A 144,179-nucleotide genomic window follows, 5' to 3' on the forward strand; every position below is an offset into this window, starting at 1 on the left:
TTAGCTTCATTCTATTCAATTGGCACAAGTTCTTGGGCTTCAAAAGCATTATTTTCAATTTTAATGGTGTTTACTCTAGGTTTGGTTAACCTCAAGTGTTTACACTTCATATTGTTGCTTTGATGATTATGGATTGTTATATATACATGTTTGATAATTACTTTTTGTAGTGTGAGATTTCATGTGTTAGCTACCAGAAGAAATGAGCAGAAGGTATCTATAGATCTTGCAGTTGCAGAAGTGCATCGGTGGTGGATTATTCTCTTTTATTCTTCTTCATTGTGGATGTGAGCCCTTTGAAAGTGAGCCTCTCTTTCCTTCTCTTAGGCAGTGATCCCTCTGGCAGTGAGCTTTTCTGTGTAAAAATCACCTTAATTGTTGTCACCCTAACAAGTGTTTATATATTGAGAATAGCTTCTTTATGGTTTGTCCCCTAAGAGATTTTTTCAAGTAAAATCAAGTGTTTCATTGTGTATGGTTTGCTCTCATTTTTCATCCCCATATCTTTATGTGGATTGTATCATAAAGTTAAGTCGTTACACATCTTATTTAAGAAATAGATTTAAGATTTGCACAACTGATTCACTTACCCCCCTCTCACTTGTCCTGTGCATTAGTATATTCAACAAAGACAAAGAAAAACTGAACTAGTTTTTGCAGAAGTTTCAGAGACCTCTTAGGACTAAGGCACTACAGAAGGACCAAGGCAAATTTTTCCCTGGTTCTAGGAATTTCTTAGATATTTCACTAGTAGACTCAGTGTGTCTTGCCATTCTTAGAAAGACCCAACTTGCCTATGTTTGCATTTAAAGGACTAGGGTGAATCTTTGCTACCCGGTCCTAGAAAATTAGCCCAATTTTTTAGGTCCAGGTTTTGATCCTCTTCTAATTTCCAGATCTTTGTCTATGGCTTCATCTGATATCAGTAGCATCTAGTTTACAGCAATTTACTTCAATTTCTAAAATACTTGTCCTAGATTCAACTATACAACTTCAATTGCAATTTCAACTCAAACAAAAGGGGAATAGAACTTCGATCAACATCTAACTCTCTTTTGAATAAAATTGAGGTGGGATCTATTTATTTCATCCTCCTTTTAATTTGATGCATGTGAAAGTTGGGTCATTTCCTAGTTTACAATCATAACTTGTGAAACCCTAAATTTTTATTTAATACAGTTTCACCGAATGTAACGACTAGAAAATTGGGGAAACATCGACCATTAAAAGCAACCACTAACTTAGATCTATTACTAAATTCCAATCATAAATAATCGAAGCATATTAAAAAGTTCAACAATAGGAACAAATCAAATATATCAAAGACAAAGCAAATTCAAAGTTGAATCCAACCATGTGGCTTCCATTGCTCTTCTCTTCCTTGTGGCATATAATGGTAGTGGCTCTCAGAGTCATACTATACCTACAAAGTGTTAGCACAAGAATTCGAAGAATGTGATTATCGATGATTGAGAATTGATGTTGAATTTATAGATTTTTTTAATTTGAATGAATAGATGAGATTATTTTGACAATAGAGTTAATCAACAAATGAAAATTGATGAGATAAGTTGGTTGGAGATGATCTTTCTACGTGACTAAATTTGATTGAAAAATATTACTCATCTGACAAACTTAATGAGTGGATAGATGAGTTAGTGAGAAAAAGTGATTTTGAAAAGAGTGGATTGAGTAACTAATTAGAAAAAGGTAGTTGATGACTCACTCATGGGAACTTGGAGTTAGTGGCAGTTAAGAAATTTTTACCTTTTCTATAGGAAATTGAATAAAATTAGCATTTTGGTTAATTTGGAGGGAATTTGGCTTTCTAAAATGTGGAGTTAAATTGAAATGCGAGAGTAATGAAATTAATTCGAAATGTGAAAGAAATGAAATTGAATAAATTAGGAAATTTATTTAATTTAAAGCACATTATTAACTCATTGAATAATCTAGAGTAATTATTTAATTATGATAGAATAGTAAAAATTGATTTAACTAAATAATAAAGATTACCTAATTAAAGTGATAATCGGGATTAATTAAACAAAATCATAGAGTTAATATTAGAAGGGAAATGGTTAAAGATTAATTGATTTAGAGGAAAAATCGAATTTGAAATTTGAAATGGAAGAGTAATGTCAATTTAGAAGAAAAAAGTTGAATTAATTAATAATTAAAATTATTCAATTAAGAAAGAGAAATAATTAGTAAAACTAGTGTTTGTAAGTGCATGACAATTTTAGGTGTCTACACATACAACATAGATGTGAGGCACATGACGAGACATAGGCACCTTAGGATGAATACAAGACATAGGAACCTCATAATGAAACATAAATGTCTTAGATAAGAAACAAGGGCCTTAAGATGAGCACAAGACACAGGTGCCTTAGAATGAGATAAAGGTGCCTCAAGATGAGACACAAATGTCTCATGATGAGATAGGAGTGGTGAATAATAATTTGATCATTTTGCTTTATATTTTGTGAGAGATTTTGGCAAACAAAAAGACACATTAGTTGATTAGACTTTCAATTTGGCAAGATCAAATGGTTTATATTGGTTTTGCACATGAAGACACATCAAGCACATTAGCACATTCCTAAAATTAATGGAGTAGGCTTTTTATTCCTTGTGGACTCACAATGACCACTTTCATCCCCACTCTTTATAGATTTGTAACATTCATCTCATTAATATTATCAACCACAAGAATGGATATCTATGGAATGTGAGAGGTCGTGAACTACGTTACACTCCTTATTATAAAGGACTAGCATTGTCCAAAGTAAACTCTATCTCAAGACATGGAGATACATGTGAGAAATTTACCTCCCCAACAAAAATCACCAAAAGGAATAATAGTCAAAACGTCTTAATATAAGAGAAGGCTCTATAGAAGCTCTCTAAGGAGTCCCCAAAATACTCAAGGGTGCATGAGGTATAACTATGAACACTAGTTTGTCACAAGCATGGATTGAGAACTTTCTAAAAGATATCGAGATATAATGGTGACTAGATTACGGTATAATTTTTCTCTTCTACCTTTGCATACCCTACCAAGAACACATAGTTGAGGTTACCCTTGGGGTGATGAAACCCTTAAGCAGGCCTCCTAAAGGGAAAGAATTATTTTGTTTGTTTTTTATATCCAAGTTCACATAGTGCAAGGAGCGAGAATACATCTACACACCCCTTGAGACATCAAAAATAAAGTTCATTTACCCTCAAGTATATATTTAGTTTCTAATTTAGCTATATATCAAAGTATTGGACAAACAATGCTACAAAACCATAAGTTGGTAGTTGACAAGTTCTACCACTACATTAGTTAATAAAAAAATAATTCAAGAACAAATGTAAAAAACCCAACAAATAATAAACTAAAATAGAGGCACAAGTTTATGAAATAGAAGTGTCAATTTATGTAGCATGGGAATCTTTCTATGAAATCTATGTATCACTTTGTCAAATAAAAGCAATTTTCTGCAATTTGAAAAAAGCTTGCAAAGAACAAATTTAGAAAAAATTTAAAAGAAAAACATAGAGTAACCTATATAAACATAAGTTGTTAGAAAACACCAAGAAAGTTGTTAAGAATCTACAAACACTAGATAAGAAAATGAAACCTTAGGAAGAAATACAAATATGCCAAAAATCCTAACAACCCTTAGATTTATAATAAATAGATTAGATGGTCTATAAATGAGAATGTTAGGAGGCCCCATGACCAATCATAGCAACCCAAAAAGTTAATGAAAATCCGAAGATGTTGAAGTCAACTACATATAATAGAAAAGTAGGTACCTTTTTATGAAGCATAAGTGCCTTTTTTGAAGCAAAAAAGTGATGTTCTGAAGTAAAAGTGTCAAAAAATAGTTTGAAGTATTGAATCAAAACATACAAATCAAACTCAACAAAAAAATTGCAAAAGGCCAAAATAAGGAGAAGTAAAATGATTGAAAGAACAATATTTTACAATGCAATAAAATGCCAAATGTATACTTCAAATCATTTTCATTCTTCTTGATTGAGCTAAAGTAGAGTGCACCCTATCTCTATTTAATTTGCTCTAGATTATGTATGCATATGGATTCTCAATATGAAAACCAACATAGCCTTGATATGTAAAGGATTTTATGATAGAAAAATAGTAGCATGGGCTGACTAGCATAAGACTTGATTAATCAAAATGAAGGATTGTAGCCTCTATTTATAGAATTCTTGAGAAGAAAATCAAAGGCTAAGATAGATTGATAATGGATGGCAAAGATTGAATAAGGATTAGAGTTAGGATCAAATATGTATTCATGTGACAAGTATCATATGAAGGATGAGGTTTAGATTTAGAATTAGCATTAGGGAAACATCCCTATGGGAATGGCTAATATTTAGAGATGTAGTATGGAATTAATGTATGAGATGAAAATTTAGTTTGACTTTTGGCAAGTGTCTAGGTTCAATGTATATAGACAAGGTCTTAGCTTAGATATGTGGGAGGGACGATTGTCACATAATGGAAAGTTTAGATTGCAATCCATGTAAATGAATCTAATGGCTAAGATTAAATGGAAAAGGATTGAAGGATTCAAGTGGAACTTAAATTACTTAAATAAATAATAAACATATATTTAATCAAATTTTAGGATAAGGATAAAATTAAATGTGGTTGGGTATGAATAGTAAAGGTGTCTATATTTTCCCTCTCTTTGAGATGATTTTAAGGCTAAGAGAAGTAATATCATTTCAAAGAATAATAAAACATAGTGGGTAAGAAGGGATGATGACTAGTGGCATGATGCCTTAGTCATTGGAAAGATGAGGAAGGGTGAAGAGGACGTAGTAGTATGCTCCCTCGAGATGGCAGGAGGGTTAAGAGAACATGAGTGTACTCTCAAAATGGGAGGAGATTTTGGGGGATTAAGGATAGAAGAAGTTGAAATGGGAGATAAAGGGGATAGAATGGGATGAATGAAATTGGAGATTGGTTATGTTGGTGTGTGGAGAGAAATCCTTAATCTTGATGTAGCAAAGGAAATTATGCACCAAGATATGAGGAACTAGAGTAAAAGGGAACCTTTGCATGAACTTGGCACTCAAATAAAAGATTGTCCCGATACATACAAGGTGAATCGCCATCTTACTAGGTCATGTAAAGGACAATCACAAACAGAACATAAAAGATAAAGATGATGCCCCATTATACACAAGTCAAAACACATCAAGATATAAAAATATCTAGGTGGCCTTAAGTAGGTGTAGTCATGGGTCAAAGGATAAATCAAAACAAAAGATTTACTGATAAACATGTCACGTATAACCAACATATCTTTTGCCAAAAAAGGATAATGTGATGGTCAAGATATTGCCAAGTGCGAGACAAAAATGAATCGGCATGGATAATTGGATAGAGCAAGACAATTGGAAAAAGGATATAATGATTAGGTAATATTGACCTACTAGGCTCGTGTGTGATAAGGTGTGATAATTGTATGAATTCTTTGTTTTTTGTTTAAGTGTAAGTTTGAGGAGTTCAAAAATTTATTTTAGATGGTGTTTGGGTTGAGATGGAATGGTGTGATATGATGTTGTGTATTATGCATTTGTTTATAATGGTATGAAACACTTACATTATGGATTGAAGTTAATGCATGAGATTTCTTTAAATTTGAAAACCAATTCATTGAATACTAAGTATATACAATGCCTTATCCTTAACACGATTTTGGGTATAACATTTGTATCCAATAAAAGGGGCAAATTATGGATTATAGTAGGTGAAATAACACCTGACATTAATTAATGAACAAAACAAGCCATGATGCATGAAGGAGTTTTATTTTATTATGATATGTGAAGATAAGAGTGATGGTAGTAGGAGAGATGATACCCTAATAGATGGCGAAGAAGAGACTACTACACATGGCATCTGTAATCGGGTTTTCACCATAGTTTTTCCCAAAGTGCTACTAAAGTGGTTTTCACCATTAGAAAAATTATTTCTCTATTATTATTTTTGTATATTTTTTTTTTTCAATTTTTTGTATTTTTCTTTATTTTTATTTTTAAGCAATGGGGATATGCCAACTTAGGTGTGGAGATATGTGATGATGTTGAGATCAAAGAAGCTTGATGTTGCCATTGTTGATGATCCTTCACCAATTGTTGTGTATCTTGTTCAAGAGAAGACCAATGGTATCATGTCATATATAATGATTGAGCTAAGGTAGAACTACTAATGCCTTCATGTGTCTCACACAAAGTAGCTTGGGCATCTTATCCATCAAAACACCTTAAGAGTGTTCCATCAAAGGTTTGTGGATATGGTATATTGCCAAGGAGGGATGAGTCAAGGGTGGACAAAAATTTGAGAATGGAATAAGGTGGGTGAGGTAGTAAGATCATAAAGAGATATGGTTATGTTAGGAGACTTGGGACCAATAAGATTTCATCTTGACTTGTCATTTTTAGAATTTGTGTCTATTGGAGTTTCCAACTAGTTGCTTGATTGTCTCTATAGATTAGTCATTTCTAATAGTCAAGACTCTTAGATCAGTGACCAATAAACAAGAGATAATAAAATTGTTCTCATTTGCACCTTAGGTTTTGAAAGACCTAGGGGGTATCCCTTTACCAATATCAATAAATTTCACCTCCAATGTACTAGGATATTGCAATAGTAGAAATGTTCTCATGAAATTTCACCAAGAAAGATAAAATCTACTCAAATTTGGCTAGGTTTTGAAAGAGTTACTCGTTAATGGCTTTGACAACATATATAAATTTGAAATATCTTATAAAAAATAGAAATATTTCAAATGGTTTATCATTTAGATTCTTGCTCTGGATATTGGACAAAATGAATTTATGATCAGTGCATGTTTAGGGTAAAGAGTCAAATATTGCAATCTAAATGCCTCTTTCTAACAACTAAACTCAAATTCACTGGATAAATAGTACCAATGCCTTACACTAATACATCGAACAAAAGGAATCCTTCACAATTCTTCTTACAAATGCTCAATGTCATCACATTTCTCCATACTCCACTATAATAATTTAACTTGCTACTTAAGTAGAAGCAATAAACAAAACATGCAATGCAATAAACTTGGACAAATAATCTCAAAAACCCTTGTTCCTTTTATTTATGAAAAATAGTGGGTGCACCTTAGAGACAATCATGAAAAACTTGTGCTATTCATGTAAAATTGTCTAAATTGAAGAAATGTTATAAAAAGATATTTATTTATAGAGAAAATTCTCTCTTGCAACACAAGAATATGACCTTTTTACAAAAAAGAACATCTTGGAGTTAAACCAAATCACTTGACTTATATGAATCCTTTAAGTTACATTTTAACATTTCATTTAATAAAAAGCTTTTGGGGACTTGTACCCATTACAAGATATGCTTTTATCTTTTAAAAAAACTCCTTGAATTATTTAAAATTGTTGGAGAGAGTCAAGATTGATGCTAACACTCGAACATAAACCAAGAAACTATGTCAAAACTATTATATTGTTGGAAAACTACCAAATTTTCCAAAACTAGGTCATTTGTTGAGCAGGATGTTGATTGTTGAAGCATGATAATCGATTGAAATACAAATACACTCCATTCATTATACTTATCTTTCAGTTGAGAGACATGTCGATTTGGATATTTATAGCATCACTATGCACAAGACATATTATCGGCCTTATCTAAGTATTGAAGGAGTGTCCCCAAGGTCAAGTTTGTTTTGTTATAGACTATATTTAGTAGTATTTTAATTAAATGATGCTTTATGGAGTTTTTTATCCAAAAGGGTTTTCCCCATGTATATCTTGTGTAATGTGTTAGCTTTATGTTTGTTTGATTCTTAATGCATTTATTTTATATCTTGCTTATAATGATTAATATCCTAAGATCCGAATTTCTAATACTTGTTGATATTAGATATTATTTTTCTATAAGCTTATACATAAAGCAACTTCTTCTTCAATCAATTCACATTGAATATTAAAAATATTTATATTAATGAATTATGTGGTGTGACATCCATACTAATGTCAATGGGTTTGTCTTAAATTTCGCAAGATTCACAATGTATGATGGATAGAGATTGGTTGTTACGACTTAAAAGAAATTTCTTATTTGAGTCATATTCCATAACATCATTCAATCTAAGGATGAACTTAAGAATGTTGAACAGCATGTGATCGATAATGATGAATTTTATAAAAATGTTGAACAACATGGAATCGATGATGATGAATTTCATAAGAATGTTGAACATCATGGAGTAATACAATCAAGGATGTGACAAGCAACTTAGTTGCAAGGAATGGCTCCTACAAGCTCAAGCAAAGTAATTGCAAATATTCAAATTATCTATATTTGAATAGTCTGATTATGTATATTGCCTATTCCAATACCATTTTTTATCAACATACTACACCTTATGAACAACATGGAATCGATGATGATGAATTTCATAAGAATGTTGAATCATGGAGTAATACAATCAAGGATGTGACAAGCAACTTAGTTGCAAGGAATGGCTCCTACAAGCTCAAGCAAAGTAATTGCAAATATTCAAATTATCTATATTTGAATAGTCTGATTATGTATATTGCCTATTCCAATACCATTTTTTATCAACATACTACACCTTATGTCTCCACCTCATTTTAATTTGCCCCATTTAATATTGCAGCACCTAGTTTGTACAACAGTAGTACCAAAAAAAAATATAGCTAGATAAATATACTACTCAAATTTTGGTAATATAAGTTTTTATTTCAAATTTTTGATACAGTTAAAAAGCAGGAACTCGTGAAAAACTTCAAAGTTCTATAGCACCATAATAGGGAGCACTTGGTTAATCTACAAATTATTGGTGGTAGCTTTCATTTTCTGGAATCTGTCGATTAGAAATTAGGATTCAGACCTCTTCTACTAATTTATTGTAGTTTGATAAATGTTTGCAAGTTTGACTTTTGGAAATGCAATTTTATGAAAATATTTTAAAAATTACTTTCAATGACACGTTTTACTTTGGAATTGCTTGAGATTTCAGCATTTGGCTCTCTGATCAATCTTATTTGAACCTATACTGCTTAAGATTGCTGATAAATGATTCGCTTATTATCTGAATAGGATTACATTCAGTTTGAATTCCTACCACTTTGAATTATTCGTTGTCCTCAATCCATATTGTAGGTGTCTTCAAATTCTGGAAATTAATGTAAGTTGTTATTTCCAATTCTCGTAGATTTAGGCAATCACGTTGATAACCCATACCAAGCCCAATAATGGGAGGTTTTAAAATCACTTGTTAAAAACATCTATTATATCCAAATTCACATATATCTCAGAATTGAAAATTTATTGGAGTCCCAAGTTGTCAATGAAAGATTACCGCCAAGAATTTATGCTCAAGTTTTCCCCACTAAAACGCCACTTCACAATATATGAGCCGCTTCCATAAAAACAAGAGAAAAACTGTATGGCTAGCACATTACCCTTGTACTTCATTAATCAATTGTTAATCATTAATAATGTCCGAATATTTTATTCTGGTTTTTAAGTTCAACAATTCATCTTCACATTCAGTTTTCTTCTAAGACTCCACGTCATAAATCCATATTTTTAATATTTCCAATTTTAAAAAGTGTAATTTTACAGAAAATTGTGGATAACGCATATTACATGATGCACAAACATTATAAAGTTTATGCCATCAATCCTGCTCATCATTATTCACATACAATACTACCGATTTACAACATACAAGTACCATCATATCTGCCTTGCATTAACATTCTTCTATCCCTTGCAAACCAAAAACAAAATTGATCAACTTTCTTTTCTGAGTTTAAAAATGTGAGGTTGCAGTTTTCAGACAAAATCCAAGTTTCTAAGAATACTTGTATGACAAAGTTTATCCTTCATTCATCTCTAAACTCCTCTGTATTTCACAATGAAAAATGCCAATATGGCAAGAATAATACTCATAAGTAGGAAAAGTAGATTTCCATCTGCACAGAAAATGTAAATAATTAATTCGTATTACTATAAAAACCAGGACTTGCTTTATAAAAGGATTAATAATATAAGCACGTCTGCTCCCAAAATATTGGAATCAGCAAATACAAGAGAAATAGTCTAAAAAAATTGAGAAACAATATCACCTTTTTGTTTTTGTTCTTCTATTCTAGTCACCCGTGCACTTGAAACCCCCGAGGCAGAAAGCAACAATCTAAAATTCATTCCATCTAAGAATAGTTAATTGGACTCCAATGGATAAACTATTTGATGTAAGAAAATCAGTTGGACACCAATAAGTCCAATAGAAAAAAATTCTAAGAAAATATAATAATAAATAGAGCAGAGAAAAATTAGCTATAACCTTCGACATTCAAAGAAATAAACTTTTAATGTCTTTTTGATACATATTTTGCAATGCTATATCAAGCTCATATTGATTCATTGGAAAGAAGAAATTGAGAAATAGCACACTTGAATTTGAAAGCTGTGCCTCTAGAACATACCTTGAATCTTGTGAAAAATCAAGCGAAGTAACAAAGCTTATATGGGCTCCTTTAACTCTCTGATGTATACGCATTTTGCTCACTTGAATTACAGAGATGTCACCCTCACAAGTTCCACTGTGCGTTCAACAACCAAAGTGAACTCCTGATTAAATCCCAACCAGGAAACAGAACAACAATACAAATCCATATACACCATTTTTGTCATGCATCTTCACAAGTAAATTATTTTCATCTGTGCCTACTACAAAATATTCAAAATGTCCACACTTAAATTAGTTAAAGGATTAAATATATGATCTGTTCTTAATATCTCACTCCAGTTGCTAGAATCAGAATGCTGGTATTATTTTTGCATATCCCATCTGTTTGTTGTTGCAAAGAATCAACCTTAACAGGCAGAAATGCACTACATGCATACTGACAAAGGCAAACAAAAGGATCCAACCAAAAATTGTATTGAACACAAATATCCCTCACCAAACAAAAAGTTCACTATAAGGAATATGCTATGATTTATTGATCTGAGTTTAATTGATCTTCAACAAGACAATGAACATTATAATGAAATGTCTTCAGTTCAAATAAAATTATATTTATAAATACATCAAAATTCTCATCTTAAGTTGGAATTGTTGTTTTGGGGCAAAAATCAGGAATATCCCAAGAAGGGACATTAAAAGAAGATAGCACATTATGTGTAGGGTGGCAAATAGACACAGGTATCTTGTTAAAATGTATTCTTGTTATTTCCCATAAGATGACAGATTGTCCTATGACCTACTGAAGCAAGGACCTGTTTCAGACCAGGATTTAAAGAGGATTTTCAATTGTGACGATGCAGACCATTTGGAACTGTGAGAGCAATTTTAGGGGAGAGGGGCTTGGCTAATACTAGTTGATTTTGATCATGTGCTATGATTCTTGCAGATTTCAAGGAGAAGTTGTCTAAGGCAGAACTGAATGAGGAAAATTAGGGCTTGTCTATTAGAGCTCCTGGTTAAGGTTAAAGAGGACGTAGATGCAAGGATGGGGACATGTTTGCAAGTGAGTCAAGTTATTGGTCAAGTAGGAAATGGCATCAACCCTCGAGCATTCAAATCAAATTTTCCATGTTGTACATGTAGGAAGAAGTGCACGAGCTCAGGATGGATAACAAAATTCTAGGGGAGTTTTATAAGGGCCTTACAATGGCAATGAGTCATATAGTGTTAACCATTCACAATGGTACATTGAAATTGTCAGCTGGGTTCATAATGTGTCTACTAGAAATTGGTCTATTTACAAGGGATGTGCAGAGAACAGATTATCAGGGGCATTGATGTGCATGGGGCAATGGCAGTTTCTGGTGAATTCGCATCATTATTGGAGGTGGTTCATATTTCTCAGAATGGGGTATACAGATCTGCATCTAAGCGACAGAAAATGGCCCTTTTGGGTAGCTGTAGTGTCAAAGATCCATATTAGTTGTACTATTTGTTGTTTTGTTCGGTAGTTATAGGTCTTGAGTTATCCAAGCATATTTTGTTCATTGTTACTTTTGGGTTCGGTTCGGTTTGTTTTTATCTGGTGGGCATTTTCGTAAATTGAATTCTAGGTATGTCAATGGTGGTGTTTGTATTGTGCTGGTTCTGTATCTTCCCCATTATACTTTATGGTGGTTATGTTGTTATTATGACATAGATTTTGTGTTCTAGTTGGGTTGGGACCCTTTTCATAGATCCCCAATATAATAATTATCAATAAAATAAAATAATATCCTCGGGCTGTTGCCAATATTGAGATCAAGTCATTTGCAAAAAGTCCTTATATACTCCGTCCAGTAGGACATGTTTACAATCTGTTTGATTCTAAAAATTATCTTGACGCTATCATAAACAAAAGAAATACTGTTGTAACTTGTAACTAACCAAACAGCTTCTTTGAGTTGCTTTCTTGTGTTTATTTAAGTTTCTTTAATGCATTTATTGACCCTAAACACAAAGCCAAAACTATTCATATATAATCAACCAACACAAAAGACTCCATACTGAAAAACATTTTCATATGCATTCCACTGCTGTTTGCATGTTTTTATCTAGTATCTAGAACCATCATCACAATAATTGTAATGATATTAACATACTAGACAAAAATGTTGTCTCTACATCACAAATCCTACATTGCCAGTAATACAATTTGCTTATTTGCCTTGTTTGAGTGCCTCGTATAAATACATACACATAGCCTGCCAAAAAGCTATAATCCTTTCTTAAAGTTTCTACAAGAAGCGGTCATAGTAGTGGCAACATAGGTAACTTCAAGCTTCCTGACACCTCTGCATCTCTGTCCTTGAGGGGAAACTCTTATACAGCTAGGAATGTCTTCATCAAAAAGAAGCATGTGAAATAGAAAACATGAAAGACTGATTTATAACCTCAAAACTCTTCTCTTCTTATATGTTTTCTTCCAACAATATTTTATATTTCCATAATACATGCAAACATTAAAATGACTCTCAAGAGAGCAATTGACAGTTCTTGATGCACACACAAACATGAAGACTTATAGATGTGGCAACAACTGCAGAAGTATTACAACCTCAGTCAAGAACCTTAAAGTGACTACTGAAATGATTATTGTTAGTTTTATGTAACTAGGTTGTAAAATAAATAGGAGATGGGTTCTAATTGCCGCAAGGCAACATTAGAACCCATCCCAAAAGGGGCCGGGCCCTTTCCCTTTGTAATCTCACCTTTTAGGTTGCGTGGAGTGTAACCAACAAATAGGGCTGGGCCCTCTACCTTTCCACTGCACATGGTGTATTATCTTAGCGCCCTAGAATAGGGCTGCACTAAATGGAACGTGGAGTTGAGATATAGGGCTGACCCTATTCCTATCTTGCTCATGTAACGTGGAAAAGACAAAAGTCTTTAGCGCCAAAAGTGCCTTATTGGGCCGACCCAATAAGGCACCTATCCATATATATAACAAGCCACAAAGATTGTATTCTACACAATGAACACACACGAATTACCTCTGCTGTGCGAAAATCAGAATAAGTGAGAAATCTTCAGTTGTGAAGCGAAGTACTTTTCAGTCATCTATCCAACCATTAATGTGAAGCCCTTCTTCAAGTCAAGCGAAGTTAACACTCCAGCTGTGTGTGAACTCATCCAAAGCAAGGTGCAGATCTAGAGTGAACTTGGTGTGCTCTTACAGTGCTGATTAGTGCAACTTGTGCTACTGAATGTGCAGAAACAAAAGTACAGATCCAAACCACAAAGTTGTCCAAGTTCAGTGTGCTGGAGTGCAAGGAAAAGGTTGCAGATTGATGTTCACAGTTGCTGACCTAGAGGCTGTCATAAATCTAAACTAAGATAAGTCTGTTCTTATTTATCATCACTTCTTGTTGATTATTCTACCCTAGCTGGGAACTTTGTAACTCTGCTACTTTAACCTAATCTAATCAGATCTGAGGATCTATTATTGCTGGGCTTTTCCTCCAAGAGGGAGGTTTTCCCAGGGTATCCTGTGTTATGTGTTGTTCTCTGATTTCTGCAACTATATCTAATCATAAATCTGTTCTCTAAAATTAACAATTATCTGGGTGCTGGCTTGACAGAAAGCCAATGCTCTCACATATCTTTTCTCTTCATTGTCTCTACCCTTTATGATTAGTTTTAACCATGATTACAGAGAAGGCTTAGGAGTTTTTCACACAATACCCCCCTGCTGTAAATCTTTGAAGTGGTCAATCTATAACCTATTTATAATATATTAGTGGAAATGACCTTGACAGGTGATCAAAAGAGCATTTTGACAACGATAAGCCTGAATTTTGGCTTTGCATTTTAGCTGTGCTTGTATATTAAGAATACTTTGAGTGAATTTCTTTAACCATTACTACCACTTCAATTATACAATTCAGTGATTGAACTTTAAAGTTTTGTTCTGTGATGATATTTCACCACATTCATTTCCTATTATCCACTTTCAGTGTTTCCCTTCACATTCGTATGTGCTCCAATTACATACAAAGCATCCTTCTAGATACACCAATGATGTTCTCTACAGATAAATGAATACATAAATAAAAATTTGTACACTAAATATTCACATATAAACTGTCAGCATTAAATTTACTAGATTGTTCTCAGGTTGGTTGAGTACTTACACTGCAAGAAACTTTCCATCGGATGAAACATTGAAGGTGGTAATGGGATCCTTCTCAAATGTTCGAGTCCCAACCTTTTTCCGGGTATGTGTATCCCAATATGCAATAAGGCCTTTGTCACCTATAAAACAGATGCTTGACATGAATATAAACAGCAGAAGGACAAATGCCTCAAAAACATATTTTAGATGATATTTAATATTTCCTAGGTCCCACCTTGCTTTATCACCGTGAAAAGCCATGGTTTTGCATCATCACGTGAAAACCTACTGAAGACAATCCTTTCGTCCTGAATAAACAAAGTGGGCAAGGCATTGAATTATGAAAAACACAAGAAAATATTATGCCATGGAAATTCAGAGGAAAAAATTCAGCAAAATTAAACATTTACAGATAACATGATTACCTTGCCCACTGATGATAAGACTTCTGAAGTTGAAGTTTTAAGGTTCCAAATTCTACAAGGCCCGCCATCTTCCGAGGATGCGAGAAGAGTGCCATCTGAGCTGTGGTGAAGCAAGAAATTACACCCATCATTTCTAGGTGCATTATTTGTATGTATATAAACATGGAATTCAAATTTGAAATCCCAATTGAAAATAATATAATATCTTTGCTTAAAATAATTGCAAATATTGACTTTGAGAAGTCCTTTGTACCTGAAGTCCAGATCCCTGATTGATTTATGAACCTCAGGCTGGTCGAGCACGATTTTTAAATTTGGCCACTCAAAAACCCTCAAGTACCCATCCTGCAACACGAGAAGTTTGTTATCACACTCCAAATATGCTCGAAAAAATAGAAGAAATAATCATTTATCATTTGCACAAATAGTTCAACAAACTTGGTGAGTTACTTGCTGACTTGCAAGAACTTACGGAGCAAACTATGGCTAGTTACAGGCAAGTTTTCACCAAGTGGCCAGTAATCATTTATCATTTGCATACATAGTTCAAAAACCCAGTGAACTACTCACGAGGCAAAGCAAGTGACTCAATAAAATTAACTAGTGAGTTGTAGGCAAGTGACTTGCCAGAAAACTCCCTGAACTCAGCAAGTCGAAGCCAAAAACTCAGCTAAGGGCACCTAATGAGAGTCAGCAGCAGAAAAAGCCCAAAAGCTTGTCATTTTATGCATTTTCTCCTCCTTCATGCTTTTTGCCTATTGACACTCAGACAAAATAGCGTTCACTTGTGATTTTCAACAAATTACAAGTGATTGTGGACCAATTCAGCAAAATTAATAAACAGATTTGGAAGGTAAGTAATTCTTTGTTTTTATTTTCTGGTTTTCGTTTCTATTTTTTTACTTCATTCTAAGGTCTTACCATTTCAATTTTCTCTTTTTCATTATTTCCTTCTTTAAGAGCTATGGTCTACATCGTACAGAGATAGGAATGGTGATGTGCAATTTCCATGGCTTGTGGACAAAAGGCATCATATGGCTGATAATTTCACCCTTCATGGATCCCTGGGCAAGATGTGCATGCAAAATTAAAATAGTAACACCAAACCTAGTTTTTACTTTAAAATACTTTAGCATTATTCCTCCAGCTCTAGAAAAATATATACAAGCAAATGAAATAAAAAAAATTGGTGGGGAATTGATCTTGATGATGTAAATGACCCAGTCAAGTTGTAAAGATGTTGAACTGCTTTGATCTAAAATACCATGTCTGCAAGGTCATTTTGATGAAACTAAGGATGTGTGTAGAGTGTTGCGAGACTTGCCAAGACTCACAAGTACATGGTGAGTCGTAAGGCGAGGCATGGCAAGCGAGTTTCCTGGGCTCAGACTCAAACTGTACCGAGTTTTTGCTAGACTCGCTGAGACTAGGGAATCTCCTAGACCCAGCGATTCTTAGTGAGTCTAGGCCTAAGACTTGGCCATTTTTATTTTATATTTTTAAAACTCACAAAATTTCAATGCTTTTTTGGTCTATGACATGCACCTAGAATATACATGAAATATAACATTTAAGTATAAGTCATACTTTAAGTTATATTTCATATATATATATATATATATGTTTGAGAGTGGTTTCATATCTCTAGGAGTTATAATGCACATTCTAGGTTTTCAAAGATCTATAAATATCAATAATCATTAAGCTCCTATCAGCATTCTCTTGCTCTCTCTATCTCACTCTCTTTACCTCCCCTAAACTCTAGATCAATCTCTCTCCCTATCACTCTTCCTCTATCCCCTCTCTCTACCTCTTTCTAACTCACTCTATCCTCTCTCCCCCAAGATCTAGACCTATCTCTCTACCTCTCTCTCTCTCTCACCCTTAGACCTCCGTGAGGGGTGCTACCCTCAAACCTCGTTTGGTGTTGCCCCCAAACCCCCATCAAACTATAAGTCTAAGCAAGATCTACATAATATATATCCCTTATTGCAAATCTCTACATATTCATAGTTAAAAATATATTGTGGCTGCTACATCATCCAAGACCTACCTTAGATGCCTATGTAGCAAGGATACAGGCTCCTCTGTTCCATAGATTTCTAGTTATTGTTGCACCTTGACTAGTACAACCAGCTATGAAGGTGCATGTAAGCAAAAAGGAATGCAAATCTGCAATCAAATGCTTCTCCAATCTGCTGTTCTGTCTTCAATAAATCTGCCCGATGATTTTCTTCTTCAATGCCTGGCAACAAACTGAAATCTTTGATCAAATAAGCCCCAACATAGTTCCTCAATGAAACCACTAGCAACTTGCCAGGATAGATCTTTCACTTCTGCAGTTGATATCTTCTATGAGGGTTTTCATCCTTACAAAGCCCTTGGATGAATGAAGTTCAAACCAGCAATATCCTGTTATCAAAACTTGAGCATATTCAAAATGAGCTCCCAAAACACTTTATATTTCCTCCTCCAAAACCCCATGCCCATCTTGGGGAAATAAACATTTATTTTGTTTAATTAAAATCCCCTTATATCTCCCAAGTAGGTGTGCCCCTTTTAAAACAACATTAACTTTACTTTTTTATAGTCTCCTTATGTCCCCTAGGCGCCCACTTTATGAAGTCACTTAAATATTTAAAATAACACTAAGTTAAATATTTATTTCAACTTTATAACATTAGCGTTACTTAAAACAATTCTCTTGGTTACAAATAATCATTAAATACACAAACCAACCATGCCAAAAATTACTAATGCCAAGGGACCAAGTCGGTGCCAAAATGATGACTTACTAAAAATAGTAATAACAGACTTAATGTTCGAAACCACTTTAGAAAGTGTCATGATGCATCTCTTGCTCAACTGAGCTCAATGCAACACCTGTAAATACCAAATAGGTGGAACTACAAGGTCTCCAAGTCATGAGGAGTTCCCTAACCCAACCACATTAGCATGCCGGAACCCGAGGAATAGGCTAACAGCCTCCAAGCTGACAATGCTTGGGAAGGGGACATTACAAACAAGATGACCACCCCTTTACATTTCTAGCATTTTCTTTGTCACTAAAGTATTAAGAAAAGAGGTACTTTCATTGCCAAGGAGGGTGGCACCATATAGAGATGGAGAGGTTGACACTGGCTATAAGGCTGCATATAGAAAGATATATACAGATGAAGAAATCCAAAGTACTGTCTTGAGCGAGTTTGGCCAATTCAAGGCTCAAAAAATCATGATCTTTCAGCTCTTCATGACAAATATAGTATAAGTGTTGATGAATGGTGGTATCTACATGGTCAAGACTCCATTTTCTTGCAGCCTCTTACAATTACAATTCTCTCCCAAGTATATATCTTTTTATTGTTTATTTTTATTTTTTTTTCATTTGATGCTATCATACTGTATATTATATTAAAGCATTTTTATTTTATAATTTATGTTTTAACTTTTAAGTTTTGATTATGGAATTATAAAACTAAATATTAAATGTTCTATGACAGGTTGCAAGTTCTTCAGCTGAGCGGAATTGGAGTACATACTCCTTCATCCACTCGGTCAAACACAACTGTTTGGGTACAAAAAAAGCAAAGAATTTGGTATACATACACTCCAACCTTCATCTCTTGTCACATAAGAAACCTAAATACAATGAGGGTGTGACAAAGAATTTGTCATGTTCCTATACTTAACCCAATAATCAGATTAACAATTGTACATAGTACTAATAGCTCGCTATATATTTATAAATATCGTAACACAGAGACATTGTGGAAAATTGTCTTATTCCAGAAGACTTCATAATTTTCCTATCAAGCCTCTAAGTGAGACATAGAGAATAAGAAAAAAAAAACTCAGTACTTATTTAGGAGGAAGGTCCCCAATTATATTTGCTATGCAATGGAGCAAACACATAGTGGCAGACCATGTCAGATTTGTCTACCTTTGCAACAACTAACTACTAATACATGTATAAAAGAGACAAGGAAAGCTACGATTAAGATTAGAAGATATAATAATATTTGACTGACATTAATAAATATTTATTAGAACTCTAATTAATATGAACTATTGTTAACTATTAAATTAATGGTAAATATTAATAAATGATTATTAAACTTAATAGCACGTTATTATAATAAACAACAGTACTATTTAATATTAACGGGTCATATGATATCGCTTGAAGATGGAAAAAGTGACTCCAGAATAAGTCACGTCTCCCCCACCATACGTGATTCCTCCCTAAGTTAAAAGGGGAAAGCCTTGCATAGGTATCGGGGGGGATAAAGAAAAAGAAAGAGAAGATACTGAGCACACCACGCAAGTTGCCTCAGTCCACGTCCACACTCTATTGAACACAATAGGGGTGTAAAGCAATCAAAGGGAATTCAGAAAGGAGTCCGCCAGGTATGTCTCGTCAACTCTAAAGAATAGAGTTATAGTGACATAACAATAGAACACCGTATCCAATATAAGTGATAATAAACAGTCAAGTAATATTCTGATTATATACAAATTTCATCAGACTATTAATCTGTTAATAACCTTCTGAAATACATAGTGCAAATCGGATGGTATTTATTTAATAATAAGGAAATAAAACACATCATAATTTTGTATATAACTATAATGAATTTGCATTCTGTATAACTGGTACAGCAAGCATAAAATACGTATAACTGCAATGTAATCCAGAACTGTCAATTATTCAATAAGATGACAATACTATGGGTATATAGTATATACTTAATACAATCTGTTAAATGAGCAATGGTGTCAAATAACATAATGAACATCAGAATAAATAATCAATGAATGGTAATACAAATAATGGTATCATTTAATTAATATCTGATCAAACATGATAAACTGTTAAACCATGAATGGAAGGTTGGCTTAGATCGGTAATAGGGTTAATGTTTACTTTCTAAGTAGCCCACCTATTGATGACAAAGTCTGCAATAGGCCAGGAGGACTGAGATACGCTCATGGGCTTAGATTGATTAAACTGAAAACTCCACTATGCTACCCATAGTACATACGATTCCTATATTAATAATGTACAAGGGTAAAGAGTGTGATCTGTAGAATAAGACCCACACCATGTTAATAAGACCAGGAAGGCTTAGCATAGGTTGGCTGGGCAACCCAGTCATGACTCCATCCCCAAATCAGAGTATGATCAGGAAAATAAGACCCACACTATGTTAATAAGACCAGGGAGGCTTAGCATGGGTTGGCTGGGCAACCCAATAATAACTCCATTCCCAAAACAATAATCTGCAACAAATTATTTATAATTAAAACAACTATAAAAACTCCAATTCAATATGCAAATAAATATAGTAATCTTATTTGTTTTTGCAGGGTATATAATAGAGTATTCAAGAGGTATTAAGTAAAAAGGCAATTTTCTTGTCCTAGTTCACCAACTATTTGTATTCTTTCCAAGGGTACTGAGTAGGGGACACTAAAGTGGTATCGGAGCTTTGATCCTGCCATCCAGCAGGGTAAAGATGAATAAAATGAATCATTCTAGTTAAGGAGAAAGAAATCTAAATGTGACTTCATATGTATACTCCGTGCTTATATATACCTTGTGTATGCTCCGTGTATTAAAGTGTATGCTCTGTGCTTGGCCCTATACTTTAGAATCTAGGATATGTGGCTAACAAGGAAAAAAAAATGAACAGATAAGAATCTTGAATAGTATTACTATTATTGCATTTATGTATCACGGAATAATCATTTTTAATATATTTTTATAATATAAAATGTCGAATCGCATCATGGATCGAGGAAGAGGAGATGTGGGTAAGAGGGTAAAAGTTCATCATCTTAGTATACCTTGTGTGGGGCCAAATTTCTGCCACCAAGGCCAAGAGGGCCAAAGTTCTGCTCTTGGGCTTACATTGGGCTAACCGGGAACTCCACCATTCCTACAATGATGAGCTGTTAACTGTAAGGGAAGATGTACGTAAGAGGGTTAAGGCTGCCAAACTAAGTAGGCCACCTTGCTGGATGCCTAAGTGCTGCCATCAAGGCTAAGAGGGTCAATTTTCCACTCTTGGGCTTAGTTCAGTTAAGCTGAGAATTCCACTACATTCCCCCCAACCGGACCTACCTTGATAAGTTGGTAGTAACACAAAAGATAAGGCATGGATAGGACAGTAAGACCAACAACCTGCTAAGTAGGCCACCTTCGATGGGGCCTAAGATCTGCCACCAAGGCCAAGAGGATCAATGTTCCACTCTTGGGCTTAGTAAGGTTTGGCTGGGTTATTCCTATCATGTCCTATCCCAAACCTTAGAATATGTTTTATATAATTATAGTTAAGCCGAATATTGGTATACATGTTCTAATTGACAGCATTAGTAGCTTAATTTGTATATATATATGCACTTGTGTTTTATGTGTGATGATTGCAGGGCTTAAAAGTAAAGATGCTGTTGAAAAGATAATTATTACAAAGTTTTATATCTTGTGTTTTATGTGTGATGATTGCAGGGCTTAAAAGTAGAGATGTTGTTAAAAAGATAATTATTACAAAGTTGTATATATATATATATATGCACTTGTGTTTTGTGTAAAGAGGTTGCCTTTTCTTCAAGAATTTACTTTTACAATCATTGCTCAGCCAAAGAAATTGCAATGCAAATCAGCTCTCAAGAATCAAGAATCAAGTTAGGGGAAACTCCAAGGCACAAAAGGAGATTTCCCCAACACTTACTTATTCCAAATTGTATCACTAATATCATGGTACAAGAACATGATGGGAGAAGTAAAAAGTGTGCCAAAAGAAGCACATGAAGGATTGACAAGTGAACATATGAGACTGGATGGCACTACAAGAAATGTTCTCCTAGTTGGTCTATGGTGGCCAATACTCAATATAGATGCAAGGGAGTGGGTAGTTGGATGCAATACATGCCAAAGACTGTGCGAGCCACTAAAAAGGGATTTCATGCCACTCTCACCATCCCAACAACAAGAATTGTTTGAACCTAAGTCACCGCGCTCGTGTTCGAGTTCAAATTTGGCAACAATGAAATTTGGATGAAATTCGGCAGGAGGAAAAAATTCGAAAAAAAAAATCGCCATTAAATTCGCTTTATATAAATTTGATTTTTTTTAAAATATAATAATATATCCAAAAAATATCATAATAAACAATATTAAATTTGTTTAATTATATTTATATATTTTAATTTTAATTTTTCAAATTTTAAATATAAATAATTAAAATTTTGAATTAAATAATTTAAAATATTTAATTTATAATATATTAATGTTAAATCGGAAAACTTTTATAAGAAATGTTAATATATTAGTTAGTTATTATATCAGTCAACAACATTATAATAAAATGTTTTTAAATTTTAATTTTTCAATTTTTAAATATAAATAATTAAAAATTTGAATTAAATAATTAAAAATATTTAATTTATAATATATTAATGTTAAATCGGAAAACTTTTATAAGAAATGTTAATATATTAGTTAACATTTATATCATATCAGGCAACAACATTATACTAAAATGTTTTCGTTATGGATCAATCTTATCGGGCATTTTAGTTCGCAATGTATCGGGCAAGATTACAAAATTATATATTGTCTTCCGCCACTACAAACCCTACCGACGGCCGGGCATACTATCGACCTGCGGCCCTTTTGCGGCCCCAATACCTGTCAACTGCATTAGTGAAGTGGTCATCTGCTGACGGTAAAAACCTCTGCCTTATCCAGCGAATTTTTAACGAATTTTAGCGAATTTCATACAGTTTTTACAAGTTCACCGGATATCGAATTCGAAGCCGAAAATTCGGCGAACATGGTGACTTTGGTTTGAACAATGGGGACTAGACTTCATAGGTCCTCTCAAGGTCAATTAATTACATAGATGCAGATACATCATAGTGGCATCAAAGCACTTGACATGGGTAGAAGTGAGAGCCTAACTTGACAATAGCCAGATTCATCTATAAGAAAATAGGTACAAGCTTCAAGATCCAAGTATAAATAATGAGTGATAGAGGGGGGAATTTGTGTATTATGTGATCCAATTAATAATGAGTTCTTTCTAGATCTTGCACTCCCTCTTGAGCCCATATTACTAAAGAGAAAATGGCCAAGCAGAGTCAACAAATATAGAACTTATCTCAATTATCTACAAATCTTGCACATCAAAGATACGAATTGGAAAGAAAAATTGTCCACAATACTATGGGCCTATCATACAAGATTTAAGGTAGCCACCAAACATACTCCTTTTCAACTAATGTACTGTCAAATGGCGGTAGTACCTATGGAGTATATGGTTGTGTTGTGACATAATCACAAATCGCCCCATTGCAAATGAGGACCCTCTTGTTTTTGCTTTTAAAGGTAGTGTTTTCAATCTTGGGTTTTGTCAAAAAAATTCAAGTTTTTCAAAATTTGGAGTCATTAAATCAACAAGGAGAAAGAATGATCAAGGAACGTTATGATGCTTCTGATGTGCTCAGACAGGTCGAAGGAGTAAAAACGCAATTTTGGGGGGACCAATTCTGACCACTTCCTATTTTTTAGGAAAATTGTTTTTTTCTGCTTTTTGCTTTTTCGAAAAGTTTCATTTTTTGGCATTTTGGTGCCAATCTAGGAACCTACTTTTTTGTTCTGCTTTTTTCTAAAAATAGAAAGTTGCTTTTTGCTTTTCTCGGGATCATAGGTAGTTACTGAGTCAGAAGAAGTATCACACTAGAGAGTTCACTATCAGATCGCAAGAAGATGGCTAAGTATAAAGTTTACACTAATAATCCTCAGTTCCATGCTAAGTCCACTCCAACCATGGAGGAATTCTTTTTTTCCATGCTAAGTTTGCTCCAACCATGAAGAAATTCCTTGTTCTCATGTGAAGTCTGCCCTCCAAGGTGAAGAATCCTTGTTCAAGTATGAAGTTCGCCCTTCCTTAGCATGGATTCCTTGAACAAGCATGAAGTCCGCCCTGTGCACGGTGAAATTCCTTGTTTGCAAGCAAAATCCGCCTAGACATGAAGAAATTCCTTCTTCTCATGTGAAGTCCGCCCTCCTAGGTGAAGAATCCTTGTTCAAGTATGAAGTCTGCCCTCATAGGTGAGGAAAATCCCTAAACTAGTATGAAGTCCACCCCTTAGCATCATGGAGAATCCACAAACAAGTAGCAAGTCCACCCAATGTGGAAAAAGAAAAATTTCGCTAAGTGTTGATGGATTGAAAAAAATTCAAATCAAGATAAATTTCGCCATAGAGGGAAACTTCTAGAAGAAAGCAAGAGATCGCTATTGAGGTCGTGAAAGCATGAAAGAAAGGGAAGGTTCTATTTGGTGTTCAAAACAAGACCAGATTCGTTTCCAATAAAACAAAAAAACTAAGTTACCGGTTCTTCCCCTTTTGGCCTGGGTTTGGGTTCTGATTTTGCCCAGTCCTGGTTCTCCCCAGGTTCTCCTTGGGTTCCTCCTGGGTGGCCGGGTTCGCTGTGGGTCCTGCGACGCAGGACCCACAAGGAACCCGACCACCTAGGAAGGACCCGGGTGGAACCCAAGTCGAACCCAGGAGGACCCGCGTGAACCCAGGCCCGTGGTTTCCAAAAAACAAGGCCACGAGTCAAAAAAACAATAAAAAAAAAGACTTTTTAAAATAGTTTTTTTATAATAAAACTCTAATTCGCCCCTTTATGACTTTTTTAAAAAGACTTGAAACTTGAATATTATCTTTTTTGCAAATTATGAATATGATATTAGACTTTAGTTATTAGTTTACTGATTACATTTGCGATATATGAATATTTATTGGCATTAGCAATTAATAATTGTGGATTTATCATTTATGTATGGAAAGTCACATTGTATATTTTTTTTTTGTATGGATTGTATATATTGAACATATATATAATATATGGGTATATATATATAATTAAAATATATATATATATAAGTACGGACGAACCCGTACCCGTACCCGTACCCAAGATTTATTTTTTTTGCCGAATCCGTTCCCGAATCCAAACCCGAACCGGTAACTTAGCAAAAAAACAAAAAAAAAGGTAAGAATTCGCCTTCTTTATAAGCATGAGCATAGGAATTCCATTTTCTCACAAGTCACTTCTCAAGGTTGAAAGTTGAAGCATAGGAAATAATTTCTTTCAAACTTCAAGGCAAATTTTGAAATAAATTGCAGGTGCAAGAAAATTTCAAGGAGAATTTAGGCCAATTTCTATGCTTGGAGACAAAGTTGAAAGTGATTCCTTAAAGCAATTTAAGAATTTCATCAAAATTTTCAGGTTCACAAAGGATTGAAGGCAGATTTTCAGAATTTCTCTCAGACTTCAAGATTTCTCTGTCTAAATTTCTAATTTTCCAAACTTGCAAAACTTTCATGTCAGATTCTTTGAATTTTACCCTAGATCATCTTGCTTTTTACATTTTATCCTGATTTGTAGGCAAAAAAAAATTCATAAGCAAACTTAATTTCACAATTTCCAGAATTTCACTAAGTCTGATTTTTTGTTGCAATTTCTAGAATTTTATAAGTTAAACCAAAATTATCCTTCGAAATTCTTTCAAACAAGCATCAAGCCCCCTTATTCTTTTTCTAACTTAGAAAGTTTTCATGTTTCTCAAGTGGTAGATGTCAATTCAAGGAGGGGTGTCCAGAAAGGTGCAGATGAAGTTCAATAACAAGGGACCACAACTGGAGTCCAAGATTGTGACAAAGTGGAAGAAGGTTGGAGATACCGAACTTGGCCACATGGAACTCAATGACTTCAAGAAAAGAATGTATGGGCTCAATGATTGCTTTCCTTCACCATTAGCACGAAAAATGATGAGAAATGCAATTGTTCAATCAACTAGATTTCCTCCATGTATGCAATGCAACGAGCTAATAGCAGAATGTGCCAAACATTACAACATCCAGGACAAACAAGTTGTGGCAATTGATGGCTAAGTGTTGGCTTACCTTGGAGAAATGGCCATCAAAGAAGCATTCGGCATTCTTGATTACCATTCCACCATATACAAGACCAAAGAGGTGACCTTAAGAATTTTTGTAGCAAAACCTGACTCCTATGCTGAGGTAATCAACAAGCAATGGTTGCAAAAGCCAAGGGCTAATTATACTAAAATGCCTAAGAAACTTTTCAAGACAAATTTAATTAAAGAGTATGGAAACCTTATCCTATTGCTAAACAGAGTCATAGGAAGTCCTCAAACCTCCCTATTCAAGCCTTGGACGTTCTAGTTCATTGATGAGGTCACTTCGGGTGTCAAGATGATTAATTGGGCAAAAATAATCAGTGATAGCATAGATGAGCAGCTGAGAAACATGGAGCACAAAAAAGTCTTTTTACATGAGTTCTAACATCGTTTACATGTTGGCAAGATGTTACAGATATAAGGGATTGATTTGCAAAGGCGTTGTGGGAAACAAGGATGGTCAATTCAAAGCATATGATTGCTACCCACAATTGCATATACAAGAGAAATCCCATTTCAAAAGAGTCAATGATGCATTCCTAACGTACATCACTAGGATGTTTCAAGGAGGCACTCATCAATGATTGACACAAGAGGCCAAAGATTTCATTGGCAGGTTTGGATCTTGGTACATTCAATATCCTAGATTCACATACTTGAGAGTCCAAGGACTTAAAGGATGCCCATACAAACTCCCAAGATATCCTACAAATACTAGAGGTCATCAGACAACATGACACATATGAGAAAATCAAAAGAGGCAAGAAAAAGCTTGGAATTTCTTTTCCCCTTTTTGTTGGAAAAATGTTAGAATCATGTCCATCAGCATAGGTAGCTGATAAGGCAGATGTAGAAATGCAGTGGTACCCATTCTCCTTCTATTGATCAAGGTCCAACTTTGATACCCATCACCATATTGAGATGGTAAACAAAAGGAAGTATAAACACAGAGTTGATCTTGACGATTTCTAGGCCAATGTGGCTGATGAGTATGGGATAAGGAGAATGTGGTCTAGGATATTAGTAAGTATGATCATAACAATTGAGCTTTTCCCCATACCAAATCAGCTCAAGGATGATGGAGATTTCACCCAGCCAAGCTATGAAGAAGAAAAAGATAAACCTCTTCCTACAATAGATTGGTCTGGACCTAAGCTTTCAGATTTGGATACATTAATGAGGCCAGCCATGAAATTCACTAACTGGTGGGTGGATCAGCAAACTCACAAACCGAAGGAGAAGAATACTGCCTTCACCTATGTTTTAATGGGAAGCATGGATTCATGTTCTTCCGATGAGGATGAAGTGACACACGAAGTTGAGAAACCAAAAAGTGGAAATAATAGGAGAAGGAGATATACAACAAAGAGTTCACTAAGGCCAAGAAGAAAGAGGACTTCAAATGAAGAGATTGTACACAAGAAGTGAAGAACAAAAAATGCATCTTCCTCTACCAACACTTCTTTGGTTGAAGAAGTTGATTCATCCGCAGATAGGAACAAAGCTCTAGTTGCAAATGATCTAAAAATTGAGATGGAAATTCCTCCTCCAATTTGTGAATAACCAATTCAGCAGAAAATTGTCCCTGATGACCCTGATAATCCAGTGACAGTAATGAATGAGGAATTGGAGAATATGATAGTTGATATCCTGGAAGGAGATTTTTAAGAGGGAATGATTTCTGCACTCACGGGAAATGAAGGAAGTGAAGGAAATGAAGTAAATGAAGAAGATGATGGCATTGAACAGCCAACGGTACCAAATTGGTACCAAATTGGTTAATAAAAAGAATGAAAACAAAAGCTATTGTAGAAATTCAACCAATGGACGATTCTGCAAAGTTCTTAGCTAGATTCAACCGGCCCGTCGAAAATAAGAAAGCAAAGAAACATTCCTTAATCCATAAGGATGGCAAAGGATCCCATTCAGAATACGTGGCCATTCCAAAAGTTGACAAAACAAAAGAGGACATCACTCTTGAAGATTATGAGCTAATGACTATGGACTTAGGTCCTACTACAAAGGAACAAGAAGTCTTGGAGTTAGATGATTTAGTCAAGGCCATCAAGGAAAGGCTAAGGAAAGAGGAAGAAAAGGGCAAAATCAAAGTGGAGAATGAACAATCAAGGGATCATATCCAACATTTGGTAAATCCTATTAGAAGAGAAGAGGCAGCGGTCGCTCCACCTTTGGCTCTTCCACAAAAATCAGTTGAAAGCTTTTATGCTAGCTTACCGGGTTCGCCCCTAGACACCCCTGGTTCGGGTTCGATACAATCCGGGTCCCTAGTTCGGGTCCGGTCCAGCCTTGGTTCAAATTTCCTAGAGGGGGTTCGACCTGGTTCGAACCCGGGTGGACCAAGATCGAACCCGGGTGGACCAAGATCGAACCTGAGCGGACCCAGGTCAAACCCGGACGGCTAGGCAGCCCACAACACACTTTTTTATGCAGAATTTTAATTTTTTTTTAAATCTGCCATGTAAAAAGTCAATTTTATACCCTAAAAGTGACTTCTAAAACATAATCTTGTCTCATTTCTCCTCATTTGTGTTGCAAACAGAAGTTTTTTGACAACAAGTTGAAGAAAGGGTGAACAAAGTTTGGCTTCCAAGATCAAATAGGAGGAGTTGAAGACTGATTTTTGAAGCTTCAACAAGTGTTGCAGCATCATTTCCATACATTTGCAAGTTCCCATTGCCTACAAGAGGTAGATTTTTAAACATTTTTTTCCAACTATTTTTGTTTTTGAATATGTTTATGATATTTCTTTCCATAGGAACTAGAATGGCATCTACCTCTTCCTCCGTTGGCAATGAACAAACAATTACAAAACAAAGAAATGATCCGAATTCTCCCTTATGGAAGTATGTTGACATTTTAAACCCACTGTAATATCCTAGCTATTTTTTTTTTGTTTTTAGGCCAATAACAATCATCCACAACAAATAACCCGTTAAGGTTAGAAAGCATAAACTGAAAACTTGTTGAAGATTGCAACCCTTCCACTTTACCAGCGGGAATGCAAGAAACTTGGCGGTGAACCAGCCAAGAGAAACACACAAGGCACAAATCACTCGACCGCAATATTTCAGCGGGAGGACTGAAATTACAAAACAAACTCAACTCAACCGCTTATGCAGCAGGAGGACCATTACAATTAGACATCACTCGACCACTTATGCAGTGGGAGGACTGAATTACAATTTACTTGAAAATAGGCGGCAAGCCAGCCTCTTCCACTTTTCAGCGGGGTGAGATTTACAAGGCAGAATTGGTTAGTAGTACTACTACTTAACCTTACAATAATCAAGATAATGTGAGAAGAGAGTAATGCTGAACATCCAATTAAGAACATGAAATTTCTGCTAACATCAAAAAACTGCAGGCTGGAATTGCAAAACCAGCAGCCTGTGGATTCACTAAAACGCTCATAACTCTCTCATTACTCACCCAATTCACCCAAAATCTGTTCTAAACAATTTCTATACCCGCCACAATGAGAACAAACCCAAGGAAAGCCATCGAAACACCCATATTTATTTTGCATGCTTCCCAATGCATTAACTAAACCCACGCCTAACCTGGGAAGTTCGATTTTCAATATAAAAATCCACACTCAAAATAAGATGCTAAAAACTTACAATATGCATCGCCAGTGGTAGGAAGGAAGGATGAGCCGGTACATAGAATGATGGAATCGCCTGGCCAAGAGGTGCGAGCAAAATACACTTTCAGCAATCCCGTGACCAGCAACCAGAAAACACTCCAATCTCAATCAAAACACTCCACAATCTGCAACTCACTCACCAACAACACTGGGAATACATGGACACAGCTAGGTACTATCTTGCAAGTACGAAAGTAAGACTTAGCTAGGAAGCCACACTTCGAAGCTCGGATTTTCAATTGCCAATTCGGCAGCATAACGATGCAAATTCAATTGATATCCAAATGGGAGGCCAAGCACCTGTATTTATAGTTTTTTTCCTCTGAAATTCAAATGTAAATGCTCCCAAATTCACCTTACCAATTTGCATTTCATTTCACTCTCACATGGCATCCAAATGACATTTCATTTCATTTCCCAAGGTGGGCGCCCAAGTTGCATTTTAACCAATAATTCATCAAGTTCGAACTTGCCTGAGTCTTCAATAATAACTTAATGCATTCTTCAAATTTCAACGCCTAACTTAGGAAAATATAACATTTATATTAGATAAATATATGTCTTTTCCTATGTCGCCCAATATATCATTAATCAGTAATAAAATAAATAAATATTAAACCTTAGGATAAGGAAATAATATTTAATTAAATCACTTATTACTCCAATACTAATTATCAACAAAATCCAGGATGAAGCTGAGCAATGAAGACCACTAAACTGCTATAGGATCGGGACCCTGTCCAAACTGCTAAAAATAGAATTGCTCAATACTGCCACTTACTAAAAATAGTAAGTCATGAAATACTCCTTCGAAAAACATGATCTTCGCACCCGAAGAAAGAGCTTGGAAAGCTCATTAAAACAACATCATCCAAACAGCCAAACCCTAACTTACTAAAAATAGTAAGTTCTCACTTCACCAAATAATCAAATGCATGTTATACCACCCTGGAGCTCATGAAAAATCCAGAAGGAAACCATAGACAGAACTGAAGAATTCCCTCCTTGTAAACCCTAAAAAGCTCGTGCAGAACTCCACAAAAGTTGGAAACCCTAATTCTCCTTTCCAAATAGCCTATGGGTCTCTGGAATAGGCCAATGGACCACTGAACTAATCACTGCAGAGAGGGGACATTACACCCACTTCCAGGAGGTGGGGGATTCGGTTGGAGATGCCAAGGATGTGGTATTGAACGTAATAGTTCATATTATCGGGTAGTAGGCCATTTGTGTGGAATAAAAGGAAGAGGCATCAAAAAATGCCCTGGAAAAGATGGTAAACCTATACCAGATAGATGAAATATTTTAAGGAGCATGAGGAGGCAGAAGAGAGAGAAGCGCGTAGATTGACTCAAACCACAGCAAAGAAAACAAGGGGAATGCAAGCCCCATCTCATCCCGATGTTGTAGTACAAGACCACCCCTTCTTTTCCATAAATGAACCTGAAAATGAACCACCCTTGACACGCAAAAGAACAAAGGGGCCTTTAGAAACCGCATTTCAAAATGAGAGTGGAGACATTGCTGACCAAGATATAGAAAGGTGCATTTGTGCAAATGGGTTGGTTTTCAATGTAGTTCGCTCCCCATATTGGGAACATTATTGGACAAAGAGGTGAAGAGGGTTGAAGATGCATTGAAACTCATAAGGGATTCATGGGCAGAGACAGGTGTCCCTTGATCAATGTCATAGCGGTGTCCCCTAAAGGGGCAATGTTTTTGAAAGCTGTGGATTGTGAGGGCCAAGTAAAAGATGGCCAATTTATTGCAGAAATTCTCATCTCCGCCATTGAGTCAATGGGACCCCGCAATGTTGTCCAAGTCATAATGGACAATGCAAGAAATTGTAGAGCTGTTGGTTTGATGGTTGAGGAACGCTATGATCACATCTTTTGGACACCTTGTGCGGTCTATTCACTCAACCTTATGCTACAAAGGATTGGGACTAAAATAAAATGGATCAGAGATGTGTATGCAGAGGCTGAGGACATCCAGATGTTCATCACAAACCACCACATGTCTCAAGGGATTTTTAGATCCTTTTCGAATTTGGAGCTATTGAAGGTAAGTGAAATAGTAATTTAATTTTACATTTTCTGATTTTTTTAATTTCAATGTTCATAATATCATTGTGTAAGCTATATTGTGTATTCTTCTTTAAAGTTTGGCTTTATTTTTTAATCATTTTGGCATTAATTTGTGTTATAGGTTGTTGAGACCCATTTTGCATCAAACACAATCGTCTTAAGACGACTTGTGAAAGTTAGAGTGGCACTATGCAATATGGTGATAAGCAACAATTGGACTATATGGAAGCAGAGTAGCAGTGAGAGGGCAGAAAAAATTAGGGAGAGAATATTGAATGAGAAATGGTGGGATCTTGTTACATATCTTCTAAGTATCACTGAGCCCATTATGAGTATGATTCGCTATACCGACATGGATAGGCCTTGCATTGGTGAGATTTATGATGGCATTGACTCAATGCTTGAAAAAATAAAGTTCACTATAAATGCAAAAGAGAATGACCCCGAGGCGCAATTCTTCAAAGAAGTGAAAGCAATTATTGTAGAAAGGTGGAATAAGATGACCACTCCTATGCATCTTCTTGCCTATGCATTGACACCAAAGTACTATAGCAATCAGTTTCTTGATAAACCAGGAAGGATTCCACCATGGAGAGATCTAGAAGTATCTGATGGGTACAAGGCAGCATTTCTTAGACTATATCCTGATGATGATTTGCGAGATATTGTTACAAATGAGTTCATAGAATTCGCAAATGGGAATGGTCTAAGTGTTGAGGCACTTCGTCATAGATCCAAGAAGGATGCTCATAGCTGGTGGTACTTCCATGGTGCATGCTTCCAACACCTACAACCCCTCGCTGTAAAAGTTTTATCACAAGTAAGTTTAATTAATTAAAATTATCACAAGTTTATTTATAGTTTACTTTGTCTTCATAGGTTGCTAGTAATTTTTAATTTTAATTTTATTAATGTATAACTTTAATTGTTTACAAGTTTATGTAAAGCGTAATAGGTTGCTATCAAAAAGAGCGGAGAATTTAGTATATGTGCATTCCAACCTACGTCTTCTTTCACACAAACAACGTGCCTACACACAAGGGGAAACGAAGATGTGGGATATAGAGCCAGAGCATACTGATTTGGATGCTCCCGCTTCTCAGCTTCTTGCATTGACACTTGATGACTTGGAGGGCGAGCAAACTTATAGTGCAAGTGCAAGTGGCGTTGGCTCATCTAATGTCAATGTCAATGATGAGGAGGAGGAGGAGGATGAATTAGCTGATCCATTTGATGATTAAACTTTATATTGTTGAAAGTTGAAACAATGATACTTGTAAATTTTGTCATTTTGATATTAAACTTGATGTATATGATGCTATTATGGTATGATCATGATGCTGTGATTACAAGTTTATGTTTATTTTGTTGTTTATATGATGCTATGTGACATGCTAATCTTAATTCATGCTTACATGCTGCACAAATATTAAATATAAAAAAAATTACATGTTTTTGTACTAACGAACCCAAACGAACCCAAACCCCTTTTCAAAATTTTGTCGTACCGACGTACCGGTTCTTCGAACCCGAACCAGCAAGCTAGCTTTTAAGGAATGAAGATGGCAGCCCACGAGGCCAAGGAATGGATTACAGAAGTCGTAGATAAGGCCATCAAATTTATGGAAGAATAAGCAAAGGTCCATGGTCAAATCTCTTCATTCATATATGGAATCCAGAGCATGGCTAAGTTTTGGACAGATTTTCAAGTTGTTCAGGAAAAGACAATTCCATGTTTAAAGGTGTTGAAAGGAATCCCTGAACAAGACTTAGTCAATGGAAATGTAATTGATGTAGGAACATCATATGACTTCAGCACATGGTATCATGCCTTGGTGGCTAAAGGAGAAGTCTTGGAGAAGATGAAGATCGATGGTGCTAGAATAGAAGCAACAATTAAAGCTATCCAAGACAAGGTCTTCATCATAGTCTCTGATGTGCTTGAGCAGGAAATAGTCCTAGATAGGGACTTAGATGTAGAGAACTTGAAGGCCAAAGTTCAATACAACTTCTTCACTTCTACAATCCAGAAGCAACATTTGAGCAAAGCATCCTCATTTTTGTCCATTGAGTATGGTTTTCGAAAATTGGAAATAGACTGGATAGACAACTTTGCCACATGTGAAGATGAGATGGACCTGATGGAATACAAGATTGACATTTTCCGAAGTGTCCCAATGGAAGAGCTCAACCCCATAGTGACCAAGTTATTGAACTTGCTGCCAAAGAAAAGGATAAGGGACACCCACTTCTTGAAGAAAGTTGGATTTAATAGTTGTTTATTTCTCATTGGTCCATTTTGAATAACTATTATAGCTTGCCATAATCAGAGTTTAATATTTTAATCTTGGTCGTTGATCTTAGATCAATCTAAGTCGTTGCTTTGTAATGGGGTGTCTATATAAACTCTCCTCTTTTCATTTGTTAAAAGAGATTTCAAAGAAATTGTTGTAGTGATACTTCAATATGTTGGTGAATCTTTTTCCACTTTTGTAAGTTAGCATGGTTTCTTGGCTCTCATTAGAATAGATTTAATTTCCAAGTTGATAGATTGAATGAAGGATTTGATAAAATTGCTTAATGTGGAGTTGATGTGTTCATACTTTTTATAATTGGATGATTAATACAGATGCAAAAGCATATGGATTTCAAAGAATCGATGTTGTTCAATTAATCAAGGAGACAAAGCTCCTTTAAATAGAGTTACAAAGACGATGTTTCTAAAAGAAACAATCGTTAACTAGAAGCGAAATTAGAAACAACTTAAATGACCATTATTAAAACAAAGAGAAAGATATTATTCTATAACCCTCCCTTAATGGTCATCGTTCTAACTACCAAGCGAAATAACAGAGAAGGTTGCCCCCTTCTTCTCAGAACATGCTGCAACAAAAGACAAGATCCTGCCACTAACTCTGCCACTTGAGATGAGTCTACCACCAACCCTCCCAGAAACTGCAGAACTTCTGGAGATACCCAAAACAACACCAACCGTCCAACCTAATGTTGGAGAACTGTCCCTCCCTGTAACCAGAGACACACCAAGAACAGTTGTCATGATTTTGAGGAAAAAACGGCAAACCCTCCAAACTATTGCAGATGAGCAAAATGCCCAAAAATAGACTACAAATAAGAGACTAGTGCAGATGTTCGCACAACTCCTCCAGGTGCGACTACAAACAAATTCAACAAAGTACAATTTTTGAGGAAAAAATCATAAACCCTCATGATTTTTTTTATTTTTTTTTTACAGGGACAAAAAATATTGAAAAACCCACAGATAATTTTTTAGGACAAAATTATTAAAACCCACAGATTTTTTCAAGGGAAAAAAATATTAAAACCCATCAAAAAAAATTTTAGGTAAAAAAATATTAAAAACCGAAACAAACATCGATGCCCATAAGCCATCTTCACGCTTTTCAAGGCACAAAAAACGAGGTACAGAGAAGATGCTAATTGCACAAAACCTAACTAACTTCCAACATCAAGTTGGTCAATGATGCCATCTTGCACGTTTCCCAATGCATGGAAAACGAAAAAAATTGAGAAGAGGTGCTGGCATAGAATTCAAAAAATTTGAATCCCACTGCAGAAATAGAGGCAGATGCAGGTACAGACTTCAAAAAATGAAGTACGGTTGACACGAATTTCAAGAAAAAAATTCCGGTTGACCCAGAAAAATCCAAAGACAACCTAGAAATCTTTGCGAAAAACCCAAAAGGAATCTGCTGTCAGAACCTAGATCCGCTGGCTCGAAAATCGAGGCACGAAAAAATTCTAACGACGACCCAATTGAGATCTCGAAAAACCCACCACGAATCTGTACTCAAAAAAAAAACTCGACTGAATCTAGAGGGTCAAAACCCTAGCCGAAAATGCAGACTTTCATCCAAAATTGGCAGAAAAAAATCTGCAGGAGGAAAAAACGCGTCGAGTGGTTGCGCGAAATGCAGGAGAGACGGGTCGTGGGAGAGGACAGAAAATAGCGAGAAAACCCTAGTAGTTGCAGCCAAAACGAACTACCAAAGTAGCAATTTTGAATAAACAAAAAAAAATTTCAAAAACAATAGTTAAAAATGCATAACGAATTTTTAATTGAAAAATTATTTCGAAAATAACCAAGGGTCTTATACCATAATACAGATGCAAAAGCATATGGATTTCAAAGAATCGATGTTGTTCAATTAATCAAGGAGACAAAGCTCCTTTAAATAGAGTTACAAAGACGATGTTTCTAAAAGAAACAATCGTTAACTAGAAGCAAAATTAGAAACAACTTAAATGACCATTAATAACACAAAGAGAAAGATATTATTCTAATAATGATTATCAATTATTTGCAAAGTTAGCCTGAACAAGTAAATGAAAACTTAACTTCTATTGCTATATTCATTGTTCAATATGTTGGTGAAAATTAGTGATATGAAAATCTTTTGAATTCCTTATAGGATAGTACCGTTCTTGTGTAGTTGTTGAATTTGGCGAAGCAAAAATTGGTTTAAATTCCACTTTTGCAAAACTATTTGAGGAGTTCATAGGATTAGAATTGTTTTCCTAAACCCTCACCCCCTTTTTCTTTTTTTTTCCAAGTCTTAGTAGAAATAGGATTGAAAAGAACTTATTGCAAAATTATTTCAAAAAAAGAGAAAGTTACAAGTGTCAAGAATCAGCAGAATCCTTAGATTGATTAGCTCCTCGAACAATTATGTAAGCCCCCCTTGACATTACTAGCAAATCACAACAAACCGAGACTATCTGTACGCATTTGGGAACCTTGGAGTCGTCTTTGTGATCACACAGTTCAGTTGTTTAGCACATAAAAAACTTTGATCAAGAGAGAATAGGACATCTCTAGGTATTTTATTATGTGTTGAACATGCATAAAAACCACACCAACAGGTTCCCACTTTAAGGATTGTTGGGAGGAAAATCTGTTTGCAATACTATGGGCCTATTAAACATTTAAGGTAACTACTAGACATACTCCTTTCCAACTATTGTATGATCAAGAGGCAATGGTACCTATAAACTATAAGGTTCCAACTCTGAGGATTACTATTAAATATAGAGTAATAGAATAATGAAAAAAAAGGAGAAAATACTAGCACAACAAATATCTCTGGAGCATGAGCTTTAAGCCCAAATAATTAGTATTAAATATAATAGGCATAATGAAATCAAACCAAGCAAGTTTGAAGTTGTGTGGCTAGGACCATTCAAAATCAAATAAATGTCAGCAAACAAGTCCATAAAGCTAAAAATTTAGACAAAACCATGATAAAGGATGTTGCCAATGGTTCCAAATTAAAAACAAAGGTGAGATAAGAAGCCCAAATAGCAATCAATGCAATAGATTGGGAGGAGATGGGAGACAGAGAACTAAACAAGAGAATTATAGAAATGGATGAAGAAATTAGTGTAAGTCCAATACCAAGGACACACCCAAAACAAAATATATGTTTGGTCATCCTACAAGATGGATTAAAATATGTGGCAAATGGTGGATATGTTTGTCTAAATCTGATGTATAAGGATCGGACTTTGTGCCCACATGTGGTAGTTATTTCTTTGTTGGACAGGCTATGTACATGGAACCTAGACGCCATATCTTGAAGTGATGTGATAGGATTCAAGAAGACTAGGTGTCACCTCAGCTATTTGCTTCTTTGCAACTCATCACAAGTAAATGAATGAGGCATATCTCTTGATACTCAACATTTCCAAGTGCCTGATGTGATGATGACTTTGTTCAAGTCAATCCTCTAACTTTGATTAACTCTTCTGAAACTATCTTCTGCCTTGATCACTTCCATTCTCCTTGTCTTGTGTAGAAACTCCTTCATCTTGGATATGTTTCGCTTCCAAAACTTGGAATCCTTCGTCTTGATTGTCTTTGATCTCCTTTCCCTTTCACGATTACTCCTTTGTACTAGCAAAGCTTGTTGGATTTCTAGAGGAAATTCAAGATTGTGAAAATTTCTTCCACGAGTTCATGCATTCCTATGCTTGCTCTCACGCCTCATCACGAGTGTTTTTCTCTTTCATGATGTTGATCTTGATCTTGTCTTGAATGTAAAACTCGAACTCTTTTATGTTCATCCCTCCATTGTATGTTCATCCCATTTCATACCCCAAGCACTTCCTTATATTAGACCTGAAAAGGAAAACATTTTGATCAAAATTGTGAATTAAAATTCTAAGTTGAGGAAATGCAAGATTATTCACAAGATTCACTTTATAAAATCCTTGAAAATTCGGAAATAACCCCTTTAAATCAGGAAGTTCTCATGTACTATATTCGTTTAGGTTATTTTCTCCAAAATCGAATTGCTTATGATAGTTCAAATTATTTTAAACCTGCAGTGTTTTCTGCTTATTGATCTGACTTTGAATTGTCCTTTGGGTGAAATGGAATTGCCTTCTCTTATGAGTTGGCCTCCCTTATCTTTGTTGGCGCACATCTTGGTGTCAATGGAAATGATCAAAAACATTAAGTCGCACTTTCAAGGGGGCAAAGGAAGTAATTCAAATCCTTATGTCACTGTTTTGAATGGTCAAAGGAAGTGAAAATATGCTTAAATCGAGTTTTTGGGGTGGCAAAGGAAGTCACCTATTCCTTAAGTCGCATTTTTTCATAGGCAAAGGAAATAATTCAAATCCTTAATTTGCACTTTTCAAGGGACAAAGGAAATCACTTGTCTCTTAAGTCGCTGATTTGGCATAACAACGGAAATGACTCAATCCTTAGTTCGCGTTTTTGAATGGTCAAAGGAAATCATTTATTTCTTACATAGGGTAAGTTGTTTGTAAGTTGCAAATTTGGGCCCACGGTACAACCTCTACTGTACACATCCATAAAACCTTCTATGTGGCTCTAGTTCAAACAACAATTGAGTTTCATTTAAAAGATTTTTTGAAAAAAAATGATCTATTGTTAACCATACAATTCATCAACTTCAATCGCCTGTGGAAAGGTTAGTAATTTTTATGCGTATATGACATTTTCTTGCCATAAATTTTTTACAATCAACAACAGCAATATGGCATTGGGTGCTAGTATTAAAAATTAGTTGGAATATCTACTTTTAGCAATACATCTATCTCAAGACCTTTCAATTTAACAATTTCAAGAAATAGGCAAAGATAATGGCTAGAAAAGGGAGAAAAATTAGTTTCAAATAGTGAAGTATAACAGGTAAATCTTTTGTGTATAGACCAAAAACCCTAAAAACAGCTATAAACAAGGCCATTTAAAAAGAGAATATCGACACACCAAGTAAAGCATCAACAAAAAGAATGAAAGGAAAGAGAAAACATAGAGAACCACAAGTGAAGGGAACAAACACCGGAGTCTCTTACCAAGGAGAGTTTAACAACCACAAAATATCAGTCGTGATAAGAAATAGTCTTGAAGATCACCCACTCCAAGCCACAAAACTGGCCACTCAAATAGACAAAGCAATACAAATTCCTTAATTTAATTTCTGAGAATTTTAGCCATATTTGATAAGCATGGTAGCCAAGTATAATAGAAATGAGGAAAAATCTACTGTGCAATGTATGGACTTTGCAGTAACCAACATATATACTCCTGATGATTTTTATCAACTATTTTGAGTCCCATGCTCAGAATCTCAATATTAAAACTACAACGCATGTCAATCAAATTCAAAAAGAAACAGCCATTCAAATACTTCGTAAGAACAATCTCACAAAGCAAGAATAGAGAAAACAGCTAAAGTAAGTGAAATAGGAGCCTAGATTATCTAGCAAATTATAATGGAAGTGCACCCTCAATCTTATTGAGAACAAGTTAATGAGGGCTACATGAGCTTTTAACATCGCTATTTGGATGATTGAATAATTTGTTGGCTCAACAAGGGAAAAACTTATAATTGGGAGGAAATATTATCAATATGAATTCAAGAGTTTTTATCTTTGAAACACAACTTTTGATATGACAACATTCAATTGCATTGTTTTTGGACACAATTTATACATACATACCATCAATTGCAATTGGAAAACTTCAAACAAATATAGAGTATGATCCTTCATGGCCCTCTCTTTTCAAATGAATGTCTTTGGGCTTACAAGTAATGGTAGTGAAAGAAAGAAAGCCAAAACCACTACAAGGAAGAAGAAGAATACACAAACTAAATCATCTTCTTACGAAAAAAATTATATTAATTGATAATATAAAATGAAGAGGAAGATTAGTGACCATATTGGCCAAAAATGGAGAGGAGGATTAGTGAGGCTCCAAAAGAATAAAGGGCTCCAATTTTGTGAATGCATGTAAAAATGGTAGAAGAATCATCAAAGCCCATTCATGATTCACGAGAAAAGATTGTTTGTAATGCCCCCACTTTGAAAAAGGAATTTAATAATAAATAATTATAATAAAATTAAAGTATTAAAAATTAAATTAAATATAAAAGAATATAATTAATTAAAATTTAATTAAGTTAATGAATGGTCAAAAGACATGGAATGAAAAATTGTGACTCCCTCAACAATGAGATATAAAAGGGAGAAGAGAACCTCATTTGAAAGGGGGATAATTTGGAAATCAGAAATGCAGATCTGATTTAAATAAGAAGTGCAGATCTGATTGTGAAAGGTTGTGTCCATTTCAAAGGGCAAAAATAATGAAGAGCTGAACTCTTTCAAAGGGTGTTAATGGTGAAAGGGTGTGTGTCTTGCCAAAGGGCATACATGATGAAGAGGTGTGATCTCTCCCTCACATGGAGAGATATAAAGGAAAGGAATCAAAAGCATCCAGTGACATCACCACAGATCAGATCAGATCAGAACTGTTATTAAGTTACAAGCAGTAACATCTTTGTTCTTGGTGGTATGCATGGGGATGTGTTTAATATGTATGCTTAATATATGAAGCCTAATAATGTTCGTAAGCAGAATTTAATAGTAATATTCATATAGACTGCAATATGTATGGCAGTCATACTATATATATATACACAGAATTTCAGGGACGGGGACGGCAGGGGACGCCGAGATGTGTTTCCAGTATAGGGGTACTTTTGGGTCATTTTCGGGGGGGCGGCTGTTAAAAAAATAGGGGGGGTTTTACAAATATAGAGAAATGTCAAATATGCATATCATAACAATGGTAAAGCATTTATCATAGACATTAATACATTGCATTAGACTTGAATAGAGATTTCACAAGAGAATTGACAAAAATTTTACCAAAATTCAAATGCTTTTATCAATCATTGCCAACAAACATATGTCATAAACATCCATGATAGACATAAAATGATAAATATTAAATATTAAACATCCATAACTATGAGATGACATAAACTGTAAATAGAGAAGTTAAAACAAAGAAATCCATAATCAGCTGTCTATCATAATGTCAAGATAAACTAAGAAAATATATGGCTGTCCATAATCAGCACATAGTAGGCCTAAGACTAAGAGTCTAAATCAAGATCAGCAAATGGTAGATTTGATGGCCTAAGCTCCTCTTTCAACTACTGTTCAATCCTTAACCAGCTGCTTCTTCCCTTCTAACTGCTCTTTTCCTATTCCGCAAATGTCAAAATGAGTGTCTTTTTCTTCCTTTTGTTTGTTTTATGCATTAGATTAGGTTTGTTAAATTTTAATGTTTATTTGAAATCTTGGTGGAGCCAGCCAAACCTCTATTGTAAATTAAAAAATGTGTTTTTTTTTTAATTTTGGACTTTAAAAATTTTTGGGCCGTACGGAACAGCCAGCTGTCCCGGGGACTGTCGGGGGACGCCTAGGCATCCCCTAGCTGTCCCGGGGACAGCTGGTCATCCCCTGCCATCCCCTACTGCCCAACACTTGTCCCCGAAACGTCCCCGGTGTTTTTGCCAAAAAAGGGATGCTTAGGAAATGGCAAATTCCCGTTCCCGTTTCGTCCCCAGTATGGGTATGAGGGAAAAAAGGCAGGGGACGCATCCCCATGGAACATATATATATATATATATAGGGAGAGAGAGAGAGAGAGAGAGAGCATTTGATCAAACAAATAACAATATTAGAATGTAAATCAGAAAGAACCCTTAAGTTAATAACAATAAGTAGAATATGTTTATATCTAATGCTTGTTACTACTGTCAGTGAGTTGGTTCCAAAGAGGGGCAGTCTAAATCCAATCAATAGGATGATTCCCAAGATAGGGTAAGGACCAATGTCCCGTAAACTTTGAGGGCATGGACCCAAGATAGGGTAAGGGCTTGGTCCGTAAACTTTGAGGGAGCCTATTGTATTTTGGTCTCTAAGCACTTTGGTAACATAGACATCCCCTTCTTCCTTAGAGCTGAAATAGTAACAAAGGTTGACACTCGCATTAAGAATTATGGATGATAAAATAAATTATCTAGTATGGTAAATGAACAATTTACTTATTAATAATTGATAAAGTAATTGAATTATGGAATATCACAGATTTGATTCTTTATAAGATAGATTTGTCATTTAGTTTAAGTCATAAGTATATTGAAATAGATTAATTATGGTTAAAAGTAAAACAGGCCTAAACCTAGCAGGGGACATTACAATGTTTATTGTTTTTAATAGGTGGAAAGACGTGAAAAATCAACTCGAAATAGATATGGTTTTAGTGTCCCCTAAAGGAACAATGTTTTTGTTAAATTGTGGATTGTGAGGGGTAGGTGAAGGATGTACAATTTGATACTAACATCCTCATATGGACCGCTGAGGAAGTGGGGCCTGATAACATTGTCCAAGTCATAATAGACCACAAAAAATGCAAAATAGTTGATTGGTTGGTTGAGGCAAATTATTTGTACATATTCTGGACATCTGTTTTGGCCAATTACTCAGCCTTATGCTACAAAAGATAGACAACAAAAATGATTGGACCAAACAGATGTATGTTGAGGTTAAAAAGATCCAGCTGTGCATCACCAACCACTCCATAAAGCAAGCAAAATTGAAGTTGCTGAAGGTAAGTGAAATAGCATGATTACATGTTTCACTTTAGTAAAAATTAAATTAAATTAAATACGTTTTCTTCTTGTTTTCATTTTTTTCAAATAGGTTTCTGAGATCTTATTTGTCTTAAACGCAATCATCTTGAGATAGCTTGTGAGGTTGTAGGAGGCACTTTCTAGCATGGTCATCATCCAACCTTGGTCCATATGGAAGTAATCCAACACTTAGAGGGCAACGAATGTCAAGAAAATAATCCTAGATCGCACTTGGTGGAATTGCATGGAATATCATTAATTTTACTCAACCCACCCATTGTAGTATGATTTGTTTTACTGATATCAATAAATCATGCTTGGGAGAGGTATATGATGGCACCAACTCAATGAATGAGAAGACGAAAACTATAATAAATGATAAAAAATAAGATTCTAAATAAACTTTCTTTTAACATGTAGATAATTCTTATAAAGTGATAGAACATATTGACCACCCATTGCATCTTCTTGCCTTTGCATTGACTCCAACATTTTACAGCAGTCACATCATTTTTTTTGTAGAAGTAAATGAAGGGCAAAAGCTAGTGGTTGCAGATTCTTCCCTGAACCTAGTGTGAAGGATATAGTTAAAAATGAGTTTGTTGATTTTGTACACTCCAATGATCAAAGTACTTCTACTCTTCATCACAGCTGTAAGAAAAATACACACAATTGGTCATACCTCCATCACCAAATATTCCAACACCTACAGTCTCTTGCAATCAAAGTTCTCTGACAAGTAAATGTTTTATTTTTTATCTAAAATTCTCTAAATTTGAACTGATTTTTTCAAATTTTTAAGTTTGATTTATGATTTTATAACTTAGCCTCATTAGGTAGTCAGTTCGTTCCATCTGAGCATTATTGGATTACATACTCCTTTATCCACTCAATCAAACACAATTGATTGGCATCAAAAAAGGTTGGGGAGTTGTGTACATTCATTCCAACTTGTGCCTTATTTTGCACACAAACAAAATGACTGCAAGGAAGATGGAATGAAGCTGTGGGATGTAGAATCAAAGCAAGCAGACTTGAATGCTGCTGCTTCCCAACAATCTCTATTTTTTGATAAGTCAAATAACCAGCATACCTTATTGTGGGTGCCATTGGCCTCCTTGTGGTTCTTCTAATCTACCTACACTAGCTAATGTCACTCATGATGATGATGATGATATTTTAAAAAACCTGTACGACACTGAATGTTGATTTATTAATTATTATTTTAATATTAAACAATAAATACCTGTCAAGACATTCAAGTTTGACAATTTTACATCAAAGTAGCGTTCCTTTTATTTTTATGGTAGTTATGTTTAATCAATGTATGCTATGTAATATTTTGAACTTAATTCCTGTTTTTAGGAGGCAAATTTGTATGTCTTTATGATTTTATGTTTTATGCACGGACAATCCAAATTTCCAAAATAAACCCAACCTAAAACAAAAAGAATTGCCATACCAACATGTCCAAACTTGAACATGAACCAGTAATAAAGGAAAAACAAAGTCTAAGGAAGGGTGGCAAAAGTACTATTGATTTACGTGCAGTTTTACAAGGGCAAACTAGTTCCTAGCAATTAACGCATTACAATGAAGCATTTTCTGTTTAAAATTTAGCAAGCAGCCAAAACTTTTAAGTCAATCATATTGATAATATAAAGCTTACTCACATCACCTCCTGTAGCAAGCAAAGTCCCATCTGTACTAAAGACTAAGGAATTTTGCTGTCCCACATTATCTAATTGTTTCAACGATTTGTCTGAGCGCTTAATCTGGACATTTCCTGCTGCTGATTCATCCTCCTTCAGCTCAAAATGCCTATGATCAATTATAATAATAGGAAAAAAATTGATGTTACAAAATGAATTTAGAAATTGCAAAAGAAACATCTCCTATAAATTATAAGGACAAATGACAATGTTCTAAAATGAATTTTGAAATTGCAAAACGAAAAACATAAGTTGGTACGATAATATGACATTCTGAATTGTATGATATAACAATAGAACTAGAAAGATTACACATGTTCCATGCACTGTTAGAAAAGCTTCAAAAGTAAAATTAAATCTAACAGAATGTAAAGCACAAATCTAACAATGAAGCATATCCAAAACAGGATATCTTTGTATTAATAACATATCAATTATAAAAGCACGCCCAAAGCTAATATATACAAAACATAAGGTGTGGAAGTGCACTTTTGGGGGTTTCGAAATGAACCCTCGTAGTCCCTGCCTTCTTTTTTACATTTTTTAACATGCTAGTGCAAAATTAAGCCGACTGACAGTTGCAGTAGAGTGAAAGAAAGAAACTACATAGGTTAGGCAACTATCCACATTAGGTCTACAAAGCAAAGGAAAATGATTAGGACCACCTAAACACTGAAAAAAACACAACAATGGGCACAGTCAGAATCAATATCATAGATGTAGGAAACCTTATCGCTGGATACCACTCTCAGAACTACAAAGGAGCTGGCACCCATACCATGACTCATGGAGAAAAATGACCCTCTTTGTCTTCATCCTGTCTCTTTCACAACTTTATGACAGTTAATAGAGTTGGTAAAAACTTCACGAATGATCGCCAGCACAACTTCCCCATCTATTGTAACTTTTTTCTCAATGGTCAGCAGACTATTTTATAAATTCAGCACTATCGAAATATTGTAACATCCATCACCTGACTTAGAACTAATCCTGCTTATTGTTATAAACTAACACATTACATAAAGGAGAAATATCAGTACTTGCAAGCACCAAGGGTACATAAACAGGAGTACTAGATTCTCTAGAAAAAAGGTAGTTCAAATGCTGTCAAAGGTAAGAGACCTAACAACCAGACGATTTAATTCAGGGATTGAACGGTTAGAACAAAATGAGAAGCATGATAAAAGAAGAAAGTAAAACTAAAGATAGGAATTCCTAAATCAAAGGAAGGGAAGCCTTGTAACTAGAGAGCTCTATGGATAAGGTAGCAGTAGAAACAATGGGAATTTATTAGGTTAGAAACTACCACACAACCTTGACAACTAGTGGAAGATGATCAGGCCATTTTTCAGATAACTGCATATTTAAAACGTTTTAGTGCCTTCTGTTCCCCATGTTCCCTGCAGTGCTTGTAAATAAAGCCTCCTGTATTGTGCCTCCCAGGAGTGCATCATGGCTTCCAACTTGAGTCACTCTCCAGTTGATAACATCAAATTCAATATTGGGCATCGTACCATAGGGGAAAAAATTTCTGTGCATATGGAAAAAGATTAGGGGTTGTATTGCCCTCTCTCTATCTCTGAAATTTACTTTGTTACAGAGTTAAACAATTTTCTTGAAACAAAACTCTTTAAATGGGAGCTACTTTTGATGGAAATATTGTGTCAAAGATGCAAGAAGACTATCATCAATGTCAAAGGTGATGGTTAAGGAATTGGATAGCTGTGATTTATATGAAGAAAACATCCACATGATTAAGGAATTGGATAGCTGTGATTTATATGAAGAAGACATCTACATGAAACCATTAATGATCAGAATTGAAGGCATCTCCATGATCAGATTTGCGATCAGTATTGAAGATGAGCTCCATATACAAGATGAGGGTATACAGTGATCAATGCAGCGATCTGTTTACAAAGACAATGAACCACTAAGCAATAAACTGATATATATTGTCTCAGCTACAGAGTACAGTGACTGAAAATATATACTGTATATTCTAAATATAACACTTTACATACACAGCAAGACATGACTACAGCAACAAATGGCTACAGAATACATATATGTTTATATACAGCAGCATATAGATGACTATCTGAAATTCATCTACAGCATAAAGGTGCATAAATGTACACAGATACACAGAAAGCTACCATTCGATGATACATAATTAATACATAAATAAGAACATAGAGATCACAGACAGCAATACATGAAACAGCGATGCCGACCATATACAGTGACACACAATCAATAAGACTAGAATTAAATTTGAAATATGGGTGACGGAAGAATAGCGGAATACTGTAAACAATAAATCAACACAGCTTTATTTGGGTTGACATAATGATGTTCATGAACGACTTACTTTAGCAGTGATTGAAGTGTTAATGGCAGCAATAAAAACAAAGAAGCATAATTTAGAGTCAATGAAGAGTAATAAGAATTAGATTACTTCGTATTTGTCAGTAATCAAAGAGCAATTCAGAGATTATATGTTTAATATAGCAAAAAGTGATCATACATCAGAAAACGGACAAAGAAATAAGTCTATGGCAGTGTCTGGGTAATGTGTATATAATGATCAGTAAAATACGACAAAAGTTTTTACATAAAACTTATCGGTGGCTAAAAGTATCAAACAAAACCGTTATGAACATAATCGTGACAATGGCTTGACTAATAAATCAGTTCGATTGTTATTAGTTAAGTATGACAGATGGCTTGACAGATCGTAACTATGGATTGATCATGAAGAGGTGCGTGGTTAATAAGGTGGCGGTTGATAAAGATGAATAAAATGATGGGAGGTAGCGATTATATTTACAAGGCTAAGATTATACAAAAGTAGCGATCATGGTGAAAGCAAGCAAATTAATTAAATAAGGACAGCGATCAAAAGAAAGTCCAAAAGCATATAAGACAAAACAGAATAGGACAAAATAAACAAGACAAAAACACATAAATCAAAAATAGAGAAGGCAAAAAGTTTCTGAGACAGCGATTTCTTTATGAAGAGGTGCAGTCCAAAACAAATTAATTAAATATTGTATGGAGTAATTACGAACAAATGAAGAAGTGCGATGACCTTTTAATGGTCAAAGGTTGCAAATAACAATTTGTAAAAAGAATACGATTCCAAACAAGTCAAAGAAAATAATATGATGTCGAACTAAACATAACCGATGGTTATGAATAAACCTTATCAATAAGACATACCTCTTCACGTATAAGTAAGATGAAGAGATATAACTCTTTCACGTAAGGGTAAGAAGGAGATATATATATACAGATTAGATATCAGTTTTAAAAGTGTAAAAGGAAAAAAACTGTATTATGTGTGAACTATGAAAATATATAAAAAAAAGAAGGTAGTAACTTAGGCAGATTTCTGAGCATATATCTGAAATATAACAGCAGATAGCAGCAGATTTGAAATGAAGAATATGCAGATTTAATGTTCATATTTATGAAGATTCTACAAAGCATATTTATGAAGATTTTATGAGACTTGTGTAAGGTGTGCGTAAGAGTATGGAATAAAAAAGAAGGAAGATCTTTGAGATGTAAGTGTGCAGTATATGAGAAGTTTATATCAGATAAACATATGAAGAAATATGAGCAGTTTGGATAGATCTCAAGGTAGAAATGCATATGTAGAAATTGCCATATTTATGATCAGATTTATAACAGAGTTGCAGCAGACATAGAAGAAGATTATGCAGACTTAAAAGGTAGATTTGTAGAGTTTATAACAGAATTATAAGTGCAGATTGGAGAACAGATTGGAAAGGATTTTATCAGGGAATTGTGATCTGTTTTGTGGCAGATTTATTGTCACCATAATGGCAGTTTGAATAAGAGAGTTTGAGGAAGAAAAGGATATCCATCATCCATTGTTCTAGCAACATTGTCAGGTAGAATTTCAGATTTATGAGAAGTGTGTTGGTGCTCACAAATTCTGAAGTGGGAGTTGATGCTTCCAGTGGGTTGGTGCTCACAAAATTCTGAAGTGGGAGTTGGTGCTTCCAGTGGATTGGTGCTCACAAAATCAGATTGGGGAGTTGGTGCTTCCAGGGGGTTGGTGCTCACACAATCAGATTGGGGAGTTAGTGCTTCCAGGGGGTTGGTGCTCACACAATGATAAGTTATAAACTTATAATTGAAGCTAAAAAAGGTTTAAATTGGTAAAAGATTGTTGTTATACTTATTCATCCCCCCCCCTCTCAATATAACCGTGTGCTCTTCAACTTTTAAGTTTTAACACTATTTAAATTTTCAATCCCACTGACCTGTGTTAATCATACATGGATATTAACATGATTGTTTTTTTTAAATCATCTTCTCATGGTATGGAATTAACTCAACCAGATTTTTTATTTCTGGAAAACATATTTAACATCCTCTAATCAGGATACTCAAGATTGTGCAGCTACATCTGTTTCTCAAGATGACCTCCCCAGTTGTTGTCTTCTGCCCCTTTCTCATGCCAGAGCCTTCTCTGGCATAGTACACTGCCCATCCAAAATATAGCTAACATTTCAAAACGATACTAGTCTTCCTCTAGAACTTGTGACAAGCTATTGAAATACTCAGGGAACAGAACATATACAACTTTGTACCTCCTCTGATGGTGTGTCTCGGCTCAATTCTGCAATTTTGGGAGCCTATCTCTAAGAACAATGATGTTACTTTCGTTCCAAACGTAGTGCTTACTCAATGTAATGACTCAAGACACAGATTTTGCAAAGACAAGGATTTATAAGAAAAGGAGCTTATTCCATATGCAAACATATAAAAGAAAGAAAATATATTTCTGTCCATGAATAACCATAAAAGGTTAAAGAAGCTTTAACATACATCAGGTACAATAACAAAGAGCTCGGGCAAAAAGGGACATAGCATAAGCACTTAAGAAACAAACTAATTATAGTTCACTCCCAATGTATATGATTGGCTCTACTACTGGAAAGGAACTGCCCTCCATGAACACAACATGTTTAGAGGTGGCATGAACATGCAAAAAAGGCTCGCATGTTGAACTGCCTCCTGGATAAAATATAACTTACCATGCACAAACTTATCATAAATAGGCAGAGATACAAAACAACTTATTTTAGGAGTATCTTTTAACCATAGATTTCGTACAGATTTTTTTAACGAAGACAGAAAGAGATCCAGTAAAAAAGAGTTCAGATCTCAATAAGAATTTAAAAACCAGCTTAATTTTTCTTCATTCACAGCTGCCATAAGTACCAAAGTCAAAACATCAATCCAATTTCTTTGGATAAAATGGGTGATATAAAAGTGCACCTACAGAAGAGGTAGGCCAATTAGGACACTGATTTTAAGGTGTTAAATTTGTTTCTTAAGGGAATCTGAGTTGCTTCTAATTATGAGGCTGAGGCACTTACTATAAATAAGATACGTGAAATACCATAATATGAAGGATACCTCCTAGGGCCCCTTCACTAAACTCAATAGAGACTCCACATTCTAAAAGTGATCCAGGTCAAGCAAAGTTACAATGGCATCATTTAGGACACTGATATTAAGGTGTTAAATTTGTTTTTAAGGGAACCTCAGTTGCTTCTAATAATGAGGCTGAGGCACTCACTATAAATAAGATACGTGAAATACCCTAAGGATGTAGATCGATTGTGTTTATGTACAATAAAAATATTACAAAGTTATATCCAGATACATTTCTCGGGATGTACATAAATTCATTTATGGTGGAGATGTAGTCTAAATTCTTAACAAAATTCTTGATAATCCTCTCAGTTGCTTGTATTCAATCTCTCAGCCACTTAATTGAGGAGACGCATAACTTCTAGCCCCTATGTTTGACAAGGTTTTAATTCAATTTGTTAGAAAGTTGACGAACCAATTGGTGGATAGATTGGATATCAGTGCTCCTTTCAAAAATGATTTCCCTCTGGTTAAAGGTATTTATGTAATGTCCCCTTCTTAGTTAGCATCAACCAATCAGGGTTAGTCTATCATCAGGTCCTCATAGACTAACAAGATGGACAGAGGAGCCATGTTGGGTTAATTCTCTCAGGGTTCGGACAGCATAATTCAGTGGATCGGGAGGTATAAAAGCATTATTTTATGATATTGCAAAAAGGTTGTTAAGTTAAATTAATATTAAACTTAAACAATGTACATCAAAAGTGAACTTTATGATACAAGTCACTTAATATCCTAGAGAGTATGGACGCCTTAGAAGAGTGAAAGTGGAGTTCACTGCATTTTGAGGTTATTTGTAATATTGCTAATAATATTAAAAGGTGACTCTAAAAGCTAGATTTATAAAGTTATGAAAATGACTTTATAATGAAGTCACTTTCCTTGGACACCACTCCAAGTGGAGTTGGAAATGATAAAAAAAATGGTGACTTAAAGTGGGTGCCCTTTTGAGGAGAAAGAAAAGATAATAAAAGACATTAGAAATTGAATAAAACTCTAATTAAAATCATTAGAGTTTGATAAAAAGGCAACTTGGAAATCATTTTGCCATGTTATGTTGGTTATTATTTCACTCTTGCTTCCTGAGAGGAGCTTGGATGAACCCTAGGTTTGGTGCAGCTTGTGTGGATGAAACCCTTCACAAGTCATCACACCTACAGTTTTGGAAGATCATCTCAGGGTCTGTAGGGACTAGGGAGAAACTACTTCAGGGATCTCATCAATACAACAAAGAAAAACAGTTTTGAAGGTATTTGCTGGTTATGGCTGAGTGAGGTGCCTCCTTGCTAGGCTGACTGTAATGTCCCACCCTGGTGTGGGGCACTATGAACTACCAGTGAATTCTGGTTTGGAACTGTTGTACTGATTTTTGTGTGATTGAATGATGCTTTTAAGAGTGTTTTCAATGCAAATGTATAAACAACTTCCCATGATTAATATCCCTTCAAAATAACTCTAAAAACTACCTCAGCTTGCTGATAATAACAAGTATTTGCAGACCCAACTCTTATAATGCAGATTTATGTCCTTTCTTGACACTAAACAACCCGTAGAGGGATCAGCCACACTAGTAGACACATCTCTCAGCAACAGCAGCAAAAACTATCCAAAACTGATTCCAAACTGATATAAACTTACTCAAATCTACTAGTCATGATGTGACTTGATAACTCAATGTTGAAGATGCAAGGAAAGTGCTCTCCTACACTCCAAACAAGCTTTAGTATAGGTCGGCCTCTCAAGCAAGTAGCTCCTTCAGATTTTAAACAGCAAAAAGTCTTCCAGAACTGATTTCTTTGTAGTCCAACTGAGATCCCTCGAGTAGAATCTCCTTGCACCCCCCATACTCATGCGGGTCTAGGTCCAAGGCTGGTTCTCCCCAAGGTTCACACACAATACTCTTCAAGCAACAAAGGTTCCCTAGGAGTCTTATGTTATCAACTCCCTCAAGAACCCCATTGTAAAGATATGGGTCTGATCTAGGTCTAAGTGTAGGGACAATCCTCCACGAGGCTTTCCGAAAGTTGCGCTTGAGCAACCCAAGTTATCTATGGGTCCTTTTGTGAAGAAACCACAAGTAACCTAGGGTGCTCAAGCAAAACCCTAGCCAAACCCAAGCAAAAACAAGGAAACCTACAACAACTACTAAGCATAAATAACAATTTTAAAAACACTTTTCAAACATTTTTTGAACGAAAAAAACAACATTTTTGCCTCGAACCTACATTGTTGGGTTTTGAAGGTTACTTCATTTATCTTTGAAGGTGAGGGCTACAGGAGAATCAAACCTACACCAATAGGAAAGAAATAGCTGCAGAAAATAGATTAACAAACAAAGAGGAGTGAACCTTTCATTTTTTTCAAGTTTTAAATAATTTTATTGAGGATTTTTCAATTATTTCAAGTTTTTGCCTTTTTTAATTAAATTTTGAATATTTCTTTGAACATTTCATTCAAAACAAAGAGTTATAGTGCCAAAAAAAATATTTTTGAAGTTGTAGAGTTATTATGCAAAAATTTCATTTAAGTTTGATGCAACATCACCTCTTTGGCAACATACAACAACGATTGGAGAACTTCATGGTGGAGATTATCATTGGCATTGTAGCCAATGTGGAACTAAGTATAAGAGCTTATATAGATGAGTGAAAGCTCACTTGTGTGCTTTTCCCCATTTGGGAATAAAAGCTTATCTTGTGCCGAATAAAAAAAGGTTGTCAAAGCTACAAATAATGTGGTCTATTAAAGAACAAGAGGATGCTGACATAAGTATTAGATCAAAGGAAAGAGCACATCCTCTTGCTAAGAAAAGCTTGTAAAAACTTCCTAGCGGCTTATCTCAACCAGCTGGCCCACATCCTTTCATGCCATTATCACCATCTTCTAGAGAAGAGAATGTCACACAAAAGAGGCCCACTAGTAAAGGCCTTCAGGAATGAAGTGAGGAAGGTTGCAAATGAGAGAATTTCTTGTTGCATTTATGCCAATGGTTCTTTAAACCTCATCGGATCGTCATATTGGCAACATATAGTGAAAGCCATAGCTGATGCACTTGTTGATTATGTTAGTCCTAGGTATAAAAAGGTGTGAACCACCTCACTGGCAAAGGAGAAAGATACAGTAGATGCATCATTGACAGCAATCAAGGACACATGGCTCAAAACAAATATGTCCGTTTCTAATGGATGGATGAATTGCAAAAATACACCCATGATCAACGTCATTGTAATGTCCCCTAAAGAGGCAATGTTTTCAAAGGCAAAGCATTGTGAGGGGCAAGCCAAGGATGCAACTTTCATTGCCACTATCCTCATAGAATCCATTGAAATAATAAGACACAAAAAATGTTGTCTAAGTCATAACAAATAGTACTAAAGTTGTAGGGTGACTAGTTCTATATGAAAGATACGTAAGGGCATATTTTTTGGACATCTTGTGTTGTCTACTCAATTTGATATTGCAAGTGATCAGCACAAATTTGAGTGGGTCAAAGAAATCTACAGATTCGCTGAGGAAATTTGATATTGCAAGAGATCAGCACAAATTTGTGTTGTCTATTCAAATGTTTGTGACTAAGCATCATATGTCACAAGGCATCTTTCAGACCTCCATCTTAGAGTTGTTGAAGGTAATTTAAAAAAATTTAAAATACGTTTTAATTTTTTATTTGTTGATATGCAACAGGTCATCTATCTTTAAAAAATTTAATTTGCATTTTTTATACCATGCTAGGTCAGCAAAATTTGATTTGCATCATACACAATCATCTTAAGACGACTTGTGAAGGTGCGAGATGCATTGAGTGTTGTGATTATGAATAATTTTTGAGCGTATGGAGGAAATCGAGTACAATGGGCCCAAAAAATCAAAGCATTGATCCTAGATGATCAATGGTGAGCTCATGTAAAATATATTTGAGTTCAACAAAACCCATTATCAACATGATACTTATGTCAATACAAAACACCTATGTTTAGGTGAAATTTACTATGGTTGGATTCCATGGTTGAAAAAAAAGACCATAATTGAAGTCGAGGAGCATGAACTAATAGAAGCATTTTCAAAAGAATGCAATAGATCATTGTTGACAGTTGGAAAAAAATGACCACACCCTTGCATCTCCTATTTTCTTTGGCCCCAAATTATTATAGCAAAGAGATACTTTCCTTGCCAAAGATGGGTGGCACCATATAGGGATGAAGAGTTTGTTACTGGCTACAATACTGCATTTATAAGAATATTCCTAGATGTCGATATACAAAGGGTTTTCTTAAGTGAAATTGACCACATCGTATCTTCATGGAATCATGATGTTTGTGCCCTTAGAAACAAGTTTAAAAAGGTACTCATGAATAGTGGTACATACATGACCAAGCTCTATTTACTTGTAACCTCTTGCAATAAAAATTCTTAGTATGCATCTTTTTATTTTTTAACTTTCTTGCTTTTCATTTGCTGCTATATATTATAATTCATAAATTATGTTTTGTAACTATAAATGTTGTATGCGAAATCAACAAGTGGCGAGATCTTCTTCTACTGAGTGAAATTGGAGTAAGAACTCCTCCATCCACTAGGTTGAGGACAACTGATTGGGTGCAAAAAAATATGAGGATTTGGTCTTTGTGCACTCAAACTTTTGTCCCTTGTCACATAAGACACTTGAATACAACAATGGGGTGACAAAGAATTGGGATCAAACTCCTCACTGTGCCAACTTAGATGGTACAATTGCACAGCATGCCAAAGTCTCCACAAACAAGGTAGCTTCTACTGTGATGCAACTAGTTGAACGACACTACAGCTGATTGTGGTTCAAAAGAAATTGAACCAAGTATTGACTTTGATGCTTTTGATGAAGAGCAATATGAAGACTATTAAATATTGATTGTAATTTTCATTGTATATTGACATTGGAAAAATCACTACATGAATTTTATGAGTATGTTCATTTTTGTAAATTATCAAGTTTTTAGTATTTTGTTTATTAGTAATTATGAGTATAATTTAAATTTTTTTAATACATATTGATATTATATATATAGTCAAACACATGCTCATATCCAAGGAAAAAAATTGTCACACTATCACATTTGATTTGTACTCGTGCTAGGACCAGCAATTTAGGATTATAAGATCTACAAGCATATTCATCTCATCCTTGATGATCTATACAAGAGCCATGGTCTCAAAAGTACCATGATCTCTATAAATTCCACAATGATTTTTGCGCTCACACTCAATGGTTGTAACATTTTGTGCTCTATTACTACTCTAATCCTTGCAAAACTACCACCATTGGGATTTTTCCATGTTCCTAATGGAGTGGCGAGGTTATATTTGAGTCGTTCACATGCCAAAAGCCTTTTCAATTCCCATGAACACTTTTTAGGTTATATTTAGGCTGTCTGTGACTTTCTCATTCCCTATTGGATTCATGTGTATCTCTCACCAACCCATAATTGAAATTCTACCATATTTCTTGACCTTGTATGGCCTAGTGTCTCTCAACCCCCTCTACTTTGATCTATGTTCCTTTATACTTCTATTTTGAAGAGTTTCTTAATCTCTCATCTTGTACAACACATTGGAAGCTTGGGGTAATCAAAGCCTTACTACATATTGTTCCTCACTCATTCTTTAAGTTAGAGATATCAGCTCTAATAGACACATTTGGTAATTTATACTACCACATTTGGAATCTTGTATTTCATTGATTATAATCATCAATTAGATGTAGGTCCAACCAAAACTTATTATTGCTCGTGCTTATACCTCTATCTATGATTGATCACCAATCCTACCACCTTGGTTCATGTTAGTTATCATCAATTGTTTCTTAGTATTTGTTGTCATCCACTTTGCTTCTTCCTTGCGTGTTTTGTATACTTGTGACTTGCTTTTTTGTGTTGACACTTTTTCTTTAATGTCCCCATTTAATATCCATGATTCTAGAATTTGTCTATTTGCTCATCTTATCACTATAGAGAATAGCCATCAAATTATTAAGATTGCTCCCTCGATTTGTCCTAATAGCCTCCATGCACCATAAATCAATGGTGATTTTGATTAATACTGATGAAAGGAAATGAGATCCCACAATGGCAATCTAGAGAAATAAAGATTCTTGAGTAATGAAATCATGGCACCTAGTGACTATCTAGCTAGCAAAACAAATAACTTAGATGAGTATCTTGCTATTATCAATGTGTTAATAGATGCCCTTGAACTTGGAGCTTCATATGTTGAGTTGTATTGTAATTTTTACCCAACATCATCTAGAGTATTCAAAGAGTTGAGCTTTCGCCCCATTTTGTTAAGGCTTGGGATTTGATTTATCACTTTGTTTATTTTTATATCTCCCGTATTCCTTTACCTTAGCATGTCAATGCAAATTCTTTGGCTAATAAGATCTTGGACAATCTTAGTCCCTAGCATTGTTCCCATTTTAGGTACTACAAGGATTTAAAGGTGGAGCATGGAGCTTAACCCTTGGCAATTACAAGCATTTTTCATCCATTACAAGTAGATACAAGTATGTTCTCTCTATACTTTTATCTTCATGCTTCCCCTAGGTATTTCACAGCCTTACTGCTCCATAGAAACAACCTATTCCTACCTTGGGGACAGATGTAATGGTTACGTTAAAAAACTACTAAACCATATTGATAAGTTTGCCAATTAGCAAAGATACTACAACCTTTCAAGCATTAACTCCTATCCTAGTTGTTAACATATTTTATAGGAGTGCATAAACAGACCTGTTGGAAAGCCTACAACATCTCCATTACATATACCATGCCTTTTCCAAAAATAAGTTGTGAGACTACTTGTCACCTTCACTTGGGTTCTAGAGCACAACTAATGGCTAGTTCCTTAGAATTTGGTTGTTTAATTCTTTTTTAAGGATTACAGCACCCTGATACATCCCTCTTTAGCTTATGGGTTCCATATATATCTTATCACGAATATCTCTTTTACCCTCAAATTTATCATATGCTCTTACTCTCACTAGTTATTAATTTTTATACAATAGATTTCCTGGATATATTCAATTATCATCCAGAAGACTTTTATCTTGCCCTTGCAAACCTCTGTATTAGTCCAACACATTTTCAGAGACATTCCTCCAGGCTTGGTTGTAGGATTTGGTCAAGCATTTTCGACATCTACTTCAAATCACCAACACGCTCCTGCCTGTTGGTTGTAATTAGGGCTGGCGGATTCCAATTGCCTTGGGCAACATTGGAATCCACCTCCTTCAGATAGGGCCTGGCCCAATACCTTTCGGCTCACCAAAAAGGCTTCCACGCTTCACCCAAACCCACTCGCCTCCTTGATAGGGCCGACCCTATCTCACTTCACCTAAAAGGAATTAAAATAAATAAATATCTAAATGCAAATAAGGCCGACATAATTAAGAAGCAATATGACTCCTATAAATGTGGCATATACTTCTCAATATCTTCATTCAGAATATATTCGGTTAAGGCGAAATTCATAGAAGGACAGTTGGCAACAGCGAACTCCACTAGAAGGTAGCAAATCTCAAAATAGGAGGCAGCGAACTTCACCAGATGGCAGCAGATCTCTAATAGGAGACAGCAAACCTATTTAGCAGCAGATTTCCAATTGAAGTCAACGAACCCTTGAAGGACTCCATGGAAGGACTGTAATCTACTTGGAAAGGTGTTGCTACCCTTGCTACACTCAGAAAATTCCGATGATGAGGACTGCAAATAATAACCTTCATTAGCAAACTAATTGTGAAGACTTCTATCTCTTCTTCCTTGTGACTGCAACCTCTATGCTCCAGATAAGTGTGTAATGTTCAGTTCATAATCATAATCAGATCTGAGGATCCTTTGGCTGGGTTTTTTCCTCCTAGGAGGTTTTCCCAGGGTAACTGTGTTTTGTCCTTGTGCATTTCATTTTCTTATTATGCTTAAGTCTGGAAAACTATAAATTAATTAACCTAGTTTAAACTAATTCTGATTTTTTCTGAGTTTTATTCAATCTGAAAGTACTAAAATTAACATGGTATCAGAGCTAATTGGTTAGATCAATCTTCAGATTTAAAATTCAGTACACTTTTATTTTCAGATTGCTGTAGCTTTTGCAGATCAGGTCAATGGGGCTGAAAGTTGAAGATAGGCTTGATGGGAATCTAAATTTTACTGCATGGAAAGTTCGAATCAAGTTGGCTCTTGAGGAAGAAGATCTTCTCCAATTCATAGAAGCGAAAGAGCTAATTGAGCCTTCGGATGCAGCTGAGTTGAAACAATTCAAAAAGGATGCTATCAAGGCCAGGAAGATTCTCATTGATTCAGTCAAAGACCACCTCGTCACCTCTATTGCCTCATTCACCACTACAAGGGAAATGTTCAGCCATCTACAAGGTACATATGAAGTTAACAATCTTAGTAGGGCAATTACGTTAAGACAACAACTACTTAATATCAAAATGGCTAAAGAAGATTCTGTTATTTCCTACTTCATGAAAATTTCAGAACTAAAGAATCAGCTAGGTTTAATTGGCCATAACATGGAAGACAAAGACCTTGTCATGATTGCCCTTAATGGTCTACCTCACTCATGGGAGTCATTTATCCAAACCATAAGTGGTCGGTCTGAGTTACCTTCACTTGATCGCCTTAAGAATGATTGCATCCAAGAAGAGTCTCGCCTCATCACAAGGAGTCAATCCAAGAGCCCCCATGTAGATGATCATCACATGCTTGCAGCTCAATGCAAGAAAAGGGGAAATTGGAAGCAACCTTATCCTAAAAGAAATAGGGAATCCAGATCTTTTAGTTCCCAACACCCTTGGAAGAAACCAAGAGATACTTCGCGTGTGCGATGTTTTAGATGTGACAAATTCGGTCACTATGCTAAGGAATGTCAATTTAACCCTAACCAAAGTGAAGCAAACCTAAATGAAGTCTCAGAACAAAATGATGACTTCTTATTCATCTCCGCTCTATCTAGCAGTGTTCCCTCAGATAGCAATACATGGTTGATTGACAATGGTGCCTCCAGACACATCACAGGTTACTGTGATCATCTTTCAGTCATAGTAGAAAAGGATACCAGCCTTCACATGGTAATTGGTGATGACGCTCGTTATTCAGTAAGAGGTTCTGGCTCTACTTCTCTAAAATTAGATTCCGGTATTTCCTTGCATCTCAGTGATATATTGTTTGTTCCTGGAATTAAAAGAAACCTAATTTCCATTTCTGCTCTAGAAGATAAAGGTTATCAAATTGCATTTTCTGAAGGAAAAGTTCTTGCTTGGTCTAAGAAAGATAGTTTTAAATCTGCTCGTATAATTGGCCATAGATATGATAGTCTTTATAAGCTCTCTACTAACCCTATTCAAGCCCTCATTAATGAGGCTCCGGAATCCTGTGAGTTATGGCATAGAAGACTTGGACATCTACATTATCAAGCCCTTCCATCCCTTGAAAGGTTAGTTAAAGGTATGCCTAAACTCAATCAAATTCATGATAACACTTGTAAAGGTTATGCTATTGGTAAGAATGTTAAAAGTCCATTTCATAAAAGTGAAAATAGAGCTAAAGACAAACTAGAACTTGTTCACTCTGATTTATGTGGTCCCATGTCTATAGCATCTCCTAGTGGATTCCTTTATTATGTAATCTTCATAGATGATTTCTCTAGGAAAACTTGGATCTACTTCTTGAAATCTAAAGAATCTGATGAAGTCTTAAGTAAATTTAAGGAATTTAAAGCATTAACTGAAAACCTCTCTGGAAAAATAATCAAATGTTTAAGATCTGACAATGGAGGTGAGTACACCTCCGGTAGCTTTCATGATTTTTGTGTTGAGTCAGGAATTAAGAGGGAGTTTTGTGTTCCATACAATCCTCAACAAAATGGTGTTGCTGAAAGAAAGAATAGGACCATTGTGGAGGCTGCAAAGGCTATGATCCACGATCAAGACTTGCAAACCCTTCTATGGGCTGAGGCGTCTAGAACAGCAGTATATATCCAGAACAGATGTCCTCATCGTGCTCTAAAGAACATGACCCCGGAAGAAGCCTTCACAGGATCCAAACCAGACATTAGTCACCTCAGAATCTTTGGAAGTCCCATCTATGTTCATGTGCCCAAGGAAAAGCGATCAAAGTTGGAACCCTCCGGAAAGAAAGGCATGCTAGTGGGATACAGTGAATCCTCCAAGGCATTCAGGATTTACATCCCAGGTCAAAGGTACGTTGAGGTAAGTAGGGATGTTAAATTTGAAGAAGACATTGCTTTTAAGAAATCGAAAGGTTCTTGTGTTATTGATGAATCTAATGATAATCAAAATATAAACGTTGATACTAACCCTGAGATTCAGAGGGAGCAAGTTGAACCTCCACCTCAAGATGATCATGATGATCCTCCAGAACCCATGAATCCCACTGATATTCCTAGTGACATTGTCGTTACCAAAAAGAGGCCACTTTGGGTAAGAAACACCATTCAAGAAGCTGAAAGATTTGCTGCTCCAAGTGGCACCTTCCGTGAAACTAAGAGACCTCAGGTATTTTCCAACTACGTTTCTTTAATGTGTAATCTCATTGAAACTGAACCTTGCAATGTTGAAGAAGCCTTAAGTCATCATGCCTGGAAGCTTGCTATGGATGAAGAATATCAGTCAATCATCAAGAATGATGTGTGGGACCTTGTGCCCAGACCCAAAGGTAAATCTGTTGTTTCCTCTAAATGGTTATTTAAAATTAAACATAATGCTGATGGTAGTATTGAAAAATATAAGGCTAGATTTGTAGTGCGTGGTTTTTCCCAAAAGGAAGGCATAGACTATGAAGAAACATTTGCTCCTGTTGCTAGATATACTTCCATTAGAACAATAATTGCTATTGCTGCTTCTAAAGGTTGGAAACTACATCAGATGGATGTTAAGACTGCCTTTCTCAATGGTGTCATTGAAGAAGAAGTCTATATTGAGCAACCTGAGGGATATGAGATTCAGGATAGATTAACCCATGTGTGCAGGTTAAAGAAAGCTCTGTATGGTCTTAAACAAGCTCCTCGTGCTTGGTATGAAAGAATTGATAAATATTTGCTAAGTCTAGGCTTTTGTAAAAATGATGCTGACCCTAACATTTACTTTAAAGTAGCCAATGATGAAATGCTAATTCTAGTTCTTTATGTGGATGACTTATTTATTACTGGTAAAGATGAACTTATTATTAGATGCAAGAAAGAACTAGCTTCAGAATTTGAAATGAAAGATTTAGGTCTAATGCATTATTTCCTAGGTCTAGAAGTATGGCAAAGATCTAACGAAATCTTTCTAAGTCAAGGGAAGTATACTATTGACATTTTGAAAAGATTTAGAACGATGGATTGTAAACCAATGTCTACTCCTATGGAATCTAACTTAAAGAAGTTAAGTGTTTCTGAATCTAACTCTGAATTTGCAGATCCATCCGAGTACCAACAGTTGATTGGATCACTGATGTATCTAGTTAACACTAGACCAGACATATGTTTTGCTGTAAATGCTCTCAACCAGTTCATGAGTTTGCCCAAGCATGTTCACCTTGTTGCAGCCAAGCATATCCTAAGATACTTGCGGGGCACAATTGGTTTTGGGCTGAATTATCCACTTAACACTCCAATAACCTTGGAAGGTTATTCTGATGCAGACTGGGCTGGAAGCGTCAAAGACAGGAAAAGCACCTCTGGTATTTGTTTTAGCTTGGGTTCTGCAGTGATCTCTTGGGCTTGCAGAAAACAATCCTCAGTGGCATTGAGTACTGCTGAAGCTGAGTATATTGCAGCAAGTGTAGCATCCAGAGAAGCAGTGTGGCTTCGTAAGCTTCTTGCTGGGCTATTTGGTCAGCCATGGGATCCTACAGTTATTCACTGTGATAATCAGAGTTGTATTAAAATGTCTATCAATTCAGTGTTTCATGACAGGTCAAAACATGTGGAAACCCATTATCATTTTATTCGGGACATGGTACAAAGAGGTGCTATTCAACTGAAGTATGTCAGCACTGATGAGCAAGTTGCAGATATTCTTACCAAGCCTCTATCCAAAGTGAAGTTTGTGTACTTTAGGGATAGACTTGGTATTGTGGAAAATGAAACTCCGATTGAGAGGGAGTCTCAATTTCAGTGATACTTTGTATTGTATAAAACCACCCTCTGCAGGCAATGTAAGGTGGTATTGTAAACTTCTCAGGGAGAAGTATAATTCTTAACCATCCTCTGCGGGCAATGTAAGATGGTATTGTAAATGTTAACCACCCTCTGCGGGCAATGTATGGTGGTATTGTAAACTTCTCAGGGAGAAGTATAATTCTTAACCATCCTCTGCGGGCAATGTAAGATGGTATTGTAAATGTTAACCACCCTCTGCGGGCAATGTAAGGTGGTATTGTAAACTTCTCAGGGAGAAGTGTAAATTGTTAAACCATCCTCTGCGGGCAACGTAAGATGGTATTGTAACCTTTGACCATCCTCTGCGGGCAATGTAAGATGGTAGAAAAGGATCCTCTCCACCCTCTGTGAGCAATACAAGGTGGATCCAGTCTATGCTTGTGTGCAAGCTAGAAGATTATGATTATGATTCTATTCCCTAATTAAGAGGGAGTGTTGGTTGTAATTAGGGCTGGCGGATTCCAATTGCCTTGGGCAACATTGGAATCCGCCTCCTTCATATAGGACCTGGCCCAATACCTTTCGGCTCACCTAAAAGGCTTCCACGCTTCACGCAAACCCACTCGCCTCCTTGATAGGGCCGACCCTATCTCACTTCACCTAAAAGTGAATTAAAATAAATAAATATCTAAATGCAAAGAAGGCCGACATAATTAAGAAGCAATATGACTCCTATAAATGTGGCATATACTTCTCAATATCTTCATTCAGAATATATTCGGTGAAGGCGAAATTCATAGAAGGACAGTTGGCAACAGCGAACTCCACTAGAAGGTAGCAGATCTCAAAATAGGAGGCAGTGAACTTCACCAGATGGCAGCAGATCTCTAATAGGAGATAGTGAACCTATTTAGCAGCAGATTTCCAATTGAAGTCAGCGAACCCTTGAAGGACTCCATTGAAGGACTGTAATCTACTTGGAAAGGTGCTGCTACCCTTGCTACACTCAGAAAATTCCGATGATGAGGACTGCAAATAATAACCTTCATTAGCAAACTAATTGTGAAGACTTCTATCTCTTCTTCCTTGTGACTGCAACCTCTATGCTCCAGATAAGTGTGTAATGTTCAGTTCATAATCATAATCAGATCTGAGGATCCTTTGGCTGGGTTTTTTCCTCCTAGGAGGTTTTCCCAGGGTAACTGTGTTTTGTCCTTGTGCATTTCATTTTCTTATTATGCTTAAGTCTGGAAAACTATAAATTAATTAACCTAGTTTAAACTGATTCTGATTTTTTCTGAGTTTTATTCAATCTGAAAGTACTAAAATTAACACTGCCATCATATTGCCACACAACCTTGGACCTTCAAATTACGATTACTTCTCTTTGTACTTTCTTAGTGAACCTAACAGCCCCTGTATTAGTAAAATGAAAATTCTTCATATCATATAGTGTTAGCTTTGCATATTGTAGATTTGATCTCAAAAATTAGTACTTCCAAACTCTTTACATGTTTATGTTCAAAAGAAATTAACGGGCAAGCCTTGAGCTCATCTCTCTAGGATTAAATCAAATTATTGTCACATTGTCACATTTCTATTGATGCTGACATGGTATTTATGGCTGATAGCATCAGCAAAAACATTAGTGGCATGCTACCATATAAGTGGGGCACACCTTCCCCAAGAACATCATTCAAATTTTGTTTTACAATAAGAAAAAAATCGGACCTCTACACCAGCAGCCATCATAACAAAACGAGTGTTGTTTAATGTTAAACCATTCTATTGTTGTTTGTTAAATAGGGACTCTTAAACTTTATATGTATTAACTATTAACTATTATGATAAAGCCATCAATGCTATAGGACAAGCCTTCAACCCTGCTATCTAATGTTAATTCACATTACTGTCATGCAGAAAATATCCATATTACTCCTACCATAACCCATATAGATACTAATGTCGTCAACAATACTTAATTCCTATGTTCAGATAATAGTCCATTTCCAACCCATAACTTAAACCCAATGGCTCTTTATCTGGGCATATTATTTGACATTTACCATTAAAAGCTCTTAGTCTGAACCTTTAGAAATGTTCATTTAAAGCTTATATTGAGGTCTTATGTAATCAGTAGGATGTTTCCTTAATCAAACTTATCCCTTATTGATAGTGCTGCTGATATAAATCATAGAGCTATGAACGTCATAAAAAATAGTTGGTTCCTGTTTTCACATGATTGTCCATTTCCAACCCATAATTTGCACTCAATGCCTCTTTAATATATGCATTATTCAACATTTGCCATTGAAAACTCTTAATCGATACCTTCTACGAATGTAAGTTTCAGCTATTTTGAGGTCTTATGTGATCAGTGAGGTTGTCCTTAATCAAACTTACACCTTTTATTGATATTCAGAAAACCCGAAGGCTTCATTTATCATAGAAAACACAATTGTTTATTTAATAAAGGAAATTGTGGACCATGATATATTCATAATGACAACTTGGAGTTACATTTAACTACAAAACCCTTCAATACTCCATCATGAAAGATCACTTGAGCACAAAACATACACACATCAAGAGAACAAATAGGATGAAAGAACATTATTTGCTTTCATCCTTGCTTGAACTGTTCTATATCAGCCCATCTACTCAATTGTGTCACTAGTGTTCTGCTGTATCTGAAAATGTAAAACCATTCCTGAAATGTCAAAAAAAATCTCTATAATCAAAGAGACAACAAAAGATGCATATATACCAGCACATTTGGAGCAGGATACAATGAGAGAGAACCGATGGATTAAAGCAAAATGTATTGCTCACCATCCTCTGCCTAAAACAGATTTTTTTTTAAAATCAATACCAAACATGTGATGTCCCCTTTTATATGGCTTTAAATATATTTAAATAATTAAAATAATGTTTAAATTATTTAATATGTAAATTAATTCCTGTTAAGTGTTAAGTGACCACTTTTATGTCAATGGACCATTTTATTATTTCCCAAGCAAAAGATAGAAATTAAAAGAAAGGGAAATACGAAGAGAGAGGGAAGCTGAAAAGGTGGAATTGAAGAGTTTCCCAGAAGGTTATAAAAGAACAGTGTGAGATTAAATGGAGATATGTTGAGTTTTTTCTTTCTTTTGGATTGAAACCTTCGTGGTTCTGCAGATTGAAACTTGTGCCATCTCAGCCTCTTGAGAACGCAAACCCTCTTGGGAAGATCAATTTCGGTGGTGAAACTATCCACCCTAGCTGGTATTTGGCAAAGTCACTCAGATTTTGTAGCTAAATTCAACATTCGAGGATTCAGAAATTTGGTGAAATCTCTTTTAGAAACAAATTTGCAGCATAAGAAGATTTAATGGTATTCAGGTATTCCTTTGCAATATTAAATTGGGTATCATTGTGAAGTAATTTTACATATATTGGAATCAATTGATTGTGACTTCATTTGACTAATGTTATTTGCTCATAGATAAAGGTATTGTCTATAATTATTGATTGCCCCTTTGAAATATTTTTAATATTGTATTGAAGACAAACAAAAGATATTATTTTATGGATGTGAAGGAGGCATATACTGTAATTAATGGAGGAGTTTGAACTTCATGATAAACTCTTCAAACAAACAACCCTGCAACTAAGACCCAAACAGCAGTACAGAGACTCAGATCTTCAATATCTGAGTTGTGAAGTGGAAAATTTTAAAAATCTCAGTAGGGGTTCTTACAAAAACACTTTCCCAAACATTATTACATTCCAAAAGCATTCAATCAAATGTAATTTGCATATTTCTTTGGTGCCATAAATCTATTCCCGTGATTTGTAAAATGAAAGTTGTTAGTCCGAGCAAATATAAAGAGATTTGAATCCAGTCCGAGCAAATATAAAGAAATTTGAATCCAGCACAGAAACTCAGTTGAGCACAGTTATAAGTGATAACAGCCATTGTACTTATCAAAAAAAAGTGATAACAGCCATTGTAACTGATAATTGTAAAATGCACTAAGGGTTTCACAATATGTACAAAAGATGCAGTAAACATGAGTTTGAGAGTAGGGGTAAGGCACCTATAAACCCCACATTGTAATGATAAATCACACTCTATTCTTGATACTAAGTTCTTGTACTTAACATTAATGGAATGGATAAACAAAGGTAAATGATTACAGCTAATTAATATAAATGAGTCAGGTTCCTATACATTTGTGCACATGTATTAAGTATACTTTGATTTCTTTTGCATGAATATTTATTTGCTTTGGTAGATAGTCCGGCACATGACTTTCTAGCAAGGGTGTCAAGCTCTTCCTGCACTTCAGGTGAGCCGTGAGACTAATGACTGTAAGCCAGGACACAAGAAAAAAGCTAGGCAGTGGAAATTGAAATGGTTAACATGTTTCCTCTTCAATAATTTACCACTATCCTTGCACCTGAAACACTCTAAAAGTCATTTAACGGATCCCTCAACCAATAGCATTTCTGCTCTACAAAATTTTGCTAAATCCAAGATAAATTAATAAAGTTTGGAAAAAGATCCATGCCATAGAAATACAAATATATCCTAAATATGGAATATGAACATAAATTGTAAAATCTTTGCCCATTTATATACCAACCCCAAGCAGCATCACTAAGATATGTGATATTTGCCTCTTCCAATTAAACTTCATAAACCCTTGTTGTCACCTGATTTTTTTTTGTTCAATATTAAGCCTTGTATCAGATAAAGTTTGTAGAGGCCAGACTCTATGCTCTTAAAAGATCTTTCTCTGATACAAAAGCCTTCTTCAAAACTGAGCAAATATGAATAAGAGGCTCTAGGCATCAATCCTGCCACAGTAATTGTTTCCATAATAGCTTCAACTATAATCATATACATTATTGTTAAAAAGAAAAACTTAAGATACCACCTATTCTTCATATAGAAAAAGTAACAACAAGAGGACACAAAGTATTACAAGTTCTTTAATCAAAATAGAATAGAAAAACGGATATAATGTCAAAATTTTCTAGAGTAAATTATTTTAAATTACCAAATTATGGTTATAAAAAACACAAGACAACTACAAAAAAACCCGTTAATTTCCAATTCACAAAATAAAATTAAAATTGTGGTACTTCAAAAATTCCCTGCTTCAGTTTTTTTAAACTACAACTTCTTCAAACATTTTCAGAAAGAATTGATTAGTTGGCTGTTGAGCAAAACTGGCATATTAATCATGAATTTTGGATATGCATTCAATTATCCAGATCCAAAATATGATTCCCAATTCAGGTAATATGAATTACCAAGGGACATCTTTATATACACACTTTACAAATAAAGTTTACTTGTCTTCAATATACTTATTGCCACTACAGCAGTATGTTGTAAAACACTACAAGGATACATAAATGTGTACAAAAAGACCACGTCATATAAAAGCTAAATTCAAAACTTTCAAGTAAATCCTAATTAATCATTGTCGGCATTTGTTTCACTGGGATTGAATGTTTCAGAATGTACTGCTTTAAAAAGGAATGAGGCAAATCTAAAGACTATCAACGATTGCAGCTAGAAAAGAATATCATAGTATCCATAAAAAGAAGCACAGCTTTGATATTCACTATTTCTTTCATATTCAAAACAAGCATCCCTTGAACAGCTCATCCAATATTAAATAATATTATCTAAAATGGCCACTGTATTTCATAGAAATTTCTATTGTACACTGGTACGAGTTATAAAAATTACCTGCAACCTTTTGATAAAGAACAAATAATGCTATTTTCGAGAGGGTGCACAGCCATTCTATATGCACAATCATCCTCTGTGTAATAATTATGTATCTGCAAAAATATGTGCTGATTGTCATTGCATGATCGAAGATGTATATTCTAAAACAAGAAAAGATCTGAACCTAGACATACTGGCAACAAAATCCAAATGTGTTAGATTAACTTCTCTCAAGTCCATGACCTATGTTTCCCAAAGAATAAAGAACCGTGAGGAAAATGGAAACTCAGTAATAAATGTTTTATCCATCTCACTCTAGCTTAATCCCCGCTTTGACTAACTCATCTTAGCCTTATTGATCTAGCCAATGCAATGCTCTCCCTAAAGTAAAGTTCAATTAATTGCAGAGTCCTAACTTTTAACTTATCTAAAAATGCATCCAGAATAACAGAATTAGATTAAAAGTAGCTGCACGGTTCAAACCCGTACAGATCGACTAGACCCACAAGGCAATCAAATGATGTTCGTAAAAAGAAAAATCAACTCAAGGATCACACCATGTGCATTGTCTATAGGATCATGATGTAAAGGTGAGGTACACAATTGCAATAATAAAGATCCGAGTTCACATCTTTCTAGATATAATCTCTATGTTAAGAACATGGTTCCACAAAGTCTTAGAAATGGGGGACAAAGGGATGGAGAGATGGGTTTCAAGGATGGGAGAGCAAAGTGATAGGTTTTGGAGACAAGGGGAACAAGGGACTAGGTTTGGAGATGGCAGGGGGGCAGTTGTGCAAATATATATGTAGTACCTGAAACATTAGTTATGTAAAATGTATAAGGAACAACAATTGAAACTTTGAAATATTGGTAACAATATACGTTGCATTAAACCATGGTTTGAGAACTCCGTGAGTACTCTCCAAAAAATCTCCAAATTTCTGAGTCCTATCTTTGGCTGAGTCCACTCGCCACCAACTCCCATGGCAAGTCCAGAAGAGTTTTGGGCAGTACTTGTCCAAGTCTCGCCCCGGGACCAGACTCGAACTCCCAAGTTTTGGGCACAAACTCTTGGGTCATCAACCTATGTTGGCTCCTATACCTCTACAACCCATCAATTTGCTAGGCTTTCCTTAGACCAAAGGGTGTTGCAGTCAAGGAGATGCAAGATACTATGTACATCTAACAGTTGCAAGGACATGGATATAGATACAACTATTTTTCAAGACCCCCAACATGGATAATACTATGTCTTGAAAAATAGTCGTATCCATATCAGATGTCCTTGCAACTTTTAGTTGTACATAGCATCTTGCATCTCATATCTATATATATATATATATGGTGAATAGTAGGTGTCCTCATGCTAGCAAGATGGGTGGGAGAGATTATTGGGCAAGTAGGCCTTTACCTCTATATAGTAGGGGTAGGGGCTATGGAACCAACTAAAGTTTGGGAGGGGGGTGGGCTGCCCAACCTGAGCTAATAGAATCTCCCAGTTGTTCCTATTTGACCCAAAATCGATCGATCTAGCCATGAGCAGGTTGAAGAGAGCCCCAAGAGGCCTTGGAGGACTGAACACACGTATGTGGCAAAATATAGGGATGACTTGTGGCTAGGAATGAGAGGCCAACCAAGATCAGAAATAGCTGGTTTTTCGCGAAATCCATTTCAATAGAGCATGCACACTTATGGCCCAAGGCAAAGCACCCACCCTGCATGCCTATCAATTATAGTGATGCCCTGTAGTTCCCGCCCACACATGTTACATATAGAATATGGCGTACTAGTCAACTATCGAACTATAGTTGAGTATAGAACCAACTATAGTGTTGATGCCCTTAAAATAGTAGGGGTGTCGTGAACTATAGTATCGTTGGGTCTATTATCCCCCCACCACTATAATTCTTAATTAATCAATGCCCTATAGTTCTCACCCACCCACGTTACATATAGAATCTGACATACCTACCAACTATTGAGCCATAGTTGAGTATAGAACCAACTATAGTGTAGATGAAGCTAATAAAGCCAATGAATAGTGTGGATGCCCTTAAAATAGTAATGGTGTCGTGGACTACAGTGTCGTTGGGTCTATAACCCCCCCCCCACCACTATAATTCTTGATTAATCATGTTATGGTAAATCGATCTATTAAACAAAGGAGACAAAAGCTCCTTGAATAGATTTACAAAAACGATGTTTCTAAAAGAAACAATTGTGAATTGAAGCCAAAATTAGAAACTAACTATACTAACTATGATGACCATTAAAGAAACATTACATTATTTAATACCCTCCCTTACTGGTCATCATCCTAACAACCCTACAAAAGACAATCTGCAGACCTTTTAGAGACAATCACAAAGAAGGCTGCCTTAATGGTCATCGTCCTGACAACCCTACAAAAGACAATCTACAAGTCTTTTGACCACAAACACAAAGAAGGTCACCCCTTCTCTTCAAAACACTTTGCAACTGCTGAAACCCTCCCTGGATCTATAGAATGTTAATGATCAAGATAACTAGAAACCTTCCAACCTGGTATTGGGAAAAGAAAAATTGTCCCTCCTTGTAGCCCAGAGACACCGAGAACAGCTTCTCAAACTGAATTGAAGAAAAATTGGCAAACCTTTGTGCAGACTGTCGCCCTAGCAACTCTAAGTGTGATCCACAATAGCTACAAGAAACCACAACTTTTGTGGGAAAATCACCAAACCCTTGATGTGATGCAGAGATCACCCATGAAACAGTATTTTTTTTTAATGAAAAAACTATAAAACCTTACAATAATTTTTTTCAAGGAAAAAATTATAAAACCCAAAAACAATTCAAACACGATTTACGAGGAGAAAAATCGATCAAAACCCATAAACAATTGTTAAGGAGAAAATCAGACAAAACCCAAAAACTGAAACATCATAGAGTAGCTAGCACAAAATCCAAGACACAATCAGCATACAAAACTTCGTTTTTGAGGAAAAACAATAAAACACTTCTAGAATTTTTTTAAGGAGAAAAATTATAAAAACCCACAACTAATTTTTATGGAGAAAAAGTTAGAAAAACCAGCACTAATTTTTTATGGACAAAAATTAGAAAACCCATGCAACCAGAGAGCCCTCCCAACCTATGGAAACCCTAACCAGGGCATAGAAGAGCAAACATGGAGCTGAAAAGAACTCGAAGGACTTAGTGCGGGTTGCAAGTTCTAAGAAAAAAACTGCAAACAGAAGAGCCCAAAATCCACATTGCAAGCAACAAAGAGGTGTTGAGACATGGACCAGCTAGGACTCGAACCTAGGACCTTCCATACGCTGCTGGAGTGCTCTACCACTGAGCTACTGGCCCCTCTTGGACCAATCCATCATCAGTCCGGGTGTGGCTTATTTCCAACACCAACACCCCCCCTTAAGCCACACCTCTCGTGTGCTTGGGGCTCCTAGCCTGGACCTGGCTCCGATACCATGTTGAGACATGGACCAGCTAGGACTCAAACCTAGGACCTTCCATACGCTTCTAGAGTGCTCTACCACTGAGCTGCTGGCCCCTCTTGGACCAGTCCATCATCGGTCTGGGTGTGGCTTATTTCCAACACCAACAAGAGGCACCCGAACAAAGATAAGGGCCGGCTTGACGCATTTGTAAAACACGACCTTTACCCAAAAAAAAGAAAGGCGCAGGATTCCAAAAAAAGACTCACAAAACCTTCGCTCGGGCAAAAAAAAACTCGAAACCGCATAACAAATAAACCAGTTGCGAGCAAAGAAAAGGAGAGTTACCACGCACAGCATGAAAACCAATCACGAAAAACAAAGGTAAAAAAACCTGTCGCGAAAATCAAAAGAATCGACACAAACTCCAATGAATTTTTTATTTTCCAAAAAAATCGAAGAACAAATTTTTGGAAAAAATTCCAAATCAAAAGAGGCTTGAATTTTTCTTTAAAAATTCGCCAAATTTTATGAAATCTCATCGACCTACTCTGATACCATGTTATGGTAAACTGAAGTATTAAACAAAGGAGACAAAATCTCCTTAAATAGATTTACAAAGACAATGTTTCTAAAAGAAACAATTGTGAACTAAAGCCAAAATTAAAAACTAACTAAACTAACTAAGATGACCATTAAAGAAACATTACATTATTTAATAAATCAATGCCCTATATACATAATTATTATTTTATTTGTATATAAAATATGTTATTAAATAATCTATTATATTTAAATATAATTATTATTTTATAGCTAAATATTATAATTTTATAAATAATAAGTATTAAACTTATTAAATTTAAATTTAGATACTAATAAAAATAAGTAATACAAATAAAATGAATATCAACAATAAATGATATTATTATTAGACTTATTAAGCTTAAATTTAAATACTAATAAAAATACTCAATACAAATAAATTCAATATCAACAATAAATGATATTAAACTTATTTAATATAATTAATATTGATAAAATTGTAAATTATGTATTAAAAAAATTAATTTATTAATAAGTTATAAATAAAGATAAAAATTTAAAATTGCCACCCACTTGTAGCTCATTGTAACTATCAAGCCTAGTCAATAAGTCAATGTCATCCCAAGATACGACATATTTTAGTATTCTTTTACAATAAAAGTAGGACATACATTTCAAATTTGATGCACCTTTAGACTATAGAAAATAGGGAAAACAAAAAGAAATTTAAATCAATCAAGGAACCTACCTCTCCTCGTGACAAGATTTATGCAAAATGTTAAGGTTTTCTTTCTATTTGAGGGTTTTTATTTGATGTTTTAGGGTTAAAAGGCTATATCTAGGATGTATTGTACATAATGTAAACATTCAATGAGATATTGTTAGGACCTGATAGCATTGAAACAAAGTTATCAAAGATGTGATGAGATATTAGACAAATTGGGCAAGCATCCTAAGAGGTTGAAAGCTTTCTTTTCAATGAGAAAGAAAGTAGTATTAAAAGATTCTACTAGTGCAAGAAATTTAGGTGGTGGCAAGAAAAAATTAAGAAGACAAAATCTTTGCTTTTCATGCAAACAGCCTTGGGGAACCTAATCAACTATGTGTTGTGACGTTTTCACACATCGCCCCATTACAAATGGGGACCCTTGCTTTTTTGCTTTTTAGGGTTTGTTTTTGGGTTTTTTTACGGTTTTGTTAGTTAGCCTTTGCATTTTGAGTGCTGTCGGGGAGATCAATGGGGTAGCAAGTCCTACTTAAGTGATGCCCTAGTCCTGAAATATGGCTAAGTCTGGAATGTCCTGAAATTTGGCTAAGTCTGAAGTCCTGACCCTGAAATTTGGCTAAGTCTGGAACGTCCTGATCCTGAAATTTGACTAAGTCTGGAAACTGAAAAAACCTCCAAAAACTAGATTTTGCAATATAACTCCTGGAGGTCTGAAACCACTCTCAAACATCCTGAAAGTATATATGGAATATAACTTAAAGTATAACTTATACTTAAATGTTATATTCCATAAAAATTGTCCTGATAGAGAGTTCGAAAAGTCAAATTTCGCTCCCGTCCTTCACTGAGGATCCAGAGCGAATTTCGCTCCTGTCCCTCCCAGGAGGACCAAGGCGAAGCGCTCCTGTCCCTCACCAAGGGTCCAGAGCGATAATGCTTAGTTGAGCCATTCCTGACCTTGTTTGGACGAATTGAGACATCAAAGGCATGGTGAAGGACGAAATGAGCATGATAGAGCATCCAGACTTGATCAAAAACAATGAAATGATGAAGTTTTTGCCTAGAAGGTCAAATTCGCTCCTGTCCCTCACTGAAGGACCAGAGCGATTTTCTTTATATGCACAATTTTAGACCTTTTTTGGACATTAACTTTTATTCATAGCATGAAGTAAGATGATATCTTCCTTAGCCAAGACTTTTTTTGATGAAAATTGTAACGATTTGGCCTAGAGAGCAAATTTCACTCCTGTCCCTCAATGAAGGATCGGAGCTTAAAGTCTGACATTGCTTTGTCCTCGCAGGATTTTAACGACTTGATGGTTTGAAGAAGTCCAAGGAGATGCATTTTACCAAATGAATATAACTTGAAGTGTCATCGTGAAGAAAAATGAACCAAAATGCAAAAATCGCTCCTGTCCCTCAGTCAGGGACCAGGGCGAAGTCTATTGTAGCTCCCGTCCCTCTCCCAGGGACCAGAGCGAAATTCTTCATAAGGCACGTTCTGGGCAAAGATCAAGCAAGTCTTAAGTTCGAAGGCAAGAAAGGAGGTGAGTTGAACCCGTTGAAGACAAATTGAAGGATTTGCACTAAAATACCCCAGTTCGCTCCTGTCCCTCAGGCAGGGACCAGAGCGAAATTTCCATAAAGGCATAGATTTTGAGAGTTTATCAAGTATCAAGCGACCAAGGAGGATTAAAGGACTTCATTGTACACGATGAAAGCAATGGCAAGTCAATGGAAGCAAAGACAAGCTCATAACCTTGAAATTCGCTCCTGTCCCTCAAGTAGGGACCAGAGCGATATCCACTATATTTGCCAAATCTCTCAAAAATCACGTTGAGACAAGGTTATGCGAGATGGTACAAGGTCTAAGGTGTCTTTAGAAGATGATATACGAAGGTTCCAAACGTCAAAATGCTATCAATTAAGCCAAGGAACTTATATCGCTCCTGTCCTTCAGACAAGGACCAGGGCGATTTTCACAAAAACATTCATTTTCCTTCAAAATCATGACAAGGCAAAGATACACAAGATCAAGGACATTATTTAAGAGGCAATGGACGAGGAACCAAGGTTGAAAGATGACGCATTTTGACTAGGGCTTCAAGTCCGCTCCTGTCCCTCTCCAAGGGACCAGGGCGATGATCCTCCAAACATCAAAAACGCCTTGTAGAAGTCAAGTGAAACAAGCGTGGAATGAAGAAACAATGTTATTATTCGCCTTATGATGGAGATTAAAGATCGAAGATGCAAGATCAAGGAGAAACATGAAGTTCGCTCCTGTCCCTCTCCAAGGGACCAGGGCGATACTTGCTAAATCACTTGTTATCCTTTGAAGATCACGTCAAAGCAAAGTTGCACAAGGTTCAAAACATCATTTGGAAGGCGATACAAAGGAGGTGAACTTTAAAATGTTACCAATTTGAGCTTGAAATGGAGAAAACGTTAAGATCGCTCCTGTCCCTCTCCAAGGGACCAGGGCGATATCATATCAAGAAGCACTTGTTCACACAAGCAAGTCAATCTAGCTCGAAATCCCTAGCAAAAATGTCAAATTCAACGTAAGAATGGAGACTTTGAACGTCGAAATTGCAAGAATCAAGACCAAGATGATGGATCGCTCCTGTCACTCAGCCAGGGACCTGGGCGATGAGGTATGTATTTTTTCATCTTCAAAATTTTGGCGTTAAAACATTTTTTGAATTTATTTTAAATGCTAAAATCGATAAATTTAAAAAATTCAATCAAAAAGCATTTAAAAATAACGCATAACATTTATTAATTAATTTTGCCTATTAAAAATCGAAAAAATTAATTATAAAGGCATAAAGTTAATTAATTATAAAATCAAATTGAGCGCTTGGGTTTATTTTACAAAAGTCGGCCTTGGTTTTTTATTAAAAATGGCTTTTAATTATCTTTGTTTTCACCAAGTTGGCCTAAGGTAATGCATGAGGAAAGTGCTTATAAAAGGAGGTGTTTATTTCATTTTTAAATCATTATTCAAGCATCCTCTTTCATATGCGATTTGGAGTATACAAAGGAAGTGCGAAATTATCATTCAAGAGGAGCGAATTTCAATAGGAAGGCACAAGCATTATCAAAGGAGTTCGAGTTTCAAGTTAGGCGAACTTGCCAAGGACATTGAAGAACACATCAAAGACTCCAAGGGTGGCGAATTGATAAAGAGGACGTTCCTTATCCTTGAAGATCACGTTGAAGACCATCTAACGTTAATTTTGCCTAGGCAAATTCCTTGTTTTGCATTTTAGAGTTAAACTCTCAAGTAAGGTATGACAAGATCCCTTGTTTTAATTTCGAATTTTGATCGTCATAGCCTTAAATTTTGAAATTTTGAATTCTAATAGCTCAATCGTCGTTTAGGAAGTGATAACTCAAGGACTTATTATGAAGTTTCCTAAATTTAATCTCTAATCTAGTTATTCATTGCAAAATCATGTTGCTAATTTTGAAATGTTGTGTAGGCATCAAATGGAGATCTCATCAAGGAAAATCAAGCCGGATCAAGGACAGTCTTCGCCGGGACGATCAAGCCAGGACAGGGGCGACCTCTTTCAATCCAGCGTTCCAAGGCGAGGTACATCATCATCCTACACATCAAGGACACATGGAGTTAGGACAAGGGCTCGTTGAAGAAGCAAATAATTTTAGAAGAGTTAATCAAAGATAACTTCTCAACGCTACCAAATTGAGTATCAACCAAGTGTCAGACGAGGTGGCGTCCTAGTCATCATTTCTCCAATCAGTGAGGTCCACCTCAGCATGTCCAGATTCAATGTACTTAACTCATGGAAGGTGGCACAAACTCCGATGTACCTACCCCGGCTATCCATTGGTCGATTTTTCTAGAGGGGACATGTGTCCAACCAATACAATTTTATCATTGGTCAAGCATTAAATGTTATTAATGGTTGTAACAAACCCTAATTAGGGTTTTCATTGTTGAATCTTGGCCATTGATCTTGAATTGATCTAAGCCATCAAATTGTATTGTGGGCACTATATAAGCCCAGGCATTTCATTTGTAAAGGCTAATTAGAAATAATTAGAGAGAAAGTTGTAAATAATAGAAAGCAGTTAGTAGATAGAGAGTAGTTAGAAATTGATAGAATAGCAATTAGAGTAGAATAGGAGGACAAGGCAAGAAATTGTTGCCATTGATTGTAAACAAACTCCATTTTCATTGAAGTAATGGTGAAGTGTGTCGTTTCTTGAAATTTGCATGGTTTCTTGTTGAGTCTTCAATCCTAGATGGTAGATGATTAGATGAATGGAGGAAATGTGATTGATTAATGGTGGAAATTCGTATATCCATACTACTAGCAGTTTGTTGATTGCAGACTTGCCTTGTGTAGTCAACTGGAATCGTTCAGCTTAAGCTCAATTTCAATTTGTCGCTTCTTCATTGATATGCATCAACTTGATGGTGTCTATGCCTGCAGTGATGATTTGAACATCATAAAGCTTCCCTTAGAAGATCGCACTAGCCTTGTGGAGATGGTCCATTGATGTCAAAACAAGACCTAGTTAGAGTTTCATCAAAAATCAAATCATTGCTCCTACATTCTTAGTATTAGGATTAGATCTTCTCTTCGCCCTCATCCTTTTTCCATTTTTTCAAATCTAAGCCAGTAAGAGCCTGTGTTCCAGCAAAGCAGATCGGAAGTTCAATCATCAGATGTAAGTCCCCTTGTGATTCCAGCAAATCACATCATACCACTGGAGTTTATCCACACGTAGAGACCCTACTAACCAGAACATTGGAGTCATCCTAACTGATCCTTCATGCGAATCTTCAGCAGTTAGAGACTTTATTCAAGAGAGGATAAGGTACCCTTAGGTATTTTATTCTGTGTTTGATGGTGTACAAAATACACGTCAACACTATGTACAGGTAAAATGGTAGAGAGGCTAAAGGAAAGACAAAATGACGCATAAGGAGAGATTGGAAAAGAGAAATAGACAAATTGTTCCATTACCAATCCGGACATCTCAGTTAAGGAATGTATTAACATTGAACTTGTTGAAAATTCCAATATTCTAATGCCATCATTTCAAGAGGTTCGGAAAGAAGAAATTGTTTTTGTAAGTCCTTATAATTCTCAAATTGAGGATGAGGCTAATTTTCTATGTGACCAGAGAAGATAAGTACATTGATGTTCATGAGATTGAAATCTAAAGATAAGTCAGCAAAAGAAAGTATGGACCAACAATGAAGACAATAGGACTAACACAGTTTTGTTCCAGCAAAATGACACAATGGAATTGTAGCGTCGTAAATTGTACACACTTGCTAGGGTGGTACAATTTCACACCTAGTTTAGCACCCGCCTTAGTGCATTTTACATTCTGCATTGCATTTCTCCTTAAGCACTTAATTAATCAAATTAATTAGGTCTAAGGTCCTATTTCATCATTCTCTACATCATAAAATTGGGCCCTTTTCACTAAAGCGCGCCCTTCGCATTTCATTCCTCCAATACACCACTTAATCAAAAACCCTAATTAAGTCCTATTTCGAACTTGGGGGCTTGGTTTCGGGGTCAAAACATCTCGAAATCACCTGTAACTTCGGGATTCTCTCTAAAATCATCATATCCAACGGCCCTGAAAATTTGGTGAAAAGTTGTCGGGACCATGGCGCCCGGAGTGCAACATGGTCCCGGACATTTTTCCCGAAATTTTAGGAGCGCGATCCAATCATAAAAAAAAGCTTAACCCCAAGAAATTGGCGGGATATTCAATCTCTAGGTCGGCCAAAATACGAATTTACGACCTAGGGTTTCATACATAAAAGCTCTCTTTCCTCATTTGAAGGGATCGGATTTTTGGTTTCCAGGAACTTCATATGCAGCGAAAGGGCAGATCTTTGAAGACTTCAACATCTTACAACATCTTTCTATCAAGCATCTATCAAATTCATTCATCCACTTAGGGCTTGGAAGACATTGAAGAACAATAGGAGATTACCGACTGAAGATTGGCTTGTACTCCTCCCTTGAGGGTTGGGTATGATTTCATGTTGTTTTCATGTCTTTACATAAGCTTCAATACATCATTTATTCATGCTTTAGATCACTTTGCATCTTGATTTAGAGCATTTACATTATCATTTACAAGCAATTAGGGTTTACTTTCTAGGTTGCTCTAGCTTGCTTTCTTGCATTTTGGACCTTGCACACACACTAGGTCTGCACACACAATACATTTTACAAAACAACTTGGCTATTCGTGGAGGTGGAAATCACCGAAGCGGGGGTTTGACTAAGGCAAAACCCTATATAGCCGCCCCTCCCCCTTTTCAGATATTATTGCAGGTTTCGGGATTCGGACGACGCCGCGGGATACAGATCCGGAGAGAGAAGGTTGGAACAGCACTCTGTGTGAAATTGCAGAGCAGGAGACCAGGACAGGGGCGCTGGGCGCCCTGGTCCTGCCAGGACAGGGGCGCTGGGCACCCTGGTCCCTGGGACAGAGGCGCTGGGCGCCCTGGTCCTCCGGACAGACAGTTTACAGACAGTTTCCAGACAGTGTTTCAGAGTGCAGAACAGTGGTTTCCGGTGCAGTTTTCAGGACAGTGGCGCCCGCGCCCCCGTCCCGAACATTTTCAGTCCGATTTTGACTCCGGGTACATATCTGCATTCTTATTTCATCCTTGTACTTACAGCTGTTCATTGTTTAATCTCAATTCTGCAATCTTGTTATTAGTTCATACTCGCATTTTGAGATTAGGGTTTGAACTTGCATTACTTGATCTTACAATTTCAACAAGGGAATAGGAATCCTAATAGATATCCCGTGGCTCTCTCTTTCACCAAAAGAAGTAGCCAATTGTGCGATATCTCTAGGCTCTTTCGTATTCCGTAATGTGTGTCAAAAGGTAGGATTAGGGCATGATTAACCTAGTCTCGCTTTTTCCCCCACACATTTTGGTGAACCCGACGTGAATCTATCATTGCTTCCTCTTGCATTACATTTGTTAGATCTAGATCTAGATTTAGTGTGTTTTCATTTCATTTTCATTAAAAAAAAAAAAAAAAAAAAAAAAAAAAGAAAAGGGTGTTTCTTTGCATTGGGTGTTTAAGTTTTGTGTAATCTTTTCAAAATGTCAGATTTTTATTTGCAAAATGTTCATGCTTTTGATGATTATTATGAGTATAGCCAAGATGAATTAGATGAAGCTTTAGATGAGTTTTTAAACCCTAAAGATGCCAAACCTTCATTTTACCAAAAACTCATAAACCTTGTTACTATGCCATTTAGGTGTGATGAGAAAGATAAGTTGAATGAGTCCTCTCAAGGGTACATTCCTATCAACTCTTCCACTAAATCTAGTAACATGGTTGTTTTCACCAATCCCCTCTATGAGGAGATGTCTCCTTTTGAATCAAAAGATAAACCTTTCAATAGATATGATCATGCTTTGTTGGATGATGCTCTTGATGACTTTGTGGCTTTATCGAAATCTTTAAACAAGAACAAAACTTCTAAATTGGTTAACATGATAAACTTGAATGAGCATAAAAAGCCTCTCTTTGAAGTCCAAGGAGCTTATCCTTCTCCCACCTTTCAAGCTTCCAAGTCACCTCTCCTTACTGTCCAAGGAAGGTATGATCATGATTCCTTTCGTACCCCGAATAAACCAATCATCACCGTGCAAGGGAGAAAACCTATAAGTCCTTACAGTTATGCTAAACAAATAACTAGAGAGAGTTATCATGCGGTTGCCCATACTTATCATACTAGAAATAATAGGCAACCTAATCCTCCTCCTGTTATTCCAGTTTCCCTTCCTAATCCTCAACCAATTCTTCCTCAAGCCCCTCGTATTTCGCAAGTTATGGGTAAGGAATATGATCTCATAGAACAACTTAAAGCTACCCCTGCTAAGATATCCCTTTGGGATTTGATTCAAACTTCTTCCGCTTATCATGGAATGTTACAAGATGCCTTGAAAGATTTGAATGTTCCTCCACCGAATACATCTAGTAATATAGCATCTTTTGTTAACTCTGTGATGAATCCTAAAGCTCAAATTGTGTTTACCCAAGATGAGTTGCCTACTAGTGAAATTCAACAACAATATGATCCCTTGATGATTGTGGTTATCATGAAAGACACTGCTATAAGACGAACACTAGTAGATAATGGCTCTGGCCTTAATGTGTGTAGCATTAATTTATTGCATAAGATGAATGTGGATACGTCTCTTATTGAGCCTGACTCTCGTCCCATTCGTGGCTTTGACAATGTGGCTAAGACTTCATTAGGTATCATCACCTTACCTCTCACAATAGGACCTGTTACTTTGCCTACTCCTATCCATGTTATGCCGGGAAATTTAACATATAACTTGTTATTAGGGAGGCCTTGGATTCACAGCATGCAAGCTGTCCCCTCTACATTGCATAGACAAGTTAAATTCGTTTATAACAATAAGACATACACTTTGATGGGTGATACTAATTTTCAAGCTTGTCTACAAACATCTACTTCCAAAGGGAGTTCTTCTAAGCCATCCTCGTCTAGTGATGACTCTTTAAACAAGAAGCCTATCGATGAATCCTCGCTCTCCGATGATCGGAATTCTTTGGATGAGTCTGGAGCTCCTGAAGAGGATCCTTCTCGACTTGAAACTACACATAAAAAGGATTTTGATCCTGAGAAGGTTCTCGTAGAGGATGATTGGGGATCTCTTGATTTTAACCCTACCTTTGTGGGTGAATATAAGGTTCCTTCTAGAGAAATTAAAATTGAAAAGAAGGAAGAAGCTGAAAATCACAAAGTTGAAAAGAAAGAAGAAGTTAAAAATCAATCAACCTTACCTGAATCTATGAGTAATAATTTTGTGGCCGCTTCTCAAACTTCTTCTCCTCACATCTATAATTATGAAGAGTTTGATTCTTTGTCTTATGAAAAACCACCTTCTCTTCCTGAAATGGCTGATCGTTATGGTCGTGGTTTTCGCATTTTTGCTAAGCATGGGTATCATGGAAAAGGTTGTGGTGCTCATGAACAAGGGATAAGAGTTCCTCTAGAGACTAATTTTCACAATTATGCCTTTGGACTTGGCTATAATCCCTGCAGACGTACTAAAGCTTCTAAAAGACCATGCATTAGTGTTAATGCTATTTCTACATCTCTATCAATGCAGCACCCTGAGTATATTGATGGGGATCCTTCGGGTGACTGTGCTTTGGATATCTTCCCTACCGATGATGCTTTAGCTGAGTTCTTGGGAGCCTATGACACTCTTCCTCGTTATCATCACAATAGGGGACTCCCTTATTGTTTGAACACCGAAGCCTATTTTGGAAAAGAGATTGATAATGATGAGATTGTGAAAAAATTCCCTCAGTTAAAGGATACTCCTCAACAAAGTAATCTTCTCATAAGTGATACCACTGATGTTAAGATAGACCTTTGCAATAAAGAGAAAGTTATTAAAATTGGAAAGTGTTTGGATGAAGAGGAACAGAAACAATATGAAGAACTATTGCATGAATTCTCTGAGATCTTTGCTTGGACATATTCTGACATGCCTGGTATAGATCCTAAGATCGTTACTCATAATATTGTCTTAGTTCCTGATGCTAAGCCCGTGAAACAAAAGATTCAAAAAATGAATCCTAAGGTGGCTCTGCTTGTTAAGGCTGAGATTGAAAAATTATTGGAGGCTGGATTTATCCGCCCTATTGACTATTCCCCATGGATTTCAAATATTGTCACTGTGGCTAAACCAGACAACAAAATAAGAATGTGTACTGACTTTCGGGATCTAAATAAGGCTTCTTTAAAAGATGATTTCCCTCTTCCAAACATTGACATGATAGTTGATTCTACGGCAGGACATGCCTTGTTATCCTTCATGGATGGTTTTTCGGGCTACAATCAAATTTTTATTAACCCTCAAGATCAATTCAAAACTGCTTTCACCACTCCTTGGGGTACGTTTTGTTGGATAATGATGCCTTTTGGACTTAAAAACGCCGGTGCAACTTATCAACGAGCGATGACCCTTATCTTTCATGATTATATGAATAAGATTTTAGAGGATTATGTTGATGATATTTTGGCCAAATCCTTTCTTCGCATGGATCATGTTAAAATCCTTCGTCAAATCTTTGAAAGAATTCGTAAATATCACATGCGCTTGAATCCCCGAAAATGTGTTTTTGGTGTGGATAGTGGAAAACTATTAGGGTTCATAGTTTCGCATCATGGGATTGAGGTGGATACTAAGAAAATAGATGCTATTGTCAACATGCCACCTCCTAGAAATGTGTCTCAACTTAAAAGCTTACAAGGAAAGATTCAAGCTATTCGTAGGTTCGTGTCTCAGCTTGCGGATCGTACCTTTCCTTTTACTCAACTTCTTAAAAAGGATATCACTTTTCAATGGAATGAGGATTGTCAGCAAGCATTTGAAGATTTAAAAGTGTATTTGGCTAGTCCTCCTATTCTTCAACCTGCTGAACCTTCTAAACCCTTCCTTCTGTATACAGCTGCTTCTTCTCATGCTCTCGCAGCATTGTTGGCACAACATGATAAAGATGGTAAGGAATGTCCGGTTTATTACATAAGTCGTACCTTACTCGATTATGAGATCCGATATTCTGCGATAGAAAGACAATGCTTGGCCTTGGTATTTGCGACTCAGAAATTGAGACATTATCTTTTGAATTCAGAAGTCCATGTCATGGTAAAGTTTGATCCTTTGAAGCATCTTTTCTCTAAAACTGATTTATCAGGACGTCTAGCTAAGTGGGTTATGATGTTAACTGAATTTGACCTTAAATTTGTTTCACAAAGAGCAATTAAAGGACAAGCGTTGACCGATCACTTAGTTGAGGCCCCTTCACCTTTCTCCTTCCCTAACCCTGAGTCCTTTCCTGACGACTTCATTCTTTCTATAGAGAAAGATGAAACTTGGGAGTTATACTTTGATGGCTCTAAGTGTCGTACGGGATCGGGGGCAGGTGTTGTTCTGATTTCTCCTACAAAGAAGTCCATTCCTTTATCATATCGTCTAAATTTCCTGTGTACCAATAACATTGCTGAGTATGAGGCTCTTATAGCGGGAATAAAAGCAGCCTTAGCTCTGAATATAAAACACATACATATCTATGGAGATTCGCAATTGATTATAAGACAAGTAACAGGAATATATCAAGCAAAACAAGACAAATTATCACAATATAAAGACCTTGCTGTCTCTTTATTACAAAATTTCGATTCTTATACTATGGAACCCGTTCCTCGAAAAGATAATCGACATGCGGATGCAATGGCATGTGTGGCTTCTCTTGTATCTTTAGAGGACCCTGTGGTTGATCTTAAATTTGTTATTCACAATCTTATTTCTCCAGCTATTGTAGACGATTCTAGCTTGGTAACATGTTGTGATTTTATAGACTCAGATGAATGGTACTCGCATATCGTAAGATATTTGACTGATGGTACCTTTCCTGATTCCGCTAATAGGAACACTAGGGCTAGAATCCGCAAGCTATCTGCTAGGTATATCATTCTTTCTAATGTCCTTTACCGAAGGGGTTATGGTGGTCTTCTCCTTCGTTGTCTTAACAAGTCGGAAATCCCAGTTGCTCTTGAAGAGGCACATTCAGGTGCCTGTGGGGGGCATTTTGGGGGCAAATCCTTGGTTCATAGATTGCTTCGTATGGGATACTATTGGCAAACTATGCAGAAGGATTCCTTTTCATTTGTTAAAAAATGTCATCAATGTCAACAACACAATAATCTGATTCATGCTCCTGCCCAAGAACTCCGTTCTCAAGTAGCTTCTTGGCCTTTTTCCGCATGGGGTTTGGATCTTATTGGTAAAATCTCTCCTCCTTCATCTCAAGGACACACCTTCATTATAACCGCAACAGATTACTTTACGAAGTGGGTAGAAGCTATTCCCCTTCGCTCTACCACTGCTGAAGTGATTTGTCAATTTCTTCTAGAAAACATCATTTCTCGATTCGGGATACCTTCTACTATTATTTCAGATAATGGGACATCGTTTAAGAACAAGGACGTGAAGAAATTCCTCGAGAAGTATCATATCAAACATTGATTTTCTACACCTTACTATCCTCAATCAAATGGCCAAGCTGAATCATCCAATAAGATAATTGAACAAATTCTTCGCAAAACCATGAGTAAGCATGGTAAGGATTGGAGTAACCAGCTAATCTATGCTCTTTGGGCCTACCGAACGAGTGTACGAATTGCTACGGGAACTACTCCTTATAATCTTGTTTATGGTGCTGACGCTATTATACCCTTAGAATTAGAGATTCCATCACTTAGGGTTTCTCTCAAAGGTATAGTAGATGATGACTCTTATAGAGAACAACGACTTCAACAGCTTGAGATGCTTGATGAACAGCGCATAAACGCTCTTAACATATTCAAGCGTATCACAAAACTCTACAACGAAGCTATAATGATAAGGTTATTCAACGTTCCTTCTCAGTAGGCGACTTAGTCCTTTATGAGAATCAACGCAATGTGAATGCCTTACCTGCAGAAAAGGGAAAATTCAGTCCTAATTGGCTTGGACCATATATCGTTATTGAAGATTATGGATCAGGTGCTTACAAAATAGCGGATGTAGACGGTACGCCTCTTAAAGAACCTATTAATGCTATGCACTTGCGTAGATATTATGCTTAATTCTTCATTCTTCATCTATCTTCTTTTTCAATTCTTCAACATTGGATAATATGTTAGTATCTCTTAATTAAAGCAAAATAGAATTAAATGTTATGTTGTTTAATCTATATTGCTTCGTTCCTAACAAGCGTGTCTTCTTACTTTATAGTTTGTCTTGAATTCATTTATGTAAATTGTAAAAGATTTACATTCCTATCATGCTAGCATATTATACAGTGTCTTTATGTGTTAAGTAGAATCGTATCATGTTGTGTTTAAATTCAGAATTAAATCACATTAGTTATATGATTCTTAGACTTAATGCATATGTCTTCCTTATCATCAATGTAGTACTTGATTAAATACTTAATTAAGTCACACATGTATCAATTTAATCATGGAGCATTGAGAAATCAATCACATGGAAATTAAATTCTGAACATACATGTACATTTACCAAATGAATTAGATTTAATCAAAACAAAATATACATTGTTTTAAGCATTAAAGATAACACATTTGAGACAAAGAGAAGCATGTATATATACATATATATATATGTGGATCGTATACAAAAACAGGTCACTGTATATCCAAAATGTGACCTCTCTTTTACATCATAAAATCATCTCCTATCCCTAGGGCTAGTAGCTGGAGAGTGTTGACTGGACACTCCCTCCTGATCTGGCCGTGAAGGTGGACCCATGGGTGTGTAGCGCGATACAGATCGTGAGTGACTCCGAGAGGAACTCCTGCGATCCCTATCCATAAGGATCGCGCGATAGGTGGTAGCCTCGGCCTGAGCTGCTGCTAGATCTCGCCGCGCCTGCTGGAGGTCCTCTGATAGGACTCTCTCTCTCTGCTGCGCCCGCTGGACGTCCTCTGATAAGACTCTCTCTCTCTCCCTCCATATATCTACTTGTACTCGGAATGGGGAAAACAAGTCCTCATGCCGACCCACATTCCCCTGAGGCCTATAGGCAATCTGTGAGGAACTGGGGATCTGTGCTATCATGGAAATGTCTGTCATTGCCTGCTGAATCAGGGATCGCCACTCCTGCACATTAGCTGTGGCAGTAGAACAGATTTTTTGTTAGTACCATTCGATATCATCAAAACATTAATCAATCAATATAAAACTACTATACCTGGATCTCCCTCACGCCAGTAGGGATCATGATATGGTACCATCTGTGCCTGGGCACCGCTAGGCTCCCCTCGCTCGAATAATCTGTGCACGATGGGTGTAGGCTGGACGGTACTAGGAACAGGTCTCTGTATCGCCTCATGTTCCCCCTGTTGGGGAATAAGAGGTGGATCCAGAGCTATGGTATCGTCTCCTGAATGGTGGGGAGCTGCATCCGATTCCTCCTCGTCATCCTCATCCTCATCCGCATCATCACCTGCATCTCCCTCATCCTCCTCTCTATCTGTATCCTCCTCCTCCTCCTCGGCACTGGACTGATCGCCTGTAGGTGGATCAGGATCTCCCGCCTCCTCATGATCCTCTCCCTCCTCTGGCTCCTCTGACCTGGATCCCTGGTCCTCATCTTGGTCTCCATGTCTCCATAGGCCTGGATAGCCTGTCGGATGATCTGGTGAAAAGATAGGACCTAGATATGATCTCATAAACCATGAGACGTACCTGCGTTGTGCTCCAGGCTCTGCAGAGTAGTCAGTGACTACATCCTGATCAGATCCCTCTAAGTCTGTAGTCTCAATGTCATCTACCGTCGGTCTCGCTACTGCTCTAGGTCTGGGAAGGACCCGTGAGTGTCGAGTATAGATAGGCACATCGGCTGGAACACACTGCTCTAGCCCGAACTGCCTCCGTACTCGGTCGAAGTAGAAAGGGACTATGATGTGTGCATATCATCCTCGCAATAGGCGGTTCCTCTGTAGGCATGCTAACTGTCTCTCCATACCATCCCATCTGTGCATCTGTAGGTAAGGTCTCCACACTATCACCTCGGCTGTCAGTCTGTCAAAAATCACTCTCCAATATAACAAATCTCCCAATCTCCACTCGCTGGTAAGTGGATAAGCGAACACCCTAGGTCGCTCGCTCGCTGTGCTCAGCGGAAAGCCGACGGGCCTGGTGCATGTGAAGTGCTCTAAAATCCACACCTGCAGAAGTGTGCATGTCATCAAACTGAACCCATGTCCGAATACTGTTGTGCGTTGCACACGCCCCCTGTCGCCGACAGGGTCCCCCCTTTCCAGTTTTGAGTTTTTTGATCGTCATCCCGAGAATCGAAGCAGAGTTTCTCGTGTCTCCTCGAGCGAGTTCGTGATCAGTTCGTAAGCTGATCGATGTTGGAATAATGAACCAATGAGTCCTCTTGACTGATCTGGCTTTCGGGCGTAAATACCGAAAGTTTGTTCCAAAATTTCAAAGCTTAACGTAATGCAAACATTTTTCGGACTCCAGGTCCGAACTTGGCGAAAGTCAAGTTGAGGTAAAAAGGGAAACGTTATGCGCTCCCCCTTTTGGATTTAAGCGTCCGAAGGTGAAAATTCAAAATTTTGAAAGCATAAGGTGGCAATCGCATTTCGGACCCTAGGTCCGAAATTTCCAAAAAGTTAAAGTTTTAAAACATAACACTGCCCAGCCATTTCGGACCTTAGGTCCGAACTTCAGTGAAAGTTAAGTTTTAAAGCATATAGGCGAATAGCCATTTCGGACCTTAGGTCCGAATTTCAACCAAGGCGAAATAAAGTTAAAACACAACGCATACTTCGGACCCCCGCGTCCGAATAACACAAAGTGTTAAGCTTTTAAAACACAACAAAGCGCATACTTCGGACCCCCGCGTCCGAATAACACAAAGTGTTAAGCTTTTAAAACATAACAAAGTACATACTTCGGACCCCCACGTCCGAATAACACAAAGTGTTAAGCTTTTAAAACATAACAAAGTACATACTTCGGACCCCCGCGTCCGAATAACACAAAGTGTTAAGTTTTAAAAAGCAACAACAAAACGCATACTTCGGACCCCCGCGTCCGAATAACACAAAGAGTTAACTTTAAAACATAGCGAAATACACACTTCGGACCCCCGCGTCGGAATGACAACCAAGGCGAAATGAAACATAACATAGCGCAATACACACTTCGGACCCCCGCATCCGAATTTAACAAAGGCAAAGTGTTAGGTTTTAAAAGCAACAACAATACACACTTCGGACCCCCGCGTCCGAATTTAACAAAGGCAAAGTGTTAGGTTTTAAAAGCAACAACAATACACACTTCGGACCCCCGCGTCCGAATTTAACAAAGGGCGAAGTCAAGTTAAAAACACAGTGCAACGCCCATTTCGGACCCCCGCGTCCGAATGTCAACAAAGGGCGAAGTCGAGTTCTAACGCAGTGCAAAACGCATACTTCGGACCCCCGCGTCCGAATTTCAAAGGCGAAAGTTAGGTTTTAAAAACGCAGTGCGAAACGCCCATTTCGGACCCCTGCGTTCGAACTTCAACAAGGTCGGGCAAACAACGTTTTCGGACCCTAAGCGTCTAAAATTCCAAGGTGAAAGTTTAAAAACGAAGTCCAAAAAGCAAGCAAAACATTAACGCAGAAAGCACAGTGTGTAATGCGGAGGTCAGGACGAGCAAACCCGCGAAGGTTAGATTCGAAAACCTCCAATTCAAAATTCGAAAGGAACTCTCGAATCCGAAAACAAGGAGGTAAGACACTGCATCATCCTCCCATCAACCATTTAAAATTCAGGTTACTAGGCACAGAACCATGTGAAATTGATAAATCCTCTTTCATCCTCCAAACCGCGAAAATTTGAACAGGAAGGATAACCGTTGGGATTCAAATTTTGCAGGGTTATCCGCTCGCCCCGCGCAACAAGGTCGGGCAATCACCCATCATTCGCTCCAATCAGGTAAGTACGCCTTATCGCGTACGGTCATTTAAAATGTGTGAATCAAATAAGCAAATACGCAAAATTTGAAATGCTTAGAGTCTGCATCTCCGTTATTCGAACATCCAAAATTTAGGACTCATTCCCAAGGTTTGGCCGGAGACTGCATCTCTTTTCAAAATTCTCATGTTTTGCCTTTGTTAAAATTAATCCCAAAAAATTCGAGAGTAAGAATGCTTAGTCATAAATCTTCAGGAATATGATGCTGTTGAAGTTAATCGGATTGTTAGCCCAGAATGATATTAAACTAATCTCGGTCTGTTGAAACACTTCTGTTATTATCTAACCCGCATCGTCATTCTTGTATCACCTTGTAATCCATGTCTGGCTGTGCAGGATAAATGCCTAAATCAGCGGCAGAATCATCAAAAACACCCGCTGCAGCAGAAACCTCACGAGCATCCAAATCAGACGTCCCACGGAAAGTTGAAAGAATGAAGTATCAGTACCAGAGAGGAGGGTTAAGAGAGTCAAAGGTCCAGAGCATCTGGGACAACATTGGTGACACCGACCTTGGCCACATTGATATTCAGGATTTCAGGGATCGGGTCTTCTCGCCCAATGCATATGGCAGGCCTAGGCAAATGCTGGAAAGTGGCATCGCCCAAGCAGCAGGTTTTCCTCCAGCAATCCAGAACTATGAATTAGTAGTGGAAGCTGCTCGGCATTACGAGCCAAAGTCCAGATTAGTGCTTCTGGAAGATATCACTATTGCCGACTTCTCCCCTGAGGCTATCGGTGATGCATTTGATATCCCCTTTCCAAATAATCCCATAGCTACAACAATGGACGAGGCACAAGGGGCGTATGATATGAACCCAGCCCGATGCAGGGCACTGATTAACGAAGAATGGTTCAAAGAAAAAAGGCCTTCAAGCACCAGGATTGTGAAAAAGACCCCCAGAAGTGACTTTCATAATGAACATGGCGATATGGTCACCTTACTTAGCCGAGTCATGGGACTTCCTAAGTCCAACTACTTTGAAGAATGGATGTTCTATTTTACAGAACAGGTCTTTGCCGGAAAGTCTAAGTTTGACTGGGCCCAGATCATAAGTGATATCATCCACGCTCAGTTAATTGAGCTTGAGACAAAGAAGTATTTCACCATGACCTCCTATTTGGTCTATATGTTCGCAAAGAATCAGCCACTGCCAGGATTAATAATGAAAGGTGAGATCGGGAATGGGCCTGGTCAGGTAAAGGTTTATGATTGCTACCCGCAGCTGCACTACCAGGATATAGCTCAAAGGGAAAAGAGCAGCCCGGCTTACGCGGTTGGACAGTACGAACGTGTCAACGACGCCTTCACAATGCGCCTAGTCAGGCTAATGCAGGGAGGGTTACACATAAGGCTCTCAGAGCAAGCTACCATTTTAGTGCAGAGGTATGGGGCCTGGTTTATTCAGTTCCCAAGATTCTCCTACATCCGAATTGCTGGCTTTGAAGGTGCCCCCCTTCGACTTCCGCGGTACCCAACCGATAAAGTAGTCCTAATGGAGGTGGCAAGACAATCACGCCCTGCCGGCATATTGTTACGAGAGAGCAAGCAAGCTGGATTCGCATTTCCAATGATCATAGGCAACCATGATGTCCAATTGAGAACTCCCACCCTAGCAGAAGAGTCCCTTGCAGAGCTAGCCTCCTATGGCCTACAGGAACATTTTCCAAGAAAATGTTTTGATCATGACAATTTGGCAAAGAGGGCTTACGGTAGGCGCTACAGAGCAAAGGAGTCAATTGAAGATTACTGGAAAAATTGCTCCGATGACTACGAAGTCAGGCGACGGGAATATTCTAGATTGAGTGTGCAGCAAATGCGACTCTTTGAGTACCGTCGGGTCCCGGATCAGCTCACAGACTCGGGGAACTGCCTCCAAGTCCGAGAATTCGAAGCAGTAAGGCATCTCTTGCCAGGCGTTGATTGGTCTCAAGACCCAATCACGGATTTCGAAGCAGTCATGGCGGCCCCGGCAAGATACACAGATCAGTGGTTACAACACCAGATCGAGAGGCTAGTCCATGAAGGGGTCCAGTTTACTTACCATCTGATGGGCAATTTCGACTCTCAGTCTTCCGAAGACGAAAGGTCATCAGCTGAAAAACCAGAGAAAAGGAAGAAAGCTAAGGCTTGCAGAGGGACTCGGACGTCCAAAAGAACAAGAAGGGAGAAGATTCCCATAAGAAGGCCAGAGACCACTTCATCTTCAAAGGACCCCAGTTCGTCCGACGACGCCATAGATTTGGATTGCATACCTGCTCCGCCTTCCCAGAGCGACATAGAGGCATTCCAAGCCAATGACCCTCCTGCTCCAGATATGCCGGACACCGAGCAAAAGGGCCCCAATCCGACTAAGCCGGGTGACCAGATAGAGGAAGGAGAAATCCCATCCACCCAGGGGATCGAAGTGCATGAACCTACCCAGCAGAGCCGCCATGAATTACTACTCCTCCATGCAGCCAAGGACGACTCAACTGTCGAAGGGGAACAAAGAACAGACGAGATCCATGAGCTCGAGGGAACCAAGGAGCCACCATCACAGGAAGATGTCAGACAATTATTCAGTGAGATAGGGGAGAACTCAGATGCAAACAAGGAGCTTCCTCCTTCTTCCACCCCTCCGATGGCGGGACAGCTGTTAATTTGTGATCAGCCAGTTGGAAGCATGGGAGCACAAGGTGCTAACTTAACCCTATCCTCAACCCAGACAGTGCCTCAAGAGTGGCTGATCGCCAGAGCTCAGCGCAGGGCCGCCACCAAGGCGCCCATCGACCTTGAAGACATCTTCTCACGAATGGATCAAACAAAAGCAAAAGGGAAGAAGAAACCGAGAACATACTCTAAGATAACCAAGCATGGGCAAAGGAACCGCACTCTTCATATTGCTACCCCGCCCGTAAACAAGCCAGCAGATCAAATAACCCTGGCAGATTATAGCATTACGACTGTCCCCATCGGACGAGCTACAAAAGAGCAAGAAAAGGAGGAATTTAAGGACTCAGTGCAGAACATACTCAGACAGCTCGAGGAAATCACGGCTGAAAAGGACATGTATCGGGCCCATGCTGAACAAGCCGAGGGATACATCGATAAGCTCCTACGGCCACTACACAACCCCTCTGAATCCCATATTCCCCCAATGGCATTGGCGCAGAGGACCACAACTGAATTTGAAGGAATCCGGGATACCGCAAAGGCCGTTAAGGAATGGGTGCAAGACATCAAGAAAAAGGGAGAACAGATCCTCAAAGAAGTAAAGGAAATGGCTCTCCATCGAGAGCTCACTCTCGTCAGGCTGTTGGAAGTAAAGAGAGAATCCCTTCACATGCATGAAGTAGCGGCCTCTACCCTTCCCCTCCTAAGAGCTCTTTTCTGGACACATACACAAATTCCCACACTGCCTGACATCTTGAATCCCCATAGCATCAGTGTTCTCAAGGAATGGTATTGGACCGTCACCATGAAGAACAACGCCCAGGAAATTATTGACAAAGAAAATGACGCATGTGAGGCAATTCTGGGGAACATGCAAGAACTAGGCAAGACCATCCTCCGATCAATGGTTTCGGGGTGGATAAATGACCTGTCCGACAGTGTAATCCGGCCGGATTGGGAGGAAAGATTGGGAGCAGATAAGGTTTCTTATTCCATTGAAGACTTGAGTTTTGCTGGTCAGTTCCATTCAGACATATTGTGCTTCGAGCGTAATCGCTCCAGCTGGAAGGACGGTTTAAGGCACGTGGACCAGTATCTCGAAGGCATGCAATACAAAATTCGCCACCCTCCCATGCCGCCTTTTAATCCCCTCTTCCAATTATGCATCAAGTTTCAGGAATATGTCCGCGAGGAACGAGCAGCAGGTCGTGATTTATGGCGAGAATACCTGCATGGCGAAGACCAGTTTCTGCAAAAGGAATGTGAAACCAGGATAGAGAAAGTAGTTTCTCAAAAATGCCTTTTTCCGTCCAAGTCTTAAAAAGTGCACTTTTGTCCCAAAAAGGTGACAGTTGACTTTTGGTCAACATATTGTAAAGTTTTTTGTGCACCTCCCCTTTTTGGATTATTTCAAAAGTTATAATTATCCTTTGGTAGTTATTGCTCCTTTTGGGGTAGTTGTAGATATTTATCCCCCTATTTATGAGTGCGGGTCCCTCTTTTTGTAAGGATGAATCTGGGCCACTTGTTTAGATTAGATCTTGGCCATTCATCCATTTTTGGAAACCTATTTAAGGGGACTGGTTTTCCCTCATTTGGGAGGAAGTTCTTGAATTGTTGCGAAAGCTCTGAAGAAATTTTGCAGGAATTAATACAATGGCTTAAAATTACCTTCAAATTTCCTTGTGAGTGCATGGTCTCCTTCTTCATTTAAATTAGAAAGCTTTTAAATTATGTCTATTCATTTTGCACAGCAGTTCTTACCAAGCATCTGATAGAATCTTCACAGTCCATACCATTAGAGGATAGCTGATTGCTTCTTTCCTTTCTGCATGGTTAATCTGGGCTATTTTATGATTCAGTTCGATTATCAAATGAACACATATCATGGATGTAGAAGTTCTAATATTGTATTTGATAATATGAAAATCTGGTTTCTCCTTTGAAGATTGCACTGAGTTTATGCAAACATTGTGTCTGAATGACTGATGATGCTTAATTTGGTTTCCCGGAGGTGTCTGTCTGCTTGGGTAAATCTGTTGTCCTAGTTAACATTTACTGTTCTCTTTCTCCCTACCCTTCCTTCCTTTCCTCCCAATTTTATCCCCTTCTTTGAAATCTGCAGTCCTGCTAAATCAGCTTCAAATTAACCAACATCACCTGAAAGAAAATCGTAAGAGGTCCCTGGGAATTCGTATATGGAATTGCCAATCAAACGTAAGCCCCCTTGTGTTTCCAGCAAAAACACATCAAGCCACTGAGAGATCCCGCAGTCAAGACCTGACAAAAGAAACCTTGAGGTAGTCTCCTTTGATCAAACTTAGAAAACAGCATTAGAGACTTCCTTATCTCAAGAGAGAGTAGGATAATCAGTCGGCTATTCTATTCTGCGTTGGCCGTATGGAGTTTGCAGCAATGCGATTTCGTCCACGTCAACAAATACATACTCCTCAAGGTCGTGATAGAGATGTGCAAGCATGCTCCGACCCCAAGCATACACTCTCCTGTGTCTCTCCATCGCTCTGATACACCATGTGAGACCCCCATGCATGTGCGTGCCTCGCCCATTAGGGCAGACGGCTAGTGCTATGATGGCTATCATAAGGCGTCTCAGAAGGGGTATCTCCCCTGTAGGATGTAAGAGCCAGCTGACCATGATGCGACCTCTCGTCTCGCTCGGCATGACTCTCCCTATGCAATACACCTGCTCTCTCTGATGATCCTTCGCTGACCGATCGGTCGCGTATGTAACTGTCGCTCCTCTGATAGGAAGGCGAAGTATACGGTATACATCCTCGAGTGTGACCGTCAGCTCTCCTACTGGAAGGTGAAAAGTGCATGTGTCAGGATCCCATCGCTCCATCAAGGCCATCAGCATCGCAGGATGAAATCGAATGGCCGACATGAGAATCACAGACCACAATCCCACAATCGATAGTGTGTCTCTCTCTGACTGAGTCAGCCGCGGAATCTGATCTCGCAAAGTGTGAAGAATATGTCCCGCTGTATGCTCTCTCATGTACGAGAGACCCTGCAACATCAAAACATGACTGTAATCAGTACTCGATCATCAAGAACGCTAATGCAAACTGTCGTACATTGTATGCTAGCCTTGTAACCCTTCGCCAGGCCCTGATTGGGGACCATGGCGCCCTGAGGGGACCATGGCGCCCTAAAGGGACCATGGCGCCCCTGTCAGGGACCATGGCGCCCTGGGGGGACCAGGGCGCCCCACAGGGACCATGGCGCCCTGGGTGGGCCCCGATCAGCCTTCAAGGCCCGCATACGATCACAAAAAAGTCAAAATGCGAAAGAATCAAAAGTCAAACGTTCAGTCAACTCACCTCATCCAGTGGCTCGTCGTCGATCACGGCCTGGCGCAGGATCTCGATCCTCGTGGGACACTCCGGTCGTCGTGAAGGCATGATGATGGCTAGGTGGGCTCCGCTGCACTGAATAGTATTCTGAAATCAACAAAGTGACGAATACAAGTGTCACTTTCGAGGTATATACTCTCGTTTGCTTGTTCTTACTTTTTGAAACCCTAATTCTCCTCTGTCATTCATTTTATCATAACTTGAGTTTGGGAGATGCGATTTTCGAACCGTTTGTTGCGTTGGAATCGTATTTTCCTTCCCCTACTCTCGGGATGTTCCAAAAAGTGCTCTGATGAAGCCTATTTAGTGAACACCCCTCATCAATACTCTCTTACACAATTTGTCGCAAGTAAACATGCTACCCTGTTTCACCTCCCTAATAAGCAAGCCGAAACAGGGGGGGGCATATAGCTACTCACAGATTTCATCACTTTCCCTAGTAAGCATTAGGTGATTTTGTGATCTAACGTGTGTTTTGTAGGGTGCGGTTCCTAACTGTGTACTGCAGATGCCGCTGGGGGCTTCGTCCGACAACTTATGGATATATCCTTTTTCAAATAATGTTTACTTTTCTGTACTTTAGCTTGCATATGCACGTAGTACTCATATGACCGCTAAAGTGGGGGCTAAATGTAGCGTCGTAAATTGTACGCACTTGCTAGGGTGGTACAATTTCACACCTAGTTTAGCACCCGCCTTAGTGCATTTTACATTCTGCATTGCATTTCTCCTTAAGCACTTAATTAATCAAATTAATTAGGTCTAAGGTCCTATTTCATCATTCTCTACATCATAAAATTGGGCCATTTTCACTAAAGCGCGCGCTTCGCATTTTATTCCTCCAATACACCACTTAATCAAAAACCCTAATTAAGTCCTATTTCGAACTTGGGGGCTTGGTTTCGGGGTCAAAACATCTCGAAATCACCTGTAACTTCGGGATTCTCTCTAAAATCATCATATCCGACGGCCCTGAAAATTTGGTGAAAAGTTGTCGGGACCATGGCGCCCGGAGTGCAACATGGTCCCGGACATTTTTCCCGAAATTTTAGGAGCACGATCCAATCATAAAATAAAGCTTAACCCCAAGAAATTGGCGGGATATTCAATCTCTAGGTCGGCCAAAATACGAATTTACGACCTAGGGTTTCATACATAAAAGCTCTCTTTCCTCATTTGAAGGGATCGGATTTTTGGTTTCCAGGAACTTCATATGCAGCGAAAGGGCAGATCTTTGAAGACTTCAACATCTTACAACATCTTTCTATCAAGCATCTATCAAATTCATTCATCCACTTAGGGCTTGGAAGACATTGAAGAACAATAGGAGATTATCGACTGAAGATTGGCTTGTACTCCTCCCTTGAGGGTTGGGTATGATTTCATGTTGTTTTCATGTCTTTACATAAGCTTCAATACATCATTTATTCATGCTTTAGATCACTTTGCATCTTGATTTAGAGCATTTACATTATCATTTACAAGCAATTAGGGTTTACTTTCTAGGTTGCTCTAGCTTGCTTTCTTGCATTTTGGACCTTGCACACACACTAGGTCTGCACACACAATACATTTTACAAAACAACTTGGCTATTCGTGGAGGTGGAAATCACCGAAGCGGGGGTTTGACTAAGGCAAAACCCTATATAGCCGCCCCTCCCCCTTTTCAGATATTATTGCAGGTTTCGGGATTCGGACGACGCCGCGGGATACAGATCCGGAGAGAGAAGGTTGGAACAGCACTCTGTGTGAAATTGCAGAGCAGGAGACCAGGACAGGGGCGCTAGGCGCCCTGGTCCCTGGGACAGAGGCGCTGGGCGCCTGTTGTGACCATTTCACACATCGCCCCATCGCAAATGGGGACCCCCTCTTTTTGCTTGTTTTTCGCTCGTTTTCGCTTTCGTTTTTAGGGTTTTGTTAGTTAGTTGATTGTCTGGATTTAGGGCCAAGCCTTAGGGTTTTAAATTCTACCTTTTCAAGCCAAAATCCAATCGTTTTTGAGAGCTTTTGAGCTTCCTTTTCTAGGATGCAAATTTTGAATGCAATGATTCGCCAAAATGGTCTAATTTTCAATTGGAATGTTAATGCAGAGCTTAAATTTGTCTAAGTGTTGGCAGTCAATGTGAATTTTTGTCCGATTGAATATTTTGACCAAATTTTGACTTTTTTGAATTTTGATCCTGGGCATTGGAATTGGTTTGTTTTCGCCTCGTGAAGTGTTAAAATGTGAAAAATCATGTTATTTTGGCCTGTAGGAGCAAAATCGCTCCTGTCCCTCAGTGAAGGACGGGAGCTCATTTTCAAATATCTCATCGTCCCTGCAGAGTCCAGACAAATTTCGAGTTGGAAGTGATGGAGAACGGCGATATCTTTCCATTGAATATAAATTGAAGATTTTTTATAAGCACAGAAATGCCTCTAGGAGGAAAATCGCTCCTGTCCCTCAGTGAAGGACCGGAGCTACAATTCAAATTTCGCCTTGTCCTTGCAAGATTTTGAAAACTTAATGATTTGAGGACGTCCAAGGGAAGATGCTTTGCCATATGAATATAATTTGATATGCAAAAACGAAGGAGAATGACCTATATTGACCATATCGCTCCTGTCCCTCTCCAAGGGACCAGGGCGAGGTACCTTGTAGCTCTCGTCCCTCTCCCAGGGACCAGAGCGATTTCCTTCATTATGCAAAATCCAGACAAAGGTCAAGGCAAGTTTACGTTCAAAAACAAGGGAAAACATGAGATAAATGCGTTGAATATAAATTGAAGATTTTTGGGACATCCATAACAGTGTTAAATGCCTAGTTCGCTCCTGTCCCTCAGGAAGGGACCAGAGCGATTTTTGATATAATTGCTTTTCTTGCAAAGTTACGAATGATGTCAAGGCATGGACGAATAGAGTGAAGAAGGACGAGTCCGTTGAATATAAACTTGGAACCTGGCAAAGTGAGATGAAGGCCACAAGGGGAGGATCGCTCCTGTCCCTCTCCAAGGGACCAGGGCGATACAATGGTGATGATACTTCCTACGCAAGTTCAAGGTCGTTCCTCCAAAGTTCAAGGTCGACACAAATCAAGACAAGGTGGCGAGGGACGTTTCAAGGCATTTTCAATCGAACGCAAGCATCAAGGTCGTCGCATTGAAGGGATTTGCACTCTAAGACCCAGGATCGCTCCTGTCCCTCAGGAAGGGACCAGAGCGATATTTCCATTAAGGCATCGATTTCAAAAGACAAGCAAGTGTTAAGCTACCAAGAGGATCGAAAGGACGTCATTACACGCATTGAAGATAATTGCAAGTTGATAAAAACAAGAACAAGCTCACAATGTTGAACTTCGCTCCTGTCCCTCAGGAAGGGACCAGAGCGATATTGAGTGTATTGATCAATTCATGCAAAATTACGTTGAGTCAAAGTTTTTTCAAGGTCACACGAGGTTCAAGACATCTTTTTAAAGTGATATTCAAGGGTTTTTAACGTCCAAATGTTATTAATCAAGCTAAGGAGTCTATATCGCTCTTGTCCTTTGGACAAGGACCAAGGCGATTATTGCAAAAACACTCATACTCCTTCAAAGGCAAGTCAAGGCGAGGATGGACGAGGTAAAAAGACATTATTTCGAAGACGATAAACGATGAACCATGGTCAAATGTTACCAACTTGAGCTCAAAATGGAGAAAAGACATGGATCGCTCCTGTCCCTCTCCAAGGGACAAGGGCGATGTTAGGCAAAACACATGATATTCTTTGAAAATCACGTTAAGACAAGGACGCACAAGGTTTTAAATGGCATTTGGAAGATGATACAAGGAAAGGATCGTATCAAAATGGAGAATTTCAAGCAAAAACCTTAGGATCGCTCCTATCCCTCTCCAAGGGACCAGGGCGATAATGGTCATGAGATGCACTTGTTCGCACAAGGCGATCAAATTCGAAGGACCATCAAGTTGATCGATTTTCAACATGGAGATGAAGGAGTTGAACGTGAAAAATGCAAAATCAAGACCAAAATCATGGATCGCTCCTGTCCCTCTCCAAGGGACCAGAGCGATGAGGTACGTCCCTTTATTTTCATATTTTTGGCGCCAAATTAAACAATTCAAATTTCCTTAAATGCTAAATCGATTTAAAATTTGAAAATCTTATTTATTTAGCATTTAATATGGCGTTATCTTTTATTAATTATTTTTTGCCTTTATTAAAAATCGAAATTCTCATTTAAAAAACGCAAGGCATTAACAATTAATTGTTTAATTAATATAAAAAATCGATTTGGAGCGCCCTATTAAGCAAGTCGGCCTTGTTATTTTATTGCAAATCATTTAAAAAATGGTTTTATTTTATCAAGTCGGCCTAAGGGGTGAAGGATGAGCGCGCTATATATAAGGGGTGAGAGATTTCATTTTTCACATAATCATTTTTACCTTTCTTCATGCGAATTGAGAGGAGGCGAATATAGTGCGAAGTATGTTCAAAGGTGGTGCGAATTTCATTCATCCAAGGGGTGGTGCAAATCCAAACCAAAGGTGATGCGAAGTATATCATCAAGTATAGAGTGCGAATTACGTTGAAGACCAAGGGTGGTGCGAATTTGAAGACCACACCAAGTGCGAACTTGAGGATACATTAAGGCGAATTTGCTAAGGACTTGGAGATTTGTTTGTACGAACTTGAAGATCCATTTGAGACCACGTCAAAGGCGATAATTGAAGATCACGTTCTCTCCAGAGGTGGCGAAGTCAATTTTGAGGAGATCATATTGAAGATTACTTTATACCTCAATTTTTGCCTAGGCGAATTTCGTTTTTGCATTTTAGAGTTAGCTCTCTATCGAGGTATGGCGATTTAATTATTATTGTTTTATTCATTCATCGTCATATTTCAAATTTTGAAATTTTGAAATTTTGAATCTCTTAGCTCAATCGTTGTTTTTTAGGAAATGATAACTCTAGAGACTTATCATGAGGTTTCCTAAAAATTTGTCTCTCTTATTTACACTATTTATTGCAAAATCTATTTCTTATAATGAAATGTTGTGTAGGTATGGCGACCCCAAAGGCGGGAGCATCCACCAGCCGCTCGGCTCTCATGAAAGAAGATCAGAAGACCGAAGAAGTGGAGACCAAGATCGTGTCAAAGTGGAGCAACATTGGAGATACAAACTTGGGGAACTTTAGCACGAAGAAGTTCCGAGAGGTCCCTTACATCGGCAAGCCATCACCTGTCGCCCGGAGAATAATAGAGAGTGGCATCATTAAGGCGGCCGGTTTTCCTCCAGCTATTCAGTGCCACGAGTTGATGATCGAGTGTGCCCGTCACTACAATCCACAGTCCAGGACAATTGTGTCCAATGAAGGAAACACTTTGGCGTACCTTTCAGAGGAAGCCATAAGTGAAGCCTTCCATCTTCCAGAGCACAGGGACATGATATATAAGAGCATTGAAGGAGCCAGATCAGTGTACGATGATGATCCAGATGCTTGCCTAAGCATAATCAACAAGAACTGGCTACTCAAGAGTCGTCCCCGTCTGAGCAAAGTACCGAACACACCACACAGGATTGATTTCCAAGAGGAGTACAGAGATTTGATTACCATGCTCAACAGAGTTACAGGAGCACCTCATGCCTTCTATTTTGAGAAATGGATGTTTTACTTCATCCAGGTGATTGTTCAAGGAAAGGGTACGATACATTGGGCTAGGATAATTAGCCATTGCTTAGACGTACAGTTGAGGAGACTCAGGGCTACTAAGTCCTTCCACATGAGTTCATACGTCATCTATGCCTTAATCAGGAGCGTTGAGTACGCAGGACTACCTCACAGAGGAGTGATTGGAAGAGGACCCGGCGAGGTTAGAGCTTGTGAATCCTATACCTACTTGCATCATCCACCAGGGAAGAACTACAAATTAGTCAATGATACTTTCACGATGAACATCACAAAGACGTTGCAAGGAGGGATTCACAACAGATTATCTCAGGATGCCCAGGAATTCATCAAGAGGTACGGTGCTTGGTTCATTCAGTTTCCCAAGTTCACTTACATTAGAGTGCATGGATGTCCTTTACCTCCATACATGTTGCCGAGGTACCCGACAGACAGAATTGTGTTGCTTGAAGTAACAAGGCAGTTGGCAGCATATGTGAAGGCATTCAGACACAGACATCAGAATGGAGTTCAGGTACCTATTATTTTGGGTAATTCAGTTGAGGTATGTCCCAATGTCTCAGCCATGGATGACGCAGAGAAGGAGTTAGCCTTGTATCCTTTTTCATCTTTTGCTTGGAGGAATAGTTTTGATCCACATGGACATTTAGAGGAGACGGTCGGTAGAAGATTTAGACATGAGCACCAAATTGAAGATTTTATGATGAATCTCCTAGATGATCTCGAAGTGAAACGAAGGATACATTCTAGATTGCCTTTGGATTTCATCAGGAAATGTAAGGTTTACAGAGTGGCCGACCAAGCTCAGGACAACGGCAGGCACATCCAATCTTCATATGATAGAGAAAGCAAAACAATAAGTTTGAATTGGAATGAGCCCGAGGCCGTGGATTTAGATGATTTGATGGCACCAGTCTTGTCTTGTACTTGCAGATGGGTAGACGTTCAGCATCAGAAGTTGAGAGAACAGGGCATAGCTATGTCTTTTACCTTGGAAGAGAAACCAGCCGAAGGTGGAGCCAGTGTTAGTGAAGGCAATCCTAATCCTAGGAATTCAGGTGAAGGTAACCTTCGATGTGCCAGTGAGGGCAATCTCCATTCGAGAGGTTCGAAGAGAAAGGAAAGATCAGAAAAGAAAGGGCCTTCCAAGAAAAAGTTAGGTGCCAACAAAGATCAAACACCAGGTACTTCTTCCAGACCAGAAGATGGAACAGTTCGAGTGGAAGAGTCCATGGAGTCGATGGTACAGAATGACAGACAGGAGGAAGGACAGGCACAGCATGTTTCATCAGATGGATCTCTCCAAGACTATGATTTAGATAATGATAATGAAGTAACATCTCCTCCCAGACAAGAAGAAATAGTACATAAAGAAATTCAAGTTCAAGAGACAAGATCGAATATTCCAGATTGGTTGAAGGAAAGATTGACCAAGGTGATCGTAATTGAGGACGAGGACAATGCAATTGATTTAGAGAGCCTCGTGGGACGTTCACATATGACAACAGAGAAGAAGAAGGCTACAAAGATGTCCAAGATGATTCGAGATGAGACTGGATCTAGAAAACTGCAGATAGCTACACCGGCAGCAGACAAATATGAGGGTGAGATCCTAGCAGAAGACTATCATATACAGACTATTGAGTTAGGACCATCCACAGCAGAGCAGACTTTAGATGATGCCACCGACACATTTGAGGCATTGAAGGACAAGCTTAGAGAAGAAGTGGAAAAGAATAGAAAGCTTGAGAAAGAGGTCGGTGCATGGAGGACATATTTCAGTCATATCAATGAACCTTTGGGACGTCAGGATCCAGTTAGATCACCAGTGCAGGCATTGCCCCTTCAATCGATCAATGAAGCAGAAAGATTCAGGAACCTGGTCCAGCGTACATGTAGTTGGATGGATAGATCTCATACAATGGCCATAGAGTTTGTTACAAGGATGTCGAAGATCACCCATCAGGCTATCCAAGTTCTTGAGATAATCCACAGATTGATGGCAACAGTAGCTGCATTTGCCCATACCAAGGACGTTGTCATCCCTGTCTTGAAAGTTATAAGACACACATCCAGAAGAATTTTAGCGCAGGAGAGGATCTTAGAAGGTGATTCTCACAGTTTGTTTCAGTGGTCAACCTTACTCCATATAAAGAGCGTTCTCTTCGAGGACATCAATGTTAGATGTGGTCAAGTTGAGGAGGTGATCAATCCGATCCAGGACAGAGTATTTGAGGTACTTCGTACCATTCTTGGCAGAAGGATCGAGGTCGAGACAGATGTGGATTTACAAGAATTTGAGGATAGAATCAAGATCATCTTTCGCAAGGACGCAGATGTTACAGATGAGCAGTATGATCAGATGTATGCCACCATGCTCCTGATTGATAGAACAAAGGAACTTGAACCTACTTGGGACACGGCTCTTCTAGATGCATTTGACCAGGTTATCCACTTAGAAGAGAGTATCAAGAATCTTCCCGAGATTCCAAACACAGAAATCGAAGGAATCGTGACAAAATTCATTGCATATGCTAAGAAAGAGAATTGGAAAGGGAATAAGATTCTAGATGAAAGGTTGTTACAGATGACATGACATCTTATTTCTCATTGGTTGATACCTCCTAGATTTTTGTGCCAAATTTAATATTTGGCTATGTATTTAATGTTGTTCAGTAAAAAGGAGGTCATTTGTAACAAACCCTAATTAGGGTTTAGGTGTCATGATCTTGTCCATTGATTTACTTTCAATCTGGACCTTTCATTGTATCTGGGGATGCTATTTATACCCCCATTTTTCATTTCATTTGGTAATAGTGAATAGTGTAAGAGATAATAGTTGATGTAATAGAGAGATTAGAATTAGAAGCAGTTTTTATTTTGTAGCAAGATTGAGTCTTGAAGAGAGAAATTCAAGCAATTGTTGTATATGATGACTTGGAAATCAATAAAATATTGAAGTTATGGTGTTTTGTTGCAAATTTCTTAAGTTATCTTCATGGTTGTTGGATGTACTTGAATCACGTTCAATCAAAGTAGTTTGTTAATTTGAAAGACTAAGTGTGAGATTTGATATTTGGTGGGATTCGCAATCCAAACCACTAGCTTCTTGCTGATTGTAGGAACGCCTTGCGTGGTCGACTGGAAAACATTTTGAGTCCTTAACCTTCAAGCATTTTCGTATCTAGGATATGTACCTTCATAGTAGTGTCCTTGGTCTTTGATGCATTGAACACCATTATTACCTTAGAAGATCGCACTAATTTCAATTGAGTTGTTATCTTATGGCAAAATTGAAGTTGGTTGAGTCTTGCCAAATCTCATTCATGCTAAGTCGTTCATAGGGTTAGGCTAGATTAGACTTCCTTAAACCCTGTCCTTTTGCCATTTTTTGAAAGTTCCTTTTAGATTAGTAAAATCTTCGAGCCTTCGGAATCTGTAAGACGCCTTGGAGGAAACAGCAAATCACATCATACCACTAAAAAAGCTTGTCCACACGTGGAGACCCCACTAAAAGAACCTTGGAGTCCATCTAACTGATCCTTTTTGCAGATCTTCAGCAGTTAGAGACTATTTTCTCAAGAGAGGATAAGATGCCTGTCGGTATTTTATTCTGTGTATGATTGTGTACAAAATACACGTCAACAGCGCCCTGGTCCTCCGGACAGACAGTTTACAGACAGTTTCCAGACAGTGTTTCAGAGTGCAGAACAGTGGTTTCCGGTGCAGTTTTCAGGACAGTGGCGCCCGCGCCCCCGTCCCGAACATTTTCAGTCCGATTTTGACTCCGGGTACATATCTGCATTCTTATTTCATCCTTGTACTTACAGCTGTTCATTGTTTAATCTCAATTCTGCAATCTTGTTATTAGTTCATACTCGCATTTTGAGATTAGGGTTTGAACTTGCATTACTTGATCTTACAATTTCAACAAGGGAATAGGAATCCTAATAGATATCCCGTGGCTCTCTCTTTCACCAAAAGAAGTAGCCAATTGTGCGATATCTCTAGGCTCTTTCGTATTCCGTAATGTGTGTCAAAAGGTAGGATTAGGGCATGATTAACCTAGTCTCGCTTTTTCCCCTACACAGGAATGTAAGGAGAAAGAATCAATTGTTGCTACAAGTGAAGGGTGCATGAGTCTCCTTGTGGTTGATTTAGAGATTACGATTGATAAACCTTGTGAAGAAATGGATTCCCTTGATGAACCTATGTGTGATCATAATACTGTCCCACCATTTCTACCAAAAGAGAGCATGGCATCATCTAGTGAGACAGTTGAGTTTAATGGTGATAACGTTCCTACAGTTGAAAACAAAGCAGAAAATTTAATGTGTGATAGCCCGTGTCCCTTTGATGAATTTGAACAAAGCCTTTTTGCATTGCATGATTTGAAGGACCAATTATTGGTCACAGAGGAAAAGATTGTGCAAGTATTAACAAAGGCAGATGATTCTCATAAATACATTGAAGATCTTATTTGGAAAACTAAATTGAAGAGAGACAAAAAAGAGTTGAAAGTGGAGTCACTAGTACTCAATTGTACACAATCAAAGAAGCATTAGAAAAGATGAAATCAGATTACTTGCAGCTGTTCATGGATATGGATCTTGCTATCAAATTCACAAGGAAAAAGAGGCTGGTGAACTTTGCTACCAGCTAAGTATGGCTTGTTTCTCATTATACAAAGCAGAAAATCAGCTAATTATTGCAGCCACGCCTAAGGAACAGAAAGGTAATATAAGGATTATGGAGATTAAGAAAATAGTTGAAGGGATTGATGAACTCCATAGGGATGAAATAGTGCATAGTGTTTCCAGCATTCCTTTTACTAAGGAGTTTCAGTATGCAAATCAGAAGGTGCACCAAGAAAATGAGCTATTGGATTTTGATGATCAATCTTTACATGATGATATAGTTTGGAGCCATGAAATAGCTGCTATATTAGGGTTTGCAGGCAGATTTCAGAAGGGTATACTTGATAAATCAGCAATTTGTATTGAGCAACCAAAACTAGAAGCAAAGATGCATGAAGACACCAACAAAAATTATGAAGTAAACGCTGATTTTATGATTGAGAACAGCAGTCCATATGATTTTGTTCCTCATGAGATGATAGATACGATCTATAAGGATGACACTAGTTTAGGGTATCATTTTGTTAATGTTCATGATTTTATGGCTAAGCATGAGGATGTATGTGTTGCCTGAAGCTTCTCAAAAGGTATGTCTTATCACAAAGGATATGCTATTCCTTATCATGAAAACACCTTTACTTGTCACTTTGGAGGGACAAAAAGTATGCAAAAATTTTGTTCTAATGAGAGGGCTGAAATTACAATAGAGACATCTAATTGAAAAGTTGACTACGAAAACTAAGAGATTATCTACAGGGAAGATAATGCAATTTGATAATGTGTGGTTTGTCAAAGGCAACACTCTTTCAAGTTGGTTAGCAAATGATCTTCCCTCACTAACTAATAAAAGAGTATTACATATCTTAAGCTTGCTGAATTTGTTGTATTCCAGCGATGTGCAGCAAATTGGGAATGAGTTTTCAGACTTGGTTCCTTGATTTCCATTTACACTTTAAAGCTTAAAGGCTGTCGTATGATGCTGATCATGAAATTTCCAGACATTACATTGATGTTAGTAACTGATTGCTTTGGTTGGAATGCACAGGCTTTTCATCTCAACTCTTGAGATGTGATTGTTGATATTGATGATTGGATGTGTCTGGACTATTGTGTATTGGATCATCTTGGGTTGACAATTGACCTTGGTTTACACGGTGATAGAGTGGACATCATTGATGTTGCTTCTGCAACCATCCATCAAATGCATTCTTGGTGGATGTCACATGGAAATCACAGTAGTGCAGCGTCAACATGGTTGGCTTACTCTTTGTGTTTTGTACTTATGCACAAGGTCATTTTCAGGGGTTACTATGACTAATGATAATGGGAGAAACATTCCATGGGAGGTTGTGTACCTTAAAAGCAATTATGTTATTGCTATTACCTCTCATTGCAGACACGATAGGGGTCCATTTGAGTTGCTACAAGTGGACTGGAGGGAGATTATGAGTAGAACTTGGTCTCCTACTGAGTTAGTAACTTTCAAGAAGACTCTTCTAGCAAGGGGCACAAACAGAAATTTTATTTTGGCCAAGATTAGATTATGAGTAGAACTTGGTCTCCTACTGAGTTGGTAACTTTCAAGAAGACTCTTCTAGCAAGGGGCACAAACAGAAATTTTATTTTGGCCAAGATTACTCAATTCTGCAATGATTGTTTTTCTTTGCAAATATTGCAACTTGAAAATTCAGACTTGCACAGCTACAAATTTGGGCAATTTTAATCCAATTAGCTCATTGTCAGAAATAGCTTTGGGCTTCCGATGAAGAGATTGATTTGTTGGGCTAATCAATTTAGGTGTTCATTGGATGTTTGGGCACCAGATCAGTGTTACTACGTGTCTTTAGCTTGAACATATATTTGTAGCAGCAGATTTGATTTCAATGATAATTATTATTGGGAAGTTCAAGGTGTTTGGAATGAGTTAGCTTATGATGACTTTCATGAATTTACTCCAATGGTGCCTAGATTTGAGTTCTACAAAGTGCACTTCTCTAAGGAGTTGAATGAGTTTATGCAGTATGGATTCCTCTTCTTACAGGTGGTTTACAAGAGGTCTTTTTTACAAGTGTCCAGTGAAACTGGGTTTTGAGCAAATGGTGTTGCAAATCTCCTAGGCTGGCTTGGGACCCTGGGATCATAACTTGCCATTGCTTGAGGACAAGAAATCTCTAGGAAGAGAGGAATGTAATGTCCACTTTATTTGAACCTTAAAATTTAACTAAATGATTAAAATTAAAGTTGTCAACAAATAAATAAATCTAATGACAACTTATTTTAATTATTCAATAAGGTCATTAAAGTGACTTATTTTATTTCAATGAAGAATTAAAAAGGGTCACTTTTAATTTCCATTTGGCTTGAGTTTAAAATTAAAAAGAATGGGGAATTTGAAAAGTTTTCCAGGAGCTTCTTGAAAGGGTTATTAAAAAGTAGAATGGGACTCATTTCAGACATGCTTGATTTTATTATTTTCTTTGGAAGAGCTCTAAGAGCTTTTGGCTTTCAGTTCAAGAAACCTGAGAGTAGAAACCCTTGGGATTTCTCAATGAATTGAGACAAAAACCCAATTCCATTTCTGAGGTGGATTCATACCAGGATTCACATTTGAGCTTCATTGTTGGTGAAATTGGTGAAGTCTTATATGAAGACTAATTCAGAGTTATGTGGTAATTTTAGAGATTTATATTTTATTTAGAAATTAAAGGATTTTAGTGAAAAGGAAATTTTAAGAGCCTGTTGAGGTATAAGGAATAATTGGCTTGGTCCTTGTAAAAAGTGTTTGAAGCTTTTCTTGAATTTTAATATTCCTAACATTTATGGAACACCTATGAGAATGGTGTGGAGGATACTTTAGAAGGCAATTGGAATATTTCATTAAAGTTCATGGGTCTTACCAAGGCATGGGAACGGAAAAATAATGAAGCATTTTAAAGTTATTATTTAACGTGAGGAGGAGATTGGTTCGATGTGTGAGGAGAAATGATCTTTCTGCTGTGGGATTCCCACTCCTGAATCGCTTGAGTTCATTTGTCTTAGTCATGGCTCTTTTTAGGGGTTTTCCGAGAGGTCAATTGCAAGAGAACCATCTGTTGGACACGTGATGAGGAGAGTCGGGGCTGTGTAAGAAGAGTTGCTGACAGAAAATAATGCTGGCCGCTGATGGCGTTGCTTGTTCTATGAGAGCCACTATCTTGGCGTGATTCTTGTGTAAGGGTGTGAGATTGCTGCTGAAATGTGGTCCAGTTGTATCATTGCAAATTTGTATGGTCTTCATTCTCAATATGGGAAGTTCATTTCATATCTATTTGGTGAAGGGGTAGTTTGAACCGATCTTGGAGTTTGCTATTGTCATTCCTAGCATGAGTTCTTTTTGGGTCATGAACCACCTTGGAGCTAATCCCTTTATCCACGTCATTGACAAGTGCCTGAGCTGGTATATTTCCTGACACGGCTTTGCTGAGTATGAACTGCTACTTGATTTATAGCACGACCCTCTAGCATGGGCCTCAACCTGCATGTGGTCTCCTCCACGTGGGGATCATACACAGTTGCAGTCCCTTGGAGCAGCAGCCCTGGCTTATAAGGAGATGATTTTACTAATGGGGATTGCATTTCTTGGGTCGTGGAAAGTAGTCAGATACCTGAACATCTATGTACTCTCCTCTACCACGGTGTAATCAAACATAACATGAGCTTTATTCACCTCTGCTGGTGTTAATTTCATCTGCAAGGAATGTGGTCTTACTGCCAATGAACTCCATTATTTTATCATAAAACATCTGAAGGTTATTGTGCGGGGCATGAGGATGGAAGAAGCTGGTCAATGAGCTTAGTGGAAAATATTGCCATGCTAATCATTGACACATTAATTATCAGTCTGAATCTAAGATAAGGTGCATCCCTTGTATTTCTGAGTATCGAATGTTATATCAGTCTTCTGTTTTTTATTTCAGAAATTAATATCATTCCAATTCTTGTCTCCTGTACTTGAATTTGAGTTTGAATGTTTGTATAACCTGCAGATAAGATTATGAAATCATTTTCTATACAAACTGTCACTGTTTAAGTATCTGCCTATTCATTCATTTGTGAGCAATAAAGTCTGTTTAAACTCATCTTTCAAACATATGCTATCATCCTTTCAATACTGGGAAAATACATTGGCTCCGTCAAGCAAATTCTTTGACAAAAATAACTCAGAGGAAAAGAAAGTGCAAATTTTTTTGAAAAATCCAGTTCGGGTTCTTACATCAAGTTCCATACCCTGTTACTGCGTTTGCTCTTTAAAATATAAACAGTCGAGTGCAACAAAAAGTTCTGCATTATTGACATCTAAGCCTAACAAACACCAAACCTGGATAGCAGCAAATGGCAAAGCTTATCAGCAACTGGCGAATAGAAATGATCTCAGGTATTATATCAATGTGGTTTCCATAGCAAAATCCCAAGTTCAAGTCCACATGACATGTTAATATCAAGTAGTGTAGCACATCAAATTCTGGTGTGGCATAACTTGGCAGGCGAGGATTATGGGATTTCTGAGAGAATTTATTCTCCTCCCCCTGATGATCAAGGGTATTGGTTGTGCTTACTCTTCGACTGCAAAGAAAATGAGGCCAACGAATGAGCGTCAAAATCGACCATCTTGAGGGAATTCAACCACGGGAAGGAGGTTAAGGAAGCCTACATAATTCTCTTAGAGCATTTGTTAAGGAAAGCCTACATAATTCTCTGTAGAGCATTTAACCGAAGCTCTGGAAAGAAGGGCACCAACGTCAGATCTCATCGGTGGTGCAAAGATACTCCATGGTTGTGACATCTAGGTCGAAGGTATGCCCTTGCAGTGAATTAAAGTGTCAGAAGACCTAATAATCCAAATAAAAACTTTCAATGATAAGCTTTCATCTCGTGGTGAATCCCGTCTGGCAATCTGAAATGTCGAAATGAAAAATCCTATTATAATTTTTTCTAAAAGCGTTTATTCATATCCTAATGGACCGTGTAAATTTGAAAAATATTAAGGAAGCATAAAGACGAAACCATTAGAAAACAAAGCTCCGTCACCCAATCTCACTTGCGTCATTCTGAACAACGTCCCTAAAATTTCCAGATCGTGAGCATAAGCTAAATCTTCAAACAGAAATTTCCTCACCGATTCAGACAGCTCCTCGTTTTCCAGATCGTAGCGAGCCAAGATGAGGCCATTCTCAACGCCAGTTCGACCTTCGCCGCCCCCGCCCGACATAATTATATACTTTCCTTGGCCTTTCTTCTTCTCATTCTTATTCTCCTGGTCTTCTTCTTTGCTCTGTGAATTTTCATATTTTGACCAGGAGGCAGAGAAGATCGGGAACCTATATCTCTTCAGTGTTTTTTCATCGCCCATTCTGTAATTGCACGCTATTGTCTTTCTTCTGTAACTTTCACAAACCTCTGAGGGTTTTGAAAAAATGCCCAGGTGCAAGCAGATGGAAATTATGTAAAGCAGGTGCTAATTTACAGAAGGGATCGGGCGAGCATATTACAGAACGAAATTTTCATTATTGGCCGGTCATTATCAAACAGCGTGGTTTTAAGTCGAACCAAGTATTTAAAAGTGTTATAAAATAGTTCATAGATTTAAAACCTTTTTAGAGACATTATATATGCTCTTAAATATTTATGTTTATCACTTATTAAAAAATATATTTATGTTTATCTAAATTTACACAATTAGAGATAATTTAAACAAGGACGCAAAGCGACAAGTTCCTGCCATTAGAAGAGTGGGAGTAATGGATAGAGGTAAAGAGGAAGAAATAGCTACATGTAGATGGAGAAATAAAGCTACATGTAGCACTATGATAGAAGGATATAGAGAGAGGGGTATAAAAATGGAGAGAATTTGAGTAATATCCAATTTTAGTTAAAATATTCTCAAGGTGGAGAAGTTTTATTTCTAATTTTTTGAAATGAGTGTTAGTAGAATATGAATGATAATGTTTGAAAATTCTATACATAATTGAACTAAAATGAAAATTTTATTACAAAATTTATATAATATGTTGATTGAGTTATCATGTCACTATATACATTGGAAGGTTTGTAAACGGATAAAAAAATTTGGTGGAAAACCTAAAACCATGCTAGTAACAATTTTTCCTAGTGTCCGTGTGTTTTAACCAATTACTTTAGAAACAAAATTGTCCCCAATAATAAAATTGTACAAAATAATAATTTTAAATTAAATTAATTAAAAAATATTTACGATTTTAAAAGAATCTAATTTTAATAACTAAAAAAATTTTATTAATTACGATATTAAAAAAACATAATATACATATAACAAAGAATGTATCTTTGTAATACAATTGTGATCAAGATATATAGATTGAACTTATTTTTAAATTTAATCTTTGAATTGCTTAAGAAAGAATTATAAAATGAAACTAAGTTTTAAAAAATTGAAATCTTATCGAATTGTATTGAAATCTTTGATGAATCTTTGTGGCATCTAAGTACATTAAAAACAAAATCTCAGTTACCAATTACTATTAATATAAATGCACGTTTCTATTTAGAAAAACTACAAATTACTAGAAAAAATTACTTGCATATGTTTTTTACCGTGAAATCAATATAATATGTAAAATATTTATACAAAAAGAAGTTAAATGAAAGTGTTATTATTACTTCATTTTATATTCTGTCATAATATATCTTCAATGCAATGCAATACAATTGAATATTAAAATAAATAAAAATCAATAAATAAAATTAAGATATATATTCTAAATTACATATTAACATTGTATAAATTATAGCTTTTGCAACACGTGAAACCATATCCAATGTTCCAGTTCAAAATCCTATAATACACTGTGACATAAAAAGAAAAAGGGAAACTTCTAAGCACCAAATGATCCATTGTCTGTATTTCAAATACTCAAGAAATATAATTCATCTGATCAACAATAGTGAAAGTGCTACATTATAGCATTTAACTACCAGGTTAAAATCATTTCTCATTGAAAAAGTTTAAGATGTTGCCTTATATGTGAAGTGTAAATCATTCAGGTATGGCAGGTGTTAGAAGAGAAGTTACTTCTATTTTTTAACTTGAGGTTAAAATCATTTCTCATTAAAAAAGTTTAAGATGTTGCCTTACATGTAAAGTGTAAATCATTCAGATATGGCAGGTGTTAGAAGAGAAGTTACTTCTATTTTTTAACTCTACAATTGTAGAATTAAGTAACTATGTCAAATTTATTTCCCTTAAGTAATGATAGAGTGCAGAGCATCAAGCGCAAGATGGCCAAAAGGTTGAAATACCTGAAAACATTAAAGAGCAGAGAATTCAAAAGGCTTGCAATCTCAAGGCTATATAGCAGAAGGAAGAAATATGATTTCTTTTGACAAAATTGAAAGACAATGGAATGTTGCAAGGGTTTTATTAAGTTGAATAATTTATTTATTGTATACTTGTAAATGCAAGTAATATTGTGGGTAGTGAATGAAGGTGAAAAGAATTGTAGAAGGAAAAGACATAGCAATTTATGATATGTGCGTGTAGTATGCAATGAAAAAAATGCATGGATATAGACTTATTATAAAATGTATACCATGGTAAGATTTTTTATATGAATACATGAATAAAATTGGTTAAGATTATGAAACATGATAGTTGTGTTCAAATGTCTTTTGTACAATGCAAAAAGAAATAACTTTTTATTTTTGTTTTGAATATTATTATTTGTGGATAAAGAATCTTGAAGTTTTAAAAAATTGTATAAATATTGAAACTATAGGAATTTAAACAATAATCGAAGATTATAAATAACAGAAATAGTTGTCCACATAGGTAAGCTAGTATTTATGGCAAAGCAAAACTTCATGAAGTATCAATTGACATGAGAGCTTGAGAAAACAGCCAAAATGTCTAATAATGTGACCTATAAGGTGCTTATTGTGTGCCAAGGAATGTGAAGTATTGAACAATGATTATGATAGATATAGCAGAGCTGGAAATATTTAGTTTTGATAAGACATAAGTGCAAAATACATATAGAGGTGTTGATAGTAGCACTATTCAAAACATAATAGTTGTCTGAGCCGATTAGTGACTTTAAAGTAATTACGCATATATGTTTCTTCGATTGAGACAAAAGACATGACTTTTTACTGTTCTTTGTATATAAAACTAGGCTAGATTATAATTTTGAAAACAATAATTCAAAGACGATATGGCCATGGCGAGTAGAATGCATCGTTCTTTTGCTTTAGATGATGATGTCCCTGCAGATTTTTTATTTGGATCAGTGTCACAAAATTAGTATTATATTAAATGTCATAATGTATAGAGATGTATGAAATAGAAGAGGTGTAAAAGTATTGTATTTACCTTTCTGTAGCAGTTGCCGGCTATTCATCAATGTGTCTGGCTTCGGTGATGGTATTGTTTTGGTTCAATCTGAAAGAACCTGTGATTGTAAAGTCTCTTAGCATAAATATTATTGCTGATTTATCTTTGATGTAGTCTTCATAGGTCATGCTTTCAAGAGCAGGCAGAAGTTGTTGGATTATTGGTTGTTCAATAGAACAATGGATAGCTTCATTGTTGTCAAGTGTGATAGTTGCGCTGAGATGGAGAGAGTATTTGTAACTGATATCTTTATGACATATTGTGCAATGGGTAGTTTCTTCTTCAAGCATTCCATAGTCGTCGAACTTATAGTTGCATTTGGGGCAATATGCATGAAATGGATTGGAAAAAGGATTTATTACTTTTAAGATCCCATGAACCTACAAGATAAGTTTAACTGTTAGCAAGAGGAAAAAATATTATTATAAATTGAAGAGTAGAATAGTGTGGAAATAAGTACCTGAAATGTTGTATGTAGTAGTGCATTGAGTCTGTCAATTGTTCTTTTATCATTCAATGTGCATATAGTTGTTGATAAACCTGTCCGAAGTGTGTTTTTTAAATCTGTTCTTTTAACAATGTTTCTAAACAGCATTGCTGGGATTTCATTTCTTTTGAGTTTCTCTTCAATTGTTAAGTAGTGGTGTGCAAAATTTGGATGTAATAGCAGCTGTTTACCAGTAAGAAAATTAGTTTTGTTGAAAAGAGAGTAAAAAATAAAGAAGATTATGTAAGGAAGAATGAGGATAGTTTCGTACCGTTGCCTTGTCCATGTCGCTGAAGCCATCTTTGATTTCAATCATGTATTGAAAAACTTTTTTCTTTGTTGCAACAACCAATGCACCAATTGTTCCAGTGGCATATTCATTTGTGCTTGTGAGTAACTGTTTGATAGTTGTACCCGGAATGAAGTTGTATTGCTTACAAATACTTGGTTTGGTCTCCACCATAGATGATTCTTTTAAAATCAATATACAATCGCAATCTCCGCGATCATAGTCTGTTTTTGCAGTGATTTGAAATCCTGTTATAGATATTCCTGATCCTGGAATAATCTTGTTTTCATATTGTTGGACAAGATTACTGGGTACATTCAATGTAATTGTCATTTCTGCCTTCAAATCTGTTAGATCTGCACGTAAAACCTCGCGTGTTTTGTTCACTTTGTCTAGTGTTGCTTTATAGACTACAAGAACATCACCTTCAAACATGTTTCCGGCTTTTCTTGCATTCAAATCTTCAATTGACATACAATTTTGTGTTTTTGTTTTTGATCTATAGCAAATAAAATCAGATGTTTTTAATACTGGGAAATTGGGTATAAATATTTATTGAATAGAAATCAAGCTATGTGCTTACCTTTTTGGTGTTTGTTGTTGCTTTGGCTGTTCTTGCTTCAACTGAGCTTGTTTTGTAGGGCTTGTGCTCAGGTCCATTGCTTTGCTGCTAAAAAAGTGTACAAATAGTTGTGTTATAATATTATAATTATAATTTTGGATTGGACTATATAAGACTATATTGTTTTTGTATAATGTTTGCTAGCTGGGCGGGTTGTGGTTGTGGTTGGTGACATGTTTATTATAGTATTAGGTGATATTATTGTGTTGGGTATGATGAATATTTATGAAAGTAGCAAGGTGATCAGTCCAATAGGCTTCTGATTTGTATATAGAACATATATTTGCAGCAGAATTGGACCAAATGTGATCTATTAATGGTTTGTTTAGACTGTGTGCTTCGTTTAATAGAAATTGCAATTTGTGTAGTTGCATTTGATGTAGAAGGATTTTTGTAGTTTTGTTTTTATTGCACATGTCAATATTGAAATCTCCTACAATGTATAGAGGATTTACTGTGTTTGCATATGTAACTACTTCATTGATGATTGTGGTAATTTCTAGTATTGGAGCATTGGGTTTTGCATAAATATTACAGATATTGATTTCATTGTTAGGTTGAAGTATTGTGACAGTTATGGCCTCAACATTTGTTGTTTTGTGTTCTTTTGTTCTGGACAGTAACAAATGTTTTTTAGTTAAGGTTGATATGCCATGTATGTTATGTATAGCATGACTATGAAATTGTTCAAAGACATTGTTGGTTTGAGAGGGATTCATGTGTAGTTCTTGCAAACACAAGATGTCAGATGACATTATATCATAGTCATTGACAATGTCATTTATATGGGCTTTTAAGCTACGAGTGTTTAATGTGCATAAAAGCATTTGTGATGTGTTATTTGAACATGTGATCTCATTTTCAAATTGCCATTGTGCATCTTATTCGAGGCGAGACATTTCTAGGCATATCTTTTGTTTGACTTTGAAATTTGCTGGATTTAGAGGTTTGAGAAGAAATAAAGATTCAATAGATATTGTTCGCGAAAGTGCTGTGTATGTTAAACCATGTTGTTTTATGCCAGTTGGGTCAAAAGCTAGGCCTTGCATTGTGAGTCCTTGTGATCGATGTATGGTTCGTGCACATGCTATTTGTATTGGGAACTGTTTTCGAATAACAATTTTTACGTTCGTCAATATTTTCTGTATGGGCTTAGCAACTCTAAGTATGGGCACCCAATCTTTATCAATGTGCTGGACATAGCAATGTGCCAGTTTTTTCTTTTGTTGTTGTCCAATTTTTGAGTCATTAAATTTTATCCAAATAATATCAAAATCCTGGTGTTTTGTGTATGCTTTAAATATTCCATCTGATCCATTTACCAGGCCGTCTTGTGTGTTGTAGTTTCCTACGAAGATTTCTACGAGGATATTTGGTTTTAAGTTTATTTGAGTTGGTAGAGCGGTTGTATGGTTGTATAGACGGATCGCATTGTTGTTTTCCTCTTGTTCATCGATTGCATTTAATACTATTAATTTGCCAGGTATGATGGATAGCATATTATTATTATGGATATCAACGTCCTTTCTTCTATAAAATAAAAAAGGGAATGTTGGGTCAATGGGTGGTGGGCGGAAGCAAAAGTAGTTTAGATACTGTAAATCATCGTTTGTTTGTTGACCTATTCTAATTTTGTTGAGGACTGAGATGAACTTGGCGTCTTTTTGCCGCATTGTTGTTTTTAATGAGTAGCATTTTATGTTGTCTTTCCAAAAATTGTAAGGCATTAGTTCTATTGAAGTTGGGGCATTTTCAAATACAACAGAGTCAAGTACAGGTTGTGCTTGATAAAGGTCACCACAAAAAATTGTATCAAGATTTCCAAAGTATACAGTAGGCGTTTGCATTATATCACGTAATCGTTTGTCAATGTAGCGTAAAAATGTTGATCCTACCAGTGATATTTCATCTATAAGAAGTACATGTAATTGATAGTAATGCTTAGACATTGCATCTAGTGTTTCAGTGTTTAATGGAACAAATTCTGACTTGTTGAAAGGTATGTGAAATGTTGAATGTAATGTTGTTCCACCTATATTGTATGTTGCTTTTCCTGTGAACGCAGTTATTAGGCCCTTTGGTTTCTCTGGGTCATTGTCAATTGAGTTATTGTAGATGCGAAGAAGTGCTTGGTAAATGGACTTTGCAGTAAAAGTCTTTCCAGTTCCAGCTCCCCCTGTCAAGAACAAGTGCAATGGAGCTTTAATGTTTTTTAATTTTTTCATTATAATGTCCTTGACAATTGTTTGTTGTTCCTTGTTTAACATTTGCCTCAATTTGTAATAGTCATTGTTGTCCATAATTTGTGGGTGTTGAGAAATTTCGAATGCATTGGGGGCTATGTTATTTATTTTGTTGCAATGTACGGTTTGCATATCTTCATGCATGTCATATTGTTCATTTTGTTTACTTGTTTGACCTATGGAGGATTGGGTATGAGTGTTATTGTCTTCATAGTTAATTTCATGAATAGCTTTTTCAATGTCACCCCATGTAGCATTTATATTGTATGTAAACTTTGTACGGTTTCTTTGAATTGTTTTTTCATGAAGTAAATAGGCATCTTCCCATGTATTGACATTTTGTTTCAATGTATGTTCGTTTATTATGAAAGGCACGTAGAGTAGTAATTGTTCTCTACAATGATTCTCTAAATCAGTATGTTTGTTGAAATTGATAAAGCGTATAACATTTGGTTTAGTCTTTGCATTGATTTTGTTGCCTTTTTTGTTGTACTTTGAGACGAATTCTGCAAGACAAATGTGTGTAATTGCTTGAGGTCGTTTTATGTAGTAGTCAATTAAAGAGTTACAGATTACATTTTCTGACTCATCTGGTTCCTTATTTAATAGTTCGACAGGTTTCAATATAAATGTGCGGTTGTTGTCAGATCTTGTGTCAATAAATATGCATTTTCTTGAGCTATAATTCAATGGAAGTGATAGAACAATGTGAGCAGCTTGTTGTGATGACATTTGTTGTAGGTTGAGCAAGGTGTTTCCAAGTTTGCTTATCATTTTTATTGCATCAATATTGTCTTGTTGGTGCTCTTTGCGTATTCTTTTGAATGCTTGTGTCATTGACTTATCAACCTTTGCCATGTATGAGCTACAGTACATTGCTGCAGCATATGCATTAAGCACAAATTGTGCATCTGTGTTTGCTTTCCAAAGCTGTGGGATTTTTCTCCCAAAGCTATTGTTCCATGTTTCTGATGGCTTCCTTTGTAAGAAGAGAGTGGGTCTATGGATTGTAGACCTCAAAGCAATTATGTACTCATCTTCGGTAATGTCTAGTTGATTTAAGAACATTTGGAAGGTGAATGAAATGTTATAGTTTGTTGTTTGCAATTTTGAAAAAATATTGTTGGCAATTGATATTATTGTTTCATTCTTTTCTGTTAGTGGTTCTAGTATCGTAGTTTTTTGTACTGGTGGGAGTGGAAAATTGTATCTACAAGCTCCATTTTTTGATCTCCTACATTGCTTTGTATGATGATGCTTGTGTAGTATGGCTATGCTAGGTTCTAGGTGTTCGGTTGCACAAGTAATGTACCTGTCAACGAACTCTATAATACTTGAATTGCTATGTTTTCCATAAATTGGTGCATCTTTTACCCATATCAAAAAATGGTCATGCTCATTGCCTCGATTTTGGAATTCAGTTACAGAGAAGTAGTCGAATACATTTCCAAAGAAAGAGTCATCTGTACTTATTAGCTTTTTCAGTGCATTTATTCTATGTCTATAGTAGCGTGCACAAGTGACTGGATCTCTTTTGATGAGTTGAAATTTATCTATTTGATTTATGTTGTAAGCTTCTTCTTGTTGCAATGTTGATTGATGCATGTTGTGGAGTTCTTGAAGTGTGCTTGTTAAAGCATTCCAATTTTGTTCAGCACTAGTGAAAGTGAGGAAAAAAGTTGGTGGTCCTAATTGGCGTATCATTGCAAATACATTTTTCTTTAGTTGGTGTATGTAGTCAGGTGATATTCTTATTCTTTTGAAGTCAACATAGCCAATATCTGATTTCAACAATTTTTCTAGGTTTGGTTTATGTTTGACGTCTTTTGCTAGTAGCTTTCTACCTTTCAATTGACCTTTTCGGATTCTAATCGACATGGTAGACAATACTTGTTGTATAAGTATTTTGATGGTTTTGAAAAATAGGTTGGTTGTATGGTATGCGAAATGTCTTTGTGAATTTGACAATTCCCATTGTGCAGTTTTTTGGTAGCTAAATCTTTTGACAATGTCATCATCACGTGGGCTACCGAAGAAAAGTGTAGGAAAGTTCATTTCCTCAGCATATTTGTCTTTAAAGATTCCAATAGGGTAATTATCTTGTGTGGGTGCAATTTCTATGATTTTATCCTGCATTCTATGTACACATGCAGACTCAGTGAATCCATGTATCAAAGTTTCAGATGGATTTTCTTGTTCTAAGTCACTTTCTGACTCAATTTCAGTTGCACTAATTTCAGCATTATTTTCATTTTCATTGTTGCTTTGTAGAGCTTGTTTCCAATCATTGTTTATTTCAACATTTTCCTTTATGTACAATGTAGTTTTTGTTAATTGGTCAAGAGCTTGCATAACCATATTTGGTCGCACCATTCCTTTTTGGAATGCATTTTTATATTCCAAGCGTCTTTTTAGAGATACAGCAATTGTTGATGTATTGCTAACTGATTGTGGCAATGCTTTTTGTATAATGTCCATGTTAACTGGAACATTGATGATAGAGCCTGTTAATCCCATTTGAGATCTTTTGTATCCTAGTTCCCAAATTTGGGCAAATGCAATTCTGAGTGAGACAAGGCGTTCTTCTAGTTGTGTTAATATTTGTACATAGTGCAATGGTTTATTTGTTGCATATTATGTGGTGTAGCATACTTAGGTGTAATTGATTGTTTTAATGCAATATGGCATTTGCGACAAATTGAATTTGTTAATACGACATTATTGGATTTGAGTAGTTTGTTGTATGTATGTTTTTGCTTTTCTGTGAAAATTCTAATGTCTTTTTTGAAACATAGTAGTTGGCAAATTGAACATGCATGTTTTGGTGTGTCTAGGATTGCAGTTTGGAAAATTTCTATTGGCGATAGTGTTATCCTCTTTTTTGAACTTGAACATATTGGTGTATGGTTGTTTTGCATTTGTTGTTGATCTTCGGAATTCAGGATTGTATCTATATGTTCGACTTTTTGTGGTTCTACTAGGTTCATTGTTTCATGTTCTTTGGTACTTCTAATCAATTTCTTCAATTGGCGCAATGAAAATATTGATTGGGAGTTTGTTTTTCGTCTATTGTATTCTTTAGGTGTATCTGTGTTGATATTTCTTGGGCTTTTGTTTTTTGTGCTCATGTTACTATTTTCTGGCCTTTGCCTTTTTGTAAATTTTATTAGTTCATCCTTTGTATTAGTTCTGATAGATGTTTTGACATCTCTCAGCGTTATGGTTTGTTGGAATTGCAGATTTTGTGTTTGTAATCTTAAAAGTGGCTCAAAATGTCCTGCAAGTGGATTTGCATCATGGAAGAGGATGGAATACGATTGTCTATTTGGTGATGGGTTGGAATGGTAGTACTTTTTCCCTGTGGACATTGACCAAAGACATATTTGTATATTTAGCCACTTGGATAGCCATTGTATACAAAATATGTCTCCCCATAATCCATTCTCTTGGCCAATTGTAGTTGGTTTTGCTGTTAATCGCATTCTTCGAAAGTATGTCTCAGGATCTTGTATTTTGTGTAATTCATATAGAGTTTGAGGATTTAGTTCATGGTTAAATGAGTTGATTGCTTCTATTTCACCTTTTGCAAGGCAACTTAAGAAGTAATCAATGGTTCCCATCCGCAGTTGTGTTGATGTGTATTGATGGTTTAGTAGGTATGATAATGAGTCAAACAGGCAATCTCCAATATTGTATGTAAATGCACTTATTCTATATAGTGCTTCTTTTTGTAGTACATTGTCAATGCTGATAATTTGAGGTTTGCTTGTAATCTTGTAGTTGTCTACGTCAATAATTTCTATTTTTTGTTTGTCTAGTTGCTCTCTTGATCTCTTCATTTTTTTTGATAAATGCACAATTGTTGTCTTAAACAAATGAGACCTTGTAAGTATGATGTATATGTGGCTAGAAGCTGTAAATTTTGTTTGTTTGTTACTAGGAGACTGTTTTCCTTTTCGTGATATCTTCTCCTAGGTGACAAAATCAATATTGTTAGAATCATATAATCGTAGGCAAACTGATCTTTGTTTTTTATTGTTTGCTAACTAATTTTTCATATAATATAATTCCTATTTTATTTTTTGAGAACTCTCCCTACGTGTGATGTCTTCTCCTAGTTGATAAAATTGACATTGCCACTATGATATGATTGCCAGGAAAGCAATCTTCTTTTTATATTGTTACGTAACTAGATTTAATATCAAGGTATATTGGACTTTAACATGCCAGATTTTATCATAGCAATTTTTCAAATTCAAGAAACAATGAAACATTAATTTCAAAATACAGTTATTTGCTTAAAATTTGATTTTGCAACATGAAAGCAAACTATAGACTGCTAACTATAAGGAATAGAAAATGAGTGAAAAAGCGTACCTTGTAATATGGTGTTTGATAATTCAGTAGACTTGTTCCTTGTCTTAAATGTTGCTGCTATTTGCAATTAATAGTTTCCTTTTCTATGGATAACAAAAGGAGAAACATATCAGTATTCATAATTACTGAGAAGAATAATAATAGAATATTTCAATATTTTACAGAAAATCAGACCATCATATAAAAAAAATACAATAGATTTTTTTGATAGTATTTAATTGGTTACCTATGAAACCAATCAACTTGGTTTCTTGCAAGTTCTGTCACTATTCTAGCATTGTGAATAATGAACAATTATTAAGAATTGTAAATTAGAGTAACAAAGTTCGGAACAAAAATCAGGATAATTACAAAAGCCCTTTTGACCTAAACAAAGCTCTTATGCTAAAATATCTACTTACATGAATAAAATGCCAGCTTGAAAGTAGAGTTTGACTGTTAGTATAAGAATTGTTAGATGCTATCAATGCTTGGAAAACCCAAATTATAAAAGATAAGAGGAAACATAAGGGAAAAAAATTGAATTTTCTTACAAATACATGACACAAATGCAAAGAAAATTTAAGGCCACAAGGACTTTAAGATGCCAGATTTTATCATAGTAATTTTTGAAATTCAAGAAACATTGAAACATCAATTTCAAAATACAGTTGTTTGCTTAAAATTTGATTTTGCAACATGAAAGCAAACTATAGACTGCTAACTATAAGGAATAGATTTTTTTGATAGTATTTAACTGGTTACCTATGAAACCAATCAGCTTGGTTTCTTGCAAGTTATGCCACTATTCTAGCATTGTAAATAATGAATAATCATTAAGAATGGTAAATTAGAGTAAGAAAGTTCGGAACTAAACTCAGGATACTTACAAAAGCTCTCGACTTAAAGAAAACTCTTACACTAAAATATATTCTTACGTGAATAAAATGCCAGCCTGAAAGTAGAGTTTGACTGTTAGTATAAGAATTGTTAAATGCTACCAATGCTTGGAAAAACCAAATTATAAAAGATTAGAGGAAACGCAAGGTAAAAAAATCTGGATTTTCTTACAAATAGATGACACAATTGCAAAGAAAATTTAAGGCCACCGTCAAAAATACCCAACTAATGTCTTGAAAGTTTTTTTAACTGCTAAAATTACTGGTTAGGAGTTGAGTACATGATAGCTTAATTGGTTTAAAATTAGAATTTATGTGATCTGTTACTTTATGTAATTTTGGATAATAACATGTTCCTTGAATTTGAGAAAAAAAAATGCACATGGATAGATAATCATATTAGTAAATTTTGATGTGCTATTTTAGAAGAAATCTGTAAGAATTGTTATCTTGGAGGCGTGTTGTGAATCTTTTAAATTGCAGTCAATTTAAGTGGTTTTAGACAAAGTGAATTCATAATTGCCTCTCTTCAGGGTTCTTAGAAAGTAAACAATGAAATTTCTAGATCATAACTAATATTGTAGTTACAACTCCAATGTAACTCCACCATTCAGTAATAAACACACACATACACGCATTGAAGTGTTTGCCATCCAATTTTCTTGAACTCCATGCATTCAGTCTTCAAAGTTCAAACAAAAGAAATACATTTTTTGGTTTTTTTCCACCGTTGGTGGAATGCTTATTTTCGAAAGTGAGAGAGAAAGAGAGACCCACTCTCAACAAACCTATTTGATTTTTTGTGCGCTGATCAAAATTTTAAATTTCTACATGAAGGTGGTTAATAATAGGTTACAAGGATTTAGATATTTATTTGAATTAGATTTGCAAACCATCTTTCTCACAGAAACTTCATTTTTTTCAATCAAATATATTTGACATTATTTTGAGTTTCTCATTTTTCATGTATTTACAGGTGTGGCTCTATGGTGTAAATTGATTGCAAGAACATAATCTATTTGTATGATCCTAAAAACAGAATACTCTGGTTAACCAATTCTACTCACATTTACAGTGAGGAATAATATGTGGCCATGAGAAGCTCACAAAAAGTAATTGAAAACAACATAGGGAAAAAAACATAAATTTCTGTCCAAGGTACTCCAAAGAGCCATTTTGCTCATTAAGAGATAGGAGTAATATGTGACTATGAAAATCTCCCAAAAGCAAAATAACTAAAAACAGAGTCATTTTTCTCATTCCTATCCAAGGAGCTGATGATAAGCTGAAAGTGATGTTCAATCACACAGGGTTTTATGCTCCACTATATCTTAGCTCATTTGAAGTCATAACTTAATTCATCAACACCCAAAACAGTCCAATCAGAAAAACATTGCAGAGAAACAATTCCAGTCATTAATAGAGTGGAGCAACATATGACAATGTGAAGCTGGGGAAAATCAATTGGTATTGATATGCCATATCTTTATAAGTCTTAATCCAAAAATCTGCAATAATCTCATTGTATTTCTCAGTCACTGGGGTTTCATATTCACGGCACTTATGGTATCCACAATCCACTTTGTTCAGACAAGTAGAAATCTATGGCCCTAAGAAGCTGGTCAAAAATTTAAATAATAATAATAATAATAAAACAATTAAACAACCCACTCACTAATCTCTCACTCCCTCTGTCTAATATTAAATTATGCAAAATAGGAAGAATTAGACATAGTTCCAGCAGTCACAAACAGCAGTTGGAAAACAGTCAAATAAAGTTGCTGTAGGAAAACAGAGAGACTTAAATCCAAGATCTTGAAGTCAGCCACCTGCAGTAAGTCATCGCAGATTCACCCACAATATATATTTCCAAAACAGATCAAACACAAATGCATGAGACACCCAAGTGCAAAGGAATACAAAAAGGCAACCCAAAGAGGATAGCACTATGCCATATCTTTATAAGTCTTAATCCAAAAATCTGCAATAATCTCATTGTATTTCTCAGTCACTGGGGTTTCACATTCACAGCACTTATGGTATCCACAATCCAGTTTGTTTAGATGGGTAGAAATCTATGGCCCTAAGAAGCTGGTCAAAAATTTAAATAATAATAATAATAAAACAATTAAACAACCCACTCGCTAATCTCTCACTCCCTCTCTCTAATATTAAATTATGCAAAATAGGAAGAATTAGAGATAGTTCCAGCAGTCACAAACAGCAGCTGGAAAACAGTCAAATAAAGCTGCTGTAGGAAAACAAAGAGACTTAAATCCAAGACCTTGAAGTCAGCCACCTGCAGTAAGTCATCGCAGATTCATCCACAGTATACGTTTCCAAAACAGATCAAACACAAATGCATGAGACACCCAAGTGCAAAGGAATACAAAAAGACAACCCAAAGACAATAGCATTCTTAATAGCCCAGGTAATAGATCTCCTTATCTGGTAATAAGCTCAAACTAGAATCCAAGGGATTGCAAGGAGTGTTGTACTTGTAACAATTGACACGCTACACTACTGAGAGCATAATTCAAGTTCGTTTTCAACAAAGTTCTTGATTTTGGTCCACGGAGCTGATAATAAAGCTTCCGTTTAGTTCCAGAAAGTTGTAGTGTAGCTATGACAGATAAAAAAGAAAAACCCTCGAATCTATTTGAAATGAGCTAAAAATTTTAGGGAAAATGAAACTTTATCTTACCAAAAGCAAAAACCCCAAAAAATGACAGAAACCAACTGCTAAAAATCAATTTAATTGAAAAAAAGCACAACTTATCTTCCATGGACACTTTCAAAACAGATTTTTTTGGTAGGTTTTCGAAAAAGAGATGAGAGATTCATAACCATACGGTAAAAATCAACCACCACTGCGTATGGCCGTTGAGACCAGAGCTAAAGTACACTTGGCCCTTTCTTTGTTACCTGGCACATTTGTTCTAACGTTCCTTACATATATTGTCCCCAAGGATATGTAACTGCTACAAACAAACTCCGGAATACTTTAGTGCATATATTCACAGACAAGGATCAAAATGTACAACTTAGCTTCACAAATAAAATAGAAATTAACAAAATTTGAGAGACATTGTTGCCAGAAGAAGACATATTGTAGTCTATATCATTATCATGAAAAAATAACGCGCAGTGAAAACATCAAACTGTATGTATCACTCAAAAAACATCAAATTTCATGTCCCAAGCACAAAAGAATAACAAAATGTCAAAAAAATTTGCTTTTCCTAATTTTTGTTCTCCTTTTTTCAGACCCCACCAATTAGGGCACTGGGCTAAGGAATGGCAGAACACCTGGTAGAAGAATCAAAATGACACGGAGTATTCACATTTTGACAAAAGACCTCAGGCTTTGCTCTCACATTCCTTAACACAGTGCCCTAACCCATGAGCTCTGAAGATTTTATGAAGACACTAGATTTCAAAGACAACAAAAAAAAAATACATAGAAGACAAAGAAACATTGATGACTGTCAATGCATCTTACAATTTCCACTCTTGTTTGCTAGCCAGTATCTGCAATCTACAAAAATACAAACCCTCCTTCCAAAGTATATCCAAGCTCACACACTATGTTCTGAAATGATTTTTGGCAAACACTACATACAAACTAAACTAAACCAACTTCAAAGCACATAAAACTCACGTAACATTCATTCAATGACAACATTTAAAATGCCTTTAATATTTGCAAATGATTGCCAGCAAATGTCGTGCAGGCCAATTAATGTAAATTGATGCTCTGCATGCCAATTGATATTTATTAAAAAATAAAAAATAATTTGATTTTCACACTTACTGTTGCCAGCATAAGCCAATAAGAAGAAAGATAAATGAGATTTTTTCAATTTATTAAATTAAAGAGTAATTATAAACTATAGAATTGTTTTCAAAAAAATTAAATTCTTTATAATGATTGGTTGCTCTAATAAAAAAAAATGACATACATGAATGCAATAGTATCCTGCCATGGGCAGGAACTAATAAAAGATATATAAAAATTGATTAAAATATGTACTATTAACAATACAAAAATAAATGATTGTAGCAAATATAATTGTTAGGAAATTATATTAAAAAGTTAGTTATATGAGCATAATATTATATCAATAATAAATACAATTATACATAGATTCAATTGAAAAGAGTTTTTTTTTATATTTTTATTGGTAGATGATGATCATAGGGTTGCATCTATTTTAATATCATATCAACCAAAATACAAAGTTTCATTATAGATATTGAATGGGCCAAATTTGCATCCTATTCAAAAGATAAAAAAAGACAAAATTCTCTTGTTATATGTTATGTTCTACCTTTTATCCGGATAGACACAAATGCATAACAAATATTAGTAAACAAAAAATGGAGAGTGGGAGTGGGAGAGCGGGAGTGAGAGGGGTTCCGTGCGAAGGAGTTGCAGAAGATGGGGAAGACGGTACTACGGATGAGGATGATTTCCTCCCTCTCCTCCTTTCACCTTCCATGTCGCATACTCTGTCTAATTGAGGCTCTTCTTTGTTGGATTGGTGGGTGGAGGAGTTTGGTACAGAGGAAGGAGTGGAGGCTACGGCAACAATGGAGGCGTTTAGGCATGGGTTTTTTGTGGCCTCTGTTTTTGGCCTTCAGGGGTGTGCGGTGATTCCTGTCTATGGCCTTTTTTCTGTTCTTTCTCTAGTGGGTGGTGTTCTCCTACCTGTGTTTGTGATGGTGTCTGGGAAGATCTGGGACCCTGGTGGTTCTCTTGTGTAGAGGCTCTTTTGTTGTTTTGTGTTCTCTCCTTTCCCCTGTGCTGAGGATTTTTTGCAGTTTTGGCCTTTGGTGCTCTGGTTTTTTTAAGGAGCTTCTTTTTTGGGTTCTTCTTTGTTGGGATACTCTCCTATTGATGTGGAGAGTTGTCTTTGGTGTGAACCTTTGAGAGGGGTTTCTTTGCTCTTGTTCTTTTCCCCTCCTTGTCTGTTAGAGGTGACCATATTTTCTATGGAGGTGGACATTTGGTGGAGGGGAAAGGAATGGTTTCTGCTTGTTGTTGGAGAGCACTGGTTGTTGTCTTTTTGCTTCATTCTTCGTCCTGTAGAGGTGGAGTTCTTTCCTATTGAGGTGGAGAGATGGAATGTTGGGGATTTTTGACTTTTGATACTCCTCTTGATGCTGGCTATGGATGCCTGTTTCTTCTCTCAAAGGTGTCTCCTTGGGTGGGTCTGGAAGTTCTTTTTCCCAGACTCCCAGCTTGTCTCGTGGATTGGCTCCTTTTTGTTGTTTCTTGGTTTGCCCTCCTTCCTTCTAGTTTTTGGGGTCTGTTGTCTTTGGTTTGGGGGAAATCTTGTGTTTGGTGTTCTGAGCTCATCATTTAAGGTTGAGGGTGCCTGGCAAAACCCCTGGTTGCTGGTTTTGGGTTCCATTTTAAAACCCAGTTTGAAGGTTGAGGGAGCCTTTCAAAACCCCTACTGGCCAGATTCTAATTGTATGAATATATGTTGTAATCTGGTGTTGTTATTGAAGGTTAGGGATACCTTTCAAAACCCTGAAAGTTGGCTGAGGGTGCTTGTTATACCCTCGATTATTACTCTTATGTGTTATAGTTTGGAGTTGTAGCTTTGTTTGGTGTGGCGTGACTATGTTGGATGTTGCTGGTATTAGTCATCTTTGCTGGATTTTGGCTGCGGTTTTTCATTGTTTATTTCTTTTAGCAGTCTGCTTTGTTGGGTTCTAGATCCCAGTAAAATCTATTGGATTTCGGGTCCCTCCAAAACCTATTGTATGGGGTTTCGGGTCCACTCAAAACCTATTTTTCCCCTAATCAAAAGCAAATATTAGTAAACCTTATTGTAGATGTATAAATCTGACCACTTTCTTAAATAAATATTTAATATTTATTTTAACCCTATCCTACTATTAATTAAATCCTATTTAATTAATTGCTTCATTTTCATCTATTTGATTAAATAAATTATTCAATTTATTTAATTAAATTCACCTAAACATTTTCTACCCTTTAATTAAATAAATCGCTTTATTTAATTAATTCCCCTTTCTTCCTTTTAGTTAAATTTACATTTAATTAAATCCCCCCACTTGTATTTATGCAAGTTGCATCTATTTTGGTTGAAATAGAACATTTTATTTTAATTAAAATTATTTTCCCTCATCCACTCACATTTTCCTACATCTCCCACTTGCCTCCTAAACCCCTTTTGGATTCTTCTAATCACTTCCAATTTAGCCTAATTCATCTCCTAATCATTGTCACATTCCTAAGTAAAAGGAAGTCACTTCTCAAAAACCTCCAAAGTCTTCAATAACCATTAAAGGCTTTATGTCTTCAAATGGTTAACCTCTAAAGTCTTCCAAACCATAAAAGGCTCTTACATAACCATTTATGATTAACTCACCTTTGACCTCTGGTTAGAGACTTTCCTCTAACTTAACCATCATTTTGACTCAAGGGTCTCATCAAGCACTTACAACTTTGACCATAGTTATCCTATTAACCCTTGCACAAGAGTTTACCCCTTGGGTAAAATCTTTATCCAATGGATAACCCTAACCTAACCTTAACCCTTACCTCATAAGGTAACCTTCATGTCTTCTCAGACATTTAATGCCTCTTGCATCTCCTATCAAGCAACCTCTTATTGACAATTGTCACCATTTCGTTGGTGAAAATTGTAAACATGGACTGATTGACTTTCAATCCTAGCCCTTGTTAAGATTATTCAATCTTAACCATCCATTGCCCTATTTTCCCTATAAATAGAGCTCTCATTCTTCATTTTCCAGATATCCAAGTCTCGTGCATTTATACTATAGTCTAATTTACTAAGCATTTTAGTCTCTCTTTGTTAAAATATCATCATAAACATTTAGAAGCATTTCATTTCATATCATAGAATATTCATGCTAGTATATCATGTTAGGATAATTTGTTAATCTCTTTATCATATCACTATCTTCATACTAACTTAATCATCATAGTATTTAACACATCATATAGATCTTAGAGTGCATTCATGCTTATAGATCACAATATCACTCGTTCTTGGAGTTGTCATTCCTAAGTCATTTGCTCAATGATCTGAGAGCGAAACATTGGCTTTAGGGATCCTGTGAGATAGAGAACAATGGGACACCCCTTGGGAAGTTAAACTAGTTCAATTAGTTTATATACTTGCACTAAGAGTCTCATTGGTATGTGGGTTATTTGATCTTGATTTATTCGTTTTGATCACCACCTTTTCTTGCATACATTTTTTGCGCCCACCATGGGGCACGTCCCCAAAAATAACATCATTTTATGTGCAGGTAGGAAACAACAATCATGTCAGAATTACAAATTAGCGCGTCTAGGACTTCTTTAGCGCAACTGTGCCGAACTTTAGCACCATACATGGCACTGTTTAGTGCATAGAAACCATAACTTAGCGCATCTTGTTATCTTTTTGGCGCATACCCTTTTCTTTTTGTCCAAACACATAGGAGCATTGTTTTAGCGCATCCAGACAACAGAATAGCGCGTAGGTGCTCTCTTTTAGCGCTCCTACACCATACTTTAGCGCATTTGTGCGGAAGTTTAGCACGTGACTGACGGAGAAGAAAACTTTGTAACACAGTCAGAAAATTTAGGCTTGTGAAGCCCACCATCATGATTTAATTTTTGACTAATTGTGTGCAGGTTCTAACATTTTTTAGTGTAGGAAAAGGAGGAGTTAATTAGTTTTATTTACTTTCTTTTATAAGTTGGTAAAAAGAACTCACTTCTTTATTGTAAAGGCTTAAAATGAATTTCACCTTTCTTTTGGATGCTTAAAAAGAACTTCATCATTTCTTTTCGGTGCCTAAAATAGACTTCATCTTTCTTTCTTACATGATTAAAAAGAACAACAAAAATCAAATCTTTTCTTTTATGCAAGATAGGATCATCTTTCTTTAGGCTCTAAAAAGAACAAAACAAAATTTCCCATTCTGCAAAGGGGTAAAATTGAAGATCATTTTCTTTTGGTGTTGATTAAATTGAACCTCATTTTTCATTTGGGAGTTTAAAAAGAAACTTCACTTCATTTCAAAAGAGCTTTCAAGATTTTTATTCATTCGACGAATTTACTTTGGTTGACCAGGATTTCTTTAAGTTGAAAATTTTTGCTATCTTCACACATTGCTATATTCGGATAAAAAGAACATCATGTCTTCTTGGAGCAACATCTTCGTCTAGCTTAGACAATTTTATAATGAAGGTTTAAAAAGAATCCTTGTCTTTTGTGCTTGTGAGGTGATAGGTATATGCTCTCACCTTCAAAGGGTGATCAAAAAGCCAGAACCATCTCTTTTATGCTTTCTTTTAGTTGTATGCATTAACACCTTTAGAAGGCCTGCCCTCCCAAGTTGCCCTTAGGGTGCCATTAAGGTTAGTGAGAGGGGAATGACCTAAGTGGGAAATGACTTTATCGCCAAATATTCCAACCCAGTATAATCAAATGTGGAGGTTGATGAAAATCCCCTCCAACGGTTTTGCTCGGCGATTAGTCTTCCCCCAGTATCTTTAAGATACGTAAAGCCTTTGTTCTAAAGGTTGGGAAGCCTCTCGAGGAAATTTATCACTGAAGACCGAATGGAAGCCTGATTAAGAACCATAGAAGTAGAAGCTTTGAGCTGATTCAGTTACCAAACATTGGCAATATCATAGTGCAAGGGTGGGGAAGACCCCAAGATTACTCACCATATATCTCCCAAGATAACTACTCAATTGTGAAGCAATTCACTTTGGGTTAATTTATGTACAAAGGCAAAAAAAATGGGCGCCCCCTAGGGGTTCACAAGGTTGTTTGAGCTGACAGAGTATCGAGGCTAGTGGGCTATGATATTGTTAATGACCTTTGAATAAAGAGTCTGCTTGATCTGTCTTCTTTGTATCCAAACCAGTGAAAACATCAGGGATTTGAAAACATTCTCAAAAGAACATACACTATTTGTTTAGCATAGACAAACTGTTATCACTTCTATCTGCCATGTTTTCAAATCATTTTATCAGAAAAACATCCATCAAATCACAAAATTTATTTCTCAAAATTTCAACAAAATCATCAAAACAAAATTATCAAGATAGTTAGCGCGTAGGAGCAACATCCTAGCATATCTCAACCATCAAATAGCGCACTCCAACCAACAGTTAGCACTTACATCACTCACATTAGCACATGATCAATAGCATACTGGTAAAAACTCAGATAGCACTTGCCAACATCTCTGGAGTATGTAGGAGCATCAGCCCAGTGCATCTAAAGCATATTATAGCACATTCAAACCAAACATTAGCACCTCAAAGGAACATATTAGCACATAACCAATTCATCAATTATGTTATCAAACAGTATAAAATAGCACATTTGAGAGGCAGCATAGCGCATCTAGATCATTTTGTAGCACTTTGGTGGCATCCTTTAGCGCATCAGGTCTATGTTTTAGCACATGATCAAAATTGGTAAAAGACAGAGAGCAAACCAGCCACCTTGTGAGATTTTCATCAACAATTTCGGATAGCCTTTTAGGTCTTTTGATAAAATCCAACAAAATTGCAAAAAAGGATCATAAGTGAGAAATTTCCAAATCCAACTAAACACCCTTGGAAAGAGATATCAAATCTTCAACTATCTTGAGATCAGATTTCATTCAACAAGATTAAGGAGTATCAAAACAATGATCAAAGGTTCCACCATCCAATGAATTCTATCAAAACAATACCTAGTTAGGTTCTCAAGTTGTCAAATTAACTTTTTACATCGTGAAACTTGACTCATATCATGTGACACACTTTGTCGTAGAAGCGAATCAAACTAAACTTCTACTTGACAAGTAAACTTCAGTATCCAAAACAAAGTATCCATATCCAACATCAACATCAACATTGATCATTTGTGTATGACCACTCCCCATATTTTGAGAAGAGGAAATATTCATCAAAAGACTAAGTTGAAGTAAAGACAACCTAGTTCTAAGGCACTTGTCAAGAGGAGTAAATTTATCTACATCAACTATCAACTCTTTAAATACATCGCACATTCTTGTGTCATATGCAGTTGTATATCCAAGGAAAAACCAACAAATTTGACAAAGAACCCTTGAAAAGTAGGGCTTACATTCAGAAAGCAACATTCAACCAACACCTTAATAGGGGAGGAAAGATTAATCCCGCCTTATTTCCAAAGTTTCTCATCACTTACAACGAAGCTCAACCTGAGCCACCAACTCCACCAAGAACCCCAATAGAAGAAGAAGAATTCACTACTATAGAGATATACTGATGCCCGTTGTCACTTGATCTCAGAAAAATAAAAAGAGGGAATCACAACCAAAATCAAGCATGAGTCATAGATTGTCCAATCCTTTTGACGAATATGCAAATATGGGAGAAACAAAGATCACTGACAAGCTTCTCTAAGAATGTCAAGAGAATGTGGCTTTCCAAAAACTCATAAAAAAACTTATAGAAGTGTATAAGCAAAAATATCTACTCATGCTAACTAGTAAAGGAGTCAATATTCCTTAGGATTTTGAGACAAAAAACTTAAGGAATACAGATGAGATAATTTCACGAACAAGGGTGAGAAATTATCCTTACAATCAAGAACTAAGAGAAGAAGAAACACATGATCAAGAAAACATACGCAACCAAGATTACACCCATGAACAAGATAATACTCACAAACAAGACAATACCCGCAATTAGGACAATCTTAATGAACGAGGGGAAGCTCCCCATTGAAGTACAAACGCACCCCTAATTGTTCTTACACAACAACTCCAAACACTTCAAATACAAATGCAGGACATGCAACAAGGAACCACAATATGATAGTCATTAGACAAAATTTGTCCTTATCCTTTTGATAGGAGATTGAACATGGTACCTTTTCCCCCAAATTCAGATATACCAAAGTATGACAAATAGGATGGTAAGAGTGATCCCCATGATCATGTTCGAGAATTTTGTACTATGAGATTGGAGTTTGCTCATAATGACACATACTTAATGAGATTATTCCCAAGAAGTTTGGGAGGGTAAATAATGGAGTGGTTGTCAAAACTCACAACTCCCATCAAATCATTTGATGAGTTGGTGAATAAATCATAACACAATACTCCAATAATATCCAACACGCAATCACCATGCTTGATGTGTGCAATACGAAACAAAAGAACAATGAAACATTCATGGTGTTTCTACAATGATGGAGGTGCATGGTCGCAAGATATCTGTGAGATGTGTCTGAGAAGGAAAAGATGGAAATCTTCATAGACAATCTGAATAGTGAAATGAGTTATCATCTTAAACTACAATGTATACCATCTTTTGCAAAATTAATAGAGAATGGTATCCAAGTAGAGGAATCTTCCATCAAGAAAGGAACCTTGAAGTTATTTAAGGAAGATGTTAGTTCATCAAACAATAACACCTTTAACAATCAAAACAATAACAACAACTCAAACAAGTCCAGATTTTGGACAAGAAACAAAAACGTTGTTAATGATGGGGTAATCGATGCCAACAATGTAAAGTCCAAACAACCAGTATTGGCTTTATCAAGAAACCCACCATCCAATAATGATCAAAGAAGTGCCAATCAAGGCACTAACACTCATCAACGAAATACCAACCAAGAAGCTCCAATGTCAAACAACAAAAAAAATCACCAAGGGAACAACACAAACCAAAAAGAAAACACTAATACTTTCTTGTATCGACAAATATACACACCATTAGGACGAACCTTGGAATCGACATTTCGAGAGCTATTAGCTAATAAGATCATCACATTGCCAGTCACAAGCAACTTTGAACCCCAAGTCAAACCACCATGGTGGAATGACTCACATTATTGTGATTATCATTGAAACAAGGGACATAACACAAATGATTGCATGAGGTTGAAGAATATAGTTCAAGACATGATAGACAAGGGAGACTTAATAGTCGATGGTCATAAAACCAATGGTGACCATGAAGCTTTCAAAAATCATCTTCCCAATTACGACAAGGGAGGAGCATCAACATCAAAAAACACCAAAGGAGCTTGTATCAATCACATATACGAAAACACCATCAATCACATATCAGCATATGACAATCAAGTGAATGTCATAAAAATCAAAGACAATCAAGAACATGCATCGATAAATGTGACAACAAGATCTCATAAATATGTCTTAAAGGGAAACACATCAACAACAATAACTCTCCCCAAGACTCAATATAACTTGGTCGACCAACTACGGATAACACCCGCTCATATATCTATACTTGAGTTGCTCAAACTTTCACCAAAACACAAGGATATCTTGGAGCAATCTCTTATCAAAACAACTATTCCAAAAGATCTGGATATTGATCGATTCCAAGCCATGGTGGCCCATATGACGGTGCCATACAACATATCTTTTTCTGAACATGATGATGTCTCTTTGAGTCATTTGCATAATACCCCACTACATATCGAGGTCTTAGTCTATAAACATCGGGTAAAAAGAGTATTAATAGATGGAGGAGTTGGTCTCAATGTATGTACTCTAAATCTTATATGTGCATTGGGCTTCTCCGAGCAAGCTATTGATCCCAAAAAAAAGATCACTATCAAAGCCTACGATGATGAAAAAAGATCATCTGAAGGAATTGTAATACTACCCATTCAGGTAGGTCCTGTTGTCACGAACCCTATTTTTCCATAATTATTTAATTAGGAAAATAATGTTTATTTTTCAAATGAAATCGAAATGAAATGAAAATAGAACTTTTAATGAAATCATATTGGAGATCAACGAATGTATCTCACTTTCTTTATGATTGTATATTACTTAAGGCAATATGAAAGCCTAAGTAGGGTACAATGATGTGTAATGAGAAGTTTGTACCTTCCATTTTATATGGAAATTATATTTAACTCTTTGATATCTATGATTGTTTTATCAATTTGTTTTATATTATGTATGAAATAGACTTCTTAATTGACCTATGAGTTTATTTATGAATAAAGAATAGATTATGTCTTATAGATTAGTTTATGTCTTTACATTTTGGTATCAGAACACGGTTTATAACTCTAGGGCCTATGAGTCCGCTTCAAGAATGAAGTCTTGTGCTTAGCGAACTTGCTATTGGATATCTAACGCAAAATACTTGCAAATAAAGGAACATAGAGCCTTTTCAAGGTGAATTGATGACAACGACCTAGAAGAAGGAGGATGGTTGATTAAGGAAGAAATATTTCCCTCCTACTATGAAATGAATTCAGGATATTTAAGATGAGAATGATAAGGTCGAGGAAAGCAGTTGTTTACTTCTAGGATGAAAGAAGAAAGGAATCAACTTATAAACCAAGAGAGAAGAATTAGCTAACCAATTTGTGTAGGGTATTAGAAATCTCACCTACCATTCCATTGGGAGACAATAATAGTTGGACTATTCTATTGAGGAGATATACGAAGAATATCTATATGAGCATCTCCCTGCTAAGTCGACTATATTTAGTTCAGATGAATCGAAAGGATTTACCCCATTAACTGCATGAGAAAAGATATAAATTTGGGTGATATTATTTATGAACAATCGATAAGTAAAGTTGTTTTTTGCAAAATCAACATGGCGTCCGGATAGATTGAGAAAGATTATCTCCTAGAATGACATACTTAAGGACAAATTCATCGAATGATAGTTTATTGAGTAAGAGTTGGGTACTTATATAGTAAAGTTGTAGTTGAGACTTTATTGATATAAAAATGATGGTTGTTATTAGAACCTAGATGCTTGAGATGCTTGATTTAATAGACTTATAAATATTCTAACTTATCTCTTGCGAAATATATTATTATGTGTCTATAGTGTACAAGGTAGGTACTATATGGATAGGAATTATGGATGATATGATGAAATCTGCATAGGACTTTGTATTCTAGTTTGTGTCCTTATCTTCAAACATGAAATTTTACGTACTATGTTTTATACTCTCTCTTGCACACTATGGAAAAGATACCCCAAGGTGTTGTAACATCCCTTCATATGTGACTACTCCTAGTCACTTAATACATTTGACATGTATTCGGTGGATGCTTTATTTGACTTATTGATGAATTATTTGATCATTGATTTTTGAATGTTTTTTACTTCTTGACTTGAATATATTTTCTTTTTCTTTTTTTAAATGGACGAGTCACCAATTTTCTATTTTGTGACCCTTGGTTACACTTGAATTAACGTTTCATTATGCGCATTTTATAATTTACTGTTGAAATTGATCACTTGTTCTCTTGACCTTTATGGTGGTTGATCTATTGTTTGAAATTTTCATTGTCTTTCGGTTGCATATTGCATTCCTTCCATATCATGTTCATAGCAAACTCCTGATAGTATGTCCAAGAGAGTAAAAGCGGAGAGTGTACCAAACATAGGTGTTGTGTCAGTTAGGGCAATAATACTATGTATTTGTGTAATTTTTAGTTTGAATAAATTTAATGTGTGGAATAAGAGGATAAGCCTTTCAAAGGTATATATATATATATATATATATATATATATATATATATATATATATATATATATATATATATATATATATATATATATATATATATATATATATATATATATATATATATATATATATATATATATATATATATATATATATATAAATAATTAGTACATAGACAAATTCAAATTAGTTCATCAATTATATGAGATCTTACTTCCTTGGTTTTACCTTTGAAATCATGTGACCATGAAAGATGTCTTTTGTTAAAAAGTAGGTTTTGGAGTCTTGAACATCCAAGAACGTACGGTCTTTGGCATAAAAACACATTTGAGATAATTAAGTATAAGGTTGTGCTAGTAGTTGTATAAAAAAGTGTCATGATATTAGGAAATTTTATGTCGTCGTGATTGCCTTGTTATTTGTTGATTAAGAGCATACATAGTAATTTGGAAATCTTATGGATTGATAGAAGTTTGAGGTATGAAACAGATTGAGTTGGTTGGAATAGTTGGAAAAAAAAAAAAAGGAAGTCAAATGATGGGTTCTCATAGATCAAGGAATTTTATCTACCATGGTTACTAGAAGGTCAAACTTGAGATAGCAATTATTTCAGAATCACTCAGAAGAAAAAAAACATTATTGAGGTTTTCAAAGTAGATATTTTGGATCATAGATTTGATAGATTTGAGAAAAGAACTTGAGGGTACTTAAGAACGTCAATGAAGGATATACTCACTTAGAGGCAGAAACTTGAGGAAGTAAATATTGCACCATATTTAAAACATTTGGAAATATCTAGTTAATCTAGAGATTGTTGATAAAGATGCGATGAACCTAAGAACTTTGGAAAATATAGTTGAGAATGTGGCACAAAGTTTAGCAATCGAAAGTTGAGCAAGATCGTATAATAGGACTTTAATATCAAACCTAAGTATAGGTGGCAGGAAATCAATATAAAATTTATTCAAGAATTGCCTTTGAGTAAGAACAAGCATGATATTATAGTTGGATAGTGTCAACAGATTGACAAAGATTGCATATTTCATACTTGGATATATATAAAGATGAATCATTAAATCTTGTGAAGACACTTACTCATTCAACTTATCTATTGCATGGAGTTTCAAAAACAGAAATATTAAATAGGAATGATTGGATGACATTTTGGAATTGTACAATATTGAATATATCTTTGGAACTAAATTAAATTGGCATGACATCTTTATGTAGATGACCGAACGAAAAAAAGAAAAAGAAAGAGTTAATCAGGTTGTGGAAAATTCTTTTTGATGTATCGCATGAATTAGAAATATGAATGGAAAAAATATTTGCCTTTGGATTGAGTTGGCATACAACAAAATCTTTTCATGCATTATTAAGAAATGATACTCATTATGATGATTTATGACAAAAATGACAAACATTTGTTAGTTGGAATAGGATAAAGATAGGTTCATCATTGGTTCTAATATGCTTAAAGAATTCGATGAGAGATGAAATTGATCAAGAATATATTGGAAGAGATAGTCAACAGACAAGAAAAAGTTATGATAATAGAAACAAGACTCTTAAATGATTGTTATTGAAGAAGAAATTCTTTTGAGGGAGAAGCCTCATAAGAGCTTTATTTTATTGAGAAAATAATCAAAGTTGGTACCAAGATATGTGGGACCCTTCGATGTGCTAGAAGTGTGAATCCAATTGCTTATGGATATAGGATCTAAGAATGGTGCTAGTGGAGCACATCCAAATTCTTGATCGGAGTAGCGTTAAGACTACTTAGCAGAGATTTCACTCTGTATTGGATCCAGCGGGACCAATATTTTGATGATAGTGCTATTTGGGAGGATGATGCGATGATTGACTATCATATTCATCTTTTGTTTTCTTAGAGTAGCATTTGCTTGATGCATGAAATACTTAAATACTCTAATTTTTTTATTTACATGTTGTAAATTTGGATAGTATAGATGATACTATTATTGTTATATTTGATTGAGACCACAATGTATAGTTAATGTTTATGATGTTGAGTAAGTATGTGCTTATTGATAGAATAATAAGACATCAAGACGGTGTCTCTTTTAAGAGGGGAAGGATGTCACGAACCCCATTTTTCCATAATTATTTAATTAGGAAAATAATGTTTATTTTTCAAATGAAATCGAAATGAAATGAAAATAGAACTGTTAATGAAATTAGATTGGAGATCGATGGATGTATCTCACTTTCTTTATGATTGTATATTACTTAAGGCAATATGAAAGCCTAAGTAGGGTATAATGATATGTAATGAGAAGTTTATACCTTCCATTTTATATGGAAATTGTATTTAACTCTTTGATATCTATTATTGTTTTATCAATTTTTTTTATATTATGTATGAAATAAACTTCTTAATTGACCTATGAGTTTATTTATGAATAAAGAGTAGATTATGTCTTATAGATTAATTTACGTCTTGGACACCATGTGCCAAGTCTTGGACATAGACTTGACATACAATATACTATTGGGTCATCCATGGATCCATGAAATGAAAGCGGTGCCTTCCACGTACCATCAATGTATCAAGTTCCCTTACAATGGACATGAAATTTCAATATCTGTAGATACTATCCCTTTTCAGTACTACAATTCTATGGGGGAAACTCAAGATAGCCTGGTTCCACACAACAGGGAGGCCCAAGCTCCCTCGTCATCCAACCATCAAGAAGAACTCAAATCTTTATCCATGAACTTCAAGCAAAAGATGAAAATCAAGGAACAAGGCATGGGGGAGTACTCTTTTGAACCCTTGTGTCTATCTAAGTTCCCAACTTCACCAAGGTCTTATGGATAACCTTCCACATCAAGACATCAGGCAGCAAAACCCATCACAAAGTTTGATGGTAAATTTATCCAAATAGGCACACTGGTTGAAGAATCAGAAGATAAGGACATCCTTAGCTGGCTATACAAGGATGAGGAAGAAATCAGAGTTGCTACCCTAGAAGTAGTTGTACCAACAAAATAATATGGCAATAGGTTCCAGATCATGCAATGAATGAGATACAAAGGAAACGGACCTACTGGAAAGCACCAAGAAGGCATCATAGAACCCATACAACCTCATTCACAATTTGTAAAAGACAAAACAGGACTTGGGTATGAAGAAATATTCCGCCTGTGTAAAACCAAAATCACCATAAAAAACCTCAATGGAAAGAAAAGAAAAAACATAGCGAAGACTCGTGGCAAGAAGCACTAAACCAAGCAGCATAAAAGACAAGGAAGGAGCAAAAATATGAAGAAAATGAGAAACAAAAAGAAGAACTCGCTATTCAAAGGGAGGAAGCTTCTTATAAGAAAGTACATCATGTACAAGAACCCGATCAAACCAAGGCTGAGCCACAACCTAAGGAAGTTTCTACTCAAATAAAGGAAACAATGTATGAACAAATTCAAAGAGTACAAGCAAGCATCGATCCTAAATTAGAACAAGCTACTAAACTTGTGTCAATTATCAGTGAACTTTTCTCACCATACAACATACATGTCAGATTCAGTGAGGTAACTTGGGACAATGAATTTGAAACCGATTCCAATGAGTATGAGTGAGATAGTTGTTCTGATGTTACTGAAGATATTGAGGTGGATACAATCCACACATACACACCCATTTCTCATGAGGGACAAGGCTCAAGGTCTCAACTGTTTGAATTCGGACCACAACATATCTATGAGGCTAGTGAGAATGAGTAGCAACGATACAAACAAGGCAATGTCAAAGAGAATACCATTGAAGACCTCAAGAATATCATAGACCTCACCGATATCCCAAAAACTATGATGATGTCTCCATCATGACACTTACAGTAGCTGATTTTAACCTACCAAATGACTCCTTACCGCTCATATATCCTGACCTCGTAGACTAGGAAGAACCCAAACATCATGATATACCAATATTCTAAACGATGAATCAATTGTCCAATACCTGTGCTTAGTCAACTTGAAAACATGCTCCACTAGTGAATCACATAATGATATCTGCAATCAGGGGAGTGCCAAGTCTCTCAATCACAAAAATGAAATAAAAGATGGATCTAATGGTGAAAACCATTTAATGGCAGTATTAGATCACAAAAACAAAAAAACAAAAAAACAAAAAATAAAGGACATATCTGAAGGTGAAAACCTTTTGAGGCACCTAAAGATGGGAGACTTGACACTCTTCCTGAACATTACTAGGAGAGGTCACCAATCTTGATTGAGCCAACTCAATCAATAAATATCGGCACTGAAGCAGTAATCAAAACCATACATCTAGCAGAATCACTCACATAAAAAGAACAACCAGATTTTGTCAAATTCTTCAAGGAGAAGCAAATCAATTTTTCTTGGTCTTATGCTGACATGCCAGGAGTAGATCTGAATCTAATCATGCATCACTTGTCCATCGCTCCTAGAGCTAAACTTGTCAAACAAAAATTAAGAAAGATGAATCCACATGTTGCATTATTAGTCAAAGCATAACTGAAGAAGTTCTTAGATGTCAGATTCATTCGACATATAGACTATGTCGAATGGATCTCAAACATTGTACCAGTTTCCAAACCGGATAAAAGTATAAGGATTTGTATAAACTTCAGAGACCTCAATAAGACATGTCCAAAGGATGACTTTCCTTTTCCAAGCATTGACACCATTGTTGATCTCATAGCAGGACACACAATGCTATCTCTCATGGATGACTTCTCTAGCTATAACCAAATCAAGATCACTCTAGAGGATCAAGATAAAACTGTATTCACATGTCCATGGGAACATATTGTTGGAACGTCATGCCTTTTGGCTTGAAAAATGCAGGTGCAACTTATTAGAGAGCTGTGACAAGAATCTTCCATGACATGATGCATACTTTCATGGAGGATTATGTTGATGATTTGCTAGCTAAATCATTCACAACAGCTGAACACCTCGACATCCTAAATAAAATCTTTCAACTATTAGAGCAGTTCAATGTCAAATTAAACCCTAAGAAGTGTGTCTTCGGGGTCACATCCAGCAAACAGTTGGGCTACATTGTATCAGAAAAAGACATCGAAGTAGATCCAGCAAAGGTTTAGGCTATCATGGAGATGCCACCTCCTAAAAACATCAGCCAGCTACGATCTCTACAGGGCAGGCTACAATCTATTAGATGATTTATTGTTTAGTTAGTAGATAAATGTCTTCCATTCAATCATCTGCTTCATAAAAATATACCTTTCAAATGGGAAGACAAATGTGCACAATCATTCCACCAACTCAAACAATATCTGAAGAATCCACCAATTTTGGTACCACCAATAGCAGGCAAGCCACTCATCCTCTATATATCAACAACATAAGCATCATTGGGGGCACTGCTAGCACAAGAAGATCCAACAGGAAAAGAAAGGGCTATCTATTATATCAACGGGACTTTGAACGGATATGAACTCAATTATACATTCATTGAAAAGGCTTGCTTAGCAGTGGTGTTTGCTTCTCAAAAGTTTCGCCACTATATGCTAGCCCACACAATCAAACTGGTAGCAAAGATCGATCCTCTCAAATGTCTACTCAGCAAAGCCGCTCTCACAAGATGATTAGCTAAATGGGTCATGATCCTAAGTGAGTTTGACATTTAATACACAGAACAATGGGCTATCAAAGGACAAGCAATTGCGGATCAACTAGCAAAAGTACCACTACTAGACCAACACCCACTTCGGGTGGAATTTCCATATATGGATGTACTCACTATCACACCCAAGCAATGGACCCTATACTTTGATGGATCCTATACACAACATGGATTGGGTGTCGACATCCTGTTTGTCGCTCCAGAAGGGCACACAATTCCGAGATCTTACAGACTAATGTTTCCATGCACCAACAACATTGTTGAATATGAAGCCCTAGTAACAGGAATCAAAGTAGTTGTGGAATGGAGAATCATAGAATGAAGTCTATGGGGATTCTCAATTAGTTATCAATCAGATCAATGATGACTATCAGATGAAAGATGATAAGCTAATGCCTTATAAGAGAATGGTGGATGAGTTCAAAAATTACTTTGTGCACATCACCTTTGAGAAGATTCCAAGATTAGAAAACAGAGTTGCTGATGCAATAGCCACTATCACCTCACTTCTAAAAATTCCAGATAAACAAAATTGTTATGAAATCCTGGTGGAGCAATTATTTTCCCCGGCCTATGACAATTCCATATCACAAGTCATTTCTGCCCTGACCGGTTCCGATTCCCCTCTATATGGAAAGATATATGACTATCTCAAAAACAATACTCTCCTACCCAACCTATCTCACAACAAAAAAAAATTCTTCATCCAACAAGCCACCCACTATACCTTAATTGCTGACACACTTTACCGTTGAGGTCTAGATGGTACTCTTCTTTGATGCCTTGATCGTAACGAATCTGACTTTGCCTTATAGGAGCTTCATGAAGGTATTTGTGGTACGTATTCAAGTGGTCCTACTGTCGCCAAGAAACTTCTGAGAATGGGATATTATTGACCGACAATGGAAAGAGAGTCCTATCAATTTTCTAGGAAGTGTCCTAAATGCCAAATTCGTGGTAACCTCACACATGCACCAACACAGGAGCTGTAACCATTCACCACATCTTGGCCTTTCTGTCAATGGGGACTTGATCTAGTGGGAAATATTCATCCTTCCTCTTCAAACGGACATAAGTTCATTATCACCACCATAAAACACTTCACCAAGTGGATCAAAGTAGTCC

At 36.5% G+C, this 144,179-nt stretch overlaps 3 protein-coding genes across 5 annotated transcripts; all 3 read right to left on the minus strand.

Annotated features, from left to right (window-relative positions):
* Positions 1–9,624: 9,624 nt before the first annotated feature.
* On the minus strand, positions 9,625–111,184 carry LOC131029102 (SEC12-like protein 2). Its single transcript, XM_057959509.2, has 10 exons — positions 110,726–111,184; positions 67,925–68,019; positions 44,521–44,668; positions 15,358–15,449; positions 15,105–15,204; positions 14,915–14,987; positions 14,699–14,819; positions 10,543–10,659; positions 10,183–10,250; positions 9,625–10,029 (listed from the first exon to the last, which is right to left on the minus strand). The coding sequence occupies exons 1-10, from the start codon at positions 110,957–110,959 to the stop codon at positions 9,950–9,952; spliced, it is 1,128 nt and encodes a 375-aa protein (XP_057815492.1). The 5' UTR covers positions 110,960–111,184; the 3' UTR covers positions 9,625–9,949.
* Positions 111,185–113,557: 2,373 nt separating this feature from the next.
* On the minus strand, positions 113,558–126,204 carry LOC131029074 (uncharacterized). Of its 3 annotated transcripts, none has more exons than XM_057959477.2 (7): positions 125,723–126,204; positions 121,993–122,075; positions 115,334–115,417; positions 114,733–115,249; positions 114,435–114,644; positions 113,954–114,354; positions 113,558–113,847 (listed from the first exon to the last, which is right to left on the minus strand). In XM_057959477.2, exons 3-6 carry the CDS (start codon positions 115,408–115,410, stop codon positions 113,974–113,976), a joined length of 1,185 nt encoding a protein of 394 aa, XP_057815460.2. In that variant the 5' UTR covers positions 115,411–115,417; positions 121,993–122,075; positions 125,723–126,204; the 3' UTR covers positions 113,558–113,847; positions 113,954–113,973. The 3 variants fall into 3 exon arrangements, with proteins under 3 accessions (XP_057815460.2, XP_057815461.2, XP_057815459.2); XM_057959478.2 differs by having other exon boundaries at positions 115,334–115,420; positions 125,796–126,203; XM_057959476.2 differs by having other exon boundaries at positions 115,334–115,420; positions 125,723–126,203.
* Positions 116,254–120,093, minus strand: LOC131875837 (uncharacterized). Its single transcript, XM_059220527.1, has one exon. It carries the CDS (start codon positions 120,091–120,093, stop codon positions 116,254–116,256), a length of 3,840 nt encoding a protein of 1,279 aa, XP_059076510.1.
* Positions 126,205–144,179: the final 17,975 nt, after the last annotated feature.

Source organism: Cryptomeria japonica, chromosome 5, assembly GCF_030272615.1.
Source record: "Cryptomeria japonica chromosome 5, Sugi_1.0, whole genome shotgun sequence".
Lineage (NCBI taxonomy): Eukaryota > Viridiplantae > Streptophyta > Pinopsida > Cupressales > Cupressaceae > Cryptomeria > Cryptomeria japonica.

Bases quoted from the DNA above. Each gene is read 5' to 3' on its own strand.
- LOC131029102 (XM_057959509.2), bottom strand. From the start codon at position 110,959: ATGGGCGATGAAAAAACACTGAAGAGATATAGGTTCCCGATCTTCTCT. The intron at 68,020-110,725 runs GTGAGGAAATTT...ATATTTTTGCAG, and splicing joins ACGAGGAGCTGTCTGAATCG to ATACATAATTATTACACAGA. The intron at 14,820-14,914 runs GTGGGACCTAGG...TCTGTTTTATAG, and splicing joins TTTCACGGTGATAAAGCAAG to GTGACAAAGGCCTTATTGCA.
- LOC131029074 (XM_057959477.2), bottom strand. From the start codon at position 115,410: ATGGACCTGAGCACAAGCCCTACAAAACAAGCTCAGTTGAAGCAAGAA. The intron at 115,250-115,333 runs GTAAGCACATAG...TATTTGCTATAG, and splicing joins CAACAACAAACACCAAAAAG to ATCAAAAACAAAAACACAAA. The intron at 114,355-114,434 runs GTACTTATTTCC...CTTATCTTGTAG, and splicing joins TACTACATACAACATTTCAG to GTTCATGGGATCTTAAAAGT.
- LOC131875837 (XM_059220527.1), bottom strand. From the start codon at position 120,093: ATGGACATTATACAAAAAGCATTGCCACAATCAGTTAGCAATACATCA.